The 144,179-nt window shown below is 37.9% G+C and overlaps 1 pseudogene; it reads left to right on the top strand.

Moving 5' to 3' along the window:
• Positions 1 to 75,105: 75,105 nt before the first annotated feature.
• LOC118620363 lies at positions 75,106 to 128,440 on the top strand (annotated as a pseudogene).
• The last annotated feature ends 15,739 nt before the right edge of the window (positions 128,441 to 144,179 follow it).

Genomic DNA, 144,179 nt, shown 5'->3' with positions numbered 1-144,179 from the left:
CTCACAGGTCAGTTTATATATATATAGAATCATGTAACACACACCCACACACACACACATATACGTCATTTAACACAAGGGTTCTCTCGAATTCCATAGCCCACTATATATATGTCAGCTAGCCTGGAAAGAGGGAAACATCATTCACTTTCAGATGAAAAGCACAAATGCAACTACTTTGTGGTTCTAAAACACTTAATTGCCTCATTTTCTTCTTTTATACCTTATATAGTTCCAATCCAAATGATGTGGTGGCCATTAAACTCCCGTCAATGCTCTGCATAATTCCAGACTGTGAACACTTTCTCGGTTTCGGATGCTTTTTTCTCCTGCTTTGGCCCCAGAGAGATCTCACCAGGACAGCTCCATCATTCTTCCATAGGAAGTAGGAACATTTGTACAGATTATTTCATGTAAAAAGAAATTTTATATTTTATGATGAATACATATATAAATATTCATAAAGCTACACATATTAAGAGTTGTTGACTTTAATATAGCCAAATTATATATTTTTTAAAGAAATCCATGTGTTATGCTCCAGTAATTGCCACAGCAAGTATTTTAAAACAACACCCTAGTAAAGCAAGGTCAGGACCAAGGAGGCAAGCTCACAGTTTCCCATACATTAATTCCACCAGTATGTTTGCTAAACACACATGACATGGAAACAAAACCATACCATTTCCTAAAAATCATGATTCCATTGTCTTCTAATAAAATCAATATGTATTCATCATAAAAAGAATAAATTCAAGCAATTCAGGAAATATTTTAAAAGGAGGAAATGCAACGACCCAGCAACAATCAACAACTTGGGAAACTTCATTTTATAAATCTCTCAACGTTTACTACATACAAACAGAAAAACAGCTAGCTAAGTAACTAAATAGAGAGAGAGATAAAACAGTATGTAACAATGGTATCCTCCTGTAGTTACATAAAGAGCACTGTCTTTGCTTGAATACAAATCCTCATAATCTCAAGTAAACTAAACAAGTGCAACAGTCTTTGTGACTTGGTTTTCTCAAAAGTAAAATCTGGAAGCAATAGAACCTTTTTTAAATAGGGTTTTTGTAAGGATTAAATTATTAGATGTAAAACACTGAGAATATATAATCAGTATATGTTTATTATTTTTATAGAGAAATATATTTTATTCTATAAAACTTCAATAGAGGAAAAAGAAACTGTAGCAATGGCTGATTAATGTTTCTTTAATACCGGTTCCTAAAGATTTCTATAACCACAAAGAAAATTGTTAAAAGGTATCGACAAGTTATTTTGGTGTATTTCTATTTAAACATTATTAATGATAGCTAGTTAGCAAGAAACAATGGTGTGAGGATAAGCATTGATATTATTACATGTTAGTTATATTATTATGATATTGTAATTATATATTTTATTTTAATATTTATATTATTTTATAGTATATAATTTTTCTTATTTTTCAAGATTTATGAGATATTTTTCTGTGCTGTGTTCATAATCTTCCCAATTGATTATGGTGCGTATTTTAGCTTCAATGGTCATGACCACTCATTTTTTGCTACTTTTTTATTTCTAGGTTTTTTATTTGGAGTCATCTCTTGATGAGGTGAATTTCAGTTTATTCATTTATTCTAGAATAATTTGGGTGTTCTATATCTCCTGAGTTCTTTCATGTTTGAGATGTGTTTCTATTGCCTTAATTCCAAAATACTTAGCTGAACATAAATAATATTCTTTGATCACAGCTCTCCTTCTTTAGAAATCTTCAGATGACCATTGTCTTCTGACATTGTAGAAAAGTAAAAGCAGCTATTATACAGGGAAATTTTCTTTTGTAAGTGTGCCAACTTTTTCTGGTTTATTTGTTGACCTCTCTACTTCAAGAACACCAATTATCCTAATATTGTTTTCTTTTTCTGTCCCTATCTGCTACAGTCTCTATCCTTGATTTGATATGCTTACTTTTTATTCCTTCTCCTTTCACTATGATCGTGTTCCCTCCTTTATGTCAGTGACCTCATTGCAGCTACTTCATCTAGTTTTACTGTTTCTAATTTGTCAGATCTATGATGCAGTTTGCTATTGTTGTACTCCCTTTTTTTCTCTTAGTCTTTAATCTCACTTTTGCATTCTATTGTTTAACACCTGGTTCTTGTTTTGCAGACTTTATATGTATGTGTATCTTGGGGAGTTTCTTTTATTTCTTGAGTTTTCTTATAGATTGGGTTATTTGATGTGATAGTGATGTCTGTCTATCTATCTATCTATCTATCTATCTATCTATCTATCTATCTATCTATCATCTTTTTTTGTGATAGTATGTTTGCATATTCTCCCTATATCAGTGCTTCAATCAATATGACTTTGCGGCTCCTCCCAAGAAGAGGTAGAATCCATTTCCCCAGTCCTTAGCCTCAGACAGGACTCGATTTTTCTGACCAAATGAACATGGTACCCTTGTTCAAAGATTAGGCCTCACGAAATTTCATACACTTCTGATTCCTCTCTCCATCTTCTGTCCAGACATCATGTAAACAAGACCGGGCTAACCTGCTGGGGATGAGAGACCACATGGAGTTGAGATGAACAGTCCCGTATGAGCAACTCTTAGACCAGTCAGCTCCCAGACGATCTGACAACAGACTCATGACTGAGCCCAGCTGAAACCAAGAGAACTGCCTCTCTGACCAAAGGAAAATTTTCTAAGCTGCAGAACTGCAAATTAAATAAATGCGTGCTATTTGAAGCCACTAAATTATGGTGGTTTCTTAGGGATCAAAACATAACTGATACGGTGTCTATGCCTTTTCTTTTCATCCTGCTGTGACTTAAACATTGGCATATTTACTCAGAACTCCTGCTTTCTCTAATACAGTAGGAGTGAATTCTCCAGTACACTTTCTTCTTTCCTGGAATAATTGGTCCCTTCTATCCACCATGGTTCCACCTCCCCCACACTTTTGTAGGAGTGCTGACTACTACTTTCTTGTCTATTTCGCTGACTCCTGAGGGCATGGTGATGGGGTAGCATTTGGTTGGAAGGGCATTTAGCATTTTCTGGGTTTCTGAACTGGTTTCATTCTTATGATGAACAACAAACGTTTCATATCCAGACCCCACGCCCCCTGTGAAGGTCTCCTCCCTCTCTCGCGAACTTCAGCTCATTCTCCTAACACCAAGACCTTTCGGCACTGATTTTTCAGAGGTAGATAGGGATGTCTACCTAATTTCTTTTTTACTTTCAAATGTTTTTCCCAGGCTTTTCATGAGGTCTCAAGAGTCTGTTTCTCTCCAAATTGGGTCAATAGTAATTTTCTTCTGAGTCTATTATATATGTTTATTTCTACCATACAGAAAAGAGGTGATGGGGTTAGGAGCTAGGGTATATTGGAACAGAATTTTCTTTCACTTTCCTCAGCCGTGACTTTTTAATGTCTATGGCCTGACGTTACACCTCTTTTCCTTAATTTTCGGTCACTTTTAATCCAGAGAAAATTTTCCCCACCAATTTTTTATTTACTTAAGTATAAGGTCAAGAGAGATTTTAATTTATTTTATCTGTAACTTGGTAATATATGTATCATGTTACACATGGTTACACACAGCAACATGACATTTCTCTACTATTCTTCAAAGAAGTAAAACCCAGACTTAGAAAACTCTAAAGCCTGAAAAGGTGAGTCTGTCACTTCAATTGTGCAGTTACTCCTGCCCTAAAGATTGTTGAAAAGCCTTGTGATTTCTAACTTGGTGACTGATAACACATAAAACAAGCGTTCACCACCGGAGAGGTCTAAATTTCACACAAAAGCAGGATGAACTGTTCTAGGATGCCAGTTTCAGGTATAAGGGATTCTTACACCTACCCAGGTCTTTTTCTTTGTTCTCCTAGCGAGAACCCTGAGTGATGAATAACATGTTCTCTGAGGCCTAATGCTTTCCGTGCTTCTTTTGTCTTCCTGTTAAAAAAGCCTTTATGTTGGAGAATCCCTTTCAAGGGGAGGGAATGTCCGGCCTGTGGGCCACAGAAGGCCCATGAAATCAATACCAGCTAACATCACACGCCTCACCAAATTAGCCTGACCAAATATAGCAGGCTAGTTTGCTAATTTTTAAGTTGATAATTTTGTATGACCCGCAAATGATGTTATAAATATCCAAATGGCCCTTGGCAGAAAAATGGTTCCCACACCCCTGCATTATCCTGCCATTTTCCACCCAAAAGTAGAGACACTCACTTTCAGATGAAGGGGTTTTGTATTTGCAGCTCATTTTGCGGTTGAGGGTATAGTAAATTGGTGACCTCCATTCCCCTATCTGCTATGTAGAGTTTATTTAATTCAGTTTTGTTTGTTTTTTTAATATAAAACTGCTGTGAACTAGAAGAGGGCTGAGAAAGAGTTAAAGAGTCCTGCTAGGCCCTGGCTGGTTTGGCTCAGTGGTTAGAGCGTCGGCCTGCAGTCCAGAGAGACCCGGGTTCGGTTCCCGCTAAGGGCAAGTACCTCGGTTGCAGTTCGCCCCCGGCCCTCGTTGGTTGGTCGTGTGGGTGGCAGCCACTCAGTGTCCCTTTCACATCGATGTTTCTCTCTCTCTCTCTTCCTCTCTCTCCCTCCCACTTTACCTGAACAAAAAATGGGAAAATGTCCTCGGGTGAGGATAAAAAAAAAAAAAAAAAATCAATGTTACTGTTTCCTGTAACAATAGGAACTCTCCTTAAAAAAGGAACAACTAGCCCTGGCCAGTTTGGCTCAGTGGTTAGAGCGTCGGCCTGCGGTCCGGAGAGACCTGGGTTCAGTTCCCGCTAAGGGCATGTACCTCGGTTGCAGTTTGTCCCCAGCCCTGGTTGGTTGTGCGGGTGGCAGCCACTCGATATGTCCCTTCACGTCCATGTTTCTCTCTCTCTCTCCATTCCTCTCTCTCATCCCACTCTATCTGTACAAAAAATGGAAAAATATCCTCGGGTGAGGATAAAAAAAAAAAAAGGAACAACTATATTCCCATAATAACCATTGAAAAGAGATAGGAAAAGTATAAAACCATCATAAATGAAAGAATTTTCTGATTATTTTTCTTGTTCAACATATTACCTAATTGCAAAGGTAGTTGTAAAAAATTCCAGTGACTTTCACATACTCTGCCTCCATCCCTTCTGATTTTGCTATGGGGATCCATTTCTTCCCTTTATATACAGTATGGTCTACTGCTGTTCAGCATGTCCCTCCCTCTCATGTCTAAGTGTTGGTGGGTACAACATTGAAATCTGAAGAACCAGATTCTTCTCCACTGCAAACTGAGAATTTACCTCTTAACTAATGATATAAAGACAGAAATCAGCTGGAGAGTTTTAAAAATTATTCATGCCTGTGTACACCCAAGAGACCCAAATTTAATTGGTCTGGAGCGTGGCTGGAGCAGCAGGAGTTGAAAAAGTTGCCTAGGTTTTGTGAAGTTCAGCCGGAACTGAGAATCACGATTCTAGGTCACAGGAGACACAGTTAGTTCCTGCTAGTTTGATCTGTGAAAGGCCCTGGTTCAGATTTTTTCAAAAGCTGATTGTTCATACTGTGAACTACCTTATATTATTCTAATAAATATTATTCTAATAAATCAAAGTCTGTTTCTGTTACCTGCAACTAAAGAATTAATTGTTATATTTACTGATGATTGAATGAATGATGTTAACATTTTGAAAAGTATCTTCCTAATTACTCTTCCATTGAAACTCTACCAGTCACAGGACCACCATAAACGGTTGCACAGAGTATTTACTGGTGAGGGCCCTTGGCCAAGAAGGTAGTAGGGACCATAATTCAGCCTACAATCTGCTTGCCAAGCCATGTACTCTGCCAAGGGACTGCATCTGCCCAAAGGGGGGGGGGGCACTCTTTTGAAAAATTTATATAATGGCAACATCCACTTTTCTAGCTGTAAACCCATAGAACTAGTCTGGTAAAAGGGGGCACCTTTTTCTCTTTTGTACAAGGAAGACATATGGGTAGTGGCCCTGACTATCCAGTTTCTAACATGATCAATCATTTGCTCTTCTAAACCTTAACACTTAGAATACATTATCCACTTAAAGACCCTATCTCTCCGACTTTGAACAACTGCCTGATGACAACTTTTCTTCAAATAATTCTAACTAGGTGATAAGAGGGCAATTGTTTTATATTCTTCACATATTTATTTGAAGACCTGGTTGGACTATCTGTTTCACCAATGTGTGGAGAAGATTTTGATTCACGTGAGGAAGAAAGTGATTAACCTAAGTATAGTTTCAGAAGTTATACAATCAGGAAATAAATAGGTTAAGAATCATGACATTTATCTACCGCTTAAAGCAGAGTTGATTTGTTGGGTGTTTCTTTTTTCCACCCTAGGAGACAAGAATGATAAGGAAAAATAAGGTATTGATTTGCTTGACTAAAAAAACAAACAAACAAACAAAACATGTTTAAAACTTTTTACTGAATTCAGACAGTTTTTTTATTTTTATTTATTTTATTTTATTTTATTTTTTTAATCCTCATCCGAGGACATTTTTCCACTTTTTGTACAGACAGAGTGGGAGGGAGAGAGAGGAAGAGAGAGAGAGAGAAACATCGATGTGAAAGGGACACATCGAGTGGCTGCCACCCGCACGACCAACCAGGGCCGGGGACAAACTGCAACCGAGGTACATGCCCTTAGCGGGAACCGAACCCAGGTCTCTCCGGACCGCAGGTGGATGCTCTAACCGCTGAGCCAAACCGGCCAGGGCTCAGACAGTTTTTTTTAAAAAATGCATTTATTAAAACTAAAGTTTGCTTTCAAATAAGTTGGCATGATCGGACAATTCCAACACATTTAGCCAATTGGCAGATGCGAGCTTGAAGTTATTCTCCTAATGAGTTTCTCATAACCCAAATTCTAAACTGCCTCATCATGAAACTAACAGAAGATTCTCAACCATAATATATATTACACACCCAGCCATGATCTGAGAGGTGCAACTTGAAGTATTTCAGAGATTAATGATTATCAGCTTTTGCTTGCATTAGATATTATATCGTTGACACACAGGATTATTTAATAATTTCTACATGAGGTCAGTTTTCCTTTCATAGTTTAAAATGGCCAACTAAAGTTTTCCTTTAGCTTTCTTTATTTGATTTAAGTTTATATTTCATTAATCTCTCAGTATAAAACTTTAAGAGATTAAACTGGTTTTACAAGATGACTGTGGATTTCCGTACACAAAAGCACCCAATGGTGTTTGTTATTTGAGTAGATCAGCATGAAATGAAAAGTGTAATTCTTTCAGTTTAATATTAATTAAGTCTTGCACAGAGTTCACAGACATCTGAGACAAGAAAACACATCAATCAAAAGAGTAGTGTTTCCATAAACTATATGGGAGACATAAGGTGAAAATAACCAAATTCATGGATTTAAGCCTTAGACTAGCCCTGTGGTTTTATAGAACTCCACGGGAGAGTCTTTAAAATACAGGGGTGGGCAAAAGTAGGTTTAGAGTTGTGAGTATGCAAAACAGAGTTTATTCTTATATTATTTATTTATTATTATATTACTTATTATTATTAATCTACTTTTTCCCACCCCTGCATTATGTAGCATTAGAAGAATTGTGATTAATAAACTGACATTCAGAGGCCATTGTTTTATATTGCTACCACTGAGTCATTGTCTCTGGAGCTATAGGATAGTTAGCTCAGATTCAAGTTCATAAATTTCCATTGAGCTCTCATGGTATGGTGCTTAAATCCTAGCAGAGACCAATTGTTTTAGGTCTAATAGAATATTGTTATTCTATCATTAGGTATAAGAGATGTTTTAGCTCTGATAGAATACTATTTATGATCAGAATACTATTTATGATCGAGTCCTTACTCATGGTCTAAGATGATTTATTTTTACCAAACGTGCATTAATCATTTCTTAGGGTGTTCAGTGAACAATACCCATTTGGGATTTTAATAAATCTATAATCCTTACAGTTTTAAAAATTTTATATTACTAATATGGTTTAATAGAGCTAGCCGTCTAAATTACAAGAACTATGCCAGTTTTTCATGGAGGTAATATTTGCATCCATGTCAGTTTGCTAATATTCGAACTTCTGTGTTTTGAATGAAACAATGTATGGTAATTGACTGGAGAATCTCTTATTTTGTTTAATTGCCACAGTAATCCTCCATAAATGTATTATTTGAAAAATGTGAAGAAAACCCCAATTATTTTACCGATGTTTGGAATTATTGACCATATCTGCCTTGAAACTGCCTCTTTCCTTAGGTTTCATCTCATATGCAGTATTCCTGTGGCTCAATCTTTAGGATATAGATATAGTATATAGATAAATATATAGACTTGCCAAGGCTGCAACTCTCCCTTCAAGACATGTAATATCATACTTACGAATGAACTGAACCCCAATCAAATTAACAGTATCATTTGAATAAATTAGTATATTAGCTATTGGTTACTATAAAACTAGTTACCCCAAAACTTAGCAACTTAAAACAACAAACATGCAATATCTCACATACTCTGTGTTGTTGTCATAGACTGGTCCCTTGTCACACCTGGTCTCCATGGCAGCCAGCTACCCCAGAGCAACCAATGTGAGAGCAAAAGAAAGCACCAAGATGGAAACCTAAGGTTTCTTTTTTTTTTTTTAAACCTAATCTCAGAAGTCACATCCTAGCTCTTCTGCTGTATTCAGTTCCTTAGGAACAATGCACTAAACTCAGCCCACACTCAAAGGAGAAGAGGATTCATGGGTGTGGATTGCAGGAGGTGGGAATTACTAGCTGCCATCTAAAAGCTGCTAACCACAACTACTATTCTCAAGTCCCAGATATTTCAATCTGAACCTTTGGTAGGCCCTCATAAGTGACCTCCCTTGTTTCTCTGTAATAACACCCTTCTCCTTTTCATCCAGGGTCAAAGCTTCATGTGTCTTTCACTCTTATTGAAACCCTGATATAACTTGGTGAGACTCCATTTTCACTTGAATTATATTTCACTTGAATGTGCCTTTTTTATTTCATAGTCACCATCTTAATTCAGACCCTATTATCTTTTTCTTGGTCTATTTGATCATCTCTACAACTGATTTTATTGGTTAAATCCATGTTTCACACTACTGCCAGAATAACTTTTCTACTACACAATTGTATCAGGAACTCTCATCTACACCATCCAGTTGTTCCTCTACTGCCTACAAGGCAGAATCCAAGCATCTTAACCTGATCTCAACCTGATTTTTACTTGTCCCTCCCTATTTTTCTGTATCAGTCCTGTATTCTAGCCAAATTAGCCCATTCACTGCATCCCATAATATGTTTTATAGGCCTCTAACTTTATACAAATGTTCACACAGTGCTTGGGTGACTTTTCAACAACTTTCAATCCCCATATTCTTCAAAATCCATTCAAATCCAACACCATCTTCATTCATTCATTATTCATGTAGTCATTCAAAAAATCGAAAGAATTCCGCCCTGGCCAGTTTGGCTCAGCGGTTAGAGCCTGCGGACCATAGAGTCCCGGGTTCGGTTCCCACTAAGGGTACGTACCTCGGTTGCAGTTTGTGCCCGGCCCCGGTTGTGGTCGTGTGGTTGGCAACCACTCAATGTGTCTCTCTCACATCAATGGTTCTCTCTCTCTTTCTCCGTTCCCCCCCCCCCCCCGCTCTATCTGAAGATAAATGCAAAAATGTCCTCGGGTGAGGATTAAAAATAATAATAATTTTTTTAAAAATCAAAAGAATTCCTACTAGATACCAAGTACTATATGCATGAGTGATAATAAATGTTGATTGCTTTAAGTTACTCAGCTCTAGATTATCTATTATACAGAATTTTTGAGCCAGTGGTTAACCAACTGAAGTCAGATCCAAATGGATATGTCTGGTAGTCAGTGATCAAGAACTTAGGAGAGAGGGTTAGATGGCAAGCCACCCCTTATCACTTCAACTGTGTTTTCTTCCAGAATTCCTATACACCATGTTCCTAGACAGCTAGTGTGACATCAATCTCATATTGTAAATTATCCCTTTAAATTTATAGATTCCATGTCCCACCTATATCATAAAATTTTAACTATGATTTTTTATGCTTTGATATGTAGACACTGAAAAAATGATTAGATTGATGATTGGATATTACAAAAGATATAAATTATTTGTCTAAATTATATCATTAATTAGTCTGTGAAGCATTTACCAGTCTGTGTTTCTTTTTAATGTACTTCCCATTTATCATATCCAAGCAATTCTACCAACAAATACTTGAGCATCTCTTTTTCATAGAATGGATTGTCTGGCGTAGTTGCCCCATTAGAAATAATTAAATATCTGATTACTTTATGTTTAAAGCATAAGTGTTTATTATAGAATATCATTTACTGCTTCTTTTCAGAATTAGGAATATAACTGCCTTAACCATTAATATTGATCAAAGTATATCATCAAAAATGTACATGCTTGTAGCCAAATAAGCAACGTCAAAGGATCAAAGCTAATCTGTTTGAAAGACTGTGGCAGACACTATAGCAGTTTAACTGACTACTCTCTTCCCTGACAGTGTGCTTTCTTCCCTTCAAGCAGAACTCTGAAGTTGTTCAATTTTGTTGCAAAAGACTACAGACTCAGAATTTAGAAATAGGACTCCCATTTATAAGAATGCATTGCAGAAAGAAAGGGGAATGAGTTCACTAGCTAGGAACTGAGAACCCCTACTTCCCAATTTCTTAAGCGATCAGAATTATAGCCTGTCTTTTGTATCGACATATTCCCAAGACCCCTTCTCATACTTCCTCGTGATCAGCAGGAAAGGTTGGTCCCTGTGACACTCCAGGATGACGAAACCACAAATACACAACTAACTGGGGAAAGGAGACCTTTAATATCTAAATAAGCAAACTTCAAAACAGCCATTTTTGAAGGCTACAAGTAAGATATATTTGGAAGTCACAGTATTTAGTCACTAAGTACCCAGGAATTATCAAGGGGTTACATGTGTCCAAAATAGTAAAATATTGAGATCTACAAGGAGATAGACAAGTTCATCCCAGGAAATAAACATTAAGGATCTCGTTACTAAGCGAGATCTTTATCTTTTAGTATACATGACTTGAAGTTCTGTTTATGATGAATAGGCTGATTTTGTTAACATGAGCTAGGAAACCAGGAGATTAGGAGAAAAACCTCCTCAGGCCCTCATGGTGAAAAGATAGGTCTAAATTAATCATTGTGGATATATTACCTTTGCCAGCAACTGGCTTAGGAGTAAAGTGTAAATAAGACCTGGCTGTTAAATATAAATTTCTTAGTGAACTTGAGGGCAACTTTTGTGATCAGACAATAATTATTCATATATTTAATGAGATTTTTAAAAGTTAAAATTTATTTTACTAAAGTCACATATTTTTAAGCTTTCAGCTTAGAGATGTATTATAATTCTATTAATAATCTAGGGAGTTTTAATAGTGGGTTTTAAAGGCCCTTTGATTAATATTTGGTATTATTTACAAACTTAAACAACTTCAAAGATTTCAATCTGTATTATAAATTAAATATATTCAAGTGTTAGAGCATTACATTGTTTCACTTAACTTTTTCAGTTCAAACTCACTATTATATTTAACAAATAAACTTATTAGTATGATGAATCATATATTCTCATGAATATTTTAGCATTGCATATAAACCTAGTTATATATTCATGTAAAACACAGATCAATTGATAATTTTATATTTTAAATGAGAATAGAGCTGACTTGTAAGTGTACTCAACTCAATCTCTTAAAATGACAATTATATCACATCAATTATATAGTATTATGGTTTGATTTTCTTCAATTTTTTGACACTGACTTCTCAATCTCCCCAGGGTATAAAGATGCTTAAGCCCTTGGGTAATAGCTATGTCACAACAGGCTATATTGATGGCAGTCACCTGGCTTCACTGCCACAGCCCTCTGTTCCTCATGGGGTCACACAGGCCTCCCTGAGTTCAAGGTGATGGAAATAGACTCTACCTCTTGACAGGGAGTGACAAAAAGTATGTGGGACAAGAAATATTTATGCACTCATTTTGGATACAACCTACAACACTATGAAATCATTTAAATCAAAGATGATCTCTTGAAAGAGAAATGTTTCGTCAAATCTTAAAGAATTTGAGGAACCTGGACTGTCACACTAAGTCTGTTTTTTGAGATAACATATTTTAAAGTTGTCATTTCTCCAGTGTACAGTTTATATCAAGAAGCAAAGAAACAGTTCTACTCAGAAATGCTCAATGCCTTCACCATTTTAGTTTATGAATACCCCAAATCCAGTCCTTGTCCCCTTATCTACATGTGCAATATAATCTTAAAAGCAAACATTGTGGAAGCTTGTTATGACGCAGACTTTGACTAAAAAAAAATACGAATATTTTCAACCTTTTAGACCTTTCCTCAGGCTTAGATGAAAATAAGCTACGAAGTAAACTCCGGTGGATTCTAACACAGAGTAAAAATTAACCTCAAAATTGTTGCTTTGAACTAGAACGCTCACTCTTTCATGTCACGACCTCCCGTCGCTCATGCTCGACTCTGTATCACAGTCCCCACCCTGCCTGGAGCACTGCCTTGCAAATAATAAAACAAATGAATAAATAAAACAAGTGTGTCTAGAATGCTTTATCATTTATAAAGCACTTTCATACATATTTACCTCACAATAACTTGTGACATAAATAGTGTTATTGATCCTGATACCATGTAATTAGATTGCTATTAATAATTGGAGAGACAGAGAAAATGGCGGCGGAGTGAATGGAGCGACACAGACCATCTCTCAGGACCAAACTGGATTTACAACGAAAATAAAGGCAAATCGTCAGGAAAGGGCTACCGAAAGACATCTTGGAGGACCACTTAACCAGAAACACCCACTCAGTCCTGGTAGGCTTGCGAGGACGGGAGAGGGGACCGAGAGCCCAGGGTCCGCAGCGGCCTGGGCAGGGGCCAGGGAACTCGGCGGGAAGTTACTGCTACCGCCTCCCTTGCAACCCTGCACGGGCCCTGGGAACTCTGCAGCCGGCTAAGCTCTCCGCTGGAGCCGCACAGACTCGCTGGCCCCAGGGAACTCGGCGGGACCAGGGGACTCGGCGGGACCAGGGGACTCGGCAGGACTAGGGGACGCAGCAGGAAGTTACTCCCACCGTCTCCCTTGCCACCCTGCATGGGCCCTGGGAACTCTGCAGCCTGCTAAGCTCTCGGCTGGAGCCCCAGAGACTCGCGGGCACCAGGGGACTCGGCTGGACCCTGCCACCAAGGCTGAGTCCCGCGAACTCTGCGTGCTAAGCCCTCGGCGGGCGCAGCGTGAACTCACGGGGAACAGGGGACTGTGCTAGACGCTACTGCCACCTCTGCAGTGTCCCGCTACCGCGGCTCAGTCCTGGGGCTTCTGCTGAGTGCAACCCCCTCTGCTGGTGCCACAGCCGCAGACGCCCTTGGCTGGAAGCAGCGCCCTCGGGTTAAAAGTCCCAGGTGGCTCCAGGACGCAGAGGCCAGACAGAGGCTAAATTGGCAGCAGCCACTCACCTTGGGCTCCGGCAGAGGGAAGACAGACTGGACTGGAACTGTGTGGGGACACTCGGGTTTTGGAGGGTGCTAAGAGCTTTTGCTGAGTGCAGCGACGCAGGACTGTGGTCATTTTACTTCATCTCAGGGCCCTGGGGAGAGGCAGCGGCCCCTCCCTCAGAGATTCAACCCCACCTGGTGGCCATTGAAATGCTAATTGAGGCCCATTAACAACGAACACCTGCCTCACTCTCAGGAAATCCTCTTACACTGAGCACCTGAGGGCGTTTTTCAGTCAACTCAAAACCAAGGGTCTGCAGGCGACCTCTACTAATAGCCTCCAGGCAAAAAAAAGCTAGAGGATAACTACCATTCCCTGGGCGTGCAACACTAACCAGAAAAGCTAAGACTTGACGGGGTGTTTAAAGTGGGTCCTCCCTGGCGCATCCAAACCCAGGAGAGGGAGCCACAAACAGCAGAACACCAACACCCAATGGGAAAATTTGGCAGACTCCAAAGCCCACTGTGATAGCCAAAATGGTGAGAAACAGAAACAAAAGCCAAATGAATGAACAAGAGACCTCTACAGAAGATGAAATAAATGAGGTGCAGTTAAGCAAGTTAACAGAGCTAGAATTTAGAGCCATGATGTTGCGGAAGCTCAACAGCATGTGTAAGGACATGAGCACCATGAGTAAAGACAGAAATGTTGAAAATAAACCAGTTGGAAATGAAAAACCAACAGGAAGAAATGAAGAATGACATATCAGAAATGAAGAAAGACATATCAGAAATGAAAAACACATTGGAAGATCTAAAAAGCAGAGTAGGGGAAGCTGAGGACCGGATCAGTGAATTAGAAGACAGGCTAGAAGAAATCAACCAATCAGAAAACAAAAAGGAAAAAACGATTAAAAAACAGGAAGACAGCTTAAGAGAACTGTGGGACAACTGGAAACGAAAAAATATTCGCATCATAGGAGTCCCTGAAGAAGAAGAATGCAAGCGAGGGCTAGAGAATATATTCAAAGAAATAGTGACAGAAAACTTCCCTAATTTGGTGAAGGAAGAAGGCATTCAAGTTCAAGAAGCTCAGAGAGCCCCAAGTAAGAAGAACCCAAACAGGCCCACACCAAGACACATAGTAATCAAACTGCCAAAAATTAAAGACAAAGAGAGAATCCTAAAAGCAGCAAGAGATAAGCAACAGGTTACCTACAAAGGAAACCCCATAAGGCTCTCAGCTGATTTTTCACAAGAAACACTACAGGCTAGAAGGGAATTGCATAAAGTAATCAAGGTCATAAAAAACAAGGATCTGAATCCAAGACTACTCTACCCAGCAAGGCTATCATTCAAAATAGAAGGTCAAATAAAGAGCTTTTCAGACAAAAAAAAAGGCTGAGGGAATACATTAGCACCAAACCAGCACTGCAAGAAATGTTAAAAGGACTGCTGTAATTACCAGGAGAAATGGGAAGGAAAATAGAACCACACTAAATAAAAATGGCAATAAATAAGTACATATCAATAATCACCTTCAATGTAAATGGACTGAATGCTCCCATAAAAAGACACAGAGTAGCTGATTGGATAAGAAAGCATGACTCATCTATATGTTGTTTACAAGAGACCCACCTCACAACAAAAGATTCACATAAATTGAAAGTGAAGGGATGGAAAAAAATCTTTCAAGCAAATGGAAAAGAAAAAAAAGCTGGGGTAGCAATACTTATATCTGATAAAATAGACTTCAGAATGAAGGCCATAACTAGAGACAAAGAAGGCCACTATGTAATATTGAAAGGATCTATCCAACAGGAAGATATAACCTTGATAAACATATATGCACCCAATATAGGAGCACCAAATATATTAAAAAACTGTTGGAGGACTTCAAAGGAGAAATCGAGAGCAATACAATCATAGCAGGGGACTTCAACACCCCGCTCACATCACTGGATAAATCCTCTAGACAAAAAATTAGCAAGGAAACAGAGACTCTAAATGAAGCACTAGACCAAATGGATTTAATAGATATCTACACAGAACTCCACCCCAAAACTACAGAATTCACATTCTTCTCAAGTGCACATGGAACATTCTCAAAGATAGACCACATGTTAGGGCACAAACTAAGTCTGTACAAGTTCAAGAAGATTGAAATTATATCAAGCATCTTCTCAGACCACAATGGCATGAAACTAGAAATCAATTGCAACAAGAACATACAAAGACATTTGAACACATGAAAGCTAAATAGCATGTTATTAAACAATGAATGGGTCACCGAGGAGGTCAAGGAAGAAATCAAAAACTTCCTGGAAACCAATGAAAATGAACACACAACAACACAAAATCTATGGGATGCAGCGAAAGCAGTTCTGAGAGGGAAGTTCATAGCACTACAGGCCTACCTCAAAAAACAAGAAAAAATCTCTAATAGACTATCTAACCTCACAACTTAAAGAACTAGAGAGCAAACAAAAAGAAAACCCCAGAGCAAGTAGAAGGAAGGAAATAGTAAGGATCAGAGCAGAAATAAATGACATAGAGACCAAAAAAACAATTCAGAGGATCAATAAAACAAAGAGCTGGTTTTTCGAAAAGATAAACAAGATTGATGGACCCTTAGCTAGATTCACCAAGAAACAAAGAGAGAGAACCCAAATATATAAAATCAGAAATGAAAGAGGAGAGATAACAACTGACACCACGGAAATACAAAAGATCGTTAACAACTACTATGAACAATTATATGGCAACAAATTCTAAAATCTACGCGAAATGGACAAATTTCTAGAAACACATAGTCTCCCAAAACTGGATCAGGAAGAGATAGAAAACTTGAACAGACCAATAACAATAGAAGAAATTGAAGATGTAATCAAGACGCTCCCAGCAAACAAAAGCCCAGGCCCGGATGGCTTCCCAGGGGAGTTTTACTGAACATTCAAAGAAGAACTAATACCCATTCTCCTCAAACTACTTCAAAAAATTCAAGAAGAAGGAAGACTTCCAAACTCGTTTTATGAAGCCAGCATAATTCTAATTCCAAAACCAGAAAAAGACACAACAGAGAAAGAAAACTACAGGCCAATATCCCTGATGAACATAGATGCCAAAATCCTGAACAAAATCCTAGCAAATCGAATCCAGCAATAGACCAAAAAAATTATCCACCATGACCAAGTGGGATTCATCCCAGAGATGCAAGGCTGGTACATTATTCACAAATCCATAAATGTGATACACCGCATAAATAAAATGAAGAATAAAAACCACATGATAATATCAATAGATGCTGAAAAAAGCCTTCGACAAAATCCAGCATCCATTTCTGATAAAAATGCTCAGCAGTGTGGGAATAGAGAGATCATATCTAGACATAATAAAGGCCATATATGAAAGACCTACAGCCAACATCATACTCAATGGGCAAAAACTAAAAGTATTTCCCTTAAGAACAGGAACAAGGCAAGGATGTTCACTTTCGCCACTCCTATTTAACATAGTACTGGAAGTCATAGCCACAGCAATCAGACAGGAAGAAAAAAATAAAAGGATCCAAATTGGAAAGGAGGAAGTGAAATTGTCATTATTTGCAGATGACATGATACTGTACATAGAAAACCCCAAAGATTCCACCAAAAGTTTACTAGACTTAATAAATGAATTTGGCAAAGTAGCAGGATACAAAATTAATGTCAAGAAATCGATGGCATTCTTATACACCAATGATGAACTCACAGAAAGAGAAACTAAGAAAACAATTCCATTTACCATTGCGGCAAAACAATTAAGATACCTAGGAATAAACTTAACCAAAGACATAAAGGACCTATTCGCAGAAAACTACAGGTCATTGAAAACAGAAATAGAGCAAGATATAAAAAAGTGGAAGCACATACCCTGTTCATGGATTGGGAGAATTAACATCATTAAAATGTCCATATTACCCAAAGCAATATATAGATTCAACGCAATCCCCATCAAAATACCAATGGCATACATCACAGAATTAGAACAATTACTTCAAAAGTTCACATGGAACCAAAAAAGGCCTCGAATAGCCACAGCAATCATGAAAAGGAAGAACAAAGTTGGAGGGATCACAATATTAGATTTCAGGTTATACTACAAAGCCACTATAATCAAAACAGCCTGGTACTGGCACAAGAACAGGCATATAGACCAGTGGAACAGAATAGAGAACCCAGAAATGGACCCAAAGCAATATACTCAATTAATATTTGACAAAGTTGGCAAAAGCATACAGTGGAGTAAGGACAGCCTCTTTTATAAATGGTGTTGGGAAAATTGGACAGCTACTTGCAGAAAAATGAAACTAGACCATCAACTTACACCCTGCATGAGAATAAACTCAAAATGGATAAAAGACTTAAATGTGACTCATGAATCCATAAAAATCCTAGAAGAGACTGTGGGCAACAAAATTTCAGACATCATACGCAGCAGAATTTTTACTGACACATCACCTAAGGCAATAGAAACAGAGGAGAAAATGAACACATGGGACTACATCGAACTCAAAAGCTTCTGCACAGCGAAAGATACAATCATCAAAACGGAAAGGCTACCCACTGTATGGGAGAACATAATTGCCAATGATATATCAAATAAGGGGTTAATTTCCAATACATATAGAGTGCTCATACAACTCCAAAAAAGGAAGACAAAGAATCCAATTTAAAAATGGGCAGAGGAACTAAATAGACACCTCTCCAAACAGGACATACAAATAGCTGAGAAACATATGAAGAAATGCTCATCATCACTAATCATCAGAGAGATGCAAATCAAAACAACAATCAGGTATCACCTCACACCTGTCAGAATGGCCACCATCAACAAATCATCAAACAACAAGTGTTGGCGAGGGTGTGGAGAAAAGGGGACTCTAGTGCACTGCTGGTGGGAATGCAGATGGGTGCAGCCACTATGGAAAACAATATGGTGTCACCTCAAAAAATTAAAAATTGATCTTCCATTTGACCCAGTGATCCCACTTCTAGGAATATACCCTAAGAAGCCTGAAACACCAATCAGAAAGAATATATGTACCCCCATCTTTGTAGCAGCACTATTTACAATCGCTAAGATCTGGAAACAGCCCAAGTGTCCATCAGTAGACAAATGGATCAAAAAGCTGTGGTACATATACACAATGGAGTACTATGCAGCTGTAAGAAAGAAAGATCTCTTATCCTTTGAGACTACATGGAGGGACCTTGAAAGTATCATCCTAAGTGAAACAAGCCAAACAGAGAAAGACAAGTTTCATATGATCTCACTTATTTGTGGAATATAATGAACATAACAGTTTGAGGAATGGGGTAGTCCCAGAGACACGGAAGCGGGGTACAGACAGACAATCCCCTAAGGAGGGGGGAGGTGGGGGAGGGATGAACCACAGAACTTATATGCATGTATGCATGAACAGTGGACATGGACAACAATCTGGGGAAGGGGCAGGGAGGGAGGGGGAGGGGGGAATCTGTGGGGGAAAAAGGAGAAACATCTGTAACAAAAATTAATCAATAAAAAAATAATAATAATAATTGGAAAGGTACAAAGGGGGAAGCCAGACCTCATAAGCCTGGCCATTTAGGCAGCTTCACCAGAAAACTGCAATTTCACACTCCCCAGGGAACCACTGGACCATTCCCTGTAGATCACTGGGGGAAGGGGCTCAACAAAGGGGAGATAGAGTCACGCACAGTGAGGTTGGGGTGACACAGGTAAGGTACATGCCGTCAGTCTAGCCTGAGGAACCATGGATTGGCCAGAATGGGTGGGGCCACTGAAAGCCCATGAACGTTTGGGAATACAGAATCCCCTAAATAAAGGAATTTGCTCTCTTGGTTCTTGGCTCTTGGCTCCTGGGTCTGTCTTGTTCCTACTTCCTTGCATTCACCCATGTTTTCTCTATAGCCACGCAGCCCTGTGGACCCTCCCAACTGCAGTGGACGCTGGACTGCAGGGGGGAACAAAAGCTAAGCTTGCCTGGTGCTGAACTGGACTGTCCCAACATGGAAGGGAAACTCTGGAGACTGGCTCTAATTCTAGCAATATTAAAGCCATAGCTACACTTCTTTCATGGCAGGATTGAGGGAAAAGGTACCTTGGGAACTCAGAGGTTTAATTCCACAGAAATAAAAAACATTCATTCTCCTGTGTGAGTCTCAGAAAATTATTTTTCTTGGGATATCACAAGACTTCCGTTCCCACTAGCAACAGGTGGGAACGAGGCCCCATTTAATAAACAGTCCCATTTAATAAAATAAAATAGAAAGGCAAGAAATCAGTGAGGTAAATGAACTTCCACAGTCATAGAATTTATGAAGTGTAAGAAGTAATAAGTGTTGGAACTCAAGTACCTCCCTATTCAAAACCCATATCCTTTCCACTGACTTTGGTACATTTTACATATTTTCATGACTTTCACTGGAGTACTATTTCTGGCATGGATTTGTGCTTTGCTTGATCAATCTCACAAAATACTCCCAAAGTAATCACCCTATATAAAAACATCATCCACGATGCTGCAGCAACCCTGTCATGATCACAGAGTGGGGCAAAAGTAGGCTTGCAGTTGTTCATATGGACAATAATACAATAATTAATAATAATACAAGAATAAACTGTTTCACATCTGCCCAACTATCAACCTACTTTTTCCCCACTCTGCATTATTAAATTTTCACACTCCTACCTGTACAACCTTTTAGATATTCATCTCTCATTTTATTCCTTTGTGAACAGTAAAATGACCTTATGAATGTTTTCAACACCAGTGCCTAAGCACCTAACCAAAACTTTTTTTCAACCAAATATAGCTATAGCAATCAAATTATGCAGACTTCACAATGTGAAGGTTAGAAAAAAAAAAAATGTTTCAAGAGAGGGTCAATAATCCCTTGTAGCATGTTTAACTTATCAAAGCAATGATAAATATTTAACACATGGAAATATCTAATAACAGCAACCAATTCTGTTACCAGGAAGGGCATATTCATATGTAATACATGACCATAATTAGAGCACATTTGCATATTTACCTTGGGGAAATTTCCCAGGGAATTTAATTTGCATTTTGACCCAGAACTCTGAAGAGAGATTAGGGAAAAAAAAAGGAAGAATTTTTCCAAATTCATGTACATAAAGATTTTAGAATCTCGGATCCTCATTTCCTCCATAATTAAGGAATGTTGAAAGAATTAAATGAGATAATGTGTTCATAACAAGAAAGAGACAGTCATCACCCACAGTGATTGGCATTATCCTCCTCAAAGAAAAAGCCTGCCCCAGATCCAGGGCTCAGAGGAAGCTACTTTATTGTCAAGACTTCAGAACAAGTAGGACAAGGAGGACAGAAGACCAGAATGCACCATGGGAGTTAACACTGACACAAAGCCAGGTTTTTTGTTGGTGTTTTTTTTTAAATTTAAAATATCTTTATTCATGTATATGGTAAATACTGTCCCCTACTAACAATGATATTTGTCTTTCAATCTGTCAAGCTTAGCTAGAAAATTCATGTGTCTTTTTTATATCATATGCTAACATGACCTAGGATGCAGGATGCAAAAACACATTTAATAGGCATTATTAAATAATTTCACACATGTGCAGAATCTTGCAAAATGGTTAAAATTACAGATGAACTTTCTATTTGGGAAGTGTGGAGACCAGGATTTACCTTTAGGATAACACGCTCTCTCTTTCTGGGAAAAATGCCCTGAAGCCTAATGGTTAAACTAACATAGAGGAAACCTGGTGGTTGTATTAGAATTCAAGTTTCTAAGAACCGTCTGGGAAAAACTAGAAGTCTTGGCAAGACTTCTGCTGCCTTTAGAAATAACTGCTCAGAACCAGGACCTAAGGCCTAAATGTAATGCCTGCACCCAGACACTTAGCTGAACTCTCCCTGTGTTCTTAGAATCAGAGTAAGAAGTCTTCACCCTGCAAGGAAGCACCAGAGCATTTGACTGGGTGGGGACCAACACACACGCTTGAGGACCAGGAACAGGTCAGGGCACCAGGAACTAGAACAAGACATCATTTGTGTGCAAGGACGAGGAAGAGGGAGGTGTGTGATTAAGTCACAAAGCAGATGCCAATTTGGGGAAACTGGCACAAACACTTACCCCTCACTGAAACAGCTGTATGCTTTCAAAGCCTGGAGCAGCACATAGCCTGCAGATGGAACCTATGTGGTCATAGCCAGTGAGTACCAGGGGAATGCAAAGGTAAATGCGAAAGGAATCACTGTAATGTTCTAAATTGTCCTACAGCTGATAGGAAGCCTAGATCAAAGCTGCCCCTTAAATCTACTCCTGCCCACTGAAAGCAGTCCCAGAAGCTGGGTCCCAACTCCTGAGTCACTGCTAAAAGGAGTGGTTTGCAATCAGGGCCACCACTGAGGGAACAGGGCCTGGGAGCTGGTATGGAAGAGCTGCTGAGAGACCTAACAGGAACTGTTGCCATGGGACATTTCTTGGAGATGCAAGTTGTATCAGGGTGAGCAACACTTGCTACTTTAGAGACCACTGGCTCATTCTATTTTGCCCTATGATTACTTTTGGGAGAAAGAAAAGTTATTCCTGCATCTACGGGAAAGGTGGAAATTATTGTTTTTCATTTTCTTTCTTATTACTGAGAAAAAATAAGTGTTCATGCCCATGTAAAAAACCCGAACATTGCTGACCCTCGCATCTCCAACCAGAAGGAAGAGAGACAGGAGAGAGGAGCTACACACATGACATTCTGTGAAGAACAAGTTAAGAATGAGCAGGCTTTCTTGTGTATAGTATATCAAACATCATGTGGTAGACCTAAATGAAACACAATTTTTATTTTAAAATATATAAATAAATGAAAAAAAGGAATGAGTAGGCTTTAGAAAGCTTTTTAAAGAAGTATTGTTCTTTTTTCTAAGCCTGGACTGAGGTCAGTTGTATCCAAATCTAGAAAACACAAAAATTAATTCTCAACCTTTTCCAAAGGTGATGGTGATCTTATTGTTGTTGTTAAAAGCCAGTTAATCCTGTGCAGTTTCTATGAATAATTGACTTTCCTCTTCAGGTTTTTAGAACATTGGTCTTTGATCTCTGGTTTCAATCAGCCCCAATTTTATTAAAATTAACACACCTTAGATAAACCATCTACATTTTTTTTAGGTTTTGAATGGGGTCCTAGTCTGCACAGGCGCTGTTCTCTGTGGGGAATTTCCACTGAATTTTCAGTTTGGAGGGAGAGCTTTACTTCCATCACCGACAACAGTCAAAAAAATCTGACACCAACACTCAAGTTCATCCAAAAATTTGTTAAAGCAAGAACTATAAACAAAAAAGCTATTTTAAATTGTATTTTTATATTAAAATTGAGACTCAGGATTTACCTCACATGAAAGCTTGCAGTATAATAAGAAATCAGCTTGATCTGTATTTTCAAAAATATATATATAAAAAAAAAAGTAATAACATTTCTTTGAAGCAAACATTACAGAGACACTTTTAAAGTGAAATGAGAGCTATTTCATTGAAATGCATTCTTTCTCTGCTCAGTTCAAAGCCTGATTCCAGGCAAGAGGTCACATGGAGCCCTCGACACATCAACGGGCTTGTTACTCCTCTGTTTTACCTTCGGGAGTTAATAAAATTTTAGGAGGAGACAATGAAGAACTATCTCTCTTTGCATGGGCTGGAGACTATATATTCCTTCAATATTTGTTGGTGATCACTAATTTGAGTCATTATGCTTAAACCTTGCTGTAGATCACTCTGAGTGGTCATTCCACCATGTCAATATTCTCAGTAACGTTAGGACTGTCTGTCTAGGCATAGTCGTTGCATTTAAAAGCCTCCTTTCATTACTTTTGGTCTTGTTTGAGGTGAGAATATATAAAGTAAGATCTGGTGTGACTCTGTGCGGTACAGTTACACACGGATCACAAAGTATCTCTGATAGGTCCTAGTAGCTATTCCAGCCATACACCAGCTTAGGTGTCCAAGCACACAATAAACATTTCAAGTGATAAGAGTAAGTACAGCAAAGTTTATCAAATGCATTTTTACAATGTTGAATCACAGATTTTTAAAAATGGCTTTCTTTTCAAAATGTTAAACAATGAACATGCATGATTTTATGATTATAAAAGTCACACATTTATTTAAAACATAAATATAAGTTATACAGGGGTGGGCCAAAGTAGGTTTGTAGCTGTGAGTATACAAAACACAGAGTTTATTTTTGTCTTATCATTTATTCGTTATTGCATTATTTATTGACATTAGAACTGTAACTACTTTGGCCCATCCCTATATTGTCAATTGAATAAATTAACGACTTAAGTTTTACACTTAAATCTAAAAGAAGTCAATTCCCTTCCAAAGGAATGGAGACAGAGAAAGTCAATGTCACTGTTGCTTGTTGCTTTGTCATGTGGGAGTGGAGCTCTGCCCCTTCCCGTCCGACAGATGCTGGACCTCAGCACGATGCTGGCAGGCGCCTGCCCAGCTGCAGTGGGTAGGAGCCCACACCTGGACTCCGCAGGGCCTGCTCAATCACAACCACAGCTTTAACCATTGTTCTCGCATTGTTTTTTTTGTTTTGTTTTGTTTTGTTTTTTATCCTCACCCGAGGATATTTTTCCATTTTTTTGTATAGATAGAGTGGGAGGGAGAGAGAGGAAGAGAGAGAGAGAGAGAGAGAAACATCGACGTGAAGGGACACATCGAGTGGCTGCCACCCGCACGACCATCCAGGGCCAGGGACAAACTGCAACTGAAGTACGTGCCCTTAGCGGGAACCGAACCCGGGTCTCTCTGGACCGCAGGCCGACGCTCTAACCGCTGAGCCAAACTGGCCAGGGCTGTTCTCTCATTGTTTTAGCCTTAGTTGTTGACAGGACCAGAACCAGTTCTTACCCATAACTTAGTTCCTGTGTTACCTCTGGGTTACTGACTTCAACCCACCCCTGTTCCTGCCTCTGGGACACTGTACCTGGCCAAGTTTGTCAAGGGACAGGGGTTGAAATAAGGGTTCTGGACTCCTAATTAAAATTAACCCATACCCTAGTGGTTAGAAATGTATAGGTTTCCAGGGAGTAATGCCTTTAATCAAGCCAACAAAAACTGAATAATATCTTATGCACGGAACAATGGCTGGTTCCTGACTCCACCTCTGATTGAGGCTAATATGTCACTTAAGACTCTTACTTCAATAGTAAGGCCTAAGCCAGGTAACTTGAAGTCTGTCCCCTGCGCTGGCATTCTTGGGGCCCTCAGCGTGAACAGCCTATTAGCCTCCGCTTTAGAGATCATTCTATTACATATACTTTTCTATCACTTAGCAAATGGTTTAAACTAGAACCAGGACCAAAACTCACATGTCCTAAATAAGTCTAACATTTTCTGGTGGGAACCATTTTGTCTGATTCTCTCCCTCAGTTCTAATCAATCACCAAAAGATAAAACTCTTAATCCACACGCCCAAAAAGGACATGGACATAGTCCCCTTTCCCGAGAAAGTCTCAAGGCTCTAGTCGGCATTGACTGGAAAGTGTTTTGAAGGTAAGTGGAAGAGATTATCAATCTGTAGGCCCAAGTGATGACTTTGCAAACTGGTGTCTTTCAAGTGTACAATTGAGTCAAAAAAGTGAATGCTCTATTCAATGAAAAACAATCTTAGCACAATTTTGCCATGGGAAAAATTAATCAAGAAAGGAAAATATTTTCTAAACTAAATTAGATGATTTCTGCAATCAAATAACATCTTCCTTAAGACGCCACCGAGTGCATCCCACACACAAAAATTGGGGGTATTCTGTTTCTCATGGGTAGTTACCTGAGAGAAACAATTAAGCATTTCTGTAAAATGGAATCTAAGGATGGAAATATTATAAAAATGATTGAAGGCAGAATAAAGGAAAAGTGCTAGAGCACCCCACAGGGGATACCTGGGAAAGAAGGTAAACATAATGGTGCCCTGGATTTGCCCAGGAAGAGGGGGAAAGATTGGAAGGAAAAAGTCACTAGAAAGAACAGGAAGTGGTTTTCTCTGCTTTTTTTCAGAGGTCGAACAAATTGCAGAAAGAGGGAAAAATGAAATCCTGATATGATTCACCTGCTAAAAATAAGAATTCATTTAAAAAAAAAAAAAAGCAACTGCTATGTGAATGAATAAGAAAGGACTCAGCCAGAAGCGGACATTACCGCAGCATCCTGCTGAGACTAGAATAATAAGAGCTCCCATTTGTTGAACACTTGCTATGTACCAGGCACAGTTCTAAACACTTTATATGTGTTAACTCATTTAATCCTCAAAATAACTGAGGAACTGAAGCCAAAGGAAATCTGGAAGCAGAGTATGGGATGCAGGACAGAAGCTCTCTCCTGGCTTTTTTAGAATAATGATTGACCTGATGTCAGCTTGGGACTTCCTGAGCCTGGACGTTGTGGGATTACTGATCAGCTTCTGCAGGCTACACATCCAACGTTTTGTTTTAAAATAAGAAACATAAAAGAAACCTCCTTACTAAAGTATGTTAAGTAATGAGCACTGGAATACCTGGTGTCTTTTTCAGCAGCTGACCAAACTGAAATATGATGCCAGGGACACATCTGTCAAAGGCTTCTATCGACATTCAATAAACATTGACTCCTTCAGCCTTGTGTTCAGAATAACAGGAGCTGTTCAATCAAAGTAAATGAATGGAAAGATAGAGCCGTATCAAAGAGAGAGGTATCTGATGATAGTTTTCTTTGGCCTGTTCTCTTTTTTTTTTCTTTTGTTTGCTTAAGTTATAATGGAAGTATGACCTCAAAAAACTGAGGCTGAGCATGGGGGATATATAAAATATACAAATAAATGACAAAACAGAAAATATCAACTAAAGAAATATTGACCATACTCGTTTTCATCAATTGTTGGCAATTTTTGAGTGTTCATTTAGATAAGACATTTAAAAAATGTGTTAAAACCCAATTTTTCTAGTTAAAAAAAAAAAATCCAGTCCGGTCACTTCATAAAGAATGTCTTTTCTCTTTGCTCCAATTCTGTGCAAAAATGTCCCTCTGCTCTCTCAGCAGTATTCTTTACCCAAACCCCGTTCTGAAAATGTTTCATGATTGTTTTCAAAGGCTTCTGGTAAAGTATTGGAGGGTGTGTTTGCATGTGTGTGTGTCCGTGTTCACACACACACACACAAATGCATTCATGTGTGGTTTTCCCAGTAAAAATAAGAAACTACCTTTCCATTTGGGTTAGAACTGAGATGCAATGAGGAATGGCTGCCACCAAGCAGAAAATGTGCTCACTTTATGTGTGCCAGTTAATTACGACACTCAGAGGCGCTTTCGAGAGGATAAGGCAAGCTGCATAAATTTAGCTGTAATCCAGGCAGGCAAAACTAATTTGCAGGGGATGGCCTTATCTAGCCGCTGCAGCCTTCTCAGAAAATTAACCTTGGATATTTGGGCCCAATTCAGAAAGTGTTTGATTTTTTTCCCTTTCCCTGCTCAGCATAAGAGAATTTTTGAATTCAATACAATACCTGACTTTTAAGAGGCACGATGAATGCTGTAGGCAGTTCAGAGTTATTACTGACAAGCAAAAATATATATTTTATATATACACATAGATGATTGTCCTTCATGCCCATTATCCTGCCTTCTTACATGTGCACCAGAGGGTTTATCACTGTAGGTATAGGGGGTTTCTTGGATTAAGAGAAGGATGCAACCCACTTTTAATGTCCTTAGAAAAATTCATCAAAGTTCATTGCGGAATAAGTCATGCACACTGACTTGCTCATTCCAGTGGAAATAAAGAAATCCCCATAAAAATATAAGTTTAATGAAGTGTCGGAGCCAAGTCTTGCTTGTGATTGCAGTTATCACTGGTTTCAACCCTTCCTTGATCTCCCACTATTAATTAATCTCACATTGCCCAGTGGAAAGTTCACTTTATGTTCTTATCATGCAATCATTCCTTCAACCAACAATTACCGAAGTCAGCACACTTGTATGTGTTTTTTCATTTAGTCCTCATACTAACCCTGTTTGTATTTTAATTTTACTAGTGCAAGAGGCAAAGATTTCAAAGTCAATGTTTCCAATGCACTTTTTTAATTTCTCAAAGCAATGGCAAAATATAAGCATACAAAGAGCTCTAGTATTTGCATGATCATATTTAAGGGTAGCCCCCAAAAGTTTACTTGTGTTTTCACAATATCTTCAGAAAAGAAATATAACTAGTACCAATTTTTCTAAATTTTAAACTGTGACTACATTTATTGATCAGTGTCACTCCTAAATTCATAATAAGCCATACATGACCATCGATAGTGGCTGAGTTAAACTTAAAAAAAAACTTTATATCTATATATCTATATCTATATCTATATATATATATATATATATATATATATATATATATATCCCATCTACAATATAATTATTGTTTCACTTATTTCAAACCGTAGGAGTTACTCTAAAGTGCCATGAACTGAATTGGCAGTAATTGTTCTTGAAGATGTCACAATTAGGCAGAAAAGAGCATATTTATAATAATAACAGAGCCATTTTAAAACATAGATTGCACACTGAAACGTGAAGCAATGACTCTCATTTGGACCTAAATTTTTCTCATGCTTGTTCAATAGCCAAGGCTAAATGTTATGGCTATTTATAGTTATACTCTAGGGTGAAAAGGGGAGAATTAGATGTCATAAAGAATCATACATAATGCATAGAGACTTAAACTATATTTTATGAGAACTGAAAAATTTAAGAAACTCTGGCTGAAATATGGAAATCTCACACCAAAAAGAACGTCCTCATACACAGCAATGTTAGTAAAGATTTAGCAGGGAAGAACGCAATAAACCCTCAAACCATCTTGGTTTGATCTGCATTTCTCCTGCACAATGAGAAATCTGAATAAATACATTTAGGCTCAGTTTGAAGGACACTAAAAAAAAAAAAAATCACTATAGATATCAATGTGTTAAATATCTGCTGTCTATGGAATAAAATTATAAAACAACTAAATAGATGTTTGCTTACATATTCTTACCTACCAATCAACCCATATGTAATTGACTTTTTTTAAAGAATTTATTTTTAGAGCATTTTTAAGTTTATAATAAAATTGCAAGAAAGGTAACAACATTTCCATATACCTCCTACCTTACACAAGCAGAACCTCCCCCTTTATCAACATCACTCACCAGGATGGAATAATTTTCTCATATGCATCATATACATATTTTTGTGTGTTTTTTAAAATACACTTTTATTGATTTTTTTTTTTGAGAGAGAGAGAGAAACATTGATGCTAGAAACTTCAATCTGCTGTCTCCTCCACACACCCCAACCAGGGATCGAGCCCATAACCTAGGCATGTCCCTGACCAGAATCAAACAGGTGACCTTTCGGTGAGCTACACCAGCCAGGGCAGATGGTATAGTTTCTAACAAGGAATGAACCTACATGAACACATCATAGTCGTCCAAAGTCCATAGTTTACTTGGAGTTCTAGTTGATTTTCTCTTTTAATCAATTTCTAAAAATATTGTTGAAGCTTGATTATAAAGAGACCCCATTCATATATTTCAATGAGAAATCTGAATAAATACATTTAGGCTCAGTTTGAAGGATACTGAGGAAAAAAAATCACTATAACAACACAAAACAGAACAAGGTTCTGTTACTGATCTCTCTGGACAGACATCACCCACAGACTGTAGGTCCTTCTAGGTTGAGAGATTCTAGGCAATCACTCCGATTCCCCTAGGGTCTAATGCAGTGTCTGTAACACAGAAGACATACAATAAATGCTGGCCAAATGAATGTGTGACTGAATAAATGTATAAATGCTGGATGAATAAACGAAAGTTAAATTTTTATTTTTTTTAATCCTCACCCAAGGATATGCCCATTGATTTGAGAGAGAGAGAGGAAAAGAGAGAAAGAGAAACATCCATCTATTGTCTCCAGTATGGGCCCCAAATAGGAGTCGAACCTACAACCTATGTATAGGCCCTGACCAGGAATCAAACTTGCAACATTTCGGTGTACAGGAGGATGCTCCAACCAACTGAGCCACACTGGCCAGGGCTAAAAGTTAATTTAAAAAAATTTTTTAGTAAGAGAGTACTATGCTTTATCTTCTCAATGTTGTGTGAAACTCGGGGGTGTCCTTGCTGGTAGCTCAAGGGTAAAGTAACTGAAACCATACCCACTAGGCCCCATTTTATCCCCACCCCCACACCATTCCTCTGATCCCACAATTCACTTTTCATCCAACTTCAGCAACAGCAACTCTAATTTTGAGTTTATGAAATATGGTGATGCTTTGGAAAAAACATTTCAGGTAACAGTTTGATTTACCTGAAAAGCTCCAGGAGCACTTCTGGTGCATAAAATAAAGAACATGCTCTTCTAAAATGATCCATTGATCTTATCATGTGACCTTCGTTATACTGAATGTGGCTTCTGTTTTCATTTATTTGGTTTTTAACAAACAATCATATTCCTGTTCCGCAGTTTAACAAAAACCATTTATGTCCTTTAGTCTTCCTTTTTCTCAATTATTCTAAAAGGATCTCTCATAATTTACCATTTCCTATGTTAAAATTAATAATGTCATTCTTCTTTAGACTGCCATGGAGTTTCAAAAACTTACTAAACAAAATAATTTTTCATTAATACAACATACTCCTCCTTTTATTCAACCACATGGTATTGTTTGCCCACCATAGACTGGCCTTGCATAACACTGGAGGCCTGACAGTATCTGTCCTCATGGGGCAAGTGGTAGTTATATACTTTCCGAATACTGGAGAACTTTTATAAATATTATTTTGGAACCATAGGTCTATCTATGCAGCTTAGAGTAACCAAGTCAGCTACAGTTTTATAAACATGTTTTTAAAACAATAGTGCTCCTCAAATTTTTATCCTTGCCTCACTTACTGAGGACACAATTTACTGCTGTTGTAGAAGTTCTGATTAAACTGAGTACTTTCAGAGAACCACACTAAGAGAGGGATTGATGTATCTTTTCAAAAGTGGGATCCCAAATCCATAAACGTAAACATAAATTTATACATTTTGTTGAGAGCCATACACTTTTTTTAAAAAATTTTTTTTTTTTAAGACCCTTTATACCTTCTTTGGGGACAAATGCATTGTTTTATTTTTTTCTAGAACTTCAAGCACTGGCAATAATTCTATTGAGGAACATAGTTCCAATCTGTCTGATTCACTGTAACAGAGTTGTAGCCCCAAATTTCATATACATTCCTCAGAACATGTCCAAGTGGATCACTCACTGGGGTACAAGAAAGCCAATACTAGTATTTTAATGTATGTGTATTTTATAAAACAATGACGTTCACTAATCCTTAATACATGGATTGACACTGGTGTCTTCCCTAGGCCTTGTATCAGAAGGAAAATTTCTGCCTTTGGGAGTGAGGCGCCTGAAACAAACCCAGAAGTTCTACCATGTGGATGAGGGAGTAGCACTCTCTTCCTGACATATCACGACATATTGCAATTACACATGCCCTGTTACAATAAAGTATTGATCACCCAGCATAAATCAATCAACTATCACAAAACAGACATAAGGATTTACAAGATTTATACAATTAACCTCAGATTGGGGCTACTCCAATCTCAAGTGCACAGGAATCGCTGGGCCAGCTTCCCAGCGCAAGCTCTTCATCAGTCATGTTATAAGACCTCAGTCATGTTATAAGACCACAGCAACAACAATCCCACCTACCAAACCATCAGCCTAAATCATCTAAGTTATAAGACTATTTAAGTGATGGACTTGTATACACTCTGCTCAACTATGTTCTGTGAAAGATAACAAAGTAATTTCTAAAAGATTGGTTAGTCCACTTTTATCATCGTTATACTTTTCACTTCTATGTATGCTGTATATACATAAAGTAGATCAGCCATATAATTGATACATAAATAAAGGAATAGCAGGAGCCATGGACAGAATTTTTTGCTAGTGGGGTTGCATAATATAACATTTTGAAGCCCACCGACCCAGAGGATCGTATTGCTAGCAGGGGTCCAGGCAGAGGACACAAATGCCCCTTCCCATTTTTATAGGCGTAACCAAACTCTCCTCTTACCACTGACAAAGAACAGTGATTGAAAAAGAAACACTGCTTTTACAGAAATGAAACACTCCCAATTCTATTATACCTGGTAGGATGCCTCTCATTTGAAGCTCCTATGGCAATAAGTTCATGAAAAAAATGTCCTTTACCATCCCCCTTCACAGAACCACAAATCAGATTCCCATAGATAACTATCAATCTCTTTTATTTAGCCTTTTTCTCATAATGAAGAAATCTGGGAAAGAGGTAGACATTTGTTTATTTCGAAGCTTCATACAAATAAGCCTTCATTGCCTAAGCTTAGTGGTGAGTCAGTTTTTATTATTTAAACTGTTGATGTGATTCTTCTTGGATTTGGGGGGTTGGGGATCTGTACTGTTACAAGAGGCATATCAGACAGAGGGTCAGGATGAGCCTTTATAAGCTGCACATCCTCTGGTCGGGGGAAACCTCGTGTCTGCTGACATCTGCAGACTTAGGAGGACCAAGAACTGGAACTGGTGTCTCACTGGAATTGAAGATAGCTCCTTCATTCTGCAATTTCCCATGGGAACATTTTAAATTCAGACAATGTCCATTAGCCAAGCTTGCCTTGTCCTATAATTTGGGTCTAGGTCCTAATTTTCAGACCAAGGCCCAGACATTTCGCTGTCTTCTAGATTCACATGTCCAGCACTCTTGGAGTCCTGGGGGGGGGGGGGGGGCAGACTGTAAATAAACAGTAAAGAGACACTGTGGAGAACTTACATGCATGTGTGCATGAACAATGGACATGGACAACAAAGCTGGGGACAGGGCGGGGAGGGAGGAGGAGGGAATCATTGGGGGGAAAAGGAGAAACATCTGTAACAAAAATAAATAAATAATTAATTAATAAAAAAAAAAAAAGAAAGAAAGAAAAGAAACACTGTGGAGAGTGACACAATAGACGTGGGAACAGAGTCCTGTAGAAGACTGGTGTCTAACTGACCGACTGAGCCCAGATGACTCAGGGAAGCTTAGGGCCGTGTTATATTTCAAATAGGTCTCTAAGGATGACTCACATGGGCAAGGACGGAGAATTGTCTGGGTGCCACATTTGTGAAAGAATGGGGCATCGGTCTTCACAGGAGTACTAAAACTTACCAGGTGGTTCATGTGGCTGGGCACTGCATGGGCAAAGTTGGGCATGGGCGAGAAGGTCCGGATAGTGTGGCAGAAGGGGAGGCCAGCAAAATAGATCAAGTTTAAATCTGCTGTGCTTGGAGAATTTTCATTTTGACTTGGGGTCCTAGAGAATCATCACTGGTTTTAAATTATGAGAATGGTTAGATTTTTTTTTCTTTGAAAGAACTCTTCCAGGCATCTACTGTTCATCTATTCTTAGCTTCTGACCTAGTATTTGCTATGAATTTTGACTTCATGTTTCTGAATCCTTGACATTTTCCTAAGTGGCTGACCCCCAACATCTCCTACACACAGACTTTCGAATGTTCTCGGGCTACCAGTTCTAACTTCCCATGTTATCCATACACTTCCAGCGTCATTCCAATCTTGACTCTGGCTTAAATTAAAATACATAAGTATAGTTGGATAAATCTCCGTGATCTAATTAAGAAAATCTTTGAGTATTACATTTTTCAGATCCAAAATTTGTATTTTAATATTTCAGGGAATTTAAACATTGTGGAAATGTCTCCAAAGAGAACTGAGAAAAATACAAGACTTTTCTGATCCTGGCAATTTAGTAAAGCAAGTTAAGAACAATATCTTTAATCATTTTTTGTCTTATTGCTTCTAAACAATTATAAAATAGTGAATTCCCCTTTCTGCTCCTTGGAGGACAAGTCATGAACCTTTACAGACAAGGAGGGGAGTTATTCAGCTGCCACTAAACAAGTCTGGTGGCGACAATGTTGTTAAGAACTTTTTACGCAGACGTTCAGTGTATAGAACTTTAGGCTGCGGGAGGTCATAGAGAATGGGGTCATTATGGCAGAGTTGTTGGCTCCTGAAACTGTTCATGGTCTTGGCCCCTTTCTCAAGTATCTCCCCCCCAATTCTCTACCTATGTCCTCACAAAAGGACCGATGATCAGTTCTAATCAGGCTAGATTAAAAGAAAAATCAACATATAGGTAACACTTTCTACCTCTTTAATTTTCTTTTTTGTTTTCTTAATGTTTGCCGTTTAGTCATAGAAATTTTTTTAAATCCTCTACATTGACTTTTAAAGAAGCCAAAGCACTAACTATGATAATTAAGAGCGTCTTCATGTTAAGTAATTATTGTTTAAAAATTCTACACACTTTTTATCTAAAACATATTAATTCCCAGAACATTATTTTCACAAAATAACTTCCATACTTTTTGCTCTTCTAAGCAAGACTGCAGAGAAATGCTTTTCCAGACAGGCTGGTTTCTAGTAAGGGATTTTTTACTAACGAGACATGGAAACAACAAGCCGTTACTTTTGAACTTACCCCAAGGTAGAAGTCTAGTTTAAAGTCAGTGATCCATTGTGAAATTCAATCTCCCAACTGCTTAACTAATTTATGTATACAGTTTAACGATATTTAATATGATATGCATAAAAACACCCCAGATTTGACTACATTTTTCTGAAGACAATCAGCAGGCATTTAAAAAATTAATGTGTTTTAGCCATTATGCTGTACCATTAGAAGAACAAAAATAGTCATTTACTTGTGAAATACAGAAATCAATAGACTATTCAGCTTCCCCTCTTTCTTATCACCCAATTCCTATAAAGCTGCCTCACCACTGATGCTCTTGGAACAGCCCTTGAAATACCTTAGTTAGCCCTGGCCAGTTTGGCTCAGCGGTTAGAGCATCGGCCTGCAGTCCAGAGAGACCTGGGTTTGGTTCCTGCTAAGGGCATGTACCTGGGTTGCAGTTTGTCCCCAGCCCTGGTTGGTCATGCGGGTGGCAGCCACTCCATGTGTCCCTTTCACGTGGATGTTTCTCTCTCTCTCTCTCCTTTTCTCTTCCTCCCACTCTATCTGAACAAAAAATGGAAAAATGTCCCCGGGTGAGGATAAAAAATAAATAAATTAAAAAAAAAACAAAAACACCTTAGTTAATAATTAGCCTAATTTTATTGTTGCCATGTACTGCTTATTTGACAAATAAAAAAAATACTATATAGAAATACTAGTGACAAATTAAATGGACATTAGAAATGTCTTATTAGAAATGTACTATTACATTAGAAATGAACAAACTGAAGTCACACAAAAAGTACAAAATCACTCGATATTGTGGAAAACTATTTACGATATGAAAACATTCTATGGTGATGTCCATCTCTGATATTTTTGCCTCAAAATAGTGATGTAAAATTTATACTATTAGAAATTAATTTTGCAAAGAGTATTGATTAATAGAACATAATTGCACATTATAAATTTTGAACGGAAAGAACATAGATATTAAGGTGAATTTGACCTGACTTCACATCCTTACTCTCTCACTTACCCATCTGAGCTTAAATGTCTTCATTTCCCTGATATTCGTTTAACAAATAGTCACCTAGCAACTACTTGGGGAAAGTACTGTGCAAAGCTCTGGAAATACATTACGTGTAAAACATCAGCCCCTGCCCTCCTGGGGCTTACTTCGTTGCTAGAAAAACAAATATTAGGCGGCTAATCATACAAATATAAGTTTAATTAGCATGATGGCAATTCTGAAGGAAAAGCATTTAACAGAGAGTCTTGAGCTGGCTAATCTCGAGAGTGGGGGAAGCTCCTGGAGGAAGTGATAGCAGAGTGTTTGAAAGGAAAGAGGATGCTTCACCACGAGTACCAGGGAGGAGCTTCCTGAGGAGGAAAGGAAACAAGTAGCAATGGCCTGAGAGCAGGACCTCTCTCTTCTTCCAAGAGCTGGAGGGTAGCCAGGGGGCGGAAGTGCTGAGAGGGGGGGTGATTGATGGTAGCGGGGCATCTGCTAAGCGTTTCAGTTTCCATGGTAAGGACAAGGAGGCGCCAACTAGAGTGGTTTAAGGAATAAAGTGTCCTGAGAGTTTTGACGTTTTTGGAGAGGATCGCTCCAGCTACTGCGGGAATCGTGGATTCTAAGGGACAAAAGTGGGCAGAAATGCGTGAAAGCAGCTAGAACACCGTGGGGCTTTCCAGCGGGGAAACATGGCCATGCGCAGTACAGTGGTGGCAATAAAAACGAGAGAAGTCGAGAGATTTGAGAAACGTGAGTTATGTTTGGCAGGACCTGGAGACAGGCTGTGTCGTGCAGGAGGGGCGGCGGGTGGGGTCAGTGTTGGACATCCGAGTGCACGTTCCCGTGACAGGTCCAAGTGGAAAAGCCCATTAAGCAGTTAGATGTGCAGACAGAGTTCAAGGCAGAAGTCAAAGCTCCAGCCATTAATGTAGATAATAAAGTTACCTCATGGATCTGTTAGGGAAATTCAACATAAAAAGTGCCTAGCAGTGCTGAAACTTAGTGGTTCTCACCTCTCTCCTAAGCGACCTCCTCTTGTACTTGGTGAATTTCTTCCCTGAGTGAAGACAGGTAACCCTGGGTCCAATTTCCCAGACTCCTAACACAGATAAATAGACAGAGTAATTGCTTTATTTCCATGTAACATTCAAGTCCTTTCATATGACCTCGATGGTAAGAGTATCCCACAGGTTACTGAAACTGAGGAAGTTGAGTAGGGAACCTATCCAACCATTTGGCAGGGGAGGGCAGGCACGTAGGAGTCCCAGGTTTTCTGTAGGAAAAGCTTAATGTGGCAAAGCTTCTGTCAAAGCCCAATTCCTCAAAAGGACATACTGCCCTAAGACATCGCCACATTTCTCCATCTGTGTACTCCCTCATCGACGTTTGTATATGCCCAGTCTTACGTGATAATTATACCTAGAGTTTAAACACAACGCTTTAAAAAAATCAGACCTCATAACAAGATAGAACGTGCAATAAAAGGCTATTCCCAAGCGAAACATTGATAGACTTTGGCTGAGAGAAAGATTGGTTATAAAAATAAACATCTCTCCTCTATCTGAGCAATAGATGAAGCGTTCTCTTCTTTTTCCCCCTACTGGAGCAGGTTATAATTAACCTAAAAAAACTGAGTTGGTGAGTATATATTACCCATGTTCAGACTTGTGGCATATGTCCAAACTTTGCACCTTTCAGTTTTTAAAAGAATCTTCAGAAATATAATTCTTGTCAGTCAGCCAGTAACTGCCTACACACTGTTCTAAGAACAATCAGTTAAAGCTTTTTTTTTTACCCTAAATTGGGCTCTTTTGCACCAAAATATTTTGACTCAGCTCAGAAGTTACAAAATCATGCTATAGACAAAGGCTTGAAGTCTAAAGCTAAAATTATTTTTGCATAGACAGATACATGGTAGGCAGGTAGGTAGGCAGATAGATAGGTAGGTAGGTAGGTAGATAGATAGATAGATAGATAGATAGATAGATAGATAGATAGATGGATGGATGATAGATGATACATGGTAGGTAGGTAGGTAGATAGTCTGTATTAAAACATTTAAATTTTGTGTGAATCAGCCAAAGCAAGATCATCCCCTTTTTCTAGTCTAAGAAATACAAATTACCACTGAGCCCATACACATTTCAATCAATTAAATTTTTATGAAACAAAATTCTGAGAAACACAAGGACACCGTGTCATGTAAGAAAATTTTTCATAATATCTTATGAAAAATTTAAACTGAAATGAATCATGATCCATTAACCTTACATCAGAGCTTATACATTCCCCAAGATCAAGACCAATGATAACTTGCCCTTTGTAGAAAGCAGCACAGAATATTAGAAAGGCAACCTACAGTAGGACTTTTGGCAAGTCACTTAACTTGTCTGAGCCTATTTTGCTACCCCTAAATGTGGTGACAATTCCTACCAGGCAGAAATCGCTGTAGATTAAGCTATTTTATTTGAAGCTACTGCCACATCATAAATACTCATAAATGGGGGCCATTATTGTTTTCTATTGTTATTGATCCAAATTCACTTTTAAGATAATTTTTTTAAGCTTTGTACCATTTCTTACCCAATATCAGTTCATCACAGAAAAAAAAAATATGCTCGTTGTCAGGCGTCCTTGTTTCGAATTACTCAATAACTAATAAACAGTCTAGGCTATTTTCTATCAAAATGGCATAACACGTTTAACAAAATTAATTAGATCATTCATGAGCTATCAAATTACTATGTCCCATTAAGTGGTTGGTTATACTTGCTTAAGTATTATATTTTTTAGTGGTAATCAAATTATTTAATATTAAGGCGCTTAAGCACATGAGTGTATCTATGTATGCATAATTTTACTTTTTATTCATTTATCTTTATTTTTCAAAATATTACAGATGTTCTTCTTTTCCTCATTGACTCCCTCCTCCCCACTCCCAACCCCCACCTTCACTGCACTATTGTTTGTGTCCACTGGTTATGCATATAAACATGTAAATTCTTCAGTTTATTTCTTCCCACCCCCCAACCCCTCTTTCCTCTGAGGTTTGTCAGTCTGTTCCCTACTTCCATGGCTCTGGATCTATTTTGTTCATCAGTTTAATTTGTTCATTGGATTCCACATATTTTTATTTTTTAATCTGAAGATAGAAGCAGTTTTTCTCATTGATACTTTTATGAGAATCAATTAAGGAATGCCTTTTATATTTGATAGGTGGAATTGGATTAATTATCCTGACTTATATTAATGTATAAAGCCATCATTTGTACTAAACCTTTACAGAAACAATGTGCTGAAAAATGTGTTCCTAAAACCCTGGAATAGATATACTATAAGAAGAAGAGAATATATCTTATCTAACCTAAAGATATGCCAAGGCAAATATAGTAAGCAAATGTCTGAAGAAGTAAACCACCTGAAAAGTTAAACTTTTTATTTAAGTTGACTACATTTTTTCCTCACATTTTATATTATAAAACTGTATTCTATGGCTCAGTGGATTGGGTGTCATCCCAAGGACTGAGAGGTCCCAGTTCGATTCCCGGACAGGGCACATGCCCAGGTTGCAGGCTCAATTCCCAGCAGGGGGCGTGCAGGAAGCAGCCAAATGATGTTTCTCTCTCACATCAATGCTTCTATTTCTCTCTCCCTCTCTCTAAAAACATTAATAAAAACAACCTATGAAAAACTGTATTCTTAAAATTATATTGCCATTTTATGCATGTGAATTGTTTATAGCATAATTTAAAATAAATATTTTTATTTTAAAACTAATACTATGCTATATACCACATTTGTATAAAAATTATAAATTTTGAATAAATATCTAGAGCTGTTTTCTTTACTTTATGGAAAATATTAATATTGAAATATCAAAAAAATAAACTGATATTTTTTCATACAGATGTTTTATATATTTTAGATGAGAAGTTCTGTATTATTTGACTATAAACATATAAACTGAAAGGGAAGGGTTAAATTTCTTATTTTTTATATCACAAAATCAAAAGTAAATGGAAAAAAACAAAAACAGACTCAATATCAACTAAAAGTTTCAACTTTTGCAAATTGTTACACACACACACACACACACACACACACACACACGTCTGTTCCCACTTCAGTTGCATTTAAACTACCCAAAAGTAGGTTTATATTTCCTCTTGTTCAGTCACTAAGACTTTGCCTCAGAGTCTTTTTTTCCTGTTTCCCCTGTCAGTCTAGACCTGACCTGGGCCACAAGGTCATCTGTCTTAGAGTCCTGCTGTTCTCATGAACAATCTTGCCACAGCCATCAAAGACTCTTACTGCCTACCAAACAAATTCCAGATGTCATAGCTTTGGCAATTTTTACCAGAATGTCTTTCCTTCTTCATCTCTTACTATTTCCTAAAACAGTTCTTTCCAAAGCCTGTTCCTCGAACACTTGTCTGGTTAGATATCTTTCAAATAGGAAAGGACATGAGTTGGGAAGGATCACATGCTAACACCTCTCCTGGCTTTCCCTAATATAATAAATATAAAAAGAAATTAATAAATTATATAGTAAAGAAACGTGTTTCTTTTCTTTTAATCTAGCACGTTAGCATTTTCTTTCTTATCTGACATCAAAACTAACACACTCAAAGAAAACTAACACAGTCTCTTTCCCTCTCTCTGTCAAGAATATTTATTCTCCTGTGTTCTTGAGACACACTCTGGGATCTGTTCTTGAATATATCCTGTGCTCCAGGCAAACGGAATACCTGTCTGTTCTTTGATTACACTTGTGCTATGATACTGAGTAATTTCTATGTTTTCTCCTCCATCTGCACCACCTTAGCTTCCCCTTTCTGCCCAGTGATTTGTGTATACATCTAATTTTGGTATATTGGAAGCTTTTGGAAGACCAGGTTACATCTACTTAATTTTATAGAATCTTCAGAACGTCACATACACTGTAGAAATGTTCATATCTATAACCTGAATGAGAGCACAGTCTGAAATTACATGATGAAGGCCTTTGGGGAGAAAATATAAGAATTAAGGGACACTGGGCATGTCTGGGGGAAGACAGAAGCTCTCTCAGCCATTGTATAGGCAGAGAATATTGCTTAGATCCCTGGTGATGAATGTAAGAAGGCTCCAGTGGTCCTTTTTTGCTTGCAACGTAGAGAAAGAAGATGCAAAACTAACAAAAGAACTGCAATGTACAGCAGACTCTTCAGTGCTAGACACTATTTTGAAAAGATGGAAATTTTAAAGAAATAATTTCAAATTCTCAACTTCTGTATATATTCTGCCCAAACCTTAATCTACCTGTGGAGCCACAGAAGTTCAGGTTCTCTTTACCCTCTTCCCCTTCACACTCACCAGTTCACATGCGACAGAAGAAAGTCACAGCCTCTCATGGCTTAGTGCTTCCCAAGACATAAATCTGCCACAGCCGCGAAGGAGCAGCTTTGCTATCACCTTAATCAAGGCATCGTCCTCAACCCTCCGAATCATCCATATGATTTGACATTTTACATTAAATAATTATATATGAAAAATTGTAATATGTTTATACTGTTTTGATCAATTGTATGTTAATATTTATAATGCTAACTCAAGGCAGGAAAGTAATTTAATACTTAAAGCCTTCGGTTATATGAAAAAAAATTTCAATTTATAAATGATTTTTGTTGCAGAGAAGTATGATAGGGTGATCAATAAAAGTCTTTCAAGCATAAAAGTATATTACATTAGGATAAAATTCTTTGTGCAAAGTGGAATGAAAGTACAAGTTCAAGGAGAAAATAGGACAGTCTAAAATTTTCAGCTATTACATTAGCTCTTATATATACATTTATAATATATACATATACACACATATACACATATATTTTAATAGATAATGGTTATCAATCTACTTAAGTTTTTGTATTGCTTTGAATACATTTAAAACAGTGATGGGAAATTTTATTTCTTAATGTCAATATTGATAGTAAACTTGTGATTGCATGCTTTCTATTTTTAAAAGTTTTTAAATTATTATATAAAGTTACAAATGTCTATTTAAGAATGTGTTTGGGTAGTTTCAAAGTTTGGGGTTTTTTAGAGGTACATGGGCAAAGTAGAGACCACAGACTTACGCTAAAAGGAAGAGGTTTGAGACCACTGGCTACCACCCCCTTTTCCCTGGTGACGCCTCGCCCTACACTCTGCCTGTCTGCTCCGCCAGCTCCTCCTCGGGTGGTTAAAGCCCACGTTCCCTTCCCTGGTAAGAATCAAAGACCAGGAACCTTAAATTACTCCAGGGCAATGCCATGTGTCCGTCACCCTGTCCCCACCCTGCAATGAGCCGCAGTCGGGTGGCTAGAGGGTACAGTAGAGAATGTAGGCCCCCAAGGAAGTGGCGGCCGCTGACCAGGCGGACGAAGCCCATGAAGGCCTGTGTACACTGGGTAAAGAGTACAAAGGGATTTTTTTTTTTTTAACTTTTTTTCCTTTATTGATTTTAAAGAGAGGAGAGAAAGGAAGAGAGAGATAGAAGCATCAATGAGAGAGAACATCAATCAGCTGCCTGCAGCCGATTGGACCTACAAACCTGGGCATGTGCCCTGCCCGGGTATCGAACTGGTAACCTCTGGTGCATGGGTTGGTGCTCAACCACTGAGCCACACCGGCCGGGCTGCAAAGGGATTTTGAGTGAAGGCTACAGCACCCACTTCAGAAGTTGACCAGCCCTGAAGATACTGCTGGGACTGGAGGTGCGAGCAGCTCCCACAGGCCTGAGAGGACGCAGTGAGCTGCGGAGCCGGGGCTTTGTGAGCAGGAGGTACTTGGTTCGTGATCCAGAGCGAGCTCTGAGCCAGAGGCCAGGACGATGCACCCGAGGCCAGGGACCGTTTCCTGGACGCTTAGGTCCTGGGATAAAGACCTCCACGGTGGCATGGCCACACATCCTCTGTACAGAAAGTGCCCCTTAGAATTATTTTCCCTCTGTCCTCCTTAATCCTGGTATCAAAATTACACAGAGGGCTAAGAAAATATCTACTTAATTAAGGTTTAAACATATATAATTGAGGGGGGAAATTATTTAAGGTGTTACAATTTGTTTTTGTTTTTTTCTATCCTCACCTGAGGACATTTTTCCATTTTTTGTTCAGAGAGAGTGGGAGGGAGAGAGGGAAAGAGAGAAATATCGACGTGAAAGGGACACATCAAGTGGCTGCCACCCCCTAAGGAACCGAACCCAGGTCTCTCTGGACCGCAGGCTGATGCTCTAACCGCTGAGCCAAACCGGCCAGGGTAAGGTGTTAAAAGTTTTTCATGTTGATTTTCCACATAAATCAAATTCCAGAAACAATAACTTGATCTTTCATTCCATTTACCTCTGTAGATCAGGTTGCCTCTACCTGAGGGCAAAACACCAGACACAACACGTTCAAGGCCACCTGCAGACCACAGGGTTGCAGACTTCAGGCCTGACAAGGGCCACTGTGCACAGGAACAATGGGAGCCGGGATCCAAGTGTTCAAGATCATCAAAATGTACTGATGATAATGCTTTGCTCTCTAAGTCACACACAGATATACACATGTTCAGGTGCTTGCAAAGATGCACATTTGTTTAAGGGGGTTGAAGTTTATTTCTGCATACAAAATGGTCAAGGACCTAAGCTTTTGAAATATATTTCTGAACAAAGGTAAGTTTTCTGGAGTTCTCCTGGATAAATCTCTGTCCATACCTGGAACTGTGTACTGTGACTTGGAGAAATGAGCACTACCCGGGAATCAGATGACCTCAATCCCAACCCAGCTCTGCCATTTACTGTTTGTGTTACCTTAGCACCTCAGATACCTCCTCCTTAAAATGAACTAATGTCTGGCTCAAATGCTTGTTAAACAGGAATACAGGCACAATTGGAGTCAATGTTAATTTTCTTTCTTTTTGGCACTTGAATGGTATTATCACAGCATTAAGTGCTTGGATTGACGTGGTCTCTACCTGAGAGCAAAAGAACAATGAAAAGAAATAGATAAATAAAAGAATAAGGACATTTTTGTGGGTTCAGCAACAAGACCAACATTAGGAAAAGCCAAAACCTGAAAATTACATAAATCTAGGTCAATTGTTCAGGAACTTTATTTGGTTGCTATGAACACTTAGAAACTTAAATCACTTTCATTCATGAATATGAAATCAAATACATCTAATTTAGCCTAAGTTGATCTCCCAACATAAATAAATGAGTCATATAATGAGCCACATAAGAATACTAATTTTTTAAATAAAAGAATACCAAGAGGATGATTTTATTTTAGGAACTAGTTTATGTTTTAGAAAGCAACTAAAGATGTAGAAATACCAGTGGAAAATATTTGGGACAATAATAATAATTATTATTATACAGTTAAGACTTAAAAATAATTATTACGTTCCAGGCACTGAATGCTCTATATGCTGGGTGAGATTTTACCTATATTAACTACTTTCAGCCTTACAACAACTCTACAAAATAGGTATTATTATTATTATAGTTTGGTTATGTTATTATTATTATTAAGTCTACTTAAGAATGAGGAGCATGAGACCCAGAAATTTCCCCCGTCTAGAACAGGGAGAGGAGCTAGGAAGCAACCCCAAAGCCGGCTTGCTTAATCATCAGCCAGTAATATTACTGGAACTGGTCTGTGAGACCTGAGGAAACTGGAAATAAAAAGTAACTGCCAAAGAAATGTTTCCTCCTGATTCTCTTTTCACTCCATGTCCCAATGGAACTGATATAAGCACAGTTCCTTTGTTAGAGCCAAAAAAAGGAGCATATTCTGCTTAAATCAGTTTTATCGGTGTAAATTTAGTTATCCTCTTGGAAGCAGTATGATTTGAAACACTTAAGAACATAAAAGCACTGATAAGATTTTCATTGTCGTTTTTGTTTTTACTGGTGAGAAAGACTGTATCAATGAAATACAAATATAATTGAGAAACTTTAAAATGTATACCTATTTTTATTTTATTATGCTAAATAAACCCTTTAGCATATTATAAAATACATGTTATAATAATAGGTTCCCATTTGCCAAGTTAATACATGAAATGGTAATAATTTTCTATAATACCCATGATATGAAAAGGTACGGATATGACGAGTCAAGTCCTGGCTTTATTATTGTTGTGTTGTTGTTGTTATGGTTATTTCCATCTCCAAATTTATGATACTTTTCTCAGGAATCATAACCTGTTTAAGAAAGTGAATTCTATTGGCCTTCAGAAAAAAAAAAAATCATTTCTAATTCTTGCCTAGGATTTCAATATGATCGTCAGATGTTCAGGGACACTTTGAAAATTCAGTCTGCCTGACTATCAAATTCTGCACTACAGTCTGGGAGTCTTCTCTAAGTTAACACCATTCATGGGTCTCAAGTTCTCATATACTCACACCATTAAAGAAAGGGAGCGACAGCTGTTGATTAGTTTATCTAGAGAAATAAAAAGAAAGTTCAAAACAACATAATCTCTGTCCCAAGGAACCAACTCAAATCTAATAGAACAACTGCATAGCAATGGTAATAACCAAAGCAACAACCAGATGAGCATTATTTAATGTCATAAACACCATTTTGGACTTGGCCTCAAATTTCTAGACAGTCTACTTTGGAGCTACACCAGATTCAGAATTGTTTTTGTCATCAAGCAAATGTTGGCGCCTGTTATGTGACGAGCTAGGCACCAGGATCAAGTGGATAAGTAGACAACAGACACAGTCTCGGACCTCGTGGAGTTATGGCCTATGTCTGCTCACACTGATGGAGACTGGGTTCTGCAAGAGAGACCAAGGGATGATGGATAGTGGCAAGATGATGGAGTGATATGGGAGAAACAGGAAAAGAAAAAGATGGTCAGAAAAGTGTGACAGACATAGTGGAACACATGGGAAAGAGAAGAAGAACGGTGTCCTGGGAGACTCAGGGATACCCAGCTCTGCCCTATCCATTGATCGATCGGAGTGTTCTTTTCCTCTAACTTTTTCATAACACCCAATCTTCCATTATTTTAGCAATCTTCATGAGGAGCCTAACTTAGTATTCTTAGATTAATATTTATAGCTTCTAAGGCAAATAGTAAGTTCCCATATTTTATTATATTAAATTTCTTTTTTCATTAAAACTAACATGCTACAGAGTTCAGGATCTAACAATGAGGTAATAAACGTGAAAAACTGTAAATGTCAGCTGCTTATGAGGTCATAATAACTTAATGACTAATACTGCACCAACAATGTATGTAAATACAATATATACAACACACGTATATTTTAATTAATCTTATATTATCTGAACTGCATTTGAGAAAATTACTATAAATAGGAATAAAATTAAATTTTGTGTTGCTACAAAAATCATTTATTTCTAAATAAAGTTTATACTATTAACTTTGTATATTATTTATAGTGTACAACTCTATGTATTCTATACCTCATATATTTGGCAGCAAAAAGCCATTATTTTTTAGAAAACAAAATTTTTAGCCAAGACATGACTATGATATTTAATTCACTAAAATTTTTGAACATTTTTATTATAAAAAAATTACCTTTAGCATACAATGTAGCATAATATTCCCTACATTTTTTTTTTACAACCTGTCCTTTAATTATTAGTTAGAAATATAAATTTTGATTTTGTTATTCATTTTATGGTAACTGTTTTGTGAAAATAATGTTAAATCTCTGTCTCAGCCAAAAAAATTTACATGGTTTGCTTTAACAACGATTATGGAAAATATGACCAAAACAATATTCTTTATACAAAGTTACCTACAGCATAGACTCAGTATCTCTGGTGTTGTATCAAAGATGATTTAAACAGGATCCCTTGACAATGGATAATTTAGGCAAAGTCAGCACTGGTAGTTCAATGGTGAATGAGAGAGACATGATCCCTGGCATATTCACAAGTGCAGCCTACTAAGAAGAGAAGCAATACCAAAAATGGATCTATTGGGGGCATTATAGAAAGAACAGAAATGATTATTTGAGAATGCTTCAACTTCCAAACTCTATGCTATAATCAGTTTATGAAACATTTCACATAACATAGAACTTTGGTACTATATCTTAAGTTAGTATGGAGTTGGTGTTACTCCAAGTGTAGTTAGGTAGTTATATATTTCTAAGATGCCACTGGTTATGAGACATATTATTTTTTATGTTCTGCTACAATGAAAAAATACTGCCAATTATAGATGGTATCCCCTTTTCAGAAGCATTAAAGTATGAAAATGTGCATCTTAAAATCCAATAAGGAAAATCTCACTTAAGTTTCCCTCTGGTCTAGCCAGTTCATCATTCATCCTTCCCTACTGTTCTAAGTTGGTTCATGACTCATGCCCAGTGTCAAAATAGTAACTTCCTTGAAGCAAGTCTTCTTTTCTAAATTCTGAATAGTCAGCCCCTCTTTTGCAATAGATAAACATAGTCACTTCAGAGAGTGTCCTTAGTCACATCTCCACGCCTTTTTCATGACTGCCCCAATATCTACAGCACAGATTTGTACAATTCTTGATTCTGTGGAAGCTGATGATTTCCAAAAGTGCTTCCTGCCAAATGTCTTGTTACCATATTGCCCACCTAGTGGACTTTTGACAAGGTAATGCTGGAGTGACTGATAGAAAGAGAAGGAAACAAGTAACTCGCCTGGAAATCAAGAATGCAAGAACATGTTGCATGAAGTAAGGGGAGCCAGGGCAGGAAATACAAGCCTCCCAGGAGCTCAGATCTCTACAAGGCTCCGTGCTGACCATGATACCATACTGACCATAAGTAAAGATCTTGTCTTTGGATTCTCAAGACCTTCCTGTCCTCCATTCTTCCACTAATCATGCTAAAGACCCTGGGTATGCGAGACCTGCTTCTCCAAAAGGTACAATAACCAGTACCAATCCAGCACATCTCTGAGCAACACTGTAGGACTAAGTGAAACAAAGGTCAGTTTCCTAGATTGAATATCCCCTCAAGAACTATATTTTGAGCTTGACATGGATTTTTTTAATCCCCATATGCATTTTATTTTCAATTCTGTTTTGTTCTTGTATTCAAAGAACACCTTTTGTGTTGAATGTTACCGGAAGTCTCTCACACTGAAGCATCGGGGACTTGGTGACACGCAGTATGACACAAACAGGCATTGTCTTGCCCACAGCTGAACAGGCATTAATATTTCTGTCTAACCGCTTCAAATCTACTAACAAGTGGAATCATCTGCATAGTTCAATGTGTGGAGCACACCAGCCGTGGGAGTGTTGATTCTTCAGGTAGAACTCACTGATATTCTAATGACTCTTGGTTAGAGAGAGAGCGAAAGTGGCTGTTTGAGCCACAGAAAGCTCACTCCAGCACCTACCGAGAGGCACGTGCAGAATGTCTAGTGAGTGGAAACTGGCTCACCAGGAGTGGACGTTGCCTCTGAATTCTTTCAGTTCTGTTCTCACATCAAGAAAACTAATCATTAGGGATAAAAACCTACACTGTTTTATTTTTAGCTCAGTTGAGGAGAAGCCTATTATTTCTCTCACTCTCTGGATGAGACAGAAAATATTCTCTCACAACATAAATAATTCTGCTGTTTTTTTTTCCAATTTGGGGGAAACACCTATATTTTATTGTAAATTAAGATAAATTATAAATCATAGAAGTAAAGGATTTTATCTTTATTTCTAAAATTATGTTCTGGTTACAGATAAGACCAAGGACAACCTACTTCAACATGCAGTGGTGGGAAATGGTCCTGAGAGTTGGGGTTTGGCCCATTTCTGTAGGAGTCACTGTAGTGGGGGTGGTTAGAGGATGTTCTAATCGACCTTTGTCATTTTCTCACAGTTTGGGCCTAGAGAGTGTCAGCACCAACCAAAGTACATGAAATGGGTTTCTCAACAAGCAATGGGAGAGCTGATACTAGAACGGTGCCGGGCAGACATAAACAATAGAGGTTACCAAAGAAGGTGATAATGGATTCATCATCAACTCTAAATCTCCCGCTTGTCACGTGAGTGTCTGTCACTTAACTGCACTCTTCTGACATGAGGCGTTGTGATGATACTTCCTTCCCATGTCAGTACAGTAAGTATGACCTTACACACCTCTTGAAATAGATGGTGCATCATAACCGAAACATCAGAGAGCAGCAACCTCCACCTGATTGCAGCCACACCTTTGGATGAATGTTTCTAAATGGTATTGACTTCTGATCCATGGAGTAGAAACACAGCAATGTATTACCTAACATTGACTACTTATTGTTAAATATTTGAAATAAAATCTATTTCCTATGACTTAGCTACTTGTCTCAAACCTATAATATGCCCTCTTGATATTTTCAGTCTTAAAGGGTTTTATTTCAAAATAACTTTTGACTATATTTTATACTGGATGCTGAGGGTATTTTTAATCTTTGCTTGAGGTAAATATACATGTATAAGAGCATTAGGAATTATATGAAATACCAAAACTCTACCGAAATTCATAAGGTTATGTCATTTTCTTATGTTCTGAGAAAGCTAGCCTAAATAGTTAATGTAGATTTAATATGGTTTAAGAAAAGACATTTAGAACTATCACTGGTAAATGAGATATAAACAGGAAAATGTTAAAAATTGACATAGTTTCTAAATAGGATTAATTATTATTAATGGACTACTCATTTGGAAGTTAAATCCAATTTATGTAACTGCTTGACTGCAAATATTCTTTAACTTTAATACTATAACAATATAATTATTCACTATTTCTTCATATTGATTCAGCTCTTAGGAGTATAGTTCACACTTGGGCAATTAGAAATGGCAGACATTTTATCATATACGGCTTCAGCATCAAGAAAAAAAAATCTAACTTAAATTGCTTTAATACCAAAGAATTTACTGGCTCACCTACCTGAAGGCCAAAGTAGGACAGGCTCTGGTTTGACTTAATTAAGAGACTACACTTATATTTCAGCATCTTGTTCAGGATGCAGTAGTCTGGGCCTCACATGTGTGCAGAACAACACGCAGAAGAGAAATCACGTCCAGCTTTTCCTGAACAGAACACCAATTTTTCCAGAAGCCTTCAGAAAACTTCCCTTGCATTCGTTAGTTAGAAATGTATCAAAGGTCCATTTCTACATTAATAATCAATATTCATAATGAATACATCATCTTTACCCCTAGAACTTGGCAAAAGGCCAGCCACTAAACAGCTACATGAAATCAGACTTCTTATGGGAAGGAAGAAATGGAAGAGGAATGTTCGGTAGGCAACTATTTATGGTCCTAGGATGAAATACAAGCACTATGTTTTTCTAGAGAACATGGATGGAATTACATCGTTTAGAAAGCTGCTCAGTGTGTTGGCTTCCCCCTCACCCTGAATGCTACATCATCCTAACTGGCCATGGTAATTTGATATAGGCATCACCCTTACGGTCTTGCCAATAGCTGGCATGGATCACGTATTTGAGTGGTGTACAGATGAAAGTAGAGTGTGGTCGGCCATCCTCTCCTTTTCATTGTTATCTTTGGTTCATCTGCACAAAATATTCTTGATATGGCCAGTTTAGTTCAAAGTCATGAGGATTTCAGAAAAATAACCATGTATTTAACTTTTTTTGAATTGTGAAGGGAATTTTTTTCAGTATAAGTATAACATTATCATTTAAAATATTATCATTTAAAACATTTTTCAAAGAAAATATACAGATGGCAAACAGGCACAAGAGAAGATGTTTAACATCAATAATTATTAGGGAAATGCAAATCATAACCACAATGAGAAATGACCTCATACCTGTCAGAATGGCTATCCCCAAAACCACAAGAAATAACAAGTGTTGAAAAGAATGTGGGGGAAAGGGAACCCTCCTATATACTGTTGGTGGGAATGTAAATCAGTACTAAGAATAGAACTACCATATGACCCAGCTAGTCCACTTCTGGGTACTTATCCAAAGAATACAGAAATACTAATTTTTAAAGATGCATGCGCACCTATGTTTAGTGCAGATGGATGAATGGATAAAGAAAATGTGGGATAAACACACACACACACACACACACACACACACACTGCATACTACTTGACCATAAAAAGGTAAAGTCCTGTCATTTGCAACAACACCATGGATGTAAGTTGAGAGCACTACGCTAAGTGAAGTAAGTCAGATGAGAAAAAATAAATACCATATGATTTCACTCATGTGGAATATAAAAAACAAAAAACAAAACAAGCCTCATAGAGGCAGACAACAGATCACTGGTTACCAGAGGGGGAGGGGGTGGGGAAAAAGCAAAACAGGTAAAGGGGTCAACTGCATGGTGACAGAGGAAAACTAGTCTTTTGGTGGTGAGCACAATGTAGTGTAAACACTTGCTGAATTATAATGCCGCACACCTGAACTTATATAACGTTATAAACCGGTGTTACCTAAATAAGTAATACTGAAAATCAGATTTTACAATCACTAGTAATCGCATCACTCTAATTCAATCTTTATAAAAACCATAGCCTTCTTTTTTCTTCTAAGTGTATCCTAGACTTCTCTACATATTGTTATATTGTTTCCATATTATAATTCTTAATATCTACATAAAATTTTGACGATTATATGCACACAGTATAATTTATAATATATAATAGGAAACGATAACTCAAAATATTCAGCTGTTTACTATATTCTTATTACTTTTAAAATTGGAGGCGGATAACTTCTCTTCTTGTTTTCAACCTAACCTAGAAATAAGGTCATTGTTCCCAAGAGACAAAGATGGCAGCATGACTGCCTGTCTCTCCGTCTTAATGTCACTGTTTTCTTTTTTAAATTACATTTATCAGGGTGATATTAGTTAGTACGATTATATAGGTTTCAGGTATAGATTTCTATGACGCATAATCTGTATATTGTGTTGTGGATTTGACCACCCGAAGTCAAATCTTCTTTTGTCCCCATATGTTTGGCCCCTTTACTACCTCCCACCCTAATGTCACTTTTAAATGATAAGCTCTAGATCCAGATATAGGAATGAAGCATCCCACGATGTGACACAGACAAGAAACATGCTAGATCTGAATGCCACACATTTCAAGAGCATCATTCAGAAGGAAAGCGTACTAGACCGTGAACCAGAAAATACGCTGAAGGACAATGCCTGGGAGGTCTCCCAGAAGTCTCTTAACCTCTGTAACTTTAGCCCATTCATGTAACACATTTTCCAACTCTAAAATAAGAAAAATAATCACTTCCCATCCCTGCTGCCAAGAGGTAGGGGGAATTTTTTTTATAGTACTCTATTGATTTTGAAATATTTATTTTTCTGGTTACAAAGGCAATATATGCTCATTGTAGTTTTTTTTTGTTTGTTTGTTTGTTTGTTTGTTTTGGTACGTGCCCCTAGTGAGAACCAAACCCGGGACTCTCTGTGGTCCTCAGGCCGACGCTCCAACCACTGAGCCAAACCAGCCAGGGCTGTAGATGTTTTTAAAAATCAGGGGAAATATACAGCAGCAAATAAAACTACCTATAAATCTACTATTCAGAGATAACTTTTAATATAGTCTCTAATGTTGTTTCTACAATTTGTATTTTAATGGTATGAAATTAGATATGGTTCTGTTCACTCCCTGCCACACTCCACATCATGAGTGCTGATTTCAAGCACGAGCAAACCAATTTAAAATTGAGTGACATGTTATGAAAGACTGCCCATTATGTCAGGGTAACAAATCAAAGAATGATCTCCAATATACTTTGATCAAATATTTCTCTATACAGTAGGTAAAGCAAATTCCTCTGATGTGTTCACAAGGCAGCAGTCAGAGAAGCAGTAGATTCCTGAGGTTGCTGCTCTTGCCCAGGAAATACTAACGCTGCAGGGCACCCAGTGGGTCACCAGGGATGGACGCAGGGCCCACTAAATCTGCACAGCCCTGTACGTGCACAATACCGAAAGGACAACCCTCTGTGCCTTCTAAGGATCTTCATTCTAAGTGCAAACTCGAGTCAGAACCCCACCCGCCATCTGCCTGCTCACCCTTCAAGCATTACCCTGGGGGGGTGAACACCACCACCAGGTATCTAGTCCCATTGGCTCTACCCCAGTCTCCTGGCTAGAGCCCCCCACTCCTACTGCACACTCTGACAAAATGTTTTATGTAGTGTTAACCTTAGAAAGACACGGCAAAGGGCCAGAAATCTACAGGTTTGAAAAGAAAACATTTTAGTCACATGGAGACACCTTTACATTTTTCCGTACATGGTAGGGTCCTGGAAAAGCAGTCTAGAAATAAGGTAGAATATTCTCTTTTTATTTGTTTCTACAAAATAACGTAGGCTTCTCCCTAAAATTCGGGAGAATATTCTGTGGCCTGTTTGCACCTGGCCTTGACAACTGCCAACGCAGACAAGAATACAATCTGGTTTCTTCCCCACGTGTGACAGCAACGTGGATGCCTCCATGTGAGAATGTAACATCTCCAACGCATCTCTCCCTTGACCTTTCGTAATTCTATGCTTCTACTTGATCAGTTTCAGTTGGCCGTGTGTGCATAACCTGCCCTCTTGAACCCTAGCTTTGTTTAATTTTTCCTGTGACTATTCGTGAAAGATGCATGGCAGGACTTCGAATCCAAACTGGAGGCTCTGTGACTTTAGGCAGGTGACTGAATGTCACTAAGCCTCAGTTTCCCCTTGTGAAAATGGAGTGAATAATGTCAAACCTTTCTACATTAGAGTTACTTTGAGATCATGTTTATCTAAATGTTTACTCACTAAAATGCTAATGTAATTATAGTGATACCATTGTAATTAACTTAGTTATTAATAATAGGAAAGGAGCAAAGGGAAGGCCAGGCATTATAGGCATGTCATTTGGGCAGCTTCACCAGGACGCTGTAATTGTACACTCCCCAGGGGTCCAACCAAGGAGAGGTAGGTGCATGCCCAGTAAAGTTGGGGTGACACAGGGAAGGTACTTGCTGTCAGTCACACCTGAGAACAAAGGCCATTGGCCCAAATGGGCGAGGCCACTGCAAGGGTGAAAATTTTGGGATATTTAATCTCCTGAACAAAGGAGTTCCCTCTTTTTTTATTTTATTTTTTTCTTTATTGACATTAGAGAAAGAGGAAGGGGGGGAGAGAGAGAGAGAGAGAAAGAGAGAGAGAGAGAGAGAGAGAGAGAGAGAGAGAGAAACATCAATGAGAGAGAACATGGATGGGCCACCTCCCACATACCGCACACTGGGGATTTAGCCCACAACCTGGGCATGTGCCCTGACCAGGAATCAAACCAGTGACCTCCTGGTGCATGGATCAATGCTCAACCACTAAGCCACACCTGCTTGGCAAAGGAGTTCCCTCTTTTTGTGCTCTTACCGCTCTTGAGAATCTTGGGACTTGAGTGACTCTGGGTTTGTGGGACTTCCCTTGCATGTTCCACATGGCCCCTGGTCATGCAGACCCCACATTCTGGGCTAATGGACTGCAACTAGCCTGATTCTGAACTGGACCTGGCTGCAAATGGACAGGAAACTCTAAACAGTGGCTGTGCTTCTAGCTTTACTGAAACCCCAGACACTTCTATGACTGGACTAAGAGAAATGGGACTTTGGAAACCCAGAGAGGTAATTCCACACAAATACAAATCACTCATTCTCCCATGCGAGTCTCTGAAAATTCTTTTTCTCGAGATATTAGAAGGACTCCACCCCCAGGACCCAGCGTGGAAAAGGACCCTCACTTCATTTGATAACAATATCTTCCGTACTTCAGCCCTTGAATGGCTTCTCTCTCACTTTAGAATAAGGTCCAAAATACTTACAGTCCTTCCTATCCTGACTCATTTCCATCCAGCCTCATCTCCCATATCTCTGTGTTGGCAATCAATATTCCAGACACACTAGCCCACCTCACTGAGTCGTTTCCTTTTCAAATATAAATTGGGGGTGGGGGGAGTCAAATTGACTATCTTTTCAAAACATCTGCCACCTCAAGGCAAGGTCTTCCAAAGCTTGCCTCCAAAATCGCCGTTCAGGGTCTGAATCACAACTGCCAAGTCTGCGTGCTGTTCTGCAGATACCGAGAGAGACCCTTTGAATACCAGAAATGTAACATTAATATCAGTGATCTTGGTATTATGACTTTATGTCTGGCCTTCCTAAAAGATCATTTACTCATTTCAAAACTGTTTATAAATCAACACATGTTGCGCCCTGTTTAGCTAATTCACAGTGGAGTCAACCGCAGACGGATGAACAGCTTGGCATCTGGCTTTGGCCCTACCGCACAATTGCCAAGAGAAGCCCAAGCATCCTGCATCACCTGCCTCCTCTAAGGCTTCTGTCGACATACAAATGGCTCATTTTTTGGCTCCAGCAATGCTTGAAATTGGCTGTCTGGTATCACAGAATGCCTGACCCTGACCAGGGGGCAAATGTCAAGCCATGCCAGAATGCACAGCTTGGTTTCAAAATGACTGGAAAAATTCACTTCCTAGGAGAAGGGCATTGTGCTGGCTTTTTGCCAAGAAATCAGGGGAAATTATTTCATACTGAATTTTAAAGTTTACTTTGTTGCTTGCTAGTCAGCCACTGTAAATACTGAAGTTAAAGAAGTGCACCTCCTTCTTGTATCTTTTCTCCCACCTTTCATCACTAATTTATCAAAAACTTGAGTTGAAATACAACATACTCAGTGTAGTCTGACTCTGCCATGAGTGTGTCTTATGTTAGGTTTCCTACAAGCAGAGTTTGAAAAGGTGGTTCTTGGGCGAGTATAATCTATTGAGGTAGTGCTTTTAGGAAACTAAAGGAAGCAGGATGAGCAGGGAAGAATCTGAACAATGATGTAGCTTCAAGGGAAGTCTGGTCTGACCTGGTAGGGAGTCTGGGAGCATAAATCAAACCTCACAGGTTGTGTCGACCAGAGCGAGGGGGTTGGGCTGTCACCCTCCCATGTCACTGACCTAAGGGCAGCCCAGGCCATTTCAGGCAAGTTGGCTCTTATCAGCCAAGAGCCAACCTCCAGAGAAGTGTAGTTATGTGCTCTGAGCAGCCAAACCTACAACATCTGAGTGGCTACACCAGCCTTGTAAAGGAACCTGGGCAAAAACTGCATGCACGTCACAGGCCTGTCCTACTCACCTCCTAAATTTTTGCCATCATAATTATTATAATAGTGTCATGATCACTGCTTTTGCTAAGGGAGCATATATACAAGTAAGAACCACCTTTGAGATCTAACTCGGCCATACCTATTACAATCTCATAAAGATGGTAAGAATCTGAGAACTTGGAAAATAGGTAATTTGCTTTTATCCCAGCAAATTATACATAGCTGATCATGGTCTATAGAAATGCATATAAAGCATGGGAAATGTAACGGATTTTTTTCTGCTAAAGCACTTTATTTCTATTCCACTATTATTATTGCAAAGGATTATTCTAAGAAAACAAATAAGTTAACCTGTTCTTCAACTCATAACTTGTACAAAATAATGCTTGAGCCTACCAGTGCGATGTCAATAAAACTCACCTTTGTTTCACTGGAGCTAGTCCAGAACTGCAACCCTGAATGCAAACTACAGTGCATCATTAGATGGCATTTTACTGAAAAGGAGTTGTATTCATAAAGTCCAATGATTTACATAGTTATTCTTCGATTCCTTGTATCCCTGTTTGGGGGCGGTTTCTGAAAGCTTTCAAACGTCACTGATGACTGTTTCTAATGTTCTCATACTCAAATATTCAGGAGCATTTTTCCTCTATTTTGCCAGATTTTTTTTTCAAGCTTAAATAAATAGACATTTTGGGTTTCACGTGGCAGAGGGAATGAGAGCACTCATTGGCCAGACCTAAAAACTCAGCCCAGCAGGTGTGGCTCCGTGGTTGAGCATCAACCCATGCACCAAGAGGTCACCGGTTCGATTGCCGGTCAGGGCACATGCCTAGGTTGTGGGCCAAATCCTCAGTGGGGGGCATGCAGGAGGCGGCCAATGTTCTCTCTCATTGATGTTTCTATCTCTCTCTCCCTCTCCCTTTTGCTCTCTCTAAAATCAGTAAAGAAGGAAAAAAAACAACCTCAAACTGTGGGTGAGCACATTTGCAGCCAATCCTGATACTATACCAGTGCCTTGGGCAATATTGCAACATAGTGTAACACTGCAGACCACACATAGTGAGTGAATCAACAGCTTAACCTGGGACCCTAAACTATGGAGGAGTAGAGTGATCTTCTCCATACCTTAAACTTCCCAAGAGTGCTAGAAGCAGAGAGAGCTTCATCTCAAGATAATAAAGCATGAGTTTCAGTGCCTTTCCCTTGCTTGCTTCTACTACCAAGACCCCGTTTTTCTACCTAAGCAGCCACGTTGGGAGGTGATGAGTGGAAGTGATTCTTTTGTCACCTGAGACCCATACGTCTTCGGAGGCAGACGTTTCAGAGCCTGCTTTCATCAATTCATCATCTCTGTGGCTAAAATCTTTATTTAGTAATTCTTAACATGAATATTCCCACCACCGCTAATACCCTGCAAGGAGCTAGAAGGAGCAAACGCCATGGTCTCTCTTGGTTTCCTGCCTCACTTGCCCACCACACATTCTTAAATAACAGTCAAGTAAGGGGCTGCGAAGCGTTTATCCGCGGACACAAAATTGTCTCTTTATTAATGTGTCTGCAGCACCTGAGTCTGCACATGCCATTGAAAATTAAAGGGCCACAGGATTTCAGATCCAATCATCAGGCTGCCAATTAACGTATCATTTGTCTTTGCATAAAAATCATTTGGGGCTGTTCTTCTTCTATCCCCAGGCTCTTATTTACTGTAAATTTCCAGCAGGCAGTATGGACAACAGCTGCTCAACCTATTTGAAAACTATGCAGCACAGATTCATTTGCAAATGGACACTAAGTAAATACTTGTTGGTGATATGGGACGATCTGGGCAACATTTTCATTGAAGGTGTTTGATGGGGATCAAGTCTTTATGGAAACAGTCCTGAGCTAAGAACCCCTGCCACAACTACCATATGTGGAAATCCCTACCTTAAACCAGCTCCGCGGATTAGATAACGCCTCAGAAACCGGAATCCATTCACGGCGTCAGAAAATATGTTTGCAAGTCTGAGCAGAGCTAAAAATGATTTCTTCTCCTCTACCTGGGAAACAGAAGTACTAATTTCGTTCAAAGGAGATGACTCCCCAGAGCACACTCTGCAGCTGACACATTAAATTCTGCTCTTGACTGGATCTCTTCATTTAACATTTTCAATAAAACATATTTCCAGTTTTTTAAAACAGGGAAATGTATGCTGAGCTTTAGAACAACAGCATGACTTTAAAACGGTTTTCCTTCCCAGCTGGGCAATGCTTGTTTTTGTACAAAATAAAGCCAAGTGCTTTCCTTCCTTCCTAGTATCTCGAGTTGATAGGCCTAAAGTTCCCGACAAAATTGTTTGGGTCCTCTCTCTGCTCCCCGGGGAAAGCGTAGATTTCATTCTGAGGTCATGTAGTAGAGGCAATACAATGTTATAAAATCAAAGGAGGAGAAACCTGAATTCCCGCCCTCCTTTGTTCTCCCCTTGGTTTCTCTGGATAAGGGCAGGGATCTGGGTCTCTGCTTCCAACTTCAAAGGAGGCCTCCTGGCTCCCGATCTGACCGTTAAGGGTGTCAGGGCCCTGGAGGCCGCTTGTCTCCAGCCCATAGACTTTACCATCAGAATTTTGATGTTCAAATTAAAGTTACACGTTAGGGGGGAAAAAATAGCAAATCTGGTCACCAGTTGTTCATTGTTGTCAGTAAGCGTGATAATCAAAAATAGATTCACTGTCTATGATAGCATAATACAAACAGGAAATTAAGGGATCTCTTTTGGGTCGTTGTCTCCAGCTGACGTGAACATAGTAAATTAATTTAGTAATCGGACTTTAGATTTATAGCAGCACCTGTGCTAGTTAGGTAGGGAAGGCTGACTCCCAGCATGGGCTCCTCGGGGAGGGAGCGGGCGCGCGTCAGTCCTCGGGCGCGCAGCGCAGGTCGGTTTCCAAGGCCAGCTCGGCTCAGCACTGTAATCCGTACTGTTTACCATCACGCTCTATCTGCAAATCCAGAGACTCAGAAGAAATAACAGCCTCTTCCCCAGGACTCAGCTCTGGACGAGGATACATACCGCGAATAGCACGCAGAGGCTGAGCAGTCACAGACCCCGTCAGGATTATGACAACACAGAGCAAGGGGCCACCGCGTCCCATAATACGGAGAGGACCAAGCAGTACACCTCTCCAAGCCCTCAAACCCACACTAACCCAGGCCCGCGGCAGAGCCAACAGAGCAAAGTCCGACAGGAGTCAAATGTCTGAGGATTCTGGGGTGGCACCAGCACAGATATACGGAATATCCTCTATTCAAGTGTCTAATTTTGAACTAGCAGAGCCATTGAAATGGCACAAAGGGGGAGAGGGCTGTTTATTTATCAACCTTTCTTTGCCAAGAACCCCCAAATACTATTACTGATTATATTACCTATTCAGGACATTATTTATACTACAATGGAGCAATTAAATATGTAAATATTTGAATAGCATTTTTCATGCACAAAGAGTCAGTGCCAAGTAACAATACGAGTGATAACAGCTAGCATATACTGAGCACTGGCATGTGATGGGACCTGGCACAAAGGCTGTGCACATTATTTTATGTGACCCTTGTGATATTCCTATAGGTAATAGATATACTATTAACCTTGCAGTTAAAATACTGACTTTGTTCCCTGGCCGGTTTTGCTCAGTCATTAGAGCGCTGGCCTGCAGACCTAAGGGTTGCAGATTTGACTTCCGGTCAAGGGCACATACCTGGACTGCAGTCTTGATCCCCAGCCCTGGTAGGGGTCATGTGGGAGGCAGCCAATCAATGTGTTTCTCTCACATTGATGTTTCTCTCTCTCCCTCTCTCCTTCCCTCCCTTCCACTCTATGTAAAAATCAATGGAAACCCTGACTGGTTTGGCTCAGTGGATACAGTATTGGCCTGCTGACCAAAGAGTCATGGGTTCAATTCTGGTTAAGGGCACATAATCTTGGTTGTGGTTCTGTCCCCAGCTGTGGTCAGGATTGTGTGGGAGGCAACCAGTTGATGTCTCTCTCACGTAGATATCTCTCTCACGTAGATATCTCTCTCTCATATAGATATCTCTCTCTGTCCCTCCCTCCTTCTCTCCCACTCTAGCTAAAGATAAATAGGAAAGTATCCTCAAGTGAGGATTAGGGGGGACAAAATCAATGGAAAACTATCTTTGCGTGAGGATTAACAAAAAATAAAAAACTGAGTTTGTATCTCTACTCTCCCACTTATACATGGTGTGACCTTGTATAAATCTCTGCATCTCTTAGCCTGGTCCCCATATGAAAATTAAGAACCTCATTACCTGCCTTCTATACTCCATATGATTATCGTGAGGATCAGAGACAATGGATGGGAAAGCTTTCTATAAATTAATAAACTCACAGATAAAATTATTTTATTATTTATAGGATTAGGTGTCTTTTGTTAAAGTATACTCGGCATGCAATAGTATATTAGTTTGAGGTGTGCGACACACATTGCTTCGACATTTATACACCTTATAAAGTGAGGATAAAGTGTTTAGGTGTCCACTTATGGTCACTGGCTATCTTTTGAATAAAATGTTGTAAATGTATCAGTGTTTGCTTAAATATGGCAATGTTCCTGTTAGTACACACATGTGTCATAAACCCATTTTCATGTAGCCCATTGGAATGGAGAGAGACACCTGTCAAGATTTCCGTGAAGTGTGTAAACGCTTTTACAGAAGCCAAGAAAGCTTTGTGAAGGCTGCAGGTGGTGAAATTATCAATTCCATCTAGGCTTTATTTTAATAAGTTCCTTTAAAGATGGCTTTTTATTATATCCTACAGCTATTTAAAAGGTGTTTTCATAAACACTTCTCTTTTATAGCTGCCAATCTTTTTCATCAACTCCCTGTGTCCCACAGAAGTTATCAACATCAACTTTCCAAATCTTAAAAGTCTTCATTAACTAGGGCTAATTATTTGAGGCTGGGGCCTCTCTTTTCCACTTCGTGTGCTCCATCAGTGATTCTGCAGAGAGATGCTTCACGGTGTGAGGTTTAGTGGGCTGGGTTTTTTTCTTCCATTGTGGGTCACACTAGGACTACTTCTGTGAAATTCAATTAGAACCTTATAATAGTTCTCTGTAAATTTCATTACTTCAAAAACAAACGGTAAGATCTTGAAAGGAACCTACAACTGCTGGAGAGAGTTTATTAACACTTTGTCACAAAATGTGTTTTTGGTCGTAGGCAGATCAATCCCACCTGCTTCAACTGGTTAAGTCCCTCCGCTCTCAACGTGAAGAACACAGAGTTCTCCGGTGCCCTCAAAAAGGGTGAAAGACACCCCAGTTCTTCACACCATACACTACTGGAGAAAATTTTCCGCTTTCAATTTGGGGGGAAAAAACCCTCACTTTTTATTTGGCATAACAATTATCTAGGGACCATAAATGAGTTAGGGGAAAAAGGATTATTTTGGAGTAAAGAGCCAAGAGAGAAAGAAAATTCTGTAATTTTAACAAGATTTAGACCTCATTTGCCATACTCTTTAACAGAGAGCGAAGGGGGCCAGCTGGGCAAATCAATGCAATTATGAGCCTATTAAAAAATGCACACATGGGAAGCAAACTGATCAAAATTAGGTAATATCAGCATTTAAAATTTAACCCTGCATTCAACAGCCTGCTATTTAATATTTGTGATTAGGTACACAAAGAAAAATAGAGAGAGCAATTTTATTAACAAATGACTGAATTTTAAGATATAACTTTGAATAAACTGAGTTGCAATAACAGCAAATAAAAGTCAAAACAACACACACACAAATACACAAAACTTCTATTTTACCAATATCCAACAAGGTCTTTCATTGTCCACAAACTCTAATGAGCTAATTCCCTCTGAAATCACTGCAACATCCAAACATAAGGACTCAGAAGGAGTAAAACATTAAAAAGACTGAATGACAGCACCCTCAGGGTGAACATAATAATCCGTGTGGACAAGAGAAGAGGTTGATAAGGAAATCTGACATAATGGAGAGATCGTGAACTGAATCCAGTCACATTCAGACAGTATTGGAATAGGGAAGCTATAAGTAGTCAGGAGACTTTGAACAACTGTTTTTTACAGATGTAAATGTATCATTCTCAATAGCCAGAATTGGCTACATAATTGTTAGTATATATACTTCCAATAGCTCCTTTGTGGTCTTTGTTTCTGCTTTCTGTTCTTAAATTGGAAGTTATTAAAAGACAGAAACACAGTGTGTGTTTCCATTACAACTAAATCTTTTATGGCACCTGGTTCAGTACTTCTGTGATATTTTATAAAGCTCATTAAATGTATGTAAACTGACTGGCTTACCAGCATGGCAAAAATTTTGTTAGTATTTACACAGCAATAAAATCAGTAACAATCATGTCAATTTCTACACACTGTATGTATGGGCTCCACAACAAAAAGGGATCACGTTTACTAGTTGAAGAGTATTGCTCTGATTGCTTCATGCCAATAATAAATGATTATACGATGATTTTCTCTTTAATACTTTCTTACAATGAAAGTTTAGGTAACACTTTGTAGTTTAAAATGCTGTTCTGGAATATTATCCCATGTAATCTTGTTTAATCCCAGAATATTTTGCTGAGCTTTTGTTAGTTTTTCCAGTAACTTCTTTGTCTGTATCTCCACTCTACATTAACCTTCAAATGGCAAGGCATTTGCTCAAGGAAACACACACACACACACTCAGAACTGTCTGCAATCACTGAATTATAATTTACACTTAAGTCCTATCCGCTAATTTGTAAGTTGCCAGCTACCTGTAACTCCCTCTGACCATGTGCATCAATTTGGTAAATGAAATTCAGTAAGAATTGTCATCACAACTAAAAATATACATCTAAACTATCAGAAAAAAATAAGCTGTAATGTCTTTGGTGAATCCTTTTTTTACTGGTTTTCATTCACAATTAGCCTCTTGACAAAGTAATTAAATTATGAAAAAATTATAGGTTTATTCTTTGCTATATTTCTAGTTTTGCAATAAAATTTCTGAACTCATCATAGAAAGAAAACTAACCTGCACTGAAGAAAACACTAAGACTACCTTTTTTGGACTACACGACATTAATATTAGGTTCAAATAACAGAATTTGATCTGCCCCTTACCAAAATCCTTAATAGGCCATTGATGGCAGCATCTGCCCTTCTAACATCCCTCTTACAAATTCTGGTAACCTTACAATAGTTACATCGGCATGTAGGACCCCAGATTTCAATATCTCATTTGTCTGCCCTTGGAAACCATTAATCTCATGGCACTCTCTAAAATGTACTCATCCCAAGTCTATTCCTTTATGGTCGATCTGACAAGTTACTCTGAACTGAGTTATCAGTATGAAACAATGCATTTCCATTTTAAAAAGGACCTTCTATCCCTTGCCGGTTTTGCTCAGTAGTTAGAGCATCGGCCTGCGGTCCAGAGAGACCCAGGTTCGGTTCCCGCTAGGGGCGTGTACTTCGGTTGCAGTTTGTCCCCAGCCCTGGTTGGGTTGTGCAGGTGGCAGCCACTCAATGTGTCCCTTTTACATCGATGTTTCTCTCTCTCTCTCCCACTCTATCTGAGTAAAAATAATAATAAATAAATAAATAAAAATAAAAAAGGACCTTCTGGAGAGCTGGTGTTTTCAATGCAAAGAAATGACTTCAGTGATGGCCACTTCAAATACACATCTATTATTGTGATGAAAATGTGCCCATACCACACTGACATTCAGTCACCTACTCTAGCTACTCACAGGCGGGGTCTGACTACAAGCCCAAATATGTGTGTCATCTGTCCATTACAATGAATACACCTATGGGTCTTGCTCTCAGAGAGTTTACACTACAGAGCAGCAGTTCTCAATTAATAAGCTTTACCTGGCGTCCCACTTTTAGGGATTCCAATGTGCTGTCTAGAGCAAAGATCCTGAATAATCTGAGCTAAATTTGGAAAATCCTGTTCCAACCAAGAGAGGATAATACCCCTTTAGAAAAAATCAATAAACAAACAACCATACATAACATACATACCGTTTGATCCATGAATAACAGGTTTGAGCTGCTCGGGTTCATTTATACTCAGATATTTTTCAATAAACAGTCAGCCCTTCAGATTATGGGTTTCATATGCATGCATGGGTTTTGCATATGCAGATTCAACCCACCTTGTATCGAAAACAGTATCTCTGAATTCCTAACCGCGATTTCTCAGCCGCACATTTCCACATGCGGGTCAAAAATACCGTTTTCCACCTGCAGTTGGCTGAATCCGCAGACACAAAGGGCCAATGGTAGAGTCAAAAGTTATACACGGATTTGCACTGCCCTTGAATAATTTGAGGGTTATTTAAATATAAATATATATCTTCCTGTCTTCACTCAACCAGCATCTTCCTTCCTGAAACACTTTCTAACTTCTACATCACTGTGCTCTTCTAAACTGCTTCCTGCCTCAAATGGCCCTTCTCAAATTCCTCTAAAACCTCTCAAAGCTGTCCTGTCCAGGCCTCATTCCTCAACCCTCTTCTCCTTCTTTCCTTAAGTAGATGCCCTCTCTTCAGCAGTGATTCTCAAGTGTGGTCCTGGTCAAGCAGTCTTAGCAGCATCTGGGGAAGTTAGACTGAAAATTACTGGGTCTCATTCCAATGCTGCTGAACCAGACACTGTGGGGAGGGCCAGCAATCTGTACTTGAGCACATCAGCCCTGTCTGTGATTCTGACATACACTAACCTTTTAGAACCACACCCATAGGTTATCTCATCCAATGAAAAAGCCGCATATGATTATGTGTATCTCTCACCTGGACCCCTTCCCTGGACTCCAGATGCTGTACCCAACTGCTAGCTTAACATATCCACTTAACAGATCCAGGCACCTCAAACTTAATATCACCTAAATAGGTTTCTTGATTGTTAACTTCTCCCAACTTTGTCCTCCCTTGTCCTCCGGAAATGACACTATTCAGCTGCTCAAGCTAAAAACTGAGACTTCGCCATTGATTCCTCTTTCATGCATCCTCTCATCAAATCCATCAGCAAGTTTTATCACCTCTACATCCAAACCATATTCAGATCCAATTATCTCCATCATTTTTCTTCTCTATTGTCTTAGTCTAAAGCACTATCCAAGGAAATAGGATCAGCAAAAGTCAGAGAAGAAAATTACGAAACAGAGATTTTAAGATTGTAAGGAGTCGGGGCAATATAATAAAACAAAAATCAAACAAGAGGAGCGTCTCAGGCAGGAAGCAAGAATCTACATAAACACCTAAGGATGTCAAGAAAGAGGAAGACTGAGAAAATAAGTGTGTGATGCCTAAGAGGTCAAGGTAGAATTTACAAGACTAAATAGACTAAAAGCATGTATTAAGAAATATTTTAAGAAAGAGAAGGAAAACTATAAGAGCTGAACGTGATCTAAAAAAATCAGTACTTCTGAGGACATCTGCTAAGGTGGGAGAAATGACTGAGGATTTGAGGAAAGTAGGAAAGGTTTGAAGAGTCACCGCAAGGACAGGTACTAAAACAGCAAAGGAAACAGAAATAAGTAACTTAGTTAACCTTAATGTGAATTTGTGTTCTGGAATGCGTGACTACCTCATCCAGAAATGGGTCAAACGGAATATTTGGGATAGTTCTCTTCATGGTAGATCCTCCAATTATTTAAACATTAATATGGCTCATCACATGACTTATTTTATTCATAACACTTGGCATCCACCAAGAAAGGAATGAAAGCATCGGACTTGTTACCACATAAAGGTCCTACCAGAAAACTGTATCACAAGTAACACAGCCCTGGTATTTCTAATTACATGAGACTTCTTCCCTTCCTTGGTCCCTGTTTGCATTGTTGTTGGAAAAGACAGCTAATCCAGCATCGAGGAGTGTCGAGAAAGATCATTTCTAGCTAAAATAGAAATGATAAGAGAAAATCCCATGAATAAAAATGTTGAACCTCAATACACAGCTAGAGGCATAAGCTGACCCAACATGCAGTTAAATCTGCATCATCTACATAATAATAACAGATTTTTATTTCATATATAAAGGTTATTTGACTTATTGAATTTATAGTGGCAAAAATAACCGCTTCACTTTCCTTAAAGTTAAATGTGTTTTTCTATTTATTCAGTTAATTAACTTTAGTTGAATCACTGCTATGTGCCTGGCCTCGCACAGGGGCCCGGGGAGGTGGAGCCGGCCCCGCGCAGGCGCCCGGGACGATGGATCTGGGATCCGCGCAGGCGCCCTGCGGTGGAGCTGGGATCCGCGCAGGCGCCCGGGCGGTGGAGCTGGCTTCTGCACCCAAGCAGCACGCAGGCTGAGAGGCAGCCAGAATCAGCACAGCCAGAGAGCGCGGCAGCACCACCCCTGGGATCAGAAGGGTCAGCTTGACCAGACTGGAGGACCCAGTGAGAGAAGGCAAAACACTGATTCTTGAAGGCTAAATATGAGTTTTCATGATGAAAGGAAGGGATATTCTGACCTTTCTTTCCTCATAAACCCTGGTTTCCCTACATAACTGCTACTCAAATAAGGTCTGTAAACTGGGGCAAATTCGTAATCTATTTCTGGTCCAAGATGAAGTAAATAGAAAAATTTTAAGTAAGCATTTGAAAATTTTTATATCAATTTGACAGAGTAATTACAAGTATGTTAAGTCTAGTAATAAAAGTCAGGATTTGTATGTCATATCTATTTGTTTTTATCTCATTGTGCTAGTAATTCGCTTGTATTTGTTTTTTAAAAATACTGGTCTGTGATACATTGGAAATTTGGTTTTAAAAAAAGCTGAGCTGAGACCGGCCGTGTGGCTCAGTGGTTGAGGGTCGACCCATGCACCAAGAGGTCACCGGTTCGATTCCCAGTCAGGGCACATGCCCAGGTTGTGGGCCGATCCCCAGTGGGGGGCATGTAGGAGGCGGCCAATCAGTGTTCTCTCTCATCAATGTTTCTATCTCTCTCCTGCTCCCTTCCTCTTTCTCTAAAATGAATAAAGAAGAAAAATTTTTAAGAAAGTAAATATTTTAAAAAAAACTGAGCTGAAAACATATCCACACAAAAACTTGCACATAAATGTTTATAGCAGCTTTATTCATAAAAGCCAAAATTTGGAAGCAACCAATATGTCCTTTAGTATATTAATAGATATATAAATTATAGTACATCCACATAATGAAATATTATTTAGTGCTAAAAAGAAATGAGCTTTGAGCCATGAAAAGACATGGAAGAAGCTCATTTAAAAATACCAACTAGCCCTGGCCGGTTTGGCTCAGCGGTTAGAGCGTCGGCCTGCGGTCCGGAGAGACCTGGGTTCGCTAAGGGCATGTACCTCGGTTGCAGTTTGTCCCCGGCCCTGGTTGGTCGTATGGGTGGCAGCCACTCGATGTGTCCCTTTCACATCGATGTTTCTCTCTCTCTCTCCCTCCTGCTCTATCTGAACAAAGAATGAAAAAGTGTCCTCGAGTGAGGATAAATAAAATAAATAAAATAAAAAGACCAACTATATGATAGTCTGGTAAAGAAAAATATGGATACAATAAAAGGATCAATGATTGCCAGGGGTTAGGGGTAAGGAGGGATGAACAGGCTGAGCACAAAGGATTTTAAGTCAGTTAAATTATTTGTATAATATCATGGTTCAAACATGTTATTAGACATTTGTGAAAATATACACCACCAAGAGTGAACCCTCATATAAACTATGGACTGTGGGTGCTAATGAATGACGTGTCAAGGTAGGCTGATCGGCTGTAACAAATGTACCACTGTGGTGCAGGATGTTGATGGTGGGGGAGCTGTGCACATACAGGCGCAGCAAGTGTAGGGGAAATCTCTGCACCTTCTGTTCAGTTCTGCTATGAATCTGAAACTGACCTAAAAAGGTGTCTCCTAAGAAATATCTGTCCTTCGCCATGGATGGTTTGAGTGGCACCCCTCTTACTGTCATTACGCTGACTCTGATCTCTACCAGCCACTCAGACTATACGAATCATCATGGTGACTCCTTCTAGGAGGCAAGAACACTGAGGGGTGGGAGTGATTATTCACCACATGCCGCGAAGCTTCGTGCAAAAATTGACAGTAATGAATTTCAAACAATTTAGAAATATATCAGGTAAAATGTGAAACCCCATCATAACCCTATACCCCATAGACTACAAGAATCATTGATATAACAAACATTACTTTACAGGTTTTATATTTGTGGGATAGTGTAATCTATACTCACTTGTAACTTTTTTGTTTTTTATCTTGCATAGTTTCTCAGGCCAATACAAAAATAATAATAACTGTAAAGATGTAACATTTATTATCTACTTCGTGTCAGACAATGTTCTAAACATTTTACAATATATTATCTATTTGCCTCTCGCGAAACCCTTTGAAGCACATAGTATTATTATATCTGTTATACAAATGAGAAAACTGAGGCACAGAGAAATCAAATAATCTGCTCAAGTTCACACAGCTATTAAGTGGCTGATCCCAGCAATTGAATTGTATATATAGTTTTACTTTTTTCTTTTTAATGAATACTTAGCATTTTTATTATTTAATTATTTATATCCTCGTAGAAACTCGGGGTGTTTTGTTTTCCTATTATAAATCATGTTGCAACATCCTGTACACATCACTTGACGCACTTATACTAGTGTTTCGATACAAGAAATCCTTACGAAGTGGAATGCTAGGCAAAAGGGTTTCATACATTTTGATGATAACATATGTTGTTGAGTTGCCCTTCAAAATGCAGTTGTATCAATTCACACGCACACCAATTATGTATCAGAGTTTTCAGTTATTTATCCTTTATAAACACCATATATTATCACTTAAAAATCTTTTTCAACCTGGGAATAAAAAATACCTTATTGTAGATATTTATAAAAATCTTAAAGTTGTATTTTAAAAAAACGTGAAATTTCTGGAGATGGTTGTATATGGCATCTGGGCTTATGAGTCAAATTCCTCTTTCTCACTCCCCCTTCTGCTCCACCTGGGGGGAAGAAGGAACAGACGCAGACCTCCCTGAGAAGCCCTGGCACCAACTACAACTCACAGGGTTTGGCCAAAACTGGATCAGCTTTTGGAAAGTACTAAATTCACAGTCCTCCAACTTGCTGCAGTCAACCACCTGTCAGTCACTCATCCTGGGGCGTGAGGCTCTGGTTTAACTTTGCTAAGGGCTGCACAGGGAAGAAAAAAAATCACACGAGACAGTATCTTCAAGCAGTATTAGCTTTTCCTCTTCACTGTCCTCCACCTTGAGCCCACCAAATATTTCATTTGCACGACATCCTCCACTTGAGCTGCTATCTGCCCTTTAAGTAGCATCTTAACATTCACGGTCCTCCAGCTGTCTCTTTTCCCTTCTTCCACAGGCTGACACTTTCCCTGGAAGTTTGTGAAAGGTTTGACATTCACGAAGTCTAAGGTCTTCTGGTGATACCAAAGGTAACAGGAATGGAAGTATGATTGGCGCTGTGCTACATTATGTCTCCTTAGCATGGTTTGGCTCAGGCTATAGAACCTGGGCAGCTGTAACACAGACAGAGGCTGTGGCCATTTGCCTTCTATTTTATGATCATCCTGTTTCATTACTTTATGCTTTCACTACATCCTGGCCTCGCAGTCTGAAGCAGCAGGCTAGCGAGATAAGGCCTTCTGGTAATAAATAAAAGGAGAACGTTAAAACCACAAGAAAGGGAATGTGGAAAATTGTGATGACAAGGCCATATGTTTAGCCTGGGATATGTACTCTAAGAGTAGTTGGGAGCCGTTTTACCCTCTTTAAGGGGACTTCACATTTATACTCTGCCTATCATCCAAACATTCATAAAAGCCTATGCTTCAGTCAGGAAAAGAGACTATTTGACAGCACCCATTTCTTGTTCTAGAGGGTCAAGTACAAACAACAGGCACAGAGCAAGTAGCTTCCACTCAAGATACAATTCATGTAATTCTGGATTTTACCGAGGAAAGAAATTAGAAAAATATCCATTTACTGATGATTAACCACAAATAAGATCACCCTTTTCGATCTCTTATCCTTTGAGACGACATGGAGGGACCTGGAAAGTATTATCCTAAGCGAAAGAAGCCAAGCAGAAAAAGACAAATACCACATGATCTCACTTATATACGGAATATAATGAACATAACAGTCTGAGGAATACAGTAGACCCAGACACATGGAAGTAGGGCACAGACTGACATCCCTCAGAAGAGGGGATGGGGGGGTGGGGGGGTGGGAAGAGATAAACCACAGAACTTATATGCATGTAGGCATGACCAATGGACATGGACAACTAAGCCGGGGACAGGGTGGAGGGGGGGTGGGGTGGGGGGTGCCAATGGGGTAAAAAGGTAAAATATCTGTAACAAAAAAATAAATAAAAATTCATAAAAAAAAAAAAGATCACCCTTTTCAGTCACCTTACATCCCCAAATGTGCAGATAACAGATCTGCAAAGGAATGGTACAAAGAGGTGGGATAAATGCCAAATCGTTTAATGAATTGAACAACAGACCAATTGATAAGTAAGTAGGGGGTGGGGAGAAATCCTTGCAAGTATCCCCGTTATCTTTGACACATCCTGGCTTGCTTGGCAACTGCAGGGGAAGACCCCCCCTTAATGTACAACGCTTCATTTTACTTTTCATTCAAGTTCTCAACTTCAAATATGGATCTGAATTCCAATGTTAAGGAAGTGTATTCCACTAACGGGGAAAACAGAGAATAATGAAAGAAATTTTAAATGTCCTATGCACAGAGGAAAATATTTTCAATTCAAATTTAGTAATATTTAGGATTTTTGCTTTGTGTAGCTAATTCACCTTCCCCCCCCTTGACCACTCAACACATTGCTTTTTGTATGATCAAGAAAGAAACAGAGGTTGGACAAAAAGCTACAAACGAAAGGAGTGGACTGGGAAGCATTAGATGTATTTACTGAAGCACAAAGGCTCCCCCTTGTGATGTCTTACGGACAACTCAGGCGGCTGGCGAGGAGGCACAGGGACCAGGGCCAGCTGTCAGGAGAGCATTTGAAATACTAGTTACTGTATCTTATTTCAGGTTTTTCATGGATTCAGATCCCCTGCAATATATGTGAGTAACCATAGAACCCAAGTAGTCCAGGTAAACATCATTAAAAATAGATGCAAGCATTTTACAGAAACTACAATAAATTCCAAATGGATTAAAGCACCCAGTGAAATTTTTATGAATAATTTTATGATCTTTGATTAGAAAGAAACTTCTAAACAGAACATCAAAGTCACAACCCATAAAAGAAGAAGCTTTTAGATTTGATACATAAAATTCCTAGATGTTATGTACACTAAATTCCTTAAACTAATTTTTTTTAAAAACCTAGGAAAAAAGTGTTTGCAATATATAGAACAGACTGGTAATCAATACATTTATGAAAAAATGAGCTATTACACAATTTTTAAGAAAGAAAAAAATACCTTATTATGACTAATAAACACACTCAGATATATCCATATTTACATGGAAATGAGCATTTTTTTAACTAGAACTGCCATATCTACCAATTTATCAAACATTTTTGTATAAATAAGCAATGAATATTCAAAATGTTGCCTATTATAATGAGGTATTGAAAACAACATTAAATGTTCATTGTTACAGATTTGGTAAATAAATTGATTCATTTTTACAAGAGAATACTATGGAGCTGTCAAAAATGAAAATGTAATGATGCTGCATGATTCCATTAAATGTTCAGGATAAAATGTTAAATGAGATAGACAAATATTTCATAGTTCTATTTTCTATAACTCTATTTGTATATGCATTATAAATTTCTAGGAAATTCATAGTTTAATTTCAACAATGGTTATCCTGGGGAACAGTGGCAGGGAATTTGTAAAGTGAGAAATGCTGTTAATTTTCAGTTTTTCTTGATAGCTCCCTCTATTTTCTGAGATTTGTACAACAGCACATATAAATTTTATATTAAAAACTACTATTTATTAAACATATAGAGTAATAAAATCCTCATTTTAGATCTTTTTTCTCTACCCTAACTGCAAAAACTTCAGATAATGAGTTGGAAAAAGCTAAAGACATGAACAGTTGACTTTTTATTCTGTGTTGACTATTCTTAACTCTGCAGGAATTTTACTCTAGCAGTTCGTTCTGAATACAGACAACCATAGCTAAAACAAAACTTTTAGAATGGGGTAGATTTCTGCAATTATTTCCTCCAAATGTTCCATTTTGCAGATAAAAATGTTTGGATTAGGAAGATGAAATGTCTTTCCCAAGTCGCAAAACAAAGGGCAGCAAACCAGAATGAAAATTCAGATATTCTCACTCACTAACATCTTGTTTGACTCTAAACCCCGCTTTTGTGACTTTTATTGTGAATGAATATAGAAACAGGATTAAAGATAGTTGTCATTCCATGTTAATGGTTTCTTAAACAATGCCATAAGTAATGATACAGACTGCAGTAGTATTGCCTTATTAGTAAGGACATGCCCAAACCGCCCATAACCTAAATGTCCCACTGGTAACAACAATCATGATGACAACGATGATGACAATGATGATGACATACTATCGTTGAATTAATGCAGTGTACAAATCATTTAATTTTTACCACTTAGATAGAAGCTTATTATTTTTTGTATTTTCTCGAGGTTTAGAGAAGTGAATTAATCAATATCATGGAGCTGGTATGACATTCTAGCACCTTAGAGGTATGTCTGGCTCCAAAATTAAAAAATAAAGGATGTTTCACTGTTACTTTAAATGGCCTCAAATATTTAAGACATATCACATGTTTTCCTGAGAGTAGGTTAGAACTAAGCACTGTTCTCATAATGTTCAGAATATTATCATGTGTTATCTGCTGTGGTGCAATATATTTTCATGCCTCCTTTAAAAATGGTCTCATAAATAACGTGGGAATCAATAGTGAACCTGTACAGCACACCCGGAAGCACTGACCCCTCACATGCTCATGAGGAGACAGCGTGTCTTTCCACTAAACTGTCTTCAGACAACTTAAGAGAAAGTAGTGAGAATATCAATAAATTATTACATAGCACCTATTCAATTCTACCTGGATACTGGTTTAAAATAGGTAATAGATGTAAATCTTTAGTACATCTGACTTGACTAAAATTTTCTGTAAATCTTATTTCTTCCTCATGCACTTACTGCTTTTGTCACATTCTTCTTATGTTTCCAAATTACGTTTCATTAATTTCCTTTTCAATTACTGTCCATATTTGTCTGCTGTAGTCTTAAACTGTACTCTTATCTTTTTCTCCGTCATTCATGTGGTAGTTCCCATGTACTGGTCCTCAGCCAGTCCTTCAGAAGTAGCTCTGGGAAAACAGTGCAGGAAAGCAAGGGGAACCACCACAGACACACTAACAGACTGGAATCTAGGCATGTAACACAAGGAATCAGCTAGTTACAGAGAGAAGGTAGAGAAGCTGAGACAGAGTCCCCCTCCTTCTCCTCAAGTTTAAATGTGACGAAGATTGTCCTTGACCAAACTCTATCCAGGCTCCTCTGAGCTCTCTTCTCAACTAGGCCTCAACCTTGGCTTATCAAGACTTGAGCAAACACTAACAGCTCTAGGCCACGACCTGAGAATGACCCTACCCCCCCTTAAAGTAACTGCCTGAGAAAATTTAAGGTTTCCAAAGGAATGTTGCTGTTTGTTCCAACCAACATCTGAAGAGAGGGCCCCTGTGTCTCAGTCTCTATGGGTGGGGAGGGTCCTAACTTCAGTAATCGCCAGTTAGCAAATGCAGATGAATTCCGTGTAGGCCAACTTGCACTTCCCTGGATCTACTGAGCCGCCACTCAACACCTCCCTAGTCCCACACTCTTCCCTTAAAAGCCCAGGCACCTCTGTGTAAAATGAAGCTGAATTCAGTTCACACTGAACTCTTTCGCCTATTGCAATAGTGTGTTACTGATGGAAATCTGTCTATTTATCTTTGACATGGGAGGCATCCCAGAAACAGCGATATTTGGCAAGAAAAACAAAACAAAACAAAACAAAACAAAACAGGAAGAAACCTGGGCACTTGTAGATGTGGTGGACAAACACCTCCTTCCGATCCTTTCTCGACAGCTCTTGTCCCTTTAGACACTCTCACCCTGGAGAAGATGATGAGTGGGATTCAGAAGAGAGGAAGTCGGATGCCGCTTGAGTAGGGCTTGTTTTATGCTCGAGTTAAAAAGAAGCTGAGGAGGCCTTAGGTTCCTTTAAGCCTCTGCCAATCAATTCACCAGGGTGAAAAATGAGATAGGAACTTTGGCTCCTAAACAATAAATATTACCCACGTGCTTAATCAGAGTTAACACCCAGCCCCGCATCCATGATGGGAGGGAAAAACTCCAGTTGCAAGAACATGACCAATGGGAATGAGAAGTGGCGTGAATCCAACCTAGAGGGCAGGGAGTGGGATCCTGGGCCTGCGGGCAGAAAAGAAAAGATAACAGTAAAGTGTGAAAAAGTACATGTAAGGATCAGGGGCTGGAGTCAGCTGATCTGAACCCAAACCCTCCCTCTGGCTCTGACCACTTGTGTGTTTGTGAGTTATCTTGGGTATTTCACTCATGTGCTCTGAGCTTCAGTAGTTTTTCTCATATCAAGGAGGTAATAATACCTGCCTACAAAATAACACGTAAGCTATGTAAGATGCTCAGCACAGGCCCCAGCACCGAGGAGAGTCATCAGGTGCAGGGTGGGATTTTCCTGTTGCTCTTTGTTGCCAACTCCCAACAAGGATTGTTAGATTTGGAAATAAAAATATAGGATGTCCAGCTAAATGTCAAGGTCAATAAACAAGCTATAAAGTTCTTCGGTTTAAGTATGTCCCATGAAATATGTGCTCCTTATTTATCTGAAATGCAAATTTAACTGCACATCCCATATTTTATTTTTAAATATGTTTTTATTGATTTTTTTTTTTTTTTAGAGAGAGGGGGAGAGTAGAAATATTGATGAGGGAGAAACATCAATCAGCTGCCTCCTGTACGCCTCCTACTGGGGATCAAGCCTGCAACCCAGGCATGTGTCCTGATTGAGAATCAAACCAGGACCTCTCAGTCCATGGGACAATGCTCAATCCACCGAGCCACACTGACCGGCCGGGCACAACCTATATTTTATCTGGCAATCCTACAAATTGCAGTCAAGGCTGGAGTTAAACAAATCATTAGCATCTCAACTTTGTAAAAAATCTACAAGCAACTGAGGGTCAAAAGTCTTCTCTGGGAATCATTGAAACTGAGCGACACCAGCTCTGCTACTCCCAATTATCTATCATACATCGTGTCCACTCCCATCTCCACCCTATAGATTTATGAAAACTGTTGGGAGATTTTGTGAATATGGAATTATCAGCCTAGGGAGAGAGTACTTTTTACAACCACCACGAAACCAAATTGGGGGGGCCTCTCCTTCCCTCGGCTGGATGAGTTGGTGATGCACCCAAGTTGCTGACACCCCCTCTGGATCTATCAGACAGCGGAGCATTTTTGTCATGACAAAGATTCTTGAATCTCCTAGGACACAAGTAAACACTTCAGAAGGTACGGGGGCCCAGGAAGGGGATTCGGAAGAGTCCTGAGAGAAGGTCGGAGCAGGCTGGCTTGCACCGCACTCAGTGCAGTGATGAGGTTCTAGTCGGGAGTCCAGAGAATTCACAAGGGAATCGCACCTGAGAGACAATATTTAGATGCCCATTACGCAGAGGGCAGCGATGCCCGTTGATGTTGAGCAGAGAAGGCTCAGCAGTCCAGAGAAACCTCTATCGGTCCCAGGTAAGTGAGAAGACCTAAGTCCTCTCTAACTCCCACTCCCGAATGGACTCAGCAGAGGAAGCCCCGTGACAAAAGGGAGGAAAGGGGAGAGCAGACCGTTCATCTTCCCCTTCCCAAGGGCCTCGGGCTGAAGCCTCACAAGTTCTGAGGGAATGAAGATGAGGCTTAGATTAGATGTGAGGCATAAACTACAGGTTGAATTAGACTGGGCTAAATTTTCCAATAGCTGAACGCAGTCAGAAAGCCTGGGAGTCACTCAAAAGGACATGAAAGATGACAAGGAAAATAAGATTTAACCAAACATGTTTGAAATAGTAATTGAAGAAAAATTGAACTGTTTCATGTTTGGACCCCATCGAGTTCAGACACCTCATTGGCCCTCAGCATACGCGGCCAGTACGTCAAGTCAGGCCACACGGGGGGTTACATCACAGAGCTCCTTAAAGCAAGGACCAGTCTCTGAAGGTAGGCTGCTCAGGTGGATCAAGTAGGCATAGATTTCAGTTGATAAATCAGGGCATCAATTAAATTGCTAGGCAACAAAGATCACACGTGTCAGGCCTCAGGGCAAGACCCTCAGTAATAAGGTCGAAGCTGGATTCAGCCACCAGTCTGCTTTTGGGTTTTGGTGATCCCAGGATCCAAGCACCCTGATGAGAAAAAGGGGCTTAGATTTGGAATTCTGCCCTTCAATCTAGTGTCTTTGACATGTTAAGGTCATAGCCCCTCAAGGAAAAGAGCACCGTTTCAAAACTAGTGAATGAAAATAGACCTCTTGGCGTTATTTGGGCTGAGACTCTGTGTCATAGGTAACAACAGCAGGACAGCCAACCATAGGCCTGAAGTTTTCTTTTGATAGCTACTCAGGCATCCTCTGGAGCCCTTAAAACGAAGGGCTCCTGGGTTCAGGAATCTCCACAGAAGTATCATAGTATGCCCGATCATATCGCAAAATTACTTGTTTCTTTTAACTATGAACCCTTCCTATTTAAATTGCGCTTTTGAGTTTAGTCCTGTTTATTTATATTCACAATGTAGCTTAGCCCTCCATGCATTAAGTATATTTCAGGAGTAGCTCAAATATTAAGTGGCATTTATCCCCCGGGAAAAAAAAGATGTGTCTGTAAAATGACTGAGGAATCATGATCTTTTCTTCTTGTTGTTTTTACTATTTGATATGCATTCAGAAATAACAATATATACTTCAAAGCACTATATATAATGTAAATCTATAATACAATACAAACAAACCCAGAACTGTGGTTTCACTGGTTAATGAGACAAGATTTGATCTTCTTAGGGAGTTTGTCAAGTAAAGTTCAACACTTAAAATACTGAACCCTGCTGAAAATTTCTATTTGGTTTGTTGAATTTTTTTTAATGAAAAATGGAAAACCAATAAAATATGCCCACAAAAAAAGTTAAAGTAGCAAAAGAGAGGGAAAAAAACAAATTGCAGAAGGCAGAAGAACATATGCTAGTTCTCAGAGTGTTCAATAGGGGCAGAAGCAAGGATCTGTTTGTCTTCATAGTAAGTACATGGGGGCTTGGCAGAGTATTACCAAGTTCCTGCCACATGATACCCTCAGTCCAATTCACCAACACTGAAGATATGTGTGGTAGACATAGCAGACAGATTTCTGAGATGATCCCCGAGATTCCTGCCCCCTACCGTGTGAGCCCTCTGTAATCTCTCTCTTTGAGTGTGGGCCACATGCAAATATGATAAAATAGGCCCTCCCTTTATTAGATTATGTTTCATGGCACAGCTTTAAGAAAGGGACATTATCCTGGGTGAGCCTGACTAATCAGGTGAGCCCTTAAAAATGACTATGCTTTCCTGGTAAAAGAGATGTATGCGAGGTGTTTCCAGTGCCGGCCTTGAAGACAGCAGGGATATGTGGCAATGAATGGAGTTGACGACAACTACAAGAAATTGAATGCTAACAATACCCATGTGAACATGGAAGTGGATTCTTCCCCAGAGCTTCCAGAAACACAGACATGTAGCCCAGCCAAACCCTGATTTTAGCCTGTGAGACCTTGAGCAGAGAGGGACTCTATTAACCCTGCCTGGACTCTGACAAAACGTCCGCTACTTTAAGCCAGTACGTTTGTGGTCACTGTGATCAGCAGTAGAAAACTAATACAGAGGACAATGGTTATCGCTTAAAAATGGGTTAGCAGAAAGGAGATGATCGTTGAATTAACCTTACAAAAGTATGTCCACGGATATCATAACCCCAGCCTAGTTATTAAAAGAACATTATATAACTCAAATTGAGGTATATACCCCTGCGAAATACCTAATCAACACCCCTCAAAATTGTCAAGATCAAGAGAAATAAGGAAAGAATTGTCACAGAACCGAGGATACTAAGGAGACATACGAGTTAATGTTATCTGGTATCCTGGATGAAATCGCAGAATGGAAGAAAGACATGAGCAGAAAAACTGAATAAAGGCTAGGGTTTTGTTTTAAAATAAATAGCTAAATAAAGTAATAGTATCTGCAAAGTATCATAGATACATATTGTGTAAATGGATTAAATAGTGAGCATGTGAAGTTCAAATATGTATTTCATTTTATATACAATAAATGTTTTCATTTTGATCATATACTAATTTGGTAAAATATTAGAAAAAATGGTCTTCAGTCACTATTTTTTTTAAAAAAGCAAGTGTATCATGCAAAAAAAAAGTGTAGCTCTGGCATACTGACCTTTTCTTTATGGCCCTGGTGGATCCCCAAGGTCAGCCTAAAGCAAAAATAAGACGTGTAATATCCTAAGGCTTTGTTATACTAGTCCATCGCTGACATGGGTCAGGACGTACTGAGAAGATTCTAAGATGCCATCCTCTAATGTGAGTTTCTGATACTTAAGAGATCACTAGAGAACTCACAAGTTTAAAGTTTCTCTTCCAGAATGTTTAATGTGCTTCTTAAAGGTGAACTCAAAGATTTACCTGCAGAGGGGATAGAGATCAGGCCCAGGATCCAGCAGCAGCCAGCATGACACTATTAACATCAAATGCAATACATTCCTTATAATGCTTTAATTATCAGTGCTAATAGAAGAAGCACAGGGTAATAAATTCAGAATTTAGCTGGCAAAGGAAAGCTAGTTTTCATGTTTCATTTTTAAATGCATAATATTCCTATTTAAGTGCCCTTGCATGTTCTTCCAGACTACTCCTTGCTATCTTCTACAAAGCTCTGATTGAAGCAAAGAAAAGGAAAGAAAGAAGACCACTAGGTTTTAATTCTTTTTTGGCTTCAATTATTTACTGTCGACACTCAGAGCAGAAGATCACAGAATGTAGACATACCGCCCCTTTTGTCTTAAGATAATGATAATTTTGTCTGATTTTTTAGCTATTTGTCCATTTGAGAATATGTATACATGATATGTTTACAACACATTTTCTGATATATTATCTCATTTTTTTACTCAGAACAAGCTTCTCCAAGAGATAGAAAGGATAAAAATTATATTCCCTCTATACAGATAGAGAAATTGAGGCTGGGACAACAGAGTAAACTGCAAATGGATTTGAATGAGATATTTCGATCTCTGGTCCAATGCTGCTTTGTAAGTAAAAGTGTCATTGGCCTCTTTCATTTCCCTCGTTTGCCGTCCACACCCATACTCAGTAGGGACTACATGTCATTGCTGAACCCTGGCTACTGAGGTTCTCCAAATTCCGACCTTCCTGCTACTGTCTTCCTTGAACCTCGCAGTACTTTTCTCTCTTTCCTAAACAAAACTTCAAAATCCTGCTCAAGCGCTGTTCCCATAGTGAAGCCCTCTGATTTGTCCCCGGTAAGGCCAAACACATGCATAACTGGAGTGCCACCCGGCCCTGGACCTCACACACAGGGCCGAAAGTTTAGACTTTGACATTGTCTCTGGGTGAGGTTACATGGACAGTCGCACAGAGACATTCCTAAAACTTTAAACTTGGTCCGGCTGGTGTGGCTCAGTGGTTGAATGCTGACCCATACACCAAGAGATTGCCGGTTCGATTCCTGGTCATGGCACATGCCCAGGTTGTGGGCTCAATTCCTAATGGGGGGCATGCAGGAGGTGGCCAATCGATGTTCCTATCTCTCTCTCCCTCTCCCTTCCTCTCTCTCTAAAATCAATAAAGGAAAAAAAACTTTAAAAAAACAACAAAAAACTTTAAACTTGTACCCAAACCCTAACCATATCACCTATGTATGTTGTACCAACAACTTGTACTTTTATAAATACTATAATTGCCAGTTGAATGACATAATTATACTTCATTGTAATTTTAAGTGGCAATTTGTTTCAAATAAACATTTGAAATTTACCACAATTTTTAAAATCCTGTTTCTATATTACTTCATTTATTTTCACTAATCATAGAGCTTCAACATTTGCAGTATTTAATGGTATATCTCAAATTCCAGGAGGTCCCCTTTCCAAGGAGATTTATATCACCATAAATGGAAAGATGAATAAACAATGGATAAATGCATATTCAGAAATGTACATACCTTGTTCTAAGTGACTTACCAACCTTTTAAAATAAAGAGCTGCAATTGTGCCTACAGGCTCCCATCCTTAGTAACCATTTTAATAGAGGCATTGCTTTTAAAGGAATCACAACAGAAAATGAACAACAGATGTTGAGATGAGGTTGGTTGGTTAATTTCAGAGAACTATCTATTTCAAATATGAGTGAGCCCAATATAACTTGTTTGCAGAAAACAGGGAAAAAAAACAACACAAAGATTAGAGTTAATAAAGTGAACTTCAACAGATGAGCAAATTCAATTTCTTAGTATTTAGAGCAATTCAGACAACCATTTTGGGTCAATAACATCAATCCTTTTTCAACCCATTTCAAACACCCCCTCCTCAGAGACGGAATCCACAGTGTTCATCATTCGCACCCTCTGTTCCTGCCAAGCCGATCTCCAGGTAGTCACTTTTTTCTCATCCATCCCTTCCACAGTCTCTAGGAGGACCCACCTCCTAGAGACTCCCTTAAAGCTTTCACTCATGAAACATTTTGTCAGAGGGAGCATCACTTTCCTGATGTTATCCTAACAAATACGCCGTGATACGTGCAGTCACAGAAAAGCACCACGGCAGCCCCGAGACATGGTTGATCAACACCCAACAACAGAAACTCTAACCCCTGAGTCGGGGAACTGATATGTGTTCTGCACAGAACACCGCTTTGTTTTCCACTTCTGCCATCTGCCCGTTCCTATCCAGCGCTGCTCTTCGTGCTGGAAACTCCTTTCTCCGAAAATCAGCTGCAGGCATCACAGAACGAGAGCTCCCGAGTAAAAGTGTATTTCCATCCCCTCCCACCGTTTGTAACTGCAAACAATGTAGTTTTTAATTCTAAGTAATTTGTTTTTCTCCTTTTAATGAAGGAGCCATGCTAACTGCTCTGATTGGAAGGTTTTCCTTCCTGAGGAGCTATACAGCAACAATGAAAGTGGTCCCGTCTTAAATCCTACAGCCCAAAATATGTACAAGTGCCTGGAACCAAATTCTTCTAGCCCTATAAAAGCAAGTGTACTCTGCCCCTCTCTCTCTCTCTCTCTCTCTCTCTCTCTCTCTCTCTCACACACACACACACACACACACACACACATACACGCACACTCTCAGTTTTGAATTTACCTGAATCTTTTTGTGCAGAAACATAATATACAGGGTGGGGCAAAAGTAGGTTTAGAGTTGTTCATATGGAAAAATGCAATCATTAATCAATAATAATACAAGAATAAATTCTGTGTTTCAAATGTACTGTGTTTCAAATAAAGCCACTTTTGCCTCAGATCTCACTGTTCCTTTAATCAAGGAAGCTGGCTGAGAATATCAAAGTCAAAAGAGGACAAGACGTCATAGTTACATGTGGCCAAAGGTGATGCATACTGTGCAGGCCAGAGAGAAATTTTTGTACTGATCTGAAAGACTAATTTAGTAAGCAGATTCTCCCCAATGCCTTGAGAGCAGCTCATGAGAGCCCCATGGAAGCAATAGGGAGATAATTCTCCTCTTCACAGTGATGAGGAAATTAATGCCCAGGAAGGTTTATGGTTCAAGCAGGAATCTGGAACCTCGGTGCAATTTTCTATCTCTGGGGACTAACCTAAGTCAAGAATTCGTCTTTCTAAGAGGAAATTTAAATATGCAAAATATTTCAAATTACTCCCAAGCAATTGTTGATTCGGGTCATTACCACTCTTATTATTGTATTATATTTATTGATGGCAGACAACAGAAATGACAGAGAAACCAAAATGTCAGCCAAACAAAAGAAGGATGTGCGTTCATGACTGCGCTCCCATCTCATATTTAGAGGTTCAGAAGCTGAGCAAAAAAGCAAGCATGTACCTTAGGCTAAAAGCCATAGCAACAACACACATTTACAGATTACGAAAAGGGCAAAATGTTCAGAGTCTGCATTGTTCAGCACAAAGAATCCCCCAAAGCTTAGGAGACATGTCCTTTTAATGAGAAACAATAGTTTGCAGCCAGATGCTTCTCATCATTATGAACATTTTAGCACCAGAAAGAGGCACAAAAGGGGGCTATGAGCCTGGCGCTTTGAAAATAAAGGCCTCTATGGATAAGTGTACCTATTAATATAAATGGTTATGAATAGATTCAGCTTCTGCTCCAAGTCTGTCAATTAACAGCTATAAAGATAATATTTCCATACCATTCCAAGAAAAAACAAGACATCAAGCACATCCGGAGATGACCTAATTTTCTACTAACTGTGATCAGATCTGTTGCATGAATATAAATACAAAAAAATAAATCTCCCCTTGAAAATACTGACACACCTTAGCTTGCTTTTACACAAGACACAAAACAGCTAACATTATTCTGATTTGCAGCTGTTTTACTATTGAACAGGAGTCGTCTAAATATATTTCCATTTAATAATAGAAATGAGAGTATGTGTTTCATGGCAAAGTAGCCATGAAAGAAATATAAGTAAATGAATTAATGATATTATATTATATTGGTACTTTCTATTTTCATATTGACCTAAAGAAATGGCAGTTTAATTCATAGTTGATTATCCAAGAAATTTTACAAAGTAGCACTTAGTTACAATAGTACCTAAGAATTTGATGTCAGATGGCATGAGTTTACATTTCAGCTCCTTAGCTGCATGACTTGAGCGTGCTACTTAACTTCTCTAAATCTGTTTTCTCATCTGTGAAATGGGGGTGGTGAACAAAGTCCACATTATGGGGCTGTTGTGAGGATTAGATAAAATAACTCATATGAAAAATTTAGCACAGGCTCTGGCATTCGGGGTACCCTCAGTGTATGTCGATTATTTTTATTAACACCTATATTTTAAAGGCGTCTTAGGAAAATTTGAGAATTGTCAGCCAAGAATTCCACAAGCAATTTTACATTTGGGAATTGTAGTAGATATATGTCCATAATATTTTTTTTAATCAAATTCACTGTCTAAGCTCTTTTTCCATGGAGGTGCATTAATGCAAATTAAACACAATGGCTTTTCCCAGTTATAATTGGGCTGAAATGAGGTGGAAGGAACAGAAAGACAATTAACTTCAGCTCTTTTTTTTTTTTTGTAATCTCCAGCAGTTCGGAGTAGGTTTTAGTGCCTGATGGTTGTAGACTGTCAATGCTGCCAGGAGAAATTACTCAGAGACCTTCAAGGGGCTTTGTTTATCTCATTTTTCAATTAACCTCGTGTTTTAACTTCATCATAATGCCTATGCCAATTCACACCAAAGAACAAATAAAAAATCCCCCTTTGCTGTCATTGTTTCTTTGCCTCACAAATCAAGTTTTCTTTTTCTTTTTTAATGCATAAAGAAAATGCATGAAGAATGGAAATTTGAGATTGCAAAAGACCAGCAAGGTGGCAAATGATTTAATATAAATAAAGTTTTTGTGTTAACCTTTCCCCTTCCTGTTCTTTTTCTTGTTTCTTCACTGTGAGGCAACAGCAAAGTTGAGCACGGCTGAGAGCCAAGATCAAAGTGTGCTTGAAGACTGGGATTTTGTTACGGTCTTAGTTTGAGATTTCCAGGCCTATGTGGCTACATGTAAAACAAGAGGTCAAAATCCTTTTCTTCTCCCTTGAGAGTCAATGTCACTGGACTTACATCTAAATCTGGGCATCTCCTTCAAATGCGTGTGAATGGCACTGAAACACCTCCCCCTATTTTTATTAAGTCAATTGCAAGATATAAATAGCTTTCAGTTAAGTATGTTCAGATGTTTTCACATCAATTGAAATAACATTGAGATTTTAATTCTTAAACTAATAAAGTTTCATCCAAAAATATTAAAATCCACTTTTAAAAAGTGTGCAGAGCCCTGGCAGGTTTGGCTCAGCAGCTGGAGCAATGACCTGCGGACAGAAGAGTCGTGGGTTCAGGGACATGAGAGAGGCAACCAGTTGATGTGTCTCTTCGCATCAATGTTTTTCACTCCCTCCCTCCCTCCCTCTGTCTGAGGATGGATGGAAAAAATATCCTTCAGTGAGGAATTTTTTTTTTTACTGTTCAGGGACTATCAAATATAAACCTTGGGTGTGGCCAGTGTGGCTCAGTGGTTGAGCATCAACCCATGCACCAAGCGGTCACTGGTTTGATTCAAAGTCAGGGCACATGCCCAGGTTGTGGGCCCGATCCCCAGCGGGGGGCATGAAGGAGGCAGCCAATCAATGTTCTCTCATCAATGTTTCTCTCTCTCTCTCCCTCTCCCTTCCTCTCTAAAAAATCAATAAAAAATATTTTTAAAGAAATATATGAACCTTGGTATGTTTCTTATATTTGATAATCTTTTATAGGAGCACACAATAAATTTTGAATCCATACGACTCTGGTACCAGGTGTTAGGTAACCTACAGGTATTAAATGTCTGTAAGAGGTTGGTGTGGGGCTAGCCTGGTTATTCGCGAGCACTAAGAAAATGATAATGAAGAACACCACCAATCATGTAAATTGCAACATAAGGAAAATAAGTGTTAATATAAATCTTTCAATAATGAGTGTGTTCCCATACACAAGAATAAACTCAAACTGGATAAAAGATGTAAATGTGACTCATGAATCCATAAAAATCCTACAAGAAAATGTAGGCAACAAAATTTCAGACATACACAGCAGAATTTTCACTGATACATCACCTAAGGCAACAGAAACAAAGGAGAAAATGAACACATGGGACTACATCAAACTCAAAAGCTTCTGCACAGAGAAAGATACAATCATCAGCCCTGGCCGGTTCGGCTCAGCGGTTAGAGCGTCGGCCTGCGGTCCAGAGAGACCCGGGTTCGGTTCCCGCTAAGGGCATGTACCTCGGTTGCAGTTTGTCCCGGCCCTGGTTGGGTTGTGTGGGTGGCAGCCACTCGATGTGTTCCTTTCACATCGATGTTTCTCTCTCTCTTCCTCTCTTTCCCTTCCACTCTATCTGAACAAAAAAAAAAAAAATGGAAAAATGTCCTCAGGTGAGGATTACAAAAAAAAAAATTAAAAAAAAAGATACAATCATCAAAACGGAAAGGCTACTCACTGTATGGAAGAGCATCATTGCCAATGATACATCAGATAAGGGGTTAATTTTCAATATATATAGACTGCTCATACAACTCAACAAAAGGAAGACAAAGAACCCAATTAAAAAATGGGCAGAGGAAGTAAATAGATACCACTCCAAACAGGACATACAAATGGCTAGGAGACATATGAAGAAATGCTCAACATCACTAATCATCGGAGAGAGGCAAATTAAAACAACAATGAGGTATCACTTCACACCTGTCAGAATGGCCACCATCAACAAATCATCAAACAACAAGTGTTGGCGAGGGTGTGGAGAAAAGGGGACTCTGGTACACTGCTGGTGGGAATGCAGACTGGTGCAGCCACTATGGAAAACAATATGGTGTTACCTCAAAAAATTAATATTGAACTTCCATTTGACCCAGTGATCCCACTTCTAGGAATATACCCTAAGAAGCCTGAAACACCAATCAGAAAGAATATATGTACCTCCATGTTCATAGTAGCACTATTTACAATAGCTAAGATCTGGAAACAGCCCAAGTGTCCATCAGTAGACAAACAGATAAAAAAGCTGTGGTACATATACACAATGGAGTACTATGCAGCTGTAAGAAAGAAAGATCTCTTATCTTTTGAGATGACATGGAGGGACCTGGAGAGTATTATCCTAAGCGAAACAAGCCAAACAGAGAAAGACAAGTATCATATGATCTCACTCATTTGTGGGATATAATGAACATAACAGTCTGAGGAATGGGGTAGTCCCAGAGACATGGAAGTGGGGCACAGACTGACAATCCCCAGAAGAGGGGGTGGGGGGAGAGATAAACCACAGAACTTTTATGCATGTGTGCATGAACAACATGGACAACAAAGCTGGGGACAGGGCGGGGAGGGGGTAATCAGCAGGGGAAAATGGAGAAACATCTGTAACAAAAATAAATTAATTTTAAAAAATACTACTACAATTTTTTTTAAAATATGAGTGTGTTCAATAGAAGTCTGTATAGAAGCACTACACATGAGGAAAACAACATAAATGTGATTCAAATGGGTAAAAATAGAAATATGAGTCTGAAGGTGACTGAGCACGCGTGGCCAGACAAGTGCCATCATTTTCTTCTGAGAATAAATATTGTTGGGCCCAAGAAATTCCTTAGTTATTTGCAAGGCTCTTGCAATTAACTTCCTTTCTTCTTTTCTCTAGATTAAGAAATAGGATTGCATAGAAATTTCCCATAATTACTGAATTATAGACTTAATTCATACTTCCACTATACCAAGTCATCAGGTGACCTTAGCATTTCCTATAAACCAACCCTAAGCCCTGACCTGAATGGATCACATCTTCATACAAGAAGTGTAATCTAATGGCACTGCAATGCTTTTCATTTTGGGCATCAATACTAAGATTAACATTTCAATATTCTTGCTTTGTCATCACACATACTGTTAAAGTAAACGCTGATGTGATTTCAATAATCTTTTCCTTGGAAGACACTGAAAAAAACTTCAGTGAGTAACAGCTTTTGATCATGAAAATAGGGTGGGTTTGAGCTAGGTATGTTACCTACCAAACAAAACTCTCCATATCCTATTATTCATCCCTATGAGTCAGGCAGACAAGACTTTGATATTTTATTCTTCGAAAGAAAAATAAGTCATTGAAAAATCATCATAAATTTAAAATTATATGTAACTTCAAAAAACAACCAATAATTTAAAATATATAGTTTAATAAAGAAATTCTGTGAGAATCCAAGCACACTTTTTAAAAGTATAAAATGTTGAAAATATAACGCTAATTCAGAAAAATGTTCTGTACTCAAATGTAGCAAGCCTCTCGATTCTACACTTTAATGGATCTTGATTTGTGACAGCAGTAGACCCAAGGAAATTAATATAGCACTCTCTTTCATCCTTCTGGTGCTTACAAATTTTTTCCTAACTCACACAATCCAACTTTTAACTGGAGTACAGTAGAAGGACCTGCCAACTTCTGGGAAAAGTTGTCTGAGCATATGATGCTGTCACAAAGTATCCATTTTGTTCAAGACAGAGTGGCTGCCAAGGGATTATGAACTGTGCCCTCATCAATACTAGAGATCTCACTTTCCAGATCACTGGACCCAGAGATATAGCCCACAGAGCATGATGAGGGTGAGAAAATCTGACTCCAGAATATTCTTGTTGACATGAGATACTTCAGCATGAGAAAAGCCATCACCTCCATCACTTGTAAATGCAAAGCATGTAAAAGAATACCCTAAAATTAATGTTACATGTTGTTTTTTAATTGTACATGGAAAGTTGCCCAATCACAGAGAAATATCTTATGCTTCCCAATATTGTTCCATAGATATTTCAGCTATGTATATACCAACCAATGTTCTACATGTAGGAATCTGTGTTTATAAATCAAGAGTTAAACAAATGATTGAAAAACAAGTAGTGTCCTTTACTTTTTTCCAGAAAACATTTTGTCGTGAACAAAGCCAAAACTCTAAATAAATATTCCATAATCCAAACACAAATTCATTGATTTGTACAAAAGTATTTTTATTGGTTACACATGTTTCTAATTTTTCCATATACAAGTTAGTATTGAGCTTTCCAATGATAGTATTTGTTTCAATAAATATAATACTTTTGGTTAGTACCAATTTAAAAATTGGTTTCATACTCTATATACAAACATCCTTATTAAAATAAGATTTATGCTTCAATCATTCTCATGGGGCATTAAAGAAAGTAAAAAGAATGCCTGCAAATTAAAGATGTAATATCACAATCATTTTTAATAGGTCTTCCAAAAGAGTTATAGCATCACCTTCTAAAGCTTCCCCTTAATATATATTCATAGCAAGCCCAACATTATATAAGAATTATCATCATTTTAAAAAACAGAACAAGCCTGGCTGGTGTGGCTCAGTGGATTGAGCAGTTGTCCCATGGACTGAGAGGTCCCCTTTGATTCCCACACGCCTGGGTTGCGGGCTCAATCCCTAGTGGGGGGTGTGCAGAAAGCAGCTGATCAATGTTTCTCTTTCATATCAATGTTTCTATCTCTCTCTCTAAAAAAATCAATAAAAACATATATTTTTTTAATTGAGCAAAAGAGTAAGTTCATCAGCATTACCAGCATAAATGAGCAATGTAAATTCTTACAAAACTTTCATTGGAATTAAAATAGTTATGCATATGAAAACTGTTATTATAATTACATAAGTTAATTTTTCTTTTTAGTCAGAACCACAAATATAACATCGACTCTTGTGACGTAAGAGCCATAATAGGAATAAGAGGAACTCCTGGTGGCATTAATGAAGAATATTTTCTATGCCCGGCCAGTGTGCTTCAGTGGTTGAGTGTCGACCTAAACACCAAGAGGTCACTGGTTTGATTCCCGGTTGGGGCACATGCCCAGGTTGTGAGCCAAATCCCCAGTGGGGGCATGCAGGAGGTGGCCAATTAATGTTCTCTCTCATCGATGTTTCTATCTCCCTCTCTCCCTCACCCTTCCTCTCTCTAGAATCAATAAAGAAAAAATAATAATTTTAATAAAAAAGAATTCTTTTCCACTTAGTGCCATCTCATTTCTCAAGTCATTGACTTTTACAATATACATTTTATTTTTCCCAATTATACTAAACCTAATTTTATTTAAAAGAGAGTAAATAATAGATCAATAGGAGATAATCCATACATGTCAACCAATACCCAGGCTAGAGTCTCAGACAGATGTATAAGTGAATCCTTAGAGTGTACTGTGATCCCATAGATGGTAGAGGTCCACACAGGGCTTTTTAGACCTCAAAGAAGAAACAAATTCACCAGCAAGGGGCCAGGCTATCGGGAGAGCTGGGAAAACGTTAAAGGCCTGCACTCAACAAGGGGGTGAAAAAGGATTCTCCCCAGTAGAGCTGCCAACATCAGCTAGTCTATGGGACCCTCGGGGCTAAGAAACATTGTAATTTTATGTCCTAGAAATAATTTTTTTAAGTTTCTGATCATAATTATAAAATAGCATGGATTTACTATGTATTTTGTTTCAGAGACAGTCGAGTATGAAAATTATGAATTCTATAATCATGTATGTTGAGGCCCAAAAGAGTCCATTTGAGGAGCTTAAAAATGGAGAGTTTGTGTTCCAAAAGCAGGAATTATAAACAACAAAGTCTAAAGGTTTGGTGAGGGTGAGGGTGAGTGTGAGTGAGTGTGAGTATGTGTGTGTGTGTGTGTGAAGAAGGAGAGAAGATGAATCCCAGAGAGTGTGAAAATACAATTCAAAAGCAGAATCAATCATTAGGATGATGTTGCATATTAAGAGGCATTACAGGATAGAGAGGCAAGTAGGCATGGAGACAATGATGTGATCTCACTTTTTCTTTCAAACCTCACCTAAGGATATTTTTCCATTGACTTTTTTAGATAGAGTAGGAGTGAGTAGGGAGAGAGAGACAAGTTGTGAGAGAAACATGTCAATTGGTTGCCTTCCACACGTCCTGGATCAAACCCTTAACCGAGGTAGGGTCTTGACCAGGAATTGAACCCACAACCCTTTGGTGCAAAGGCCAATGCTCTAACTGCTGAGCCAAACTGTCCAGGGCTGATCTCATTTTTCTTATTGGGCCTTTAAAAGTCTTGTAAGAGCCTCAAGTTGCAGAACCCAGCACCAGCAGAGATGCAAGAGGTCACCATCCTAATGACTGTCTCAATTTGTGTGTGGGCAGCTGTCCGTGGTCTTTGTTAGGACTTTAGAGAAAATGTAGGTGATGAGATGCCATAGAAATTTTGTATCCCTAAGTGTAGGTATTTAGTCATATGCTACATTTTAAGTAAACATTATATTAAAGTATTAGTCAAAAATATGTTCTCTTCAATATTAATTCCAAGTTCCCACTAACCTTAAAGTAGAATTAGGTATAGCACAACAGTCCTGAGAGAATTAATCATTTCTTTATCACTAGTCAGGGACCATTTTCCCAAGTGCCAAGTCTTGCCCTCTAATCAGTCACTGCTGCCTTCTGTGGATCCTTGGTTGGGTGCCCGAGCCCTCTCTGACCTCAGCAGAACGAGTTGGCAGCAGTGCAGTGCAGACTGTCCTTGAAGACCACCTGGGAGACTCAGATTGTGCCCAGTGTGGCAGCCTGTCGACAACGTGCTGCTGCCAGTGTGGAGCAGGGAACACCTGTGCATCAGTCTGCACTGGCCACTCTCCACTCCCAAGGATCCTGCAAGATAAGGTCAAGTCTTTTTGCAATAATACTTTAGGAATAGGTATTTTTGTTGTTCCCACTGAACCACTTTGTACAGAGTTAGGACTTGCAAAATGGGTGAAGGGAATCAGAAATTAGAGAGTATAAACAAAAAATATATAAAATAAAATTAAGAAATTAGGGGTGAGTCAAGTTTCCTTTAATTCCCAAAGTGTCATTATATAAATAGGATTCAATTCTCTGACCGTATAACAAGAATATCCCTCTTGCTATAAAGGTGCCACAAACACACAGTTCACGCGCGTGTGCACGGGTACACACACACCACACAGACTATTTATCTTGTAGTATATCTGGTACAATTAAACTAAGACTCAACAACAAATCCCACAAATAATTGGTGGAGTTTTCAGTTTCTACTTGGCACTGTACTGAATGCTGAGGCTCCAGGCACAATCTCTGCCTCCAAGGAACTCACAGTCTCAAGGGAAAGACAACATACAACTTCTTATATGTAATGCATGTAGAGCAGATATGGTAACACTTATCTATAAAATTATTTTTTCTAAAATCACACTTTTAAAAGATCGATCAAGTAAGACCTTACATCTATAAGCAAATATAGTTCATAAATAGAAGATATGCCCGACTGGTGAGGCTCAGTGGTTGAGCATCAACCCATGCACCAAGAGGTCGCTGGTTCGATTCCCAGTCAGGACACATGCCCAGGTTGTGGGCCTAATCCCCAGTGGGGGGCATGCCAGAAGTGGCCAATCAATGTTCTCTCTCACTGATGTTTCTGCCTCTCTCTTCCCCTCACTTTCTCTCTCTCTGAAATCAATAAAACAAATTTATTTTAGAGCAGACATTCATCCCCAGGCAACAGAAGCACAGACCAGCAGCTGAGACCCATCCCCAAAAGCTACAGCAAAAGCTGAGCAGGAGTTAAGCCACACCGGAAAGCAACACTCCCCAGCCGCCAGCGGCAGGACCTGGGGCTCCACGGAGGCCTGTGTGGTCCAGCAGCTCACAAGAACAGAGGGAAGTCAGAGCCCAAGAGAAACTGGTGCCATCTCGCAACCTTCCCACGGGACCTGCAGGGTGCAGGGGCACCAGAGAGGCCTGTGCGACCCAGTTGTGCACAAGATAGGCGTAAGGATGTGAAAATGGAGGTGGGGTGAGTGGAAGCTACACAGACGATCTCCCAGGACCAAAGGGGAATTACAAATAAATAAAGACAAATCTTCAGAAAAAAGCAACAGAAAAGCAGCAGGTCAGTACCATATAACCACGGACAATGGTAGGATCTCCAGAGGCATGAGAGGGTGGTGGGCTGGGAGCCCAGGGACAGCAGCAGTCTTAGCTGTGAGCAGCGCCCTTGGGGAATAAAGACCAAGCCTGCTCCACAGTGCAGAGAGCTGGGATAGAATGCTAAAATAGCCACAGCCACTCACCTGGGGGCACCAGACACAGGGAGGGCAGAATGGGCTGGAATTCTGTAGGGACACCAGGGATTTGGAGAGGGCACTCAGAGTTTTTGCTGAGTTGCGACCACAAAGGACGGTGGCCAGTGTGCTCCTTCCCAGAGCTATGGGGAAAAGCAGCAGCACCCCCACCTCAGAGATTCAGCCTTTCCCAGGTGAGGTAAATAAATGTAAATTGAGGCTCATTAACAACCAGCATCTATCCCACCCTCTGGAAATCCTCTTATGCAGAACACCAGGGCTATATTCCAAGGCACTGAGTAACTGAGACTACTAGCCTCCAAAAAAAAAGCTAGAGGATAACTGAAGCTTGCCTGGGTTTGCAAATCTACCCAGGAAAGTAAGACTTGACAGTGGGGTTTAATGTGGGCCCACCCAGGCACATCCAAACATGTAGAGAGAGTCACAAACAACAGAATGCCAACACCCACAGGGAAAATTCGGCAGGCTCCAAAATTCACTGAGGTAGCCAAAATGGTGAAACAAAGAAACAAATTCCAAATGAAAGTATAAGAGAACTCTATCAAAGATGAGATCAATGAAATGCAGCTAAGCAAATGAAGAGAGGTAGAGTTCTGAACCATGATCTTGAGGAAGCTCAACAGCATGAGTAAGGACATCAGCACCATGAGGAAAGATATAGAAACATTGAAAAACAAACAAGTGGAAATAAAGAATGACATAGCCCAAATTAACACTTTGGGTGGACTAAACAGCAGACTAGATGAAGCTGAGGACCAGATCAGTGAAGTAGAAGACAGGGTAGAAAAAAATCAATCAATCAGAAAACCAAAAGGAAAAAACAATTAAAAAACAGGACCACTGGAAACGTAATAACATTCACATTATAGGAGTCCCCAAAGAGGAAGAAAATGGGCAAGGGTTAGAAAATATATTTAAAGAAATAGTGACAGAAAACTTTCCTAACTTGGTGAAGGAAGAAGGCATTCAAGTTCAAGAAGTACAGAGAGCCCCAAGTAAGAAGAACCCAAACAGGCCCACATCAACACACATAGTAATTAAACTGCCGAAAATTAAAGACAAAGAGAGAATCCCAAAGGCAGCAAGAGATAAGCAACAGGTTACCTACAAAGGAAACCCCATAAGGCTCTCAGCTGACTTCTCAACAGAAACACTACAGGCCAGAAGGAAGTGGCATGAAGTAATCAAGGTTCTGAAAAACAAGGATCTGAATCCAAGGCTACTCCATCCAGCAAGGCTATCATTCAAAATGGAAGGTCAAATAAAGAGCTTTCCAGACAAAAAAAAAAAAGGCTAAGGGGATATATTAACACCAAACCAGCACTACAAGATATGCTAAACGGACTGCTGTAATTAGTAGAAGAAATAGGAAGAAAAATACAATCACACTAAACAGAAATGGTAATAAATAAGTACATATCAATTATCACCTTCAATGTGAATGGTTTGAATGCTCCGATAAAAAGACACAGACTAGCTGACAGGATAAGAAAGCATGACTCACATATATGTTGTTTACAAGAGACCCACATCACAACAAAAGACTCACATAGGTTGAAAGTGAAAGGATAGAAAAAAATCTTCCAAGCAAACAAAAATCAAAAAAAGCTAGGGTACAGAAAAAGACAAATACCACATGATCTCACTTATATACGGAATATAATGAACATAACAGTCTGAGGAATACAGTAGACCCAGACACATGGAAGTAGGGCACAGACTGACATCCCTCAGAAGAGGGGATGGGGGGGTGGGGGGGTGGGAAGAGATAAACCACAGAACTTATATGCATGTAGGCATGACCAATGGACATGGACAACTAAGCCGGGGACAGGGTGGAGGGGGGGTAGGGTGGTGGGTGCCAATGGGGTAAAAAGGTAAAATATCTGTAACAAAAAAATAAATAAAAATTCATAAAAAAAAAAAAAAAAAAAAAAAAAGCTAGGGTAGCAATACTCACATCTGATAAAGTAGATTTCAAAATGAAGGCCATAACTAGAGACAAAGAAGGCCACTACATAATATTGAAAGGATCTATCCAACAGGAAGATACAAGCTTGATAAACATATATGCAACCAATATAAGAGCACCAAAATATATTAAAAATCTTATGGAAGACTTTAAAGGAGAAATCGATAGCAATATACTCATAGCAGGGGACTTCAATACCCCGCTGACATCACTGTATAGATCATCTAGACACAAAATTAACAAGAAAACACAATCTCTAAATGAAGTGCTAGATCAAATGGATTTAATAGATATTTACAGAGAATTACACCCAAAAAGTGCAGAATTCACATACTTCTCAAGTGCACATGGGGCATTCTCAAAGATAAACCACATGCTAGGCACAAACTAAGTCTCTACAAGTTCAAGAAGATTGAAATCTTATCAAGCATCTTCTCAGATCACAATGGCATGCAACTAGAAATCAGTTACAACAAAAATATGCAAAGACATTTGAATACATTGAGGCTAAATAGCATGTTAATCAGCAATGAATGTTTTATCAAGGAGATCAAGGAAGAAATTAAAAACTTCCTAGAAACCAATAAAAATGAACACACAACACCACAAAATCTATGGGATGCAGCAAAAGCAGTTCTGAGAGGGAAGTTCATAGTACTACAGGCCTACATCAAGAAACAAGAAAAATGTCTAATAGAATATCTAACCTCACAACTTAAAGAACTAGAAAGTAAACCAAAAGAAAACCCCAGAGCAAGTAGAAGGAAGGAAATAGTAAAGATCAGAGCAGAAATGAATGACATGGAGACCAGAAAAAAATTCAAAGGATCAATGAAACAAAGAGCTGGTTCTTTGAAAAGATAAACGAGATTGATGGACCATTAGCTAGACTCCCCAAGAAACAAAGGGAGAGAACCCAATACACAAAATCAGAAATGAAAGAGAAGAAATAATAACTGATACCACAAAAATACAAAGGATTGTTAACAAATATTATGAACAACTATACAGCAACGAATTCAACAATCTAAGCGAAATGGACAAATTTCTAGAAACACATAGTCTCCCAAAACTAGACGAGAAGGGATAGAAAACTTGAACAGACCCATAACAACAAAAGAAATTGAAGATGTAATCAAGACTCTCTCAGCAAACAAAAGCCCAGGCCTGAATGGCTTCAGGGGGTAATTTTACCGAACATTCAAAGAAGAACTAATACCCATTCTCAAACTATTTCAAACAATTCAAGAAGAAGGCAGACTTCCAAACTCGTTTATGAAGCCAGCATAATTCTAATTCCAAAACCAGAAAAAGAAACTACAAAATAAGAAAACTACAGGCCAATAACCCTGATGAATATAGATGCCAAAATCCCGATGAACATAGATGCCAAAATCCGGAACAAAATACTAGCAAATCGAATCCAGCAATACATCAAAAAAGTTATTCACCATGACCAAGTGCGATTCATCCCAGGGATGCAAGGCTGGTACAATATATGCAAATCAATAAATGTGATACAACACATAAACAAAAGGAAAGATAAAAATCATGATCATATCAATAGATGCTGAGAAAGCATTTGACAAAATCCAGCACCCATTTCTGATAAAAATGCTCAGCAATCTGGGAATAGAGGGATCATTTCTCAACATAATAGAGGCCATATATGAAAGACCTACAGCCAACATCATACTCAATGGGCAAAAAATAAAGCATTTCCCTTAAGGACAGCAACAAGCCAAGGATGCCCCTTTCACCATTCTTATTTAACATAATACTGGAAGTCTTAGCCACAGCAATCAGACAGGAAGAAAAGATAAAAGGGATCCAAATTGGAAAGGAGGAAGTGAAACTGTCATTATTCACAGATGACATGATACTATACGTAGAAAACCCCAAAGACTCCATCAAATATTTACTAGACTTAATAAATGAATTTGGCAAAATAGCAGAATACGATATTAACATCAAGAAATCGACAGCATTCTTATATACCAATGATGAACTCGCAGAAAGAGAAACTAAAAAAACAATCCCATTTACCATTGCAGCAAAACAATTAAAATACCTAGGAATAAACTTAACCAAAGAAATAAAGGACCTATTCACAGAAAACTACAGGTCATTGAAAAAAGAAATAAAGGAAGATATAAAATAGTGAAAGCATATACCTTATACATGGATTGGAAGAATTATCATTATTAAAATGTGCATCCTACCCAAAGCAATATAGACTCAATGCAATCCCCATCAAAATACCAATGACATACTTCACAGAACCAGAACAAATACTTTAAAAGTTTATATGGAACCAAAAAAGACCTCAAATAGCCATAGCAATCTTGAAAAAAAAAGAACAAAGTTGGAGAGATCACATTACCAGATTTCAGGTTATACTACAAAGCCACTGTAATCAAAACAGCCTGGTATTGGCAAAAGAACAGGCAGATAGATCAATGAAATAGAATAGAGAACCCAGAAATGGACCCAAGACAATATACTCCATTAATATTTGACAACAGTGGCAAGAGCATACAGTGGAGTAAAGACGGCCTCTTTAATAAATGGTGTTGGAAACATTGGACATCTACATGTAAAAAAATAAAACTAGACCATCAACTTACACCATACACAAGAATAAACTCAAAATGGATAAAAGATTTAAATGTGACTCCTGAATCCATAAAAATCTTAGAAGTAAATGTAGGCAACAAAATTTCAGACATCATACGCAGCAGAATTTTCACTGATACATCACCTAAGGCAAAATGAACACATGGGACTACATCAAACTCAAAAGTTTCTGTACCACAAAAGAAACAATCACAAAATGAAAAGGCAACCCACTCTATGGGAGAGCATAATTGCCAATGATACATCAAATAAGGGGTTAATTTCCAAAATATATAGAGGGCTCGTACAACTCAACAAAAGGAAGACAAAGAACCCAATTAAAAAATGGGCAGAGGAAGTAAATAGACACCGCTCCAAACAGGACATACAAATGGCTAAGAGACATATGAAGAAATGCTCAACATCACTAATCATCGGAGAGATGCAAATTAAAACAACAATGAGGTATCACCTCACACCTGTCAGAATGGCCGCCATCAACAAATCATCAAACAACAAGTATTGGTGAGGGTGTGGAGAAAAGGGGACTCTAGTACACTGCTGGTGGGAATGCAGACTGGTGCAGCCACTATGGAAAACAATATGGTGTTACCCCCAAAAATTAAAAATAGAACTTCCATTTGACCCAGTGATCCCACTTCTAGGAATACACCTTAAGAAGCCTGAAACACCAATCTTAAAGAATATATGTACCCCAATGTTTGTAGCACTATTTACAATAGCTAAGATCTGAAAACAGCCCAAATGTCCCTCAGTAGACGAATGGATAAAAAAGCAGTGGTACATATACACAATGGAGTACTATGCAGCTGTAAGAAAGAAAGATCCTTTATCCTTTGAGATGACATGGAGGGACCTGGAGAGTATTATCCTAAGCGAAACAAGCCAGAGAAAGACAAGTATCATATGATCTCACTTATTTGTGGAATATAATGAACATAACAGTCTGAGGAATGGGGTAGTCCCAGAGACGTGGAAGTGGGGCACAGACTGACAATCCCCAGAAGAGTGGGTGGTGGGGGAGAGATAAACCACAAAACTTATATGCATGTGTACATGAACAATGAGCATGGACAACAAAGCTGGGGACAGGGCGGGGAGGGAGGGAAAGGGGGAATCAGTGGGGGGAAAAGGAGAAACCTCTGTAACAAAAATTAATTAATTAAAAATTTATTTTAATTTCTTAAAATAAATAGAAGATGCTTCTGTTTTTCTAAACCTGGTCCAAAACTCAGCTTTCTTACTTTTTACTTGCTGTTTGGCTTAATGCGAGATTAATACTTCAATTTTCACAACATCTGGAAAGTATTAATTTCTTGAAGATAATTTACAATTTTCCTTTGTATCCTGCCTCGGAATTGTGCAAGGGAAAGATCATGCTTTTGAGACTTTTTTCATTCAAAGCAGAGGGAGATCTCAGTAAATGCCAGCTGACCACTTTTTCTGCTGGTAGTCTCCCAGTTTAAAGGCTCTGGCAACACCCACCTAGTGACTTCTTCTTGATGAGTTTTTTAAATTCTACATCTTTATCAGCATAGCTAAGAGAAAGAGTCCTAATTGGAAATCTGTTTACTGGGGTACCCATATTGTGGGTATACTTGTTTCAAAATGTGTAGTCTTATCACCTACTAAATTTTTGGGTTCTTATGACTTGGGTGATACAAATAAATCACAATGTGCAAAACAAATCACCTTGGAGCTTAGAATTTTCTAATTATTTATAAGGGCAAAAGTTCACATAAAATATCATGTTTTTGTGTGTGTTTGTGGTTCAAAATGCAATTGTATTTTTAAAATCTGACTCATTAACCTTGAGGATCATTACGACAAGCCACATTATTTCATTTTAATATAAATACTTCCAGCCAAAGTAGTTATTCCATTTCAACTGCTAACAATGTAAGGAACAGGAGTTTTTTGTTTGTTTGGTTGGTTGGTTGATTGGTTTTTGGTTTTTTTAATTGGCTTTTGGTATACAGTTTATAAATAACTAGAAAAGCATAATATAAAAAATGATCAATTGGCATTCACAAAGTAGTAATACCAGCTGATTTTTAAAATCAACAATGAACATATTAAGATACTGGAGCGTTTGAAAAATTGGAGTGAAAAGATCAAAGGCCTGGATTCCTAAACTTATCCCACCATCTGATAGTGGTATCACTTGAGTAAATCACTTAAATCTTTTGTAGGTCAGTCCCCTCTTTTATAAAATGAGGCTGATAGTACCCCTAAATAGAATTTGAATAATATAAAATATTGATTATTTACTATTAATATTTACCCTTCTAAGCACTTTAGATGCATTAACGGAAGCTCGCAATTATCCTAATCGTAGGTATTATTATTACCTCCATCTTATTGACAAGGAACAAGTTAAGTGGCTCACCTCAGGCCGCCAAGGGCTCTCTGAGCATCTAACAGGATTATAAGGCATAGCCATAAACTTTGTTTACAGTATAAAGTAAGGAGCTGAAATCAGCTTAATTGGTTTCTCAATCATCAATAAAATGACCTTGGATAAATGATAGCTTTTGCTACTGAAAAGTGGTTTCAAAAAGCATAGTCTCCCTCTTCTTGCTCATAAAAGCCACCAAGCAAATGCATGACACTATGTGCTCTAAAAAGTAAAATGTCATTTCTGTCATTATTTTAAGAAATGTTCAGTTATGGTGAAAAGCCAGAATCTAAGAGAGAGAGATCAAATTTATACTATAAAAACAATTTTCTTTCATATTTGTATGCCTATGAATATAAAATAATTAAAATATATTATAGGGAAATGGAAATTCTAAAAATGTAAATCCCAAAAGTATTAACTCTGGAATTAACAAGGTAAATCACTTAGTATATGTTATTTGTAAGAATACAGGAAGCCCCAAAATAATTTCCTCTGCCCCAAATATTCTTCTTTTCCCCTTTGGTTTTATCAGCTGCTAACACATATCTTGAAGATTTCTGTGTAACTAATTGCATAGTCTACTTTAGTCTTAGCCAGGAAAGGACTTGGCTGCAGACTCTAAATTCCTCATGAGGTACATCCAGAAAATAATATAAAACAGGGTAAAAAGCAGTGTTGAACTTGATGACTCCTTCCAACCTTCCAGACTCTAAATTCCGCATTCATTTCTGCCCCTCAACTCTCAAGACTAGACATTTGCCTTCTTGACTATACCTTTCATGTCTCTTCTGAACAACCTTGTTTTCTTGCCCCTGCACCCCATACATACATAGAGCCTAACAACTTGTCCGACTCCATTGAGAGCCATGGATTCATGAGAACGATTTCAGCTTCAGTGCAAACAATAAAAATGACAGCCTTGGGTCAATTCTGATCTGAGAGAGAGTGGCTTGGGACAAAGATGTTAAATCAAAACCAGTGCTGTCAAGATATAATCCCTAAAGAATAAGAGAAGAAACAGTAGTTTCTTTATCATATACATCTTTATATTTTGAGTTTTCTTTTGGAAATTCTGGATAAATCCAGAAAAGCACTGGAGATATCTCTGTGCTGATTCCCTAACTCAGTGTCTTTATTTTCTATCTAATGTGGTTTCTCTTGGGGTAGGATATACTCGATTCCTGAAAATAAGGTTTATATACTCACAGTGACACTTCTAAATATGAACAGAAGGATTTAGGCTCCTTTTATCAGCACTGGAATGAAAGGAAGAAAATCATGACCATTAGGCAGAAACTTGGTCTCTCTCCCAAATTATGAAATATGAAAATATGAGAGGAACTGAGAAATAAATTTCAGGCACTGACGTTACCTAAAGAGAATGTATTCCATATAATGACATAGAATACAATCATACATGCTGAGGAACTTAGTATCTTCAGGGGTATATTTTGCCATTCACAACCTTTGGTCAAAACCTCTAGGCAATTGTTTATAAGTAACTTTAAGAAAAAAATATATGTGCCCTGGCCAGTTTGGCTCAGCGATTGGAGCGTCGGCCTGCAGTACAGAGAGACTCTGGTTCGGTTCCCGCTAAGGGCATGTACCTCGGTTGCAGTTTGTCCCCGGCCCTGGTTGGTCGTGTGGGTGGCAGCCACTCGATGTGTCCCTTCACGTCGATGTTTCTCTCTCTCTCTCTCTCTTTCTCCCTCCCACTCTATCTGAACAAAAAATGGAAAAATGTCCTCGAGTGAGGATAAAAAATATATATATATATATGTTACAATGTTACAAAGGATATCAAAATTGATGTGCCTTCCTTTAATATCAATAGTGTTTCTTGATATGCTTTCTCTAAAAAATATTCTGATTAGGGCAGCTGTAAGCTAATCCCCTTTCACTGATTTTAGCACAGGATTTTTAGCGAGTAAGTCTATTTAAATTACAACACAGAATTAATCCTTTTTTATTGCTTAAGGCAAAAGGAAAACCAAAGAATATAAACCGAGGTTGAGATAGCTACATTAAATTCTTTCTTTCTTAACTGAAGAAATTGAATGAGGTATTTTGTATTATAAGTAAATCCTTCCTTTATATTCATTTTGCTTCCTTCTTTGGGAGTAAAAGTCATATTTTGCAAGGTAGGTATAAAATACTAGCTGTGTACTTGAGTGAAAATTTATGATCATTTCCAGAGTACATAGAACTAAGATTCTTGTGTCAACCAAATTGAAAGGTAATAGAAGAACAACAAGATGAAGAAATATTTCTCCTATTCTGCATTCAGAAGAAAAATCCTAAAGTGTGCCTGTGTCTCTGACTTAGGCTAAAATCTAGCTTGTACAACATTACCAGGAGGCTAACCACTGAAGCTTGACATGCTGTTTTTTTCAAGTCTAAGATCTTTTAGGAAAGACTTTTTCAAAGATAATCATTGGGGTGGGGGGGGAGTTCTCATTGTCCAAGATGGTGATGATTAACACGTCAAGCAACAGGATAGAGGAGGGATGGAGAAGAGGCAAATGGCATATATAAATTGTCTTTAAGGAAGTTTCATCACAACATTTATGCTCAAGTACCACTAGCCAGAATTTAGAAAGCCAAATGAGAGCAAGGTAAACTATGAAATGCAGTCAATGTTGAGTTGTGCTTAGCCAAAAACAGGGTTCTTGCACCATGGAAGAAGCAACAGATATTAAGAGGCAACCAGCAGTCTCTGACACAGTCCACCTTTTTGGCTACCTATAAATTCATTCCTCTCATATGTGGGACACACTCTGCCCCTTCCCAAGGTACCCAGTGTCAAAGTCCCTTCTCGTTCCAGCATCCAACTTCAAAGTCCAGGCTGTCTGGGTGATCTGATGCATCAACCCTGAGCATAATAAGTGCTGGTGTGACAACCTACAAAGTAAAATGCGAATTACTTTTCCCCTCAGAGATTTCAATGGTGAAGTAGGAATAGCATTTTCCATTGGGAAAATCAGTAGTACATAACCGTCACTGGTCCTTTGTAATTATCAAAACTTGCTGGTCAAAAATTATAAAGACTCCATTCTCTGAAACCAGAGTAAGTTTCTTCAGTAGGTAGTCTGACAACCCTGGTTTTACTTTCTGGGGATAATTTCTTTGTCCATTATCTTAGCCTTCACTTTTCCCTTTGGGAAGCTCCTTTCTTCTATATTATACGTCATGTTCACATATAAAGGAAGCATCGGACTTTTCCCCTTGGGGTGGCTGTTTAGATTTAATAGCCGACCTCCTGCTCGTACAGCTTAGTGGGCCTGAGGGTTGCATTAGAGACTGAACAATTACGGGCTTTTGCAGTCCAGTCTTGTTGGTTGAGATGAAGATACACTATGGTCAGTATTTATAATCCCTTCACTTGTAGTCAGTACCAAAGGCAAATAAGTAGAACCCAAAACCTTATCTGGGCATACATTTTTCAGCTTAACAAATCTGGCATTTTAACTATGCTAGACTCTAACCCTGCGCATTTCCTCTGCTTCCATTGCCAGACCATGACGTTGCTTTCTTGGGGACCTCTGAAAAAGTAGGTGTATTAGTCTACTCAGGCTGCCATAAGAAAATACAACAGACTGGGTGTCTTAAACAACAGATATTTATTTTCTCACACTTCTGGAGGCTGGAAGTCCAAGATCAAGGTGCCAGTAAGGTTGATTGCTAGCGAGGCCTCTATCTTCTTGGCCTATGGACAGCTACCTTCTCACCATGTCCTCACACGGCCTGTCCTCTGTGCCCTTGTGGAGACAGAACTCTGGTGTCTCTTCTTCCTTATGAGGACATCAGTCCTTTGGCACTAAGACCCCACCCTTTTGACTTCATCTAACCTCAACTATCTCATTAAAAAGACTTTGTCTCTAAACATAGTCACATTGAGGGTTAAAGATCCAAAATATAAATTTGGAGAAAACAAAATTTAGTCCATAACAGTAAGCTTGAGAAAAAGCCAGGACATTTGAACTGATCTTCGCCACTAGCTTTACTGTCATCGTTGGCTTGGAAGTTGCTTGGAAATTTCTGCTACAGTTGCTGCCTTGGTTTGGGTTATAGAAGCTGTTGGCTAGTTTAACCCTGCAAGGCCATAAATGACCAAACTCTCTGTTTGCATTACAGCTAGAGGCAGAGATCACTGAGCTTCGCACAACAGTATTTCCACTATTTCTGTTTGCACCATGGCCAACTCTAAGTGAACATCTTTCTTCTTAAGGCCTGTTGAAAGCAACCAAAAAAAATGGATTTTTAAATATTATTGTTATCATTTTCTCTAAGGCTTTGAGGTTAAACAGGCAAATGAACTGCCTTCAAAGAGACCTCTGGGGATGGTGTTCACCAGTGTTTGCAATGACATCACAGGGGTCACTAGCTTTCCAACCTGCAATAAGTTCTTGTTACATGGCAATTCACCCTAATCCAATATCACATGTTAATTACAACATCCCATTCTTGTAAGAAATTTTGAATTAGTTAAGATTACATTAAGTTACAAGTGACAGAAAACCCCAAATATTGGTACATTAAACAAGGTGACAGTTTTTTTTTTCCTACCCTTTCTCATTTAAACTCCTGGTGTATAGTTCACGACTGGCTGGACACTCCAAAGGTTCTGGGTCCCAGACTCTTCCTATTTTGTTGTCCTGACTTGGTGTTCTAGATTTTGTTTGTTGACATCTGGAGTACATTCAACCTCCTTATCACAATGGACAGAAAGTAGATATCTGTACTGTCCAGACTCCCTAGCAGCTAGAGTTGTAAGATTGGTTGTGCCAGTGAGATGCTCTTGTGAGCTATTTGGAAGGTGGAAGTGAGGCAGAGATTATCTTGCACAGTAGACACAGTGGTGGCTATCAATTTCCAAGAGATGTGAGTGTTTGCAGAAGCCATATTCTTTTTTGTTTGTTTTAAATATGTTTTTGTTTATTTTAGGAAGAGAAAAAAGATGGGAGAGAGAGAGAGAAACATCGATGAGAGCGAAATATCAGTTGGCTGCCTCCTGCATGCCCCCTGCTGGGGATCAAGCCCACAACTGAGGCATGTAACTAGTGACCTCTTGTGCATGAAACGATGCTCAACCAACTGAGCCAGAACAGACAGGGCAGAAGCAATATTCCTTTTTTTTCTTAATTAAAAAAGTTTAGAAGCCATATTCCTAAAACTACTCTTTCGTAGTACAAGGAAGCCAAGGTGATGACAGAGGAGATAAAAACAATAGCTTTCCTCTGCCTCACAGGTACAGTGATGTGAACTTACAGCCAGTTGTCCTGTAGTGGTTCTGACTTCTACTGTGACAGCTCTTCTGATCCTTTTGTAACCATTAAATTCACTGTATTGGGTTTTTTTCCGCTTTGGATACCTAGAACCCTGGCGTGAACCCTGGCTGATATACCTACTGTGTTATCCTCACCCACATGTGAAAGCTGAGCTAACTCACCACTCCCACATCCGTATTTCCATCTTAAGAAAGGGGGGGAAAGGTAGTAGAGGGTAAGCGTGTCCTTTTAGGGGCATGACCTCAAAGTAGCACATATCACCTGCTCTAATATTTCATGAGAGTCACATCGAGTTACAAGGTAGGCCAGAAGAGTAGACACCATTAGTGCAGACACGTGATCAGCTAAAACTAAGGGAACTTAACTGATGAGAGAAAAAAGAGGAGAACTGGATATCGGGGAGCAATTAGCAGTATCAATCACAGATCCCCTCAGTACATCACCCACCTACAGCAACAAAGTGATCATGGTTTTCATTAAGGAAAGGAAAGGTATTGGCTGAAAAGACAGTAAAAAGGGTAGAACCCAAACCAGACCATGTTTTGACAAATAAGTGTCACATTTCAGTAGCGGTCAACCACAGGTCAGATATAGGAAAAGGTCACCCTGTCATAAATTTAATTCTATCAGTAAAATACACCTAAGTAATTGAATTCCTTTCCTCTCGTTCTAGTCCTTTGAGATCTACCGCAGCCTTCCCCATAGATGCAGGTGGAATTCAGCTTTCTGCTAGACCTGCTTCCTGCATGTCCCCAGACCACTAGTTTGCCAAGGTCTTTGTTGTTTGGGGAAGAAAATTCAATATCATATATATTCCGATATCTTATTTTCTTAAGAGATTTTCATTATGACCCGCAGTCATAACCTTTATTATTTCTTTTTTGTGCCCTCTCTTTTCAAATTGTTCTGTTAGAAAAAGTCAGTCCCCAATTAGGAGACATTTTCTTTACTACAGAGAAGGTGGTGGCATTTTCAAAACTCTAAGCTTAGAGCCTTAAAGAGTTTAAACAGACAGCAGCACTTGAATCCTATAATTACACTGTTCTGGAGCAAGGATTACAACAGGTGTGCAAGCAGGACCAAGTAATGAAAGAATTGGCAAAACAGCTGAATTGTCACTTAATTCACTGGTCAAAAGCTAATCATTGATAGTAATAACAATGGGTCTTTAGGGGAACTAGAGCTTCAATTCTGGCTCAAAGTAATTTTTCCAATCAGAATTTCAAGCACGCTTTAATATACTAGCAATGTTTTGGCCAATCTTTTGGCTTTCGATTCACTCAGAACATGTCTCTCATAATACTGCCATATAGTTTACCACAGAATAGATGATCCTGTAAAACCCTCAAGAAGGAATTTCACCTCTACTGACTATTGTTGCACATGCCTTGTAAAACCCCCAACAAATAGTGCCTCAGCTTGCTATGTGTAAAACTGGAATAATAGAACCTACTTCAAGGATTATCAGGAGGATTTATTAGTTAATATTTGGAAAACCTTTAGCACAAGGCCTGTTAACAAAGTGTGTGTTAAATCAAAACAAAGTACTCAAGAGAAAAACTCTGGGTCCAAGGGATAGCACTTACAATGGGAGTCCCTGTGCCTCTTAGAAGAACAGCCTCTTCCGAGGTCCTCAGTTTGGTTTTCTATCTTCCTTATCAACAGCACAGACTTTCTGCCCTCTGATGGTCCATGCATCCACCATTGCGGTTGGTACTTGTATTTCCTAAGACCAAAATTAAACTCTCAGACAAGTGCACAAGATAATATCTACATGGAGTATAAGTAGCTGATGAGTTCTCAGAAGAATTTAGAAAACTATATTAGCTTATCTTGAATAGATTTTTCACTGATATTCAACCTATTCTCAGAGCATTCCATTTTTCTGTTCAAATCCACATTCATATAGCATCTCTTCATTTCTAGAGGTGTAATGCAAAGAATTCTCTCACTTTCAAGGAAACAAATTCAGCAAATTTTTCGATGAAAACAGTTTTTTCAGTTATATTCATAAAGAACGGGCATTTACTAGAAATAGCAGACATATGTGCATCCCCTTTGAGTGTTTGAAAGACAGAAAAAGGCCACAAAGAATGCTTTGTTAACAGAATGCATCTCTATATAATAGTCTCTGCCAACTTTGCTAAACAGTAAATAGACTGGTTGGATGACGGTGCTTTCTCAAAGCCATCTGCTCCTCTGAATGAATCCTGTGGGAAATCATTTCTACTAAATTTGTCACATCACACCTTATTTCCAGGTCAACAGAGTAATAGCAGTAAAATTCCCACTCTTTAGCTCATTCTCTCTAACACGAAGATGATCATGGCCAAGAAAATAAACTTTGAAAGTTTGGGAACCACAATAGGGTGATTGGCTCACAACATGTGGCCCAGTCAACCTCATCAAGACTCCTCCTGCCATTTCCACCGACAGATGCCTTTCTTAACAATGAAACCCTTTCCTATTGCCCATAGCTTTATTTGTCTAGGCAAACACTATGAGTAAACTTTAGCCAAACTCACTTCTTTATTCTATCTGGAATAGATGAGCAGATAAAAAAAGAGAAAACATTTTGCTACAAACATAATACTATATAAGCAGTATTCATGAGAATTTTTGAGGTACAATTTACTGAAGCCCAACACAAAATACTTTAAACCATGAAGGGAATTTATTAGAGGGATACTAAAGTATTTCACAGGACAACCAAACCAAGAAAAGAGCAAAGTTGAAGTAGGACCTCAGGAACCATTAGAACCAGGGGCTTGAGTACCATTAGGATGTATTCTGCATCTCTCGCCTCTGCCTCAACTGTGGCTTCATTTTTCTTTCTTATAAAAGATGAGTTTTCTCTACACACTGGACAAAAGGCCACCAACAGCCCTTGAACTTCATAAACAATATTTGATTAATCCTAAAATACAAGTTTTCACCTGTTAACATTTCCAAATCCCCAATGTGTCTTATAATTCCTAGCTGTAGTTGTGAAATAGTGACAGACCTACTCACGCTCATCATTGCCAGGCAGTAATTCTAGCACAATGATTAATGACTGCTCATGTGTATCAAAAATATTCAGAATGACCTATAGTTTTCTGAGACCAGGGCTTTCACCTCCTTGGTTAAGTTTATTCCTGGGTATCTTGATTTTTTTTTGTTGCAATAGTAAATAAGATTTTTTTTAAGTTTTTTTCTGATAGTTTATTATTGGTGTATAAAAATAGCATCAATTTCTAGATGTTAATTTTGTATCTTGCTACTTTGCCAAATTCATTTATTAAATCCATTAGTTTTTTAGTGGGGTCTTTAGGATTTCCTACATACAATATAGTGTCATCTGCAAATAATGACAGTTTTACTTCCTCCTTTCCAATTTGGATGCCTTTTATTTTTTATTTTTGTCTGATCTCTGTGGCTAAGACTTCCAGTACTATGTTGAATAAGAGTGGCAAAAGTGGGCACGCCTGTCTTTTTCCTGTTCTTAAGGGAAATGCTTTTAGTTTTTGCCCATTGAGTATGATGTCGGCTGTAAGTTTTTCACATATGGTCTTTATTATACTGAGGTACAATCCATCTTATTCTCACATTGTGAGGGTTTTTATAAAAAATGGGTATTGGAGTATGTCAAATGCTTTTTCAGCATCTGTTGATATGATGATATGATTTTTACCAATAAATGGGACTACATCAAACTAAAAAGCTTCTGCACAGCAAAAGAAATCGACATCAAAATGAAAAAGGAACCTACTGCATGGGAGAAAATATTTGCCAATGATACACTGGATAAGGGATTAATTTCCAAAATATACAGAATACTCATATACCTCAACAATAGGAAGACAAAACAATCCAATTAAAAAATGGGCAGAGGACCTGAATAAAGACTTCTCCAAAGAGGACATATAAATAGCCAACAGACAAAAAAAATGCTCAATGACACTAATCATCAGAGAGATGAAAACTGAAATGACTATAAGGTATCACCTCAAATCTGCCAGAATGGTTGCCATCAACAAATCATCAAACAACAAGTGCTGGCAGGGATGTGTAGAAAAGGAGACTCTAGTACACTGCTGGTGGGAATGCAGACTAGTGCAGCCACTATGGAGAACAATATGTGTTTCCTCAAAAAATTAAAAATTCACCCAGGCTGGTTGGCTCAGCGGTTAGAGCATCACTCTGTGGAACAAAGGGTCATGGGTTTGATTCCAAGTCAAGGGCACATACCTGGGTTGCAGGTTTGATCTCCAGCCCTAGTCGGGGTCATATAGGAGGCAACCTATTGATGTGTCCCTCTCACATCTCTCTCTCTCTCCCTCCCTAGCTCCTTTCCACTCTATCTAAAAAAATAATAATAATAAATATATATATATATATATATTTGGGTGATGATTAACAAAATAAATTAATAAATAAATAAAAATTAGGAATTGAACTGCCATTTGACCCAGTGATCCCACCTTTAGGAATATATCCTAAGAAGCCTGAAACACCAATCAGAAAGAATATGTGCACCCCTATGTTCATAGCAGTGCTAATTACAATAGCTGTGATCTGGAAACAGCCCAAGGGTCCATCAGTACATGAGTGCATAAAAAAATAGCTCTGATACATTTGCACAATGAAATACTATGCGGCTGTAAGAAAGAAAGATCTCTAACCCTTTGAGATGACACGGAGAGTATTACACTAAGTAAAATAAAAAGAAAAACAAGTTCCACATGATCTCACTTATTTGTGGAATACAATGAACAAAATAAGCTGATGAATAAGTTAGTTCCAGAGACATGAAAGTAGGGAACAGACTGACAAATCTCAGAGGGAAGAGGCAAGGTGGGGATGGGAAGAGATACATCAAAGAACTTACATGCCTATATGCATAACCAATGGACACAGACAACAGAGCAGTGAAGGTGGGGTACAGGCCAAGAGTGGGGAAGAGGGAGTCAATGGAGGGGGCAAAAAAGGAGGGACATCTGTAATACTTTCAACAATAAAGATAAAATTTTTTTAAATATTCAGAATGAGAGTACACAGGATACTACAGACACTCACAGAGGACTCTCAAGAAATGCTGAATGAATCACCATTGCTTGTGATGACACAGAATGTGTCGAATGGAAAACAAAACATCTACCAACAACTCTGTCGAAAATCAAATTAAAATATCATATTGTTGAATGGGAAGAATTATCAGGGCCGGGCCAGTGTGACTCAGTGGTTGAGTATCAACACAAGAGGTTGCCAGTTCGATTTCTAGTCAGGGCACATGCCCAGGTTGTGGGTCACATCTCCAGTGGAGGGCATGCAGGAGACAGCCAATCAATATCCTCTCTCATCGATATTTCTCTCTGTCACTCCTTCTCCCTTCCTCTCTCTAACATCAATTAAAAAAAAAAGATTAGGAATACCTTAACCAATTTATTTCATTTACATTTTCCTTTTAATATATGCACAAGTAAGACATATAATTTGAAAGAAACAATATATTCATAAGACTAAAAGAGCTCTTCCAATTAAGTTGAAAACAACAGGCACCATAGCTTAACAGCCTTTTTTATTTCTTAGCAATAAATAAAATAATGGTGCATCTTACAAACAAAGGCATCTTAGATTCAATGAAATATATATTATAACTTCAGTTTCTGGACAAACATGTGTCTACCTTCTGCGGAAAGCCAGGTTGTCTCAGATGCTTAAGCCTGGACCGATCAACTGTGCCAGAAAACAAGGTGGAATACGGCAGCTCTGAACAGCACATTATAAATAAAGCTGAAGCAAAGGGTGGTGTGCAGAGTCAGGGGTACTGGACACTTAGTCCTATGGAGGCCCATGATCTTTTTTGTGTGTGTGGCTTAACCTTTGATACTAGATAAAAAGACATCACAACAAGAAAGTGCAAAGCCTAATTGAAATTTTTGGACATTTTAATAAGCTGTTATGTAATCTGACTAATCAATACAACCCTTTGACAAATACAACCATGCCGGGATGAGCTCCAAAAGCATCACCTCTGCGGTGCCAAACTCAGTCTTCCTCCTCTAGATTTGGCTTATAGAGAAGCTATACCCTAAAGTTCTTTTTTAATAATTACATTGTTCTCTCTGTAGAAATGGAAGCTGTATTATTATTATGTAATAAACTGGTACATTCTGGATTCATACACAATTGTGAATAAAAATGGCATTCTAATGATAAAGAGTATGTTATTCATTTAGTAAAGTTTTTTCTAAAATATAGATGAGCACTATATTTTAATATATGGGTCCTGTTTTGAGTCAATTTTAGTTTCAGAAAACAATTCATTTGATTCATCCAAACAAGCAATACATTTTGCTTCTTCGTCTTACTTATTAATCAGTCATTGACCAAATCAATTGACCTCTTTGGAATCATTTTAAAATAAAGATGCTAAACATTCCCTCAGACTTGAAGACTACTATTATCAAGATTTATAGTCATAAAATCCTAATCATTTTTTGAAATATCTTGTAATGGAAACTACATAATAGCTGGTAAAAATTACTGAGGAAATTTTTCTATAATGCCATTCTTCTACACACTCTGGAGACTGCTACATCTTCTCTGAAAAAATCAGGAAAGAAATGATTATTTTGACAATGCAGAAGTAGATGAAGCAGGAAGGGTCATCACAGGAATAATTAGGTCAGGAACCACCTTTTGTAAAGGGCTATTGAGAATGACCAACTATCATTAATTTCCCATATTGGCATTTTACCAAAAATAAAACATAAATTATTTTAAAAATTGAGTTATTGTCCCAAAAATGTATAAACACAAGCAAAAATTTTCATGATAACATCGATAGACTCTGATTAAATCAGTTATTATTTATTCTATTACCAGTCACTTTGACAAACAATGGGCCTATATTATTATATTTAGTTGTGGTAGGACACTTTATACTCATCTTACAGAGGCTTAAAGAAGTTAAACTATTTTCCCAAGTTACTAAATGTTGGAATTGGAACTCAGTGCTAGGCCTGTCCATTCCAAGGCTCATGTTCTCACCATTTCTGCTACATTGTGTCACTTCACTTCATAGATATCATTTGCAAGGAACATGGCCAGATCTACAGAAGAGACTGTATAGGTGCATGTTTCTTTTGCCTTTTTGGAAATAGACAAATCTATACACTAATGGATAGGTATGGCAAACTGTACCACAAACCCCACAAATTACAGAGATTCTAGTTTTAATTTTCAAATATTCCTAACATTCATGAAACTACATAAACCTACCACCTGAAATATGTTACCATATTTCCTTCAAGTGTTTTTTTATTTTTAAAGAAATAAGAAAATATCTTAGTGATGGGAAAGTATATTGAACAAAGTTTAAATGTCTGCAGATAAGTATCAGTATTGATCTAGGTACTTAAATTGCCATATTCAGAATGCACCAGAAACATTAAAAGTCTCTTTAAGGCTTATTTTCCTGAACTGCATTAAAAATCAATGTTGTGTGGGTTTTTTTTCCAGAAACAAGTTTTCATTTGACTCCTGTTTATTTCTAAAAATGGAATCAGAAGAAAGCTCTACTTTTGAGAAAGTCAAACTATTTGGTGCTTGGTTGGAAATACCTTTTCTTAGGATATTTAGAATAATGAGCATAGTATATTGTATTATTGCAACAGGATAAGTTCCTATTTAAGAGGGTACATTCTTTTGTTATTTGGTGACAGTAAAAGTTAATGTTTAGTTTGTATGACAGATAGGTCATTCACATCTTCTTCTTGACTTTAGAATGGGAGCAAGGGCAGAAACAATGACGACCAGATTAAAGATCACCAAGAGTTCATAATATACAACAAATTTGGGAAAAAGGGTCAGCTTCTCTATAGGAGACTTAATATATTATATCACTAATAAGAAAATATTATACTGTGTTGCTCATAAGCCATATTTCATATTTTGGAATATGAACTACTCTACAGCCTTATACTGTATAGAAGATGTTTTATACATAATTTTACATTTCTTGGTAATTTTTGGTACCATAATTAAGAACTTATTAAAATGCACAAATTATCTAAATTTATTAGCAGTGGTCATCACTATCTCTGAGTTAATAACTTCAGAATTTTTTTTATCCTTACCTGAGGACATTTTCCCATTTTTGCTCAGACAGAGCAGGAGGGAGAGAGAGTGAGAGAGAGAGAAACACCGACGTGAAAGGGACACATTGAGTGGCTGCCTCCTGCACAACCCCAACCGGGGTGGGGAACAAACTGCAAACAAGGCACGTGCCCTTAGCGGGAACTGAACCAGGGTCTCTCTGGACCACGGACTGACACTCTAACTGCTGAGCCAAACCGGCCAGGGCTAGAATATTTTGATTCTCAATAAAATATTAATAATCTTATATAAAAAAATATATAAATACAACTAATCGCCCACTTATCCTAAATCCTTTCTCTCACAAAGTAATCACTATCCTAACATCTGTGTTACCATGCCCATGAATATCATAATACTTTTACCACAAATGTACTTGTAATATTTTAAAATATTTTGTGTATTTTGAATTATTTTCATAAACATAAGTATACCTTATATATCATTTTACAATTTGCTTCTCTCTGTTAGCTTTATCCTTTTGAGATTTATCCACACCAATACCTGCGATAATACATCCACTTTGCATTAGACTTCCATTTCTCTGCCATCAAAGATTTCTTGATTTCCTGATTTTATTTATTTAATAGACTTTATTAAGTAAATTGCAGATCACTAATAGGCCATGTCATCTCTGGTGATAGTAATATTTAGTTTGTGAAAGAACACTCTCTCATGTTTTTGCTCACCCAGTTTGAGTAAAAGTTACATTCTGGGTCTACCCGATTTGCATGTTGGAACAAAATATCTTTCGGTGGCTATATTTCATTAATAACAGCCAATTCTACTACAATTCTACAGTAAAAAATATTCTTCCCTGTGAGCTAGAATTCAGATACCGGTCTCTCAATCTGTGCTAGCTACATGTGAATTGGAAAATGAAGTCATGAGGTCAACCGCAGAGTTCTTAAATAGAAAAGCAGACAGAGGCAGGATAAAAGAAAATATAAGATTAAGAGAAAAATGCATACAAAGCAAGTGATCAGGTTACCCACTCAAATTTGGGTTCAGCATTCAAATAATGTTCATTTTTGCCTCCTGGGCCCTTTCTCTCATCTGCAACTAGGGCATCATTCTAGTTTTCCCAGTGCTCCCTTATCCTGTATCACTTCAATCAACTGACCAAACACTTCAGCACGCTCTCCATTCCTCTCTCTCCCCCATGCACCTCATGAAACTCCTTGCACCTAACCTTTGTGTCTCATATCAGCACAGGAGCACAGACCAAACTAATGTTGGCTTTACTTTGCCATGGTGTTCTTTTCATTGCTTTTTTTCATCCTCCTTATTATTATTTTTTAAATAAAATAAGCACCATTCTGCCTAAAATTTTAAAATTTCACCTTGCTTAAAGACAGGGATGGTTGAGATGAACAAGAGAACTCTTTTTGAGTAACACAGTCTCATTCCAGAAGCTATATTGTCAGGGACCAAACATGAACAGTCCATGAACAGAATAATCAAAACTATATAAGTCATTAATTAGGGTGCCATTTTTATCTCAATTGTAAGATTTTTAACAATTAATATTTATTAGCCTACTAAAGACCCTTGATTTCCCTGAAAAATGTTATTTTATGAAATTACTCAGTTGGGCATTGAATGTGCACATTTATGTGAAATTAAAAAATATCATCTTTTACCAAGTGAGTATCTCTCATCTTCGTATTGCTCTTAATGGTCTACAATGAGTTTTCAAGTCACAATACCATTTTATCCTTAAAACTATCAGATGCCCTAAGTGGAAAGCATACTCTTACTGTTTTATAAGTGGGCAAATTGATTTCAACAACTACATAACTTGCAGGTTACAGAGCAAGTAAGTGGCAGAATTAGCCCTGAAATCGAGGGCTGCTAACACCTAACAAAGGACATAAAGGAGCTTCTTCAAGCTTTGCACATCATTTGTTTTTCCATCTGTATTAGTTGGCGAAGGCTGTCGTAGCAAAGTGCCACAGATCGAGTGGCTTAAACAAGAGAACTTTATTTTCTCACAGTTTTGGAGGCTAGAGGCCAAGATCTAGGTGTCAGTAAGGTTAGTTTCTTCCAAGGTCTCTCTTCTTGGCTGAGAGATGGTCGTCTTCCCCTGGTGTCTTTACAGGATTTTCCCTGTGTGTATGTCTATTTCCTGATTTTCTCTTCTTATAAGGACACCAGTCATATTGCAGTACAGCCCACCCTAATGACGTCATTTTAATTTAGTTACCTCTTTAAAGATTCTGCCTCCCAATACAATCACCTTCAGAGGGCTAAGACTTCAAACTATGAAAATTGAGAGAAAACAATTCAGCCCATAATACAATCATTGTCAAATTTGAAAACTAAGATAAATACCATAAATTTCTACCATCTTAACAAAATAATTGCTTTTGGTTTTCAAGCTCCTTTTCAATCCTTATCCATTTGCTCACATATTTCACAATTTATACATAGTGGTGTATTTAGCTCCCCTCCCCGCAAATATTGCTATCGAATTTCCCAGCTATGTGCACAACATCTGGCAATTTTCAAGTTCCATTTGTGAATTGCATTGAAATCAGCTGAGGTTTTATATATAAATCTTCACTGATCACTATTGCAATTTAGATTTTTCCAAATATTATCCCCCAAAAATGAAGAGGAAATAGTAGTGACTCACATCCTGTGTAGACTGTTTAAATGAGTGAGTGCATGAATCCTCATACAAGTGAGCAAATGCTTTACTTGCCAATAAAAGCATTAAACCCTGTACATGTTTATGAAGTTGAACAAGTATTATTTGGCAAGTTCCCTAATAGGACCATTTTTTTTAATAAAAAAATATTTTTATTGATTTTTTTAGAGAGAGAGAGGAAGGGAGAAAGAGAGAGAGAAACACTGATGTGAAAAACATGTTGATCGGCTGCCTCCTGCACGCCCTCTACTGGGGATCGAGCTGACAACCCGGGCATGTGCCCTGACCAGAAATTGAACTGCGACCTCTTAGTCCATGGGAGGATTCTCAATCCACTGAGCCACACTGGCCAGGCAAATGTTTGTTTGTTTGTTTTTTATATAAGATGATGGGTATATTAAATTTTTTTCTCTTGCTAGACTCTATTCAAAAACATATGGTTATGAGGTAAACTTGTCTTGTGGAATCAGCTATAAGCAAATCATTTTTCTAACCAATTCATTCACATTTCCAAAGGAAATATGATCTCTCTTGGGCAAGCAATAAAACCAGCAGACAGTGCAACAGCAGAAGGAGATACTCTTCAGAAATAATATGTGGTGTCTGATCAAGTGGTAATGCCAAACACAGACAGATGGAAATTGATTAATTTTACTACTATATCACAGCAGTATATTCATTGCAGACTTCCCGTGAATATTGCTGCTTTCCAAATTTCTCCATTATCCACATTAATTAAGTTTTAAGAGATAAACACCCACCTTTTTGTTTGTTTGTTTGCTTATTTGTTTTTAAGCTGACCTTTGCTTTAATTGATAGAAATTTAACATGAAAGGATAAAGAAGAAGTGTAAAGTCACAATTTTAACTGGGAAGAGTGCCAGTTCCTTTCCATACATCATGTTATTTACCTCTCACTGTAAATCTTCAAAATGGATATTATTTACCTGCTAAACTATATGGGAATTAAAACTAAAAGATATTAAACTGCAGGTCTGCTTATTTGAACCAAGGTTGTTACCCTCCAAAGTCCATGGTCTTTCAAAATTATGGGCTGAATCCACTTTTTATGGTATATTATTGGTCCACCTGTGAATCACAGGAGCACCCGGTCCTTTCTCATTTTTGGGATCACAGGTTCCGTGTCCTGCACCATGAAAACAGGGAAGTTCTTATTGTGATCAGCATTCTCCACTGAAGAGTCCTGAGCTCCTGGGATCCAAGCAAAGGCATCAGGATCTCATCCTTAAAAAGGCATCAGGAGCTCATCTTTAAAAAAACAACTTACAAACAAACATCTTTAACATTAATTAACTGATTAACTAATTAATTTTTAAAAATTAAAATTAATATTTACATGCCCACATACATGCATCTAATATTTCAAATCTGCTCCAATATCAGGCAAGACTGAGAATGGTTCCCCCTCTCTTCTCATTTTCCTCATCTCTATCCCCCGTTTGCTCTTATTTCATTTCTTAACTAAATTTTATATGTCATGAGGAAAGCAGAAAAAACTCTTAACATTTAATTTGCCCAGATTTTCATGTCTGACATTCTAGGTCCCAAAGGTAGATTCCACTGCTAATAATATGTCCTCCCTGCTCAACCTCTCCCACCATCACCAAGTCATAAAAGACGCAGAATGCAAGGTGTGAGATTATCCTTTTGTAGAAATGACTCATGGTCAGTCAGAGTGACCTGGGTACAAGTCCTCAGAGAAGCAGAAATGGACTGAAATTGTAACTGAGACTATCTAATTTCAAGTAGAATTTCATGTTAATCTCTCTGGGAAAAAAAAAAAAAAAAAAGATAAACAAAAGAAAATTGTCAAGACAGCCTCTCTCACAGAGCATTCAGTGTCTAAAGATCAAAGTATATCTCCATACTTTGTATTTCAGTTGCCCCAAAGCACAGAACATCTCAACCCATCTACCAACTGGAGGCTAGGGCCCAAAGAACACTCATTGCCCTCTCCTTGATTCTATCCCAGGTGCACTGAGCAATTTTCTGATCATAATTTTCCCTTATGGAAGATTTGCCACAGGGAGAAAAATGTATTGATCAGCAAACATGATTTTTGCAAACTCTCAATGCATTCAGTTCTCAATGTAAATTAATAGATTGGCTTTCTGGTTTTTATACATCAATCTCTACTAGTTTGTTCTATGAGTCTGTTTCCTGAGGCAGATTTATTCCTGATCCACGGACAAATGATTTTTTTTTTTAACTTAACTTTATTGTTGGCTGTATTATAGATATCCTCTCTTTTTTCCCCCATTGATCCCCTCCTCCCCAAATCTGCCACCCTCCCGCCTTCCCCACACTATTGTCTCTGTCCATTGGTTTTGTATAATGCATAGAAATTCTTCGGTTTGCCCTGGCCGGTTTGGCTCAGCGGTTGGAGCATCGGCCTGCGGTCCAGAGAGACCCGGGTTCGGTTCCCGCTAAGGGCACGTACCTCGGTTGCAGTTTGTCCCCGGCCCTGGTTGGTCGTGCGTGTGGCAGCCACTCGATGTGTCCCTTCACATCGATGTTTCTCTCTGTCTCTCTTCCTCTCTCTCCCTCCCGCTCTATCTGAACAAAAAATGGAAAAATGTCCTCAGGTGAGGATAAAAAAAAAAAAAAAAGAAATTCTTCGGTGTATCTCTTCCCGCCCGCCCTCTCCTCTTCCCCTTGAGGTCCATCAGTCTAACAACCAATGTGTACTTCTTAATACCTTCATCTTTTTCACCCAGCCTCCCCCAGCTCCCCAGCCCCCACCCATGTGCCAAGCAACAAAAAGTTCTCTGTATCTATGAGTCTGTTTTCTGTTTTGCTTGCTCATTTTGTTTGTAGATTCACTTGTTGCTAGATATGTATTTATTGCCATGACAAATGATATTTTTAAGCCCTTCAGGTAACCCGACTTAAGTGTAAGTTTTCCCATTTGAGGAAATAATAGCCTTAGTCATGTTGTGTCCAATCCCTTATTTCTTCTGTTCTTTGTCTTTATAGCTTGACTAAGAATATATCTCCACACATGCTTCTGGGTGCACAGCTTCGCAAGAAGTGTGGTGAGCACCGTGTTACCATATACAGATTACAGATACTGATGCTCTCGGGGGGACCACGGTGGGCTGGAAGGCTCTGGCCAGTTGCCACCAGCCGCATGCTGCCTCCTGAATGCTGTGTTATTATTATATGATATCATATTATTACCATGATATAAAAAGTATGGCAAAGCACTGACATATAGGGCGCCACTGCTCAGTGCACATTGTTTTCATCATCAAAGAAATGCATCATGGCCTTTAAGTCCTTTCGCAAGTTTTCTCTTTTCCACCTACCAGAGTTGTCTCTTGCCTAATGCCACACCTCTTAGTGTTCAGTTAAGCTACACTATATATTACCTAATACTTTCTTCTTGTTCTTAACTCTCATTCATGAATTAAACTGAACTGCAACTATCAACCATGCTGCTCTACCTCTAAGACCATTTACTTTGAGAAGCTTTTCTTAAAGAGACAAAACACAATCTTAAAGAGATTATGTTCCTTGCTGCATTATTTACAACAGCCAAGATATGGAAGCAAACTAAATGCCCATCAGTAGATGAGTGGGTAAGGAAGACGTGGTAGATATTATATACAATGAAATATTGCTGGGCCACTAAAAAAATGAAAACTTATTATTTGTAACAACATGGATAAACCTAGGGGTTTATGCTAAGTGAAATAAGTAAGACAAGGCAAATTATTGCCTAAGTAGCCCATTTGATTGCCAGCGATACTCCAAAACCCCTTCTCCAATCATACATAGTAATAGAAATTTATGTGAGCACATCCTACCCATCCAAAGATCACATCTCCCAGTCTCCCTTGCAGTCTCCCTTGCAGTTAGGTGTGGCCATTCAGAGTTTGTGTTGAGGTAATCCTTTACTTACAAAAAATTAAGCACACTCTGGGGGATAGCACTACCCCTCACAATCTTGCATAAATTCAAATGTTTTCAAAATTCAAATTTCTCCTCAAAATATAAACTGTAATTTTCAAGAGGAAACTGGTAAATATTGTTTTCTCCACCTCACTACAATCTTAAAGTTGTTCCTTATAGTTAACATGAATCCGTATCTACATTATCTCATCTCAAAGTACAAAAATGTTTTATTGTGAATGGTGTGAATAACTGTGAAAGGTCTGGCATTTTACCCTCCTTCCCAGTAAACAAATTAGCCTAATAGAGTTTCATAGATGCTAGCAGAAGACATGACACTCCTGGGTTAGAGACAAAGAACTTTATTAGCATGACCTTCATGCCCACATCAGTTTCCCTATTCCCAAGTACCTTAAGGGCAATATGTAGGGGCCTATGCTTGTGCTGCATACACAGTGGGTTTGTGTCATTGAATTTAGGAAACCTCGAATCTTTAAAATGAACTAGAAGCAAACCTGCCCTTTGTCCTGGATGGGAAATATTATCCTGATTATAGAGACAGGAGACAATTCTTTCCTTTGCAGGGAAGGAAACTCTCTCTGTCTTCTCAGGTTGTTTATTATACACATCCTTGAGAAGGATTTGGAAAAGAAACAAAGAAAAGAAAAGAAAGCTGTAATTGCCTCTGCTCTCAACAGTCACAGATCCATGGAGAATTGCCTCCTAAGAAAATGACAAAGATCAGACTTTAGCATGCAGAGGCTCTATGAAAAAAAGAAATGAAAACATCAGATGAAGCAACTCCTATTTCCTTCTGTTTAAGGGAAAAACAAACTGTTTGCCCAGCCGAAGTGGACAGAAACATCAAGTAATTATCCAATAAGTTCAGGTGAAAGAGGCAGTTAATATGCACTGTGAGAGGCCAGCTCCAGTCCCTTATGTAGGGTTCCTCGTGCCTCAGTCTCTGACAATCCTCGGGACAAGGATTTGAAAGTGGTGCTGAGACTAAGAGTGTGAGAAACTTCATGGAGCAGGCTGGTAAAAGATGTGGTTGGGTAACCAGTGTGGCTACCCAGAGAAACAAACCATTTCAAAAGAGGACTCTGATTTCTTTCTTTTCCATGTGGAATTTTTCCTTTTATTGTTCCTCTCCTCTCCTCCCCCGCCTTATTCAAACTTATGTAAACGACAATCTGAGAGCACTTAGCATAGGACCAGCATGGTTTTATGTTAGATAGTTTAGTTAGATAGATAGATAGTTAAATGATAGATAGATAGATAGATCCCAAAAAGGTAGACCCTAGCATCATCTTTCTTTTACCTAAGAGAAAACTTAGGTATTAAAAAATTATCTTCACACTGGCCAGTGTTGTCAGTTGGTTGGAGCACCATCCTGTGCACTGGAAGGTCACCGGTTCAATTTCCAGTCAGGGTACATACTCAGGTTGTAGGTTCAATCCCGGTCTGGGACAAGTATGGGAGGCAACTGATATATATATATATATGTCTCTCTCTCACATCGATCTCTCTCTCTCTCCATTCTTCCCTAAAAATCAATTTTAAAAAATTTTGTTTTAAATGAACTTCTCCAAAGTCACTTAGCTAGTAGATGCATAGTCAGGATCTGAATGTAGAAAGTTTAACTCCAAAGTCAATACTCACCATCCCTACATATCACTTCTCAATGTCGGCACCCTGTGTGTGATCTCCATACTTTCTTCATGCCAAAAGAATAACATATATAAACACACAGTCACCCATGTAGGGATTTGGGGAAATTTTTGTCAGTGTTTGTTTCCTAAAATTGAGATAACTACACCCTCTTCCTTATGTTCTCTTGCTTTTCTCACTTGAAAAATCTTCCCAAGTTCACTGACATAGACCCAATCTACATTTTTTCATGAAACACAATATTTTATCACAAGAATGTACCATAATCTATTCAACCATTACTTGGTTGATGGTCATTCGCCTTGTTTCCAGCTTGTTCTCACTACAGATCTTCTGGCAGTGAACTCCTTGTGTATACATTTTTATGGACCCATGTTTTTATTTTGTGAGCGATTCCCAGGAACGGGTCTGCTGAATGAAGGGTACCCGTATCTCTGTACTGAGTAGACAGTGCCAAACTGCGTCCCGAGTCACACTTCACCAGCAAAGGATGAGAGCACCCTGGCTTCATATCCCCATCAGAGGGGATGAAATTGCTCCTTTTAAACGGCACCAATCTGATGGCAATAAAGTGATTTCTCACTGTTAATTTAAATTGCATTTACCAAGTAGTAAACTTCAGATTCTTAACAAATGTGATTGACCATTTAGATCTGTTCTTCTGTCAATTACAGAGTCAAATCTTTCTTCGCACTTTTTAATAGAGCTGTTTTTAAAGTTGGATTTAAATTGTTAAGTTGCACATTTTTAATAGGGTTTTTAAAATATAGGGTAGTTTTATTAAATAGTTCTATATTAGTTAAGGACTTTCTTTATTATAGATAGCAGTCCTTTTTCTGTCATTTGCGTTTTAGTTTTTTTTTTCCAAAATCTATAATTTCTATTGAATTTAGTTTTAGAAAATTTTATACAAAAGCTCTTAAATTATAAATATTTGAGTATATTTCTCTTTTCTTTTATAGAATTTGAGTATCCTATCTCTAAGAAAATGTCTATAATCTTAAACTTTTACATGAAGTAATCCACATTTTCATCCAAATTTTTTAATGTTTAAATGTAAGATTTAATCTATCTGAAGTCTATTTGTATATATGACTTGAGGTAGGCTTCTAAACTTATTTTCTTCCAAATGGATAATCAGCTGTGTCAGAATAATTTGTTAAGTAAGCCATGAATTAAATCTTTGTCACATACTAAATTGTCCTGTTAGGACATATTCTGAACACTATTCTGCTTCATTGGTCAATTTGTATTTTTCTGTGCCACATAACACTGCAATCACCAATTATTTCAAGACCAAATGAGAGGGGAAGAAATTTGTATGAACCAGTAAAAAAAAAAAGAAAAAGAAATTGAAAAAGAGAAACACAGTAGCATAAATAATAAACAAAATCAGATAGAAGTATATACACTGTTAAACAAAATGTGAACATTTTCTGTCTGTCAAGCCTTGCTGCTATTGTCTCCAGGGTGGCTGGCACAGTTTACAAAATCACCTTTAGCAACACTAAAGTAATTAACTCTTTTATATCAGCAATACTAGAGAATGTTTTCAAGAACATGGTTTCTTGCTTTACATAAATATCAGGGCTAATTTAATGTATTTTTGGGAAATCAATGTCATAATAAAGCAAAAACGTTTTGTTTTTAAGACTGAAGGCACCTATACAATGTCATTAATTTTATAATATGCCCCTAAGTTTTTGTAGTTGACATGATGTTATCTAAAGAATATTGACAAATTACTATCAACTAAGTGACAGCTGCTAAGATTCCTGTGAAGACAGCATTTAATGTGAAGAATATTGGCAGGTGACAATCAAATAAATGACAGCGGCTCAAGGTACCATTCTGGCCTCGTTGCCTTCTCCACAGTGTTAGCAGAGAGATGGATGAGTTTCAGCCAATCAGAAAAATGATTTAGCCATTAAGACATTTTTTCTCTCTTGGTATTTTTATCTCTATGGAATAGCTTACATTCTACTTCTGGAGATCTTTTTGGATATTTGAAATACTATGGTATATAAAGAATTTTTTTTTTTACCTTGTAGATTTGAAGTTGTCATGTAATTATCATCACCATTATTATTATTTTAGTACTGCTAACTTGGAAACACTAGATTAAAGTAAAGTTATATGAGCAAAACAATTAAAATACCTATAGAATTTAGGCATATATGGCTCACCTATACTCATCCTATAACATCTTGTCAATATCAACTTTATTTAAGTAAAACTTTTCAGAAAGGTCTGTTTCTTAAGGCTATGTACACTTATTTTGTAAAATGATTCATCAACAATATGGAGAAAGGTGAAATAATAGACACTGCTGTATTCCTCAGTATCTAGTTCTGATTTCAATTGGAGATTAAATTTCCTGATGTCCTCACTTTAATAATTGCTGAGGCTGACTTTTATGAGGCTATCATGAAGAACGCGTTAAGCTTTCAAGGGAATGTCATTTAAAATACAGAAAATTAGATGCTGATATGCCTAAGTACCTGCTAATAATTAATTAAAATGAGTTTCAATTAGTAGGTTCCTTAACATCCCACCTCTTTCTTCTAAAATGTTAATAAAGCAATTAATAGGCATTATTTGGGGCATTATAGTATTTGCACACATACAAGTAATGATCAACATTATATGCTTCTTGGTCTGTGTTTAGTTTAAAAAAAAAAAAAAACATAAAAGGCTCTACTTCATGCAGAGGAGATGCTATACTTCTATCACCCTAATGGTGTGAAAATGTAATGATGTTTTCCTACAAAGGAAAACCTCTTTTCTTTGATGTTGGAGCTTGCCTTCCATTACCACAGCCTCAGCAAGCTGAGAAGAAAATACACATTACCCACGCTATCAGAGGCTGCGACTGCACCGCTGACCAGCACATACTTAATTGCAGGATTTAAAATGATGTCTCTGCTTCTAATTTTTATGCTGGTAACTCTTTACTAAAACAATATAAGCAGCACTACCTAAACACAGCAGATGCAATGTCCTATTACTTCATAGAGGTATCTGCCAAAATAAAGTAGAAATCATAAAGATACTCAGTCTAAATGATGAATCACTGTACTCTGTCATCTTTGTGTTTACTTCACTTGTAAACATGCAATGTGACATAAACATCTTACACCTGTTTACATGAAGATAAAACTCCCATTATTCTCAGAAACACAAATTAAGCAGAGGCTAAATGATTACAGACTAAATGTAGAAGATATTCTAGTAGATGTACTTTTTCAATCCAATTCAAATGTGGTATTCCAAATTAAAAAGTAGTCTATGAACTGAGGCTCAGGGAAGCTGACCTGGCTGGAGCCACAGGCAGCTCCTTAAAGGGCCCGCGAACGGACTCATCAGACTCTCTCCCTCTAAGCTCGGAGGGGAGGCAGCTCGAGGGGCACCAGAGACATACAAGGAAGAACTGAGCTGTTTGGCACTGGAGCGAGGGCTGGAGAGGGGGCTTTCTCGGGGACAAACGTGCTGTAAGAGGCCTTTGTTCCTTTGGTGAGCCCCTCCCTGGGGCGGCAGACAGTCGCCATATCTGGGACTCCAGCAACCTGGCTCACACTGGTAGCCCCGCCCTGCTGACTCCCTGAGGCCCCGCCCCGCCCCACACAACTTTCAAGCCCACCCAAGCTGTTGCTACTTGCTTAACCATAGGATTGGCCTGTCTTGGATCCTGCTTCAGGTTTTTCCTAAATTCTTTCAAACGAGCAGCATAGGGTCTCAGCGAGCCCCATACCTCTCATTAAGTAATACACAGAAACAAACACAGGGAGGAAGCCAAAGTGAGGATACAAAGAAACAGGTCCCAAATGAAAGAACAGAACAAAACCCCAAGAAAAGAACTAAGCAAAATGGAGATAAGCAACCTAACAGATGCTGAGTTCAAAATACTGCTTATAAGGATGCTCAATGAACTCAGTGAGGGCCTCAAGAGCATAAAAAAGGACCAGTCAGAAATGATCGCTGCACAGTTAGAAACGAAGGAGGCTTTAACTGAAATAAAGAATAATTTACATAGCTTCAATAATGGAGTACGTAAATCCAAGGAGCAAACCATCGATTTAGAATATAAGGAAGCAAAAAACGCCCAACCAGAACAGCAAAAAGAAAAAAGAATCCAAAAAAATGAGGATAGTGTAAGGAGCCTCTGGAACAACTTCAAGCGTGCCAACATTCGCATCTTGGGGGTGCCGGAAGGAGAAGCGAGAGAACAAGAAATCGAAAACCTGTTTGAAACAATAATGGCAGAAAACTTTCCTAACTTGGTGAAGGAAACAGACATACGAGTCCAGGAAGCACAGAGAGTCCCAAACAAGATGAACCCCAAGAGGCCCACACCAAGACACATCATCATCAAAATGCAAAAGGTTCAAGACAAAGAGAGAATCCTAAAAGCAGCAAGAGAAATGCAGCTAGTTACCTACAAGGGAGTACCCATTAGGCTGTCAGCTGATTTCTCAAAAGAAACTTTGCAGGCCAGAAGGGAGTGGCAAGAAATATTCAGAGTGATGAAAACCAAGAACCTAACAACCAAAATTACTCTATCCTGCAAAGCTGTCATTTCGAATTGATGGACATATAAAAACTTTCCCAGACAAGAAAAAGTTAAAGGAGTTCATCACTACCAAACCGTTATTATATGAAATGATGAAGGGTCTTTTTAAAGAAAAAGATAAAATGTATGAACAAACAAAATGGCAATGAATACATATCTATCAACAATGGAATCTACAAACAAAATGAACAGGAAGAACAGGAACATTCTCATAGATACAGAGAAGATTTTGTTGGTTGCCAGTTGGGAAAGGGGTTGGGGGAATGGATGAAAAAGGTGAAGGGATTAAGAAGCAAAAAATTCATTGCTAGACTGACAAACCTCAAAGGGAAAGGGGTTGGGGGGGTGGGAAGAAATAAACCAAAGAACTTATATGCATAACCAATGGACACGGACAATAGTTTGGGAAAAGGTGGGAGGGGGGCGGGAGTGGGGAGGAGGGGGTCAATGGGGGAAAAATGTGGAATATCTGTAATACATTTTACATCCAACAATAAAGATGTGGAAAAAAAAAAAAAAAGTAGTCTATGAAGATCACTCTGTCTTAAACATGGAAAGAGGAAGAGAGAGAGATCATTGCTTGGGAAAAAAAAAAAAAAAAAAGGGAATAACTCATTTGCAAGGTTTTTGTGAGAACTGACTTAGATAACATGTTGCAAAGTGTCTAGTTCAGTATTGTAACATTTTTCAGTTTTAGAGTTAATAAAATATAAAAAAGTGAAGATCTTGAGGTTTATAATATTTTATCAAATAAGAAGGGGTGGGAGAAATAAAAGGAGAAGAACATAGAAAGAAGAAGAGAAAGAAAATATGGAAAAGATAAAAAGCTAAAAGTGGGAGAAGGGGACCAGACGACCGGGTTGGGCATTGGGGGTCTGCTTCACTGAAAGCCATTTGAGCCTCTTTGACCAGGAATGTTTGCACCCCAGGGAGGTTTTAGCATTTATAACAATAATGCCTATCAGACCTTTCTAACAGTGAACAAAATGTAATTTTTTGTCAAAGAAGTTGAATAAGTTTCAGTAGGAGCCCAGCCACCGACATAGTCAGTGTGCTGGTGCATATCAGAATTCTGAACATCCTAAAAGAATTTTGGCTACAGAAGTCCATATATAAATTCTGATAGGGGTAGTGGGCAGGAATAGAGAAATTTCATCTGATCTCTCAGGCAGATATCATATATTAGACCTTTAGGAGATGGAGATGTTGGCTTGATTCTGGGAGTTTGAGCTGTCCTGCTGAGAACCCAGTGAATTAGAACAGCCAAAATTTCTGGACTGTTCTTTTCTCCTACAGACCTAAACCTCTTCTCCAATAACAACACAAATTCCCTAAGGCTGTTCAAAATAAAGCCAATCCATTAACTGGAGTAGCTGTTGCCTAAATCAGATATGCCAGTTACTTCATGTTCCAAATCTATTCCTATTAGCATTTACTAATATACTGAGTACATTGCTAACATATATGACTATAAGGAATAAAGTTCTGGTGTGCACCAAGGTATGATTTAAGCAGCATACAAAATTAAGTGACCCACCATCTTTTACATTGATATCATCCCAGACTTCTCAAATAACCAAAAGTTCACATTGGCTAAACTACATATGTCCAGCCCTTTCCTAATGGATATCCCTAATGGCCAGTTAACTGGTGACTTTTCCCAAGTAATAAACATCAAGCAAAGCATATAAAAATGTGGGCTTATAGATATATGGACATATGGCAACGCAGTAGGAGAATTTTAACACCTGTTGTCCTCCTAACTTAGTCTACTTTGAGAGCCAGCTGCAGTATTCACATAACTTGTCCAAAACATCAGGGTGTTACCCTGATGCTGCAAAAACACATACGTAGTCCACTGCTTCTTTCATTATCTAAAACAAGTGAAAAGGTACCATGAGGTAGGGAATGGGCTGTTGAGGCCTGAGAGTCATACAGGTCCTAGAATCCAGTGGTCTTCGATCAACAGACAAAATGACTAAAATGAGGAAAGTAAATACCCAGGATACTGACTTGTGTCAGGAGAGAAATCACTGCTTCTGAGAGGTTAGCAAGTGAATGCATTTAGCAGAGTTCTGTGGTCCCAGAAAAGCTTCAAAGCCTGGATTACCCAGGACATGACTGCAGGTGCCTCCTGGGTAGGGTGAGTGTGTTCTGTGAGCTTACTATCTACATACGTATCTACATCTGTATGCAGTTTCTTACACTTAATGGTGAATATGTAATGTAGTAGGTGTTAGATATTAGATATGCATAGATTCAGTTCTGTTAAATAAATGTACTAATATAACTTTGTGGTGAGGAAGTCTGCATTGGGTTTTAGGAAACTTTTGTTTGCTAACGTCCTGAGAAGGGACAAATACCAAGTCACACAGTTTTATTTCATGAAATGAAACTGGGCAGAATTCACAAAAATCAGCAAAGGGAATACTGCTACACAATAAAATGGAAACAAAGCAACAAAAGAGTATGTTAGTTCACTATCATGATTATAAATCAGTAATAAATGTTTAAAAATCTATATTCAGCAAGTTACGGTTAGACGCTTACAGGTTCAGTTTATAATTGAGGCAAATTTTTATTAAAATGGCCAAGTATGTTTATATTCACTCCTAAATATGTAGGGTAATAATATTACCCAATTTAACTGTTAGCTACTAAAAATATTTCAGGACAAAGATTAGCTATTTTTTTTTTTTTTTTTTTTTTTACTAAATTAGCTATTTTCAAATACAGATCAAATTATACAATTGTACAATTGTTTGAGCCAAAGTTGCCAATAAACTTTATAATCAGCAATACTGAATTTCTTTTTCACCCATAAAGCAAATACTATAAGAAAAGAACATCCAGAGAACAAAAACGGCTCTTGGAGGCTAAAAATACAGTAACAGAACTCTAAAACTTGATAGAATAAATCTCTCAGAAAAAGGAACAAAAAGACAAAGATAGAAATATAACAAAATAAAAATAATGGAACAATCCCCGTGAATTCGTGAAAATAGGAATCTCAGAGATGTCACCAAAAAAAGGAAAGACAGAAAATCATCGACAAAATAACTCAAGAAAATCTCCAGAACTGATAGATAGGAGTTTCTAAATTGATAAGGGCCAGTAAGGCAGCAAGACAGGAGAATCTGGCCTTGGGATTGAGTTCACGCTGCAGATGCTTTAAGATGTACAAACAAACACCAAAAAATGTGTCAGGTAGCCAGTGCGCAACAGTGGCAGCAAAGCAAACCAAGGCAAACACTCCAAGAAGGTTCTTAAACCCTGCGTTTTGAACCTGTGCAACAGATTGTAAGGGGCTATCACTGGGGGGAATCACTCAAGTTAAAGTTGTGCCTACAACGGATCATACAGATACAGAGAAATTGAAAGCCAGAAAGCAGATTAAGTTTTTTGAAGACGTTCTCCTGTGTGAGGATGAACTTCACGATCATGGAGTTTCAATCCTAAGGGTGAAAATTAGAGTAATGCCTTCCAACTTTTTTCTGCTATAGCAGTTTTTCTTGAGAATTGATGGGGTGCTTATCAGAATGAATGACACCAGACTTTACCACAAGGCCGACAAGAACTACATGTCACGAGAATATACATGTCACATGACACAAGAGAGAAGAATTGCTCATTTAGTCCATGTTTCTCCTTCTCTCTTCAAAGAACCTAACGAAGTGTCACAGTATTTACCAGTCAAGGAGGCAGTCTGTGAGAAGCTAATATTTCCAGAAAGAATTGATCATAACCCTGCAGGCTCACAAGAAAATGCACTTGTAGAATAGAACCTGCCGTACCATATACTCACCGTGGAATCTGATGGAGACCTCAGCTATGGGAATGGGGGTATTTTTATTATGAGAATTAATTGCTTTGTCTGTGTGCAGATTTTCTGTAGCCTTAAAGGAAGAAAAAAATTGGCCACTAAGAACCCAGAATAATGGATAAAAAGGACAGTGTCCAAGAAAGAGCATTTTGAAATTTTACAGCACTGGAACCAAAAAGAGGATCCTTTGAGCTGACACAGATAGGCCATATATATAGGGTAGGCCAAAAGTAGGTTTACCATTGCAATACAAATAAATAATACAATAATTAATAAATAATAATACAAGAATGAACTGTTTCACATACTTATAAAAGTAAACCTACTTTTGCTCATCCCTGTACACACACACAAACACGTACACATACACTCCAAACCAGAAGAGTATTCCCTCCCAAATAAATTACTAGTCATCTGTTAGGGTGGAATAAAGACATTTCTGATCTGCAAAGAGTTCCTACCACACTACCTTTAAGTAAGACACTGCAGAAATACTCCACAAAAAAGACAAAGTATTTCCAGAAAGCAGGGTATCTGGTCCAAGAGAGCAAATGAAATCCTCATTCATAATAGGAGACTAAGCCCTGGCCTGTTTGGCTCAGCAGTTGGAGCATCTGTCTGCAGACCAAAGAGTAGCAGGTTCAATTACAGTCAAGGACACATAGCTCAATTGCAGGTTTGACTCCCGGGGTCATACAGGAGGCAACCAATCAACGTGTCTCTCTTACATCAATGTTTCTCTCTTTCTCTCCCCTCCCCCCTCCTTCCACTCTATCTAAAAAAAAAAAAAAAAAAAAACAATTGAAAAATATCCTCTGGTGAGGATTAACAAAAAAATAAAATACTAGGGGATCCAAGGACGATACTGCACAGCGGGTCTAAATATCAGGGCATCCAGATTCAGACAGCACAAAAGACTCCAAATAAGAAGTCTCCAGTAAAGGACACTGACACTCTTTTGAGTTTCAATATATTGAGAGAAGATTTACATATCTGGAAAAGAATTTAGGGTAGAATTCATGATAAGTACAAAGCAAAATAAGCCTATGGAAAACCAAACCAATTATTAGCTCCAGGAAAACAGAAGACCATGTCAAAAAGAAATGTAAGGGTATATACTATACGTCTTACCTATAAATAGCAGTTACTTATCATTTAATATACCCCAGGGAATTGATCTGAACAAAGCATGTACCTACACTGGAAAAGTGCATGTGTATGGTGAGGTCAGTGGTGGTCCTGTGAACATGAGCCAAATCTAGATCTTCTAAAGTTATTCATCACTTAGAAAATGACAGTAAAGTTTAAAATGTTTTAAACGTTGAAAGTAGTTACTTATAAATAGCAAGAAACTGAGGAAGGCAGTGTAGGCAGAAACTGCTGTCAGTGATAACAAGCTAAATTTGACTTTTATATTATTTTTACATATAACATTGATAAAAATAACAAAACATTTAAAGGAATCTATTAAGGTCTTTTGCAGCCCCATTCACTTAACTCAAGACTGGACAAAATACATTCAGATTCCTATCTGCCAATAGCCCTTGTGAACTCAAAATATCTAGATGGTTTATTTAGCAGATGACAATCCTTGATTCTGTACCTATGTCTTTGTAGTAAATCAAAACCAAATTTTAAAAGACAGTCTTTTGTCATTATATTGAATTAGTTTATCACCTTTGTAATATTTTCTCTTAAGACTTCACAATTGGAAATAAATTTAAATGTACTAAAAACATTACGTATTCTTGGTTTTAATGATTTTATTGTCTTATAATAGTCATTGAAAATTATTAAGCCTCAATCTGATAACTTTTATATTCTATTATTTTTGACACCTATTTACATTTTTATTTATATCCCCAACTTTCCAGTTTTCCAGAGAGGTATGGGAACAATAGAAGTTTCTGAGAGCTGTCGGGTAAGTCATATTTTAAATATTGACTCACTCTCTAACTTCAATTACATTAATTGTCATGCATTTAGTATTTTATGCTGTTTTTGTCTTGTTTTTTTACTTCATTCATTCACTTAATTAGTTGTTGAAGCCCAGTAACTGAGATAACTACTAAGGAATTTCGGTTTTGACTCCTCAAATACTTTTGTTCCTTTTAGATAAAGACTGTGTGTTAGATTTGTTTAGAACTCACTCATGTGGTGCTCAACCTGTAACAAATGCATAAAACCTCATTAATAAATAAGCTTTCTCTTCTGCCATTTGGACTTGGACAACACTAATATATAATACAATATAATACAGGCTAAATATAACAGGCACTGTTTTATCTAACTTTATTTTCTTAAATAGGCAGCTCTACTAGTCAGATGCAAGTTAGTGACCATTTTATTTATTTTTTTTAATGGACAATTTCATTTTATTTATATATTATTTATTTATTTTTTATTTTTTTTAATTTATTTTTTTAATTTTATTTTTGTTACAGATGTTTCTCCTTTTTTTACCCCATTGGCACCCTCCTCTTCATCCCCCCCGCCCCGTCCCTGGCTTTCTTCTCCATGTCCATTGGTTATGCATACATGCATATAGGTTCTGTGTTTTATCTCTTCCCACCCCCACCTCCTCCTATCTGAGGGTTGTCAGTCTGTACCCTACTTCCATGTTTCTGGGTCTACCGTATTCCTCTGACTGTTATGTTCATTATATTCCGTATATAAGTGAGATCATGTGGTATTTGTCTTTTTCTTCTTGGCTTGTTTCACTTAGGATAATACTCTGCGGGTCCCTCATGTCGTCTCAAAGGATAAGAGATCTTTCTTTCTTACAGCTGCATAGTACTCCACTGCTTTTTTATCCATTCGTCTACTGATGGACACTTGGCCTGTTTCCAGATCTTAGCTATTGTAAATAGTGCTGCTATGAACATGGGGGTACATATATTCTTTATGATTGGTGTTTCAGGCTTCTTAGGGTATATTCTTAGAAGCGGGACCACTGGGTCAAATGAAAGTTCAATTCTTAATTTTTTGAGGTAATACCATATTGTTTTCCATAGTGTCTGCACCAGTCTGCATTCCCACCAGCAGTGTACTAGAGTCCCCTTTTCTCCACACCCTCGCCAGCACTTATTTGATGATTTGTTGATGGCGGCCATTCTGACGGGTGTGAGGTGATACCTCATTGTTGTTTTAATTTGCATCTCTCTGATGATTAGTGATGTTGAGCATTTCTTCATATGTCTCTTGGCCATTTGTATGTCCTGTTTAGAGAGGTGTCTATTCAGCTCCTCTGTCCATTTTTTAATTGGGTTCTTTGTCTTCCTTTTCTTTAGTTGTATGAGTACTCCATATATCATGATATATGATACATCAGATAACATATCTGCATATATGTTATCTGATGTATCATTGGCAATGATGTTCTCCCATACAGTGGGTTGCCTTTCCATTTTGATGATTGTTTCTTTTGCTGTACAGAAGCTTTTGAATTTGATGTAGTCCCATGTGTTCATTTTCTCCTTTGTTTCTGATGCCTTAGGTGATGTATCAGTGAAAATTCTGCTGCGTATCATGTCCAAAATTTTGATGCCTACATTTTCTTCTAGAGTTTTTATGGATTCACGGGTCACATTTAAGTCTTTTATCCATTTTGAGTTTATTTTTGTGTGGTGTAAGTTGATGGTCTAGTTTCTTTTTTTTGCATGTAGCTGTCCAGTTTTCCCAACACCATTTATTGAAGAGGCTGTCTTTACTCCACTGTATGCTCTTGCCACCTCTAAATGAAGCACTAGACCAAATGGATTTAATAGATATCTACAGAGAATTACACCCCAAAACTACAGAATTCACATTCTTCTCAAGTGCACATGGGACATTCTCAAAGACAGACCAAATGATAGGACACAAACAAAATCTCTACAAGTTCAAAAAGATTGAAAGCATATCAAGTATCTTCTCAGATCACAATGGCATGAAACTAGAAATCAATTGCAACAAGAACATGCAAAGACATTTGAACACCTGGAAGCTAAATAGCATGTTATTCAACAATGAATGGGTTACCGAGAAAATCAAGGAAGAAATTAAAAACTTCCTGGAAACCAATGAAAATGAACACACAACAACACAAAATCTATGGGAGGCAGCAAAAACATTTCTGAGAGGGAAGTTCATAGCACTACAGGCCTACCTCAAGAAACAAGAAAAATTCCTAATTGACTGTCTAACCTCACAACTTAAAGAATTAGAAAGCAAACAAAAAGAAAGCTACAGAGCAAGTAGAAGGAAAGAAATAGTAAAGATTAGAGCAGAAATAAATGACATAGAGACCAAAAAACAATTCAAAGGATTAATGAAACAAAAAGCTGGTTTTTCGAAAAGATAAACAAGACTGATGGACCCTCAGCTAGACTCACCAAGAAACAAAGAGAGAGAACCCAAATACACAAAATCAGAAATGAAAGAGGAGAAGTAACGACCGACACCACAGAAATACAAAAGATCGTTAACAGCTACTATGAACAACTATATGGCAACAAATATGACAATCTAAGCAAAATGGACAAATTTCTAGAAACACACAGTCTCCCAAAACTGGACCAGGAAGAGATAGAAAACTTGAACAGACCAATAACAACAGAAGAAATTGAAGATATAATCAAGACTCTCCCAGCAAACAAAAGCCCAGGCCCAGATGGCTTCAGGGGGGAGTTTTACCGAACATTCAAAAAAGAACTATTTATCCTCAAACTATTTCAAAAAATTCAAGAAGAAGGAAGACTTCCAAACTCGATCTGTGAGGCCAGTATAATACTAATTCCAAAACCAAAAAGACACTACAAAGAAAGAAAACTACAGGCCAATATCCCTGATGAACTTAGATGCCAAAATCCTGAACAAAATACTAGCAAATTGGATCCAGCAATACATCAAAAAAATTTTCACCATGACCAAGTGAATGCAAGGCTGGTACAATATTCACAAATCAATAAATGTGATACACCACATAAACAAAATGAAGAATAAAAACCACATGATCATATCAATAGACACTAAAAAAGCATTCAATAAAATCTAGCATCCATTTCTGGTAAAAACGCTCAGCAATGTGGGAATAGAGGGATCATATCTCGACATAATAAAGGCCATATATGAAAGACCTACAGCCAACATCATACTCAATGGGCAGAAACTAAAAACATTTTTCTTAAGAACAGGAATAAGACAGGGATGTCCACTTTCGCCACTCTCATTTAACATAGTACTGGAAGTCTTAGCCACAGCAATCAGACATAAAGAAAAAAAAAGAAATCCAAATTGAAAAGGAGGAAGTGAAACTGTCATTATTTGCAGATGACATGATATTATACATTGAAAACCCTAAAGACTCCATCAAAAATCTACTAGTGACCATTTTAAACATCGCATGTGGATCCATTGACAATTGACTATACATAAGCAATAATTCTGGCATTTCAGAAGACTATGAAAAGTCACAAATGAAATATTCTTCCTATCACTATTTATTAAATTAGGATTAGTGTTAATATTGTTATTGTTATTTAAAATATTAAAAACTTTCAAACTATTTTTAAGGGACCATTCATAAACACAATCTGAACCAGATACAAAGTTAAATAAACAAAGCAACAAAGTTAGGCTGCATATAAACAAAATTTGAAATGTGATATAAAATATTAATTTAATGTTTTGAATAAAGCAAGTTTAAGAGGTTACATGACAGGAACTTCTATAGGCATTGTTTGTCTTGAAAGAGGAGAAATCAGAAATGAAAACATTTTTGTGGTTGATGGGTATTTACAACACTTTTTTTCTTTTCTTCTGGATTAGAATGATCATTTATCAAGCATGTAGCTATGAAATAAGATTATTGATGCCAAATCTTTAAAATCTGTATATTTATTTCCCAAATAGGTGTAATTCACCAAATTTTGGTCAAAATTTGGGACCACTAATGACCCCAAAAAGCATCAAAACAAGAAGGTCCCTTTTGACAACTTAAATGCCATATTCCAATAAGACCCTGAAAGAGCAAAGTTGTAGCAACTGTCAGAGCTCAGAACTGATGAGTATAAATATCTACTTAAAAGTTCAGAGAAGTCAATAATGTGGTTATCAAATTTTGTAAATTAGTTTCTATTTAGTTTACCTGGGTAGTTGCCTTTAACTTCACTGCCAATGAAACCTGACCTTTCATTCTGGGAAAGAATACTTAATGAAGCATAATGTCACATAATTATTTATTATGCATTTATTATAAACAATATACTTAGTCAGACACTGTGGCAGACACAAACATCTACATAATACAGACCTCACAAGAGTTCACAATATAGAGGAGGCTATAAGACAAATTTCTGGAAGGCAAGTCTACAATTTAAAGCCAAACAAGAAGTGTAAGAGAAAAATCATAGAAAAAAAAATCCTTAGATAATCTGTCCAGGAGTTTCAACGAACAATGAAACTCAGAATCCATGAACTGAACTTTTCTGGGACCTATATGTTAGATCATTTAGATATTCAAATACTTTTTCCTTATATTACAGCCATATTTTTGAGTACATAAATTAGGAAACTTGAGAAAAATGACAAACTAACATTAGATGAAAAAAAACTGTCTTATTTTTCTTCATGTTATAGAATAGATATTACTTTGATGTGCTTTGTGAAATAATACCTTGAAATACCATGCTATTTTACTTAACTTTGTTTACCAAAAGAAGGGTGAAAATAATAATTGATGAAATATATTTCACTTCAATTCAAAAGCCCTGAAATCTGTTATTGCAATAAATCTTGGCATCAAATGGACATAAACTGGAGCTTACAGCTCTGAGAGCTTATTTTGTAAAATAGGTTGGTCTGATACTATATGATACTCAGATACTTGAAAGTTTTTTCCTTGCATAACATATTATTTGGCTTTTTTTTTCATTATTTTTATGTAAAATTTGACCCAAATTTGCTTTCTTATTTGTATAAAACTCTTTTGATGTCTCACTCAAAAGAAAGAAGATAATGACACAGTAAAGTAGAATCCTTTTTCCACTATAAACAAGCTAGAGACAAGCATCTTTTGATTATGTTTTATTATGTCCAGAGAAATTAAAAATAACTATTTACTTTGTAAACTGACTCAAATAAGAAAATATACAATATTATTCCCTGCATAAGTAGTATGAAATTCTTTGAAAAACAAGAAAAGAAAAACAGCTAATTGGCCAGGATTTGATCATAATACCCTCTAAGGCAACAAAGAGGAGATAATGATCCCCACACGGAAAAGCTCGAGGAGGGCTCAAAATTTAAACTGTTGAGGATGCCACTCCTGCCCCACCTTGGACAGTGTTCTTAAAACATTTCCTTTTCATTTGCTAAGATATGATTCTGGTTATGTGCCCTTTAAATTGGCTTCATTAAAATCCATTTGCCTCAAAGATGATTCAATATCAGAAAATCTATTAATATACGACCCTACATTAATAGGCTAAAAGAGAGTAAAATATGTCTATTTCAATAGATGTCAAATGAAAGCACTTGAAAAACTTCACCATTCACATAAGAAGGTCCACCTTTTCTTGTACTATTTTATGGAAGTATCAATCAATGAAATGAAAGAAAAATAAGAAATATATATTGAAAAGAAACTGATTTGTAGATAACTTTTATATACCTAGAAAACCCCACAAATCAATACAAAATGATAATACAATTCAATAATGGGCCTGCTGATTAAATAAATAAATAAAATTAATCATTTTACGATGCATAATCAATAATCAGCTAGAAAATATAATGGAAGAAAACAATCTCATTTACAATAGGCAAAAAGATATTCAAAATATACTTTTTTTTTTAACCCTCACCCAAATATATTTTTTTAGTCTTTTCAGATAGAGTGGGAGCAAGATAGAGACAGAGAGACAGAGAAACATCAATGTGAGAGAGACACGGATTGGTTGACTGTCTCCTGCACGACCCCGACCAGGGCTGGGGATGGAATCCACAACCGAGGTACTTGCCCTTGACTAGGAATCAAACCCATGACTCTTTGGTCTATGGGCCGATGCTCTATCCACTGAGCCAAACTGGCCGGGGAAAAATAATCTTTTTTTAAATGTGGAAAACTTATATAAAGGAAATATTTAACATTTACTGAACTATAAAAGCACTTTATTCTTGGATAGTAATACTCAAAATAGGAAAGACTGAATATAAGCTAATAGTTATTTTTGAAACTTTACAAAATTGTACTAATGTTCTTCTAAAAAATAATGTGAGAGTATCCCAAAAAATTATTGAATAAGAAGATCAATAAGGAGTGACTAGTGCTACCAGATATTAAAATATATCATGAAGCTACAATAATTAAATTACTCTGGTACTAGAGAAATAGTAGAAACAAATTAATTGAACAGAATACATAACAGAAGTAATATGAATATATAGTTGACCTTAAAAGTGATTTTTCAATTAGGAGGAGAAAGGTGAATTATTCAATAAATTATCTTGAGACAACTGGTTAGCTTTTTGGTAAATATAAACCTAGATTTCTTCTGTATTCCATTCACCAAAATAATATCCAAAGACCAAACTAAGAGTAAAAAGATTAAATAAATAATATATGAAAGAAATAGAAGAAAACACAAATAAAAAGATATTCCATGCTCATCGATCAGAATAACTACTATTGCTAAAATGTTCATACTACCCAAAGCAATCTATAGATTCAATGCATTCCTTCGCAAAATTCCATGGAGATTTTTCACAGTAATGAAGCAATCCTAAGAGTTTGTGTGGAACCCCAAAAGACCCCAAATAGCCAAAGAAATTTTGAGAAAGAAGAACAAAGCTGAAAGTATCACCCTCCCTGATTCCAAACTATATTACAAAACTATAGTAATCACAACATTATAGTATTGGCATATGAAACAGAATAGAGAGCCCAGAAATAAACCCATGTATATATGGTCAATTAATTTATGACAAGGTAGGCAAGGATATACAATGGGGAATGGACAGTCTTTTCAATAAATGGTATTGAGAAAACTGAACAGCCATATGTAAAAGAATGAAATTAGACTACAACCTTATACCACACACAAAAATTAACTCAAAAGGATTAAAGACCTGAATGTAAGCCCTAAAACCATAAAACTCCTCTGAGAAAATATAGGTGGTAAGCTCATGGACAACAGTATTAACAATGATTTTTCTGGATTTAACACCAAAAGCAAAAATACATAAGTGGGATGACATCAAATTAAAAAGATTCTGAACAGCAAACAAAATCATCAAGAAAATGAAAATGCAACCTATTGATTGAGAGAAAATATTTGCAAATCATGTCTGATAAGGAACTGATACTCAAAATAAATAAAGAATTCACACAACTCAATAGCAAAAAAAAAAAAAAATCCAATTAAAAATGGGCAGGGGGTATAAATAGACATATTTCCAAAGAAGACATACAGCCAAGCCAGTGTGGTTCAGTGGATTGAGCAGCGACCCATGCACCAAGAGGTCATCGGTTCGATTCCAAGTCAGGGCACATGCCCGGATTGTGGGCCAATCCCCAGTGGAGGGCATGCAGGAGGCAGCTGACCAATGTTCTCTCTCATTGATGTTTCTAGCTCTTTCTCCCTCTTCCTATTTCTCTCTCGAAAATCAATAAAGAAAAATATTTTTTTAAAAAAAGAAGAAGATATACAGTAAAGATGATCAACATGATGAATCATCAGGGAAATTCAAATCAAAACCACAATGAGATATCACCTCACACCTGTTTGAATGACTGTTATTAAAAAGACAAGAAATAACAAGTGTTTGTAAGGGTGTAAAGAAAAGGGAACCCTTGTACATTGTTGGTAGAAATGTAAACTGGTTCAGCCATTATGGAAAATGGTGTTGAGATTCCTCAAAAAATTAAAAACAGAACACCATATGACCTAGCAATTCCACTCCTGGTTATTTATCTGAAGAAAATGAAAACACTAATTTGAAAAGATAAATCTACCCCCATGTTCATTGCAACATTATTTACAATAGCCAAAATATAGAAACAGTATAAGTGTCCAGCAATGGATGAGTGGATATAAAAGATACATATTTGTACTTCATTATAGAGTAGGCATTTGTAAACAGGAAATAAAATCGTGAAACTATGAAAAAATAGATGGATAATTCAACATTGAGTATGGTGAAGAATATTATAAAGTCATATGAAAAAGTAAGGGAAATACTTTAATGCACATGTCAAAACTATTATTATTAATTTAAAACAATCTGTAAAAATTAATGAAGAATGAAGAGTTAATGTAATTAAAATAAACAAAATAGGACAACAAAGAAGAAAAGGCAATTCACAGGTAGGGATAGGGAGGTCATAAAAAATGTTTGCTCTTCTAAATTATAAAGTACATTAAAACTACAATGAAATACTGCTCTTTATTTATCCCATTAGATAACTGAAAAGCTAGCTTGTACCCTGTTGTAACCAAGGTGTGAAAAAATTAATAAATTGGTAAAATACTTTTAGAAAATGTGGCAATGTCTCTCAAAGTTGTAAATGCATGCACATTTGACCTAATGATTCTGCATCTAGAAAGTTACCCTATGAAAATTCTAAAATAAGTATTCCAAGATATGTAAAAGGATGTTTATCACAGTGAATATAAATAACCCCGGAAGAAAACTAGAAATACTTTGTATGCCCCCTGATGAAAGACAGGTTTTACAAATGAGACTACATGTACTGAAATCAATGACAGCATTTAAAGGAATTAGTTATTAATATAGAATTAACCCCAAATATATTTAGTAAAAAAAATATAACATGTAGAACTGTAGTAATATTAGTATTTAATTTGTGTGTGTGTATGTGTGTGTGTGTGTGTGTGTGTGTGTGTGTGTGTGTGTGTGTGTATTTTTTTAATTTTCTGAAAAAATCATAAGAAACTGTTCACAGTTAATTACCTCTGGGGAGAGGTTCTTAGAGTAGAGAGATCTTTAAAGTTCTACTTATACCTTTCTATACTGTCAGCTTTCTAACCATGTGCATATCTATGGTTTAATTGTTCGTCTAAATGCTGATTTTATGAAAGTATGGCTCACTTTGTTTCTTTTTTTTCTATTAAAAATAATAAGTAGCCATGGACAATTTTGCTCAGCGGTTAGAGCATTGGCCTGTGGTCCCGAGAGACCCAGGTTCGGTTCCCGCTAAGGGCATATACCTCAGTTGCAGTTTGTCTTCGTCCCTGGTTGGCGACCACTTGATGTGTCACTTTCACATCGATATTTCTCTCTCTCTCTCCCTCCCACTGTATCTGAACAAAAAGTGGAAAAATGTCCTCGGGTGAGGATTAAAAATAATAATAATAATAATAAGAAGAAGAAGAAGAAGAAGAAGTAGTAGTAGTAGTAGTAGTAAATTTTGGCCCTGGCCAGTGTGGCTCAGTTGGTTAGACCATTGTCCCGTATACTGAAAAAGCACATATCCAGACTATGGGCTTCGATTTCTTGTCAGGGCACATACCCAGGTTGGGGGCTCAATCCCTGGTCACGGCATGTAGAGACAACAACAAATCAATGTTCTATCTCGCATCAATGCCTCTCTCTCTCTCTCTCTCTTTCCCTGCCCCCCTCTAAAATCAATAAGCATATCCTCAGGTGAGGATTAAAATTAATAAAAATAAGTAATTTTTAAAAAGTCATATGCTTTCTGTTACACAGATTGACAATAACAAGTATGACAGATCTATGTGGCAAAAAACAATTCAAGCTTCATAGTCCTTTCTGTAAGAAAAATAGGAAAAAATGAGAATATGAGGGGAAAAGGAAATAAAAGAACAAAATTTATATGTACTTATAACCAAAAAAATGAGTTTGCAAATTAACATGCACAGTATAATCTCATATGATTAAAATTATTTATATGTTTGCATAGAGAGAGGATGTTCACACACACACACACACACACAAATGAACAGCCCAGGCAGTGTGGCTCAGTGGATTGAGCATTGTCCTATGGACTGAGAGGTCCCAGGTGGATTCCCGGTCAAGGCACATGCCTGGGTTGAGGGCTCGATGCCCAGTAGGTGGTGTGCAGGAGGCAGCCAATCAATGTATTTATCTCACATGGATGTTTCTAGCTCTTTCTCCTTTAAAAAAAAAAAAAAAAATCAATAAAAAAATACATATATATAAATTAACAGCTGTTACCTATAGAAAATGCAAGTAATTTTATTTTTATTTTTTTATAGCTGTGTATATTTCTTAAACATTCTATAGTAATAAATTATATATTTAATCACAAAATTAGTAATTGTTTATGTAATCTTTATTATTGACACTATTACAGATGTCACCCACTTCCCCCCTTCTTGCCTACCTCCTCCCAGCCCCTGCCTCACCTCCCCTGGCCTTCACCACACTGTTGTCTGTGACCATGAGCTATGAATACATGTTCTTTAGCGAATCTCTCCACCTTCTCTTATTCAGTCTCTCCCACTTGCCTCCCCTCTGACTTCCCTCAGCCTGTTCCATGCACCATGCCTCTGGTTCTATTTTGTTCATTGGTTTATTTTGCTCATTAGATTTCACATATAAGTGAGATCATATGGTATTTGTCTTTAAGTTTTTAATCATATGCTTTGCTATATTAATAATAATAAAATAAATTTGATCAAGACCATAACAAAACTACTAAATCTTTCAAAGAAGAAATGTTGTGGAAATATTTCTAAAATATGTTAAAATTCAAAAACTAGGACTAGGCACCTATAATTCTCACCCCAAATATATATATATATATATATATATATATATATATACACACACACACATATATGTAAATAAAAAAATTTGGAATGATACATATTCTACCTGAGGCCTTTTCATAAATATAATTTCATCTAGGTCAAGTTTCCCTAAGACACAATATCTCTGTTCAAGCCTCATGTAAAGTCTAGATAGATAGTAAGAGACAATACACAGGTAATGATTTTATAGGGTAAGGCAGAGTATATATACCACTGGAGGAATGAGAACAGCGAACTTGCTAATTTTAGCAAATGTTATGTCCTTGGGGTGAGGGGCCAGAGAAAACAATAGAAAATCCCATGGAGGATGAAGCCTTTCATAGACCTTGAATAATTTTCAATATTTCTTCCTCCCTAAGAGACATCACGACGCTTTTTGGGATTATTGATGTGGTGATGTTCTTTTCTTGTCTGAGAAAATGTACAGGGCCATTGATCCTAGTGAACAGGAACTATGGAGACACACAGACTTCCTAGGGAGAAAGTTCCTTACAGATGCCTCATCTTCTAATTCAACCTACCACAGTATCATTCCAATACCACTTCTAAAATTGTTTTTAAAAATCAATAAATACTACTCTTGCTTTCTAAATTTTATAACTCATCAAAAAAATTTAACAAAATTTAAAAACATTTTAACTTTCATAGATTAAAAAACATTCCATCCAATTTTATTTCTACACAGTGGAAATTAAAAAAATATATATTTTTAGCTTCACCAATCCAATATCATTTTTAAATTTTTCTAAAGGTATTTCCATTCATTGATCTCTAAGAGTCCCTATTTATTTCAGTCTTGGAAAGACAAGGGAAATATCCAAATGAGAATGAGATGTACTCACCTTCTATTATTCTCAGGTTCAATTTTCCATTTACTCTACCTAACTTTAATTCAAACTTCTACAACTGTTTCTGAGACTTCTCAAATTATGAGAAAAGAAAAAAATGCCCATACATAAGAGGTATTTTAAACAACTGCTTTATTTATATTTTAACACTTTATTTTAAATAATATTTCTGATCAGAAAATATATCAATCCTAAACCATCTACTGAAAGAACTAGAAAAAATATACGATAGATTCTCAAAAAAAGGAAAAAAAACATAATTCTAGGATCCAACTCTTTTGCTCCATTTCCATTTGACCTCTGTAATTAAGAGCCACTTACGGAGAAACATTTGAAACTGAGAAAATGGAAATGTTCTCCTGAAGTCAGTACCAGTGAACAAAAGACAGGGGATCTCTTGTCTCTAGTTTCCTTTAGTAAAGAGCTCAAATTAGCTTTCTGACTTCATACTTGAAAAAAAACAAAATCATGCAAATGACTATAGCATCAACATTTAGCTTCAAGGTTCTTTGATGTTGGCTCTCTTAATTGTGCTTTGCTTTGCATTTTCTTTCACTTTCTAGGTCCAGGCCTCCCAGGGGCAAAAGACTTATCCCGGTATTTACACACATCAGCAGTGCTAACTCTTAGCCAAACAAAAACTTAGAGGGATTTAGAAGTCACTTTTTAAGACTCTGGCTCTTTTGTAAGCTCTAATTCTGGAAATCCGAGTTGTAAATAACATTTAAGATAGTATTAATAAACACGCATTTTACCAATTACTAATGTGACCAGGACAAAACATTCATTTCTCTCTCTCTCAAAAAAAAAAAAAAGGTGAATCTCATGGGCAAAGCAGCCTAAAAATGGCTCCCAACTTTATATACCTAAATATATTAGATAGAAATCAAGTTTATTAGACATGAAAAGCTGACAGTCAAGTTTGAGGTTAAAAGACACAGTAGAAATATTGTCTTTTTTATTTGCAGAATTAGAACAATCAAGACAATATTACAAATTCTATCTAAAGATATATTGAAGAAAGAATTCATTCCTAAAATCATTTGGGGTATTATTTCTCAAAGAATTTTCATCAATCAACTGAACACAGGTATTATATATCATATATCAAAACCTTCCCAGCTTTTAATTTTACTCTTTAACATATCCCACCATCTCTACATTTATCCAAAGTCACAGCTCTGTATCTGGCCTCAATGGAGTCCAGTTTCTACTCTCTCCATAATGTACTCACTGAGTCAGTCTACCTTGGCTGTCAACCATAATTGTTATAACTACTTTCAGTACATCCTTTGTGTCTTGTCCCATCATTTTATAATCAACCCAGAAAAGACTTGCCAAAAATGACTTCATTTATCCTCAAAGTCCCAAATGCTTGCATGCTAGTTTTTTCATGTACCATAACAATAGTTCAGTTCATAAAAAATTAAATTCAAGAAACCACTTTTGGGTTCCCTAAGATATTATTAGGTAGTGGGAAACAAAAATGAAAGAGACAGAGTATTGTCCTCATAGAGTTTAGTGTTTATAAGTAAAACAAAAATCAAAAGAATAATTACAAAACAAAATTTAAAGTATAGTTAAAAGGTCTGAGCCAGCAGGAGATCACATCCACCACGTAAGGCCAATGTAGAGCAAAACGATATTATTACATGTGCCTGGAGGCAGCCAGGCTGAGCCTGAAAAAGAGTCAGCCTCAAATAACAGATGGGGTGTATGTTATATACTCTACTTCTACCTTCCAGCAGTCCTGCTGACGTCCTCTGCTTGGCCCAATGTCCACTTTGCTGTTGGACTGGACTGTCACCTCCTGCATCTGCTGGGTGATTCAATGTTTTGTAGATAATCCAATAATCCTTACTCAACAAAAGGCTGAGCAAAGGTCATGCAAGCAATGCATTTTTCACAGTTTCTGCCTTTTGCAAGCTTTTGCCTTTACCCTTTAAAATGTTATTAACCCTTTCAATAGTAATTGTGTTATTTGCAATAGGAACCAAAGAGAATGTAACTATTCATTCTGATGGGGAGGGAAAGAAACTGTGTTGCATTCATG

Source organism: Molossus molossus, unplaced genomic scaffold (assembly GCF_014108415.1).
Source record: "Molossus molossus isolate mMolMol1 unplaced genomic scaffold, mMolMol1.p scaffold_m16_p_7, whole genome shotgun sequence".
In the NCBI taxonomy this organism is placed as follows: Eukaryota; Metazoa; Chordata; class Mammalia; order Chiroptera; family Molossidae; genus Molossus; species Molossus molossus.
The sequence above is the reverse complement of the archived record's forward strand: the minus strand, read 5'-3'. Positions and strand labels throughout refer to the sequence as shown.